Source organism: Mesoplodon bidens (assembly GCF_964165515.1).
Source record: "Mesoplodon bidens genome assembly, chromosome: 2".
NCBI classification, from domain to species: Eukaryota; Metazoa; Chordata; class Mammalia; order Artiodactyla; family Ziphiidae; genus Mesoplodon; species Mesoplodon bidens.
The window spans coordinates 77,700,544-77,840,890 of NC_138177.1; the positions used below are offsets into that span (position 1 = coordinate 77,700,544).

The following is a 140,347-nucleotide window of genomic DNA, read 5'->3' on the forward strand; positions in this document are numbered from 1 at the left end:
CAGTAAACTAAATGTGTGAATCATCTGAGTATGAGACTCTAGCAAGTGGTGAGGACAATGATAAACTGGAGAGTTCGTGCACCACTCTAAGGCATTAAAATTCAAATTATAAAACAACATTTTTTGGCCAAAAAAGGGTGAAGTCTGAATTCTGCCCATAAGTTTACCAGCTTGAGACACCTACTGCTGAAGAATATTAAAATGTGGGAAAATATTCATGGCATACCTAAAAATTTTTTTACTTTACTGAAGTGTAGTTGATTTACAATGTCATGTTAATTTCTGCTGTACAGCAAAGTGATTCAGTTATACATATACATACATTCTTTTTCGTATTCTTTTCCATTATGGTTTATCACAGGATACTGAATATAGTTCCCTATGCTATACAGTAGGACCTTGCTGTTTATCCCTTCTATATCTAATAGTTTGCATTTGTTAATACCAAATACCCCATCCATCCTTCCCAAACCCACCTCTCCCTTGGCAACCACAAGTCTCTTCTCTATATCTTTGAGTCTGTTTCTGTTACCTAGATAAGTTCATTTGTGCCATATTTTAGATTCCACATAAAGTGGTATCATATGGTATTTGTCTTTCTCTCTCTTTCTTTTTTTTGGCTGCACTGTGCGGCTTGCAGGACCCTAGTTCCCTGACCAGGGATTGAACCCGCACTCCCTGTAGTGGAAGCATGGAGTCTTAACCCCTGGACCGCCAGGGAAGTCCTGTCTTTCTCTTTCTGACTTACTTCACTTAGTATGATAATCTCTAGGTCCATCCATGTTGTTGCAAATGGCATTATTTCAATGCATGGTATACTTTTAAGTGACAAAAGCAAATAAGAAAAGTGGTATAGTAAAGGATGATTCCAATATTTTTTTAAAAACATGTTTTTATAGACCTATCCTTTTCCTGTCTGTTGGTTGGTCTTATCTATCTGGAAGAATATTTGCCAAAACAACAATAGCAAACACTTACATAGAACTTACTATTTGCCTCGGATTGTTTTGAGCACGTTATACATGTTAACTCATTTAATCCTCAGGGCAAAAATAGATTCTATCACTATCCCTATTTTATAGATGATAAAGCTGAAATGCAGAGAGGTTAAGTAATCTGCTCAAGGTCACACAGCTAGAATGTAGTAGAGATCGGATTCAAGCTAAGGCAGTAGAGTCTGGGCTGTTAACTACTATGCTATACTAACACAAAAAAGTTATGATTTCTTCTCTGAGATTTTTTTTGTGTTTTTTATTTTCTTTATGTTTTTTGGTAGTTAAAATGTCTTCCATAAAAAATATGTATTTTACATTAGAGAAATGCAGGTCAAAACTACAATGAGGTATCACCTCACACCAGTCAGAAAGGCCATCATCAAAAAATCTACAAACAATAAATGCTGGATAGGGTGTGGAGAAAAGGAACCCTCTTGCACTGTTGGTGGGAATGTAACTTGATACAGCCACTATGGAGAACAGTATGGAGGTTCCTTAAAAAACTAAAAATAGAACTACCATATGACCCAGCAATCCCACTACTGGGCATATACACTGAGAAAACCATAATTCAAAAAGAGTCATGTACCACAATGTTCATTGCAGCTCTATTTACAATAGCCGGGACACGGAAGCAATCTAAGCGTCCATCGACATGTGAATGGATGAAGAAGATGTGGCACATATATACAATGGAATATTACTCAGCCATAAAAAGAAATGAAATTGAGTTATTTGTAGTGAGGTGGATGGACCTAGAGACTGTCATACAGAGTGAAGTAAGTCAGGAAGAGAAAAACAAATACTGTATGCTAACACATATTTATGGAATCTAAAAAAAAATAAAATGATTCTGATGAATCTAGGGGCAGGACAGGAATAAAGACGCAGACGTAGAGAATGGACTTGAGGACACGGGGAGGGGGAAGGGGAAGCTGGGACGAAATGAGAGAGTGGTGTAGACTTATATATACTACCAAATGTAAAATAGATAGCTAGTGGGAAGCAGCCGCATAGCATAGGGAGATCAGCTCTGTGCTTTGTGGCCATCTAGAGGGGTGGGATAGGGAGGGTGGGAGGGAGACGCAAGAGGGAGGAGATATGGGGATATATGTATATGTATAGCTGATTCACTTTGTTATAAAGCAGAAACTAACACACCATTGTAAAGCAATTATACTCCAATAAAGATGTTTAAAAATATGTATTTTATAATGAGAAAAAGCACAATATTTTATTAAAAGTGCACATTTATTGCCTAAGTGTGTGCTCCTTTTGGCTTCTCTAATTACTGTTCTCCATTAATGAAAATTAGTTTGTCTGATTTGCTGGCTGAAACCTTAGGCCCTGAGGAAATAAAAAATAGGACAGGTAAATTTTATGGAGGTGAAAGGGAAAGCACATCAGTAACAGGTTCTTTGGGACAGCAGAAGAGCATTGAGCAAGAAAGAGCAAGACTAGGTTAATGAGGAATGCAATGCGGGTGGCTATTGCTGGAGAACAGTTTTGTTTGGGCCTGCCCCTATACCTCATCTAAAATATGTTACAGTGCTCTTCCATATCACTTAAAATTTTCATTGATGTATTTAACAAATAATCATTAAGTTCCTCCTTGCTAGACACAATTGAGCACACAATTAAAAATTGTTTAAGGAGTCTATACCTTAGTAAGTGAGATTAGGGAGTACTAGAAAATGATCACTACAGTAAAAAGATACTATGTACCTTGAGAGGTCAAAGTGGGGAGAGCTTTGTTGTATTTTTCCAGCTTTATTGAGATAAAATTGATATATAACTGTATAAATTTAAGGCATACAAGGTGATGATTTGACACACTTATATGTTGCAAAATGTTTACCACAATAAGGCTAGTTAACACCTCCATCACCTCACTTAATTACCATTTGTGTGTGTGTGTGTGTGTGTGTGTGTGTGTGTGTGTGTGGTGAGAACACTTAAGATCTACTGTCTTAGCAACTTTCAAGCATATAATACAGTATTGTTAACTATAGTCACCATGCTGTACATTAAATGTGCAGGGAGAGCTTCCTTTATCCAGATTTTTTTGAGCCCCTGCCACCTATTAAGCACTGTTCTTGATACTGGGAAGATTGCAGATGATGAGACAAACACAGTTCCTGCTCTCACTGAGCTCATATTCCCACATTGAAGACAGAGAAATAATTATAACTTAGCCTAGTGTAAAGGCACAAAAAAAGAAAGAAAATGCTCCAGTTCACTTTATAACCTGGCAAAGCCAGGATATCAAAAACATACAAATTAGCACCAGAAAAGAATATTATACCCCATTTTTACTTATTAACACAGTGCAAAATCTTAAATATTAACAAATAAAGTCAATAGTGTATTTTTCTTAATGAATTTATTTATTTATTTATTTATTTATCTATTTATTTATTTTTGGCTGCTTTGGGTCTTCGTTGCTGCGCATGGGCTTTCTCTAGTTGCGGGGAGCAGGAACTACTCTTCCTTGTGGTGCACGGGCTTCTCGTTGCATGGCTTCTCTTGTTGTGGAGCATGGGTTCTAGGTGCACGGGCTTCAGTAGTTGTGGCTCATGGGCTCTAGAGTGTAGGCTCAGTAGTTGTGGTGCATGGGCTTAGTTGCTCTGCGGCATGTGGAATCTTCCTGGACCGGGGCTCGAACCTGTGTCCCCTGCATTGGCAGGTGGGTTCTTAAGCACTGCACCACTAGGGAAGCCCAAATAGTGTATTAAAAGAATAATCCATCATGACCAAATAGGATTTATTCCACGTTTATAGAATAGTTCAATATTAGAAAGTCTATAAATATAATTCACTAGATTAATGTACTAAAAGGGGAAAGATCATTTCAGTAGATGGATAAAAAAGATTTGATAAAATCCAACACCCATTCCTGAATAAATAATACAAATTCTTAGCAAAAAAGGAATAGAAAGAAAAATTCTTAATTTGATAAAGAGTTCTTAATGTATACACAGACATTATACTTAATAGTGCAGCTTCAGAAGAATTTCCAGACAGGGGAATTCTTCACTACTATTCAACATTCATTGGGAGGCAAACAAATATGAAAACATAGAACAATAAAAGGCATACAGACTGTAAAAAGAAAATTGTTTTTATTTGAAGATGACATGATGATCTACAGACAAGAAAATAAATGGGCAAACTATTTTTAAAAACACCATACACAAAAATAAACTCAAAATAGATTAAAGACCTAGATTTAAGGCCAGACACTATAAAACTCTAAGAGGAAAACATAGGAAGAACACTCTATGCCATAAATCACAGCAAGATCCTTTTTGACCCACCTCCTAGAGAAATGGAAATAAAAACAAAAATAAACAAATTGGACCTAATGAAACTTCAAAGCTTTTGCACAGCAAAGGAAACCATAAAGAAGATGAAAAGACAGCCCTCAGAATGGGAGAAAATATTTGCAAACGAAGCAACTGACAAAGGGTTAATCTCCAAAATATACAAGCAGCTCATGCAGCTCAATATTAAAAAACCAAACAACCCAATCCAAAAATGGGCAGAAGACCTAAATAGATATTTCTCCAAAGAAGACATACAGATGGCCAAGAAGCACATGAAAAGCTGCTCAACATCACTCATTATTAGAGAAATGCAAATCAAAACTACAATGAGGTATCACCTCACACCAGTTAGAATGGGCATCATCAGAAAATCTACAAACAACAAACGTTGGAGAGGGTGTGGAGAAAAGGGAACCCTCTTGCACTGTTGCTGGGAATGTAACTTGATACAGCCACTATGGAGAACAGTATGGAGGTTCCTTAAACAACTAAAAATAGAACTACCATACGACCCTGCAATCCCACTACTGGGCATATACCCTGAGAAAACCATAATTCAAAAAGACACATGTACCACAATGTTCAATGCAGCTCTATTTACAATAGTAAGGACACGGAAGCAACCTAAGTGTCCATCGACAGATGAATGGATAAAGAAGATGTGGCACATATACAATGAAATATTACTCAGCCATAAAAAGAAATGAAATTGAGTTATTTGTAGCCAGGGGGATGGACCTTGAGTCTGTCCTACAGAGTGAAGTAAAGTCTATCCTACAGAGTGAAGTAAGTCAGGAAGAGAAAAACAAATACCATTTGTTAGCACATATATATGGAATTTTAAAAATATATAAAATGGTTCTGATGAACCTAGAGACAGGACAGGAATAAAGATGCAGCCATAGAGAATGGACTTGAGGACACGGGGAGGGGGAAGGGTAAGCTGGGACAAAGTGAGAGAGTGTCAATGACATATATACACTACCGAATGTAAAATAGCTAGTGGGAAGCAGCCGCAGAGCACAGGAAATCAGCTCGGTGCTTTGTGCACACCTAGAGGGGTGGGATAGGGAGGGTGGGAGGGAGACGCAAGAGGGAGGAGATATGGGGATATGTGTATATGTATAGCTGATTCACTTTGTTATAAAGCAGAAACTAACACACCATTGTAAAGCAATTATACTCCAATAAAGATGTTAAAAAAAAAAAGAGTACCTGCCACTTGCCACAACTAGAGAAAGCCCGCACGCAGCAATGAAGACCCAATGGAGCCAAAAATAATAAATAAATTAAGTCAAATTAAATTAAAATTCAGAGACGACCATGTGGTGCAGTAAAAAGAGCAAAGACTTTGGAGAACACATTGCATTTCCTGGTTATCTGACCTAGGATGACTTACTTAAATCACTCTGATCCTCTGTTTCCTTATATGAAAAATGGGAAGCCAGAAGAATACTAATACCAAATTGCTTATCTTCAGGGACTGTGGAGCCTGAAAGAATGAACAACCTCTGCTGGAGGCAGCTGTAAATAAATGTGTTCCTAGATTTGCTTTGGGTTAAATTCTGAAACTTCTCCTGGAATCTTTAATAAGTTCTACTTATTAAAGTATCTTAATAAGTAGAACTAAGTATACTTATTAAAATACTATCTAAGCTATTTAGTAGTACAAATCTAAAGCAATCTCAAGGGATAGGGTCAAACTTCAGTTACTTCTCTGCTGGAAATAAGACTTCACCTGAGTCACAGTTCAAACATAGACCTCACACAACATTATACTAGGCCAAATGATCTTGATAGGGTTTACTCCAGTGGTTACTATAGTGTAAGCCAGGCTCTTTAGAGCTTGCTGCTACCTGCTTGGTTCCTTGTGCTTAGTTTCACGGTGTCTGTGGAATTAAGGACACAGTTGACAACTGTATCCTAGAGCCTTGCCAAACCTGTTTGATTTAAACAAATAACTCTTTTGAGCAGAATGGTTATGTACAGATCACCTAATGAAAACAAGAATATCATTGAAGATTACCTACTATCTAATAACCTAATTTTTCTATCTGAAGGAATTCAACTTAAATTTCTGGTTTCATTATTTGGATATTAATATATTATTTTGGCTATTTCAGAAAGCTTTTTTTCTAGTATTTTTCCCTGTATTAAAAATGTCTGAGGACTTCCCTGGTGGCACAGCGGTTGGGAATCCGCCTGCCAATGCAGGGGACATGGGTTTGAGCCCTGGTCTGGGAATATCCCACCTGCCGAGGTGCACCACAACTGCTGAGCCTGAGCTCTGGAGCCTGTGAGCCAAAACTACTGAGCCCGTGTACCACAACTACTGAGGCCCGTGTGCTTAGAGCCCATGCTCCGTAACAAGAAAAGCCACCACAATGAGAGGCCCGCACACTGCAACAAGGAGCGTCCCCCGCTCGCTGCAACTGGAGGGGGCCCACGTGCAGCAACGAAGACCCAATGCAGCCAAAAATAAATAATAAATAAATAAAATTTGTAAATGTCTTCTGGTCTTGGCTAATTAATCATCTTAATAATTTGAACTCGTCAAATTAGTTGAGGAAGTTTCTTTTCTACTTGAAATCTCTCATGATAGAATAGAATAGAATTTATATATTTCATAGGGAAGGGATAAGGAAAAGAACTATTTCTAATTTGGAATTTTAAGAAAATGCACTTTGTCTTAGCACTTACTCTTTTAGCACTGGAGAAGACTAGTAGAGTAGTCAATTAGTTATTATAAAGAATCTTCTTTGATAAATAAAGTTGGAAATATCCAGCTGATCACTCCTTCCTTTGTACCATTGCCCACTTTTTACTTATCTCTATACTACTGTAACTATTTATTTCCTCTGCCTCCCCTACAGAGGATAGGGATAAAGGCATAATCTTATATCCCTGGAACCAACCTATCAGGATGCCTATCACATATAGAAGGCACTCAATACAATACTATAGAACACAATATATTTGATTTACATTATCTGAAGCCTGAAAGTTAAAGATTATTTAAGCAGGAGCTCATCACACCATTAATGGCACACACTGTATATGCATACAGTATAGCTTTGTCTAGAAATTAAAGTTTTTTTAATATTTTAAATTTAAATACAAATATACTTTTGATTACAAATTACAGAAAGTCAAATGGAATGAACTTAAGCAAGAAAGGGGATGTATTGGCTCGTATTGCCAAACTGAAGAAAGGGCAGGAGTCGAGTTGTTCTCATAGCTGACTGGCTCCAAGATCTTAGGTATCATCCAGGGTCTCCTCATTTCTTTCTTTTCACTTTTCACCTCTACTTCTTTCTCTGTGTTGGCTTTAATCTTTTAAGTTGCTGTCACCATATTTCAAGCATAGCCTTAAGTAGCCCTGAGCTATATCCTTATGACCTCATAACCTAAGAAAAATCCAACTAGAAAATTCCAGGGAGGGTCTCTGATACGTTGAACTTGGGTTATGTGTCATCTTTCTGCTAATCACTGAGGTCAAGGTGGATGGTGATGTTACATTTGAAAGAACTTGGGTCAGCAGCTCATCTCTGTGGCCAGGGAAGTGGAATATTATTATTGGCAAGTCCCTCCAATATCACATGGTTACAGTTGGAGAGAAAAAGTTCCCCGAAGAAGATAAGTACTGTTATAATCAGGCAAAATAGTAAATATTCATTGCATGGCCTATATTGCTAGCTTTCTTCTACTATTCCTTCCGATCTTCTTCCTTAGTAAAAGAATTTCTCATTTTAACTTGGCAAACGGCTACCCAGAATAAATAATATATTTACATTTATGAACTTTCTCTGCAGCTGGGTGTGGTCACGTGACCAAGTTCTGGCCAATGATGTAAGCAGAACTATTGTGTGCAGTGTCCAGGAAATGTTCTAAAAGAACATGTGCTTCTTCATTTTTTTCCTCCTCCCTTTGAGGAACACTGGAAAGCTCTCACTCAAGGCCACTGTTGCTCCAGAGCTCTCCAGATCCCCTTGCAGCCCTATAAGACTCTCCCCACTCTGCTTCCCCTATACTGTTTTGTTCCAAGTATGAACATAAGCCCCTGACCACATTGCCTTCTCCAATCATGTAATTCTTATGGAGGCTTCCATGTTCTTTTTTTTTTTTGGCTGTGCTGTGCTGCATGCTGCAGAATCCCCTTTCCCCAATCAGGGATCAAACCAGTGTCGCCTGCAGTGGAAGCATGGAGTCATAACCACTAGACTGCCAGGGAAGTCCCGGCTTCCATGTTCTTATATGACTCCATGTAGCTGGCCATACTCATTGGTCTAGGGCCGGACACAGGACTCAAACATAATATTTCACTATCCCCAACACTAGACATAATTCATTGGTCTGATGATGGGCACCAGACCCACTGTGGTTCAATAAAAGCCCTTCTTCCAGATTTTTTAACTTGGCCAGAGAAAGCTGGTCTCAGATCTTCTCTGGTGGTGAGAGCACTGTGAGACGTGTGGCTCTTGGAGTTGTTACTCCCTCTTGTGTGAAAGAAGCCAGTCTGTGCTGGGAGAGAGTAAAGCTCAAACGTAGAAAGAACTTTACTCATGATGAAGTCTGCAGAGAATCCTGGAAACATTTGAGTCCTTGGTTTCAGTCACTCCTTCCTGAGGTCGCTCATATGTTGGACCTTCCGCAACTCAGCTCAGGTTGTGGTGTTTTATAAAACTTCACTGAAGACTTGGGGTTAAAAGAAGAATTGTCGAGAGGATTAAGTGAGAAAACCATCATCAGTCCTTTAGTTTTCTGTGCCTGGCATACAATACACTCTAAAATGATAGCTGCAATTATTTCTATTTATTGAGATATTTGTTCTCAAATCGCTATATTTATGTCTTTACAATTCTTGTCATATAATGTCATTCAGGCTAAACTCCTAAAAGATCAAAAATAATTTTTCTAGCTTTTGTGAAGAACATGGAAAGCAGCATACAGATCAATATCTTTAACCCTCTTTAGTGTTCTTCATCAAGCTGTCTGTTCCTAGGCTTTATCACCTTGTACTCAAATCCCTTATCCTCTTTATTGTTCTCCTCCTATTTAAGCTAATGTTCCCTCATAAGCCTGTGAGATCCTTTATTCCCCAGAGTGCCTAGGCAATAATCAGGGACAAGCTCCTGCCAGAAAAACTGTTACCTCAGACATTATTGTTTGCTGTGGTCTCATCCTTGACACAAAAATGAAAATGGCTCTGTTTGAAGGGACTTATAATTTGTGATCTAAAATAGATCATAGGGGCTTAGAAAAGCTAAGCAGGAACTAGATTTGACTTGTAAAATGGAATATTTATTCCATTGCCTTATGCAGATAAATGTTTGTGAAATATTTTTTATTAATATGCTAAGTAGTGGTGCTCCACTGAGAAATAATTGCCTTTCATGTCCCTAGAACCCACCACTAACTGATGTGTCACAACTAGGAAGGAAATAGTTCTCGGCTAAAGTAGTTAAATTCTGTCATCACTCACTAACACGTGTAGAAGGAAGCAGGAAGTATGGATGTCACTAGGTCAGGTTACAATACCTTTCTGTATTTAAAGTCAATAACCCTTCCTGATTCTGCTTTCACACTATACACCGGGTAAGAGAAGTCTCCCAGTCTTTTCTAGTGCCTAGTTCCCCACAGCCAGGTATCATTTAATTGTATTAACCTCTTGCCACAAAGATGGCAAACAATAAAATCTTATTGGATACTAATGTCCCTTAGCTGAGGCTCCTGCAGATAATGTTCTGGCCTTTTAGTAAAGAGACTCCTTGGGCTTTTTAGTAATAGGGCACTTTGAGGTGTTTCTTTTTTCTCTTATGTTCTTAAAAATATACCTACCATTGGACATAAGATGAATCCAATGAAATATTAGATAGCTGAATAAAACTGAAGGTAAATGGAGAGTGACTCCTGACTGACTTGCCCAGGGCACAGACTCCCATCCGTTGTTTGTGGTTTGCAGACCCTGTTTTAGAGACATGGTGATAAGATGTCATTATATGGCCCGTGGAATCTGTCTATGCCCACAAGTCTACTTTCCAATGAACTCCCAGGTGATGTACTGTTGCTGGTCTGAGAACCACGTGAAGTACGTGCTCTGTTCACGTGAGCACGTGTGGACGTGGCTCTTTTACACAATTCCAGGTACCAAGGGCTGGAGTTGCTCCCTCAGCCAGATCAGCTGCTTCAGACTTAGGCATGAGGCTTTATAGTGTTGGTTACAGTTGAAGACTGTGGAACTAACTCTGACTCATTACTACTTCCATTCTGAGTTCCAGAAGCTGGGGCAGGGAAGCAGGAAGAATAGTTTTTTTTTTTAAAAGAGAGAGATATGCTAGATTTTTCTTCATTTTGGAATAAGAAACTGTTGTTTCTTAACAACTGTTGAAACTGTTGAAATGACTGGGTTAGATGTTGTATTTGGTGGCAAGAGAAAGTCTAGTGTAACCACTGTGTCTATAATGTTAGTGAATTTTAAATGTCCACGTTCACACCTTTTTCTCCCTTTTGCCTCTCTTCAGGAAAGCTGCTGAGTTTGCTGGCCATAGGCTTATTTTAATACATCTTATATATTCTTCATACATATTGTTGACTAATTAATAAATGGACTTCCTCATCTGAAAGTATCCATTGAGCACAAGAGCCTGGATTCCATTGGGCTGCTGCTGTCATGTCTTCTTCACTAAACCTGACCTGGGCTTAGCCCATGTTTGCTCATCTCATACCGGGGAGCTCTGGTGCTCAGTCTATTTCATTCTGTACTGGGCCCTTTTACCCCATACCTGCCTTAATCATGGTACTTGAGTTTACTGAGTTCTTGCTCTCTGACTTCATCTTCTGTTTTTGGCTCTGAATTTGCCCCTTGGACTTGATGACAAGATTTTGCTTCTCCAGATTAATAATTAACCCCTGCCAGACCTCCCTAATATAGCTTTACTCTCACCCTCTGGCTTCATTCACTCCCAGCGGCTGTGAGTAAATACCTTTCTCAAGTCCTCCTAGCCTCTGGGACCCTGCCCAAGGCTGGCCTGCCTTCCTCCTTACCCCCACTGGAAAAAAAAATCAGACATCAAAAGCCTTACAATACACTATTAGAGCAAAATAGAGCATTTCCTACTAAAAATATATGACCCAAAGGGGGAAATTCTGAGTCACTGAAAAAAAATTGTTAGATTTTTTTTCTTTTGAGAGAAAGGAATACAAAAGAATCGATTCATTTGCTATTGAATAAAAAGTCTTTTAATCTATGTACTTAAAAAATATGTGACTTTCCTTTTATTAGAAGGCTGATGGAAGTGGAAAGAGGGAGACTGAGGCCAAGCAGAGGAGAAAAGGTGGGAGCAGCAGCCCCAGCAGAGACCAGAGCAGGACCAGATAAGGCAGACTAGGACCAGGATCCAAGCCCTTGTTTGGAAGCTAAGAAATCAACAAGTGCCCATAATTATTTTGTTACACGAAACATGTGTGGGGAAAGTATAATTTTTAGATACAGACAATTATTTGATAGGGGTCTACTTCACCTTAGAAAAAAATTTCCAGATAAATCAGTAGCTGTAAATGAAAATCTAGGTTTGTAGTCAAATTTTAATCAATAGCAGGGAAGCATATTTTCTCTTAAATATATAGTTCTCTAGTCCCAAGCACTTTATTTTAAACAGGGTCACTTCTAACATTCATAGGCATGGGGCAAGAGTACAGATAGAGGCCCATATACCATAAGCCTAAATATTTAAAAGTTATGCATAGAGCTAAGAAGTTATTAGATAAAATATGTTTTATCTTCCTACCTTAACAAATATATTTGCATAACAACTTGGAAGGCAAGGCTCAAACTTAGAATTATTGGACTCCTGGGGTTGTGGCCTGGGGTGTGGCAGCGTGGGAGGAGCTGGCCTACTGGTGTTGGTGATCACCCTCAGGAATCTTGACCCGGAAAGAGGCCCACACAGGACCTGGAAGTGGGCTCAGGAATTCCAGATTCCCAAGCACCCAGAATGTGCTCTAGAAGTGGGTCCCAGGCTCCAGATGAGTATGTCTCCTGATTCTACAGAATCCTATGGCCATCAGAGGAAGGTTAGAATGGTACCTTTTCAAGTTCAGGGCTCAAAGCAGAGGCCCCTTGCATGAGCCCAGTGGGTGGTATAATCTGTCACCTGGGAACCACCCTTTATAATTCCTACTCTACTACAAAGCCCCTGTCTTTTGCTTCTTTTCTTGTCTACTGTCTTCCCTCCAAATACACAGAGGTTACCAACTGTTCTGCTCCGATACTAGTTTTACTAAATAGGACACAAGGATGGTATCTTCCATTATTTCTCTCTTTGTTTCCAATTCCCTCTACTAATTATCTGGGACCTTTCTTATTAGCAAAGTTAACCCAGGGGAGGAAAGAATGTGGGTGGCAATAAGTCTGGGGAAGAGACATGGCGTTTTGTTTTCACTGAGGAGAAGGCCTTAAGAATACTACTGTTCTCAGGGTTTGTGGCAGATTCCACCCCTGGGTAGAGGAGCGGTGGCCCCTGTAACAGTCACACCGGGAGGGAGGGAACACTCCTTGCTGACCACAGCTGGAGGAACAGAAAATGCACGATGGAACAGGCCTCTGAGCAGACCATTTTGAATGAAAGGAAAATGAAAAATGTCAACACCATTATCAGATAGGTATTTATTTAGTACTCATGTAGTGGGCACTGAGCACACACTGGGCCCCCGGAATACTCACAGGGAACAGGAGTCAAAAGGGAATACACATGTCTCATCAAATCGTAACCCACGTTTCTGTGAAGGTTCCAGTGTTTTTGTACAGATACCAGTGAGATTCAAAGGAAACTGCCTTAAGCCCATTCTCCTGTATGGTAAGAGCCCTTAGTCTCTCCTGGAATTCTGGAGGTGGGGGTGTGCCTTATGCCTTTCCTTGTTACTGATTGGTTCAATGGATGGATCGGTTCACCATCTATAGTGGGCTGTTGCTGTTTTCCACCACATTGCCCCAAGATGTGAAATGACCACTTTCATTTTCCCCAGAAAATACTCCTCGCACAGGATATTTGTGTATGTGTTAAACTTTGCTGAAGATTTGGAGGCGATGAAGAAGTTTTATATTGCCATATTTCTTGTTCCTTCCTCTTCCCTTAAAGACGCCTTGGGAATTCCCTGGTGGTCCAGTGGTTAGTACTCTGCACTTTCACTGCTGAGGGCTTGGGTTCAATCCCTGGTCGGGGAACTAAGATCTCGCAAGCCACACAGCACAGACAGAAAATAAATAAATAAATGAAAAAGACTCCTCATTTTCCTGATCCCCTTCCACGGGGCTCCCCTTTTATAATTTTATTTTCCTTTTTTTGTTAGAGCCAAGGACTCAGTAATGTGTCATGCCAATTTGTGGATCATCAGTTCTAGTTCCCATCCTGAGACTCAGAAGGACCAACTGAGGCTTGCAAAGGCCACCACTCCCTTCTTCCATTTCTGTGAGGGGAAGCAGGCAGTGTGAAGAAATTTTTGTTTGCTATATGAATTACATCATTGCCTTTAAAAGGCAGCAGCTGTAGTCAATTTTGGTTTTAAATAACATTACATATTTTCTTTCTCAGTTTACGCAATGATCACAAAGTAAGCTACGAGCTCTTTGAATTCTTTTAGTCCCTCAGGGATGTATAGTGTCAACCACATTGACCAAAAAAAGTATTCTATAAGTATATGATAATATGATTATAACATAATAATATATGTGCAATAGAATTATAATATTTAATTTAATATTATAATATACTTATAATAATTATTATCATCATTATTATTATTGGCAGCAGCTACATTTTGCTTCAAGGATAATTGAAGGTTTTTGAACAGAGGAATGATGTGACCAGACCTTAGTTTTAGACAGGGCATGAAGGATAGTAGGAGAAGAGAGAAATGAAAGGCAAGAGACCAGTGGTGGAGTTATTTTACAGTAGCTTAGGTCAGAGGTCATGAGCTAGGATTACGGCAGTGGGAATTGGGTGAAAGGAATAGATTTAATGATTCGATGTAGAGGTATTGACAATAGATTCAGACATTAAATGAAAACTAACTTGGGTTTAAGCAGGGACACTAGTGACAAACTGAGTCTGTGGTGTAACCTAACTGTAGATGTGTGTATGTCCAGTGCTAGGGGTATCCCACAGAATAGGCCAGAGCACTGGGCTGTGCTCAGTGTTAAGAAGTAACCACCATTATCTGAGTGTTAGAAGCAGTTTGCTGCATAAGGGCCTATAAATACTATTCATCTAGAGAAGGAGGTGAGGAGGAAACTAAAGATCAAAAGGAAGTCATGTAGGAAGCAGGAAATCAATGACAGAATGTACAGTACGGGCAGTAAGAATTGGCCCTTTCAGCTTCTTTTAGAAATGAATGTCTGTAGTCAAAGGCCACATTGTCCTTTTATAGTCTACATCACCTTCCTTTTTTAAAAATATTTATTTATTTATTTGGTTGTGCCGGGTCTTAGTTGTGGCACGTGGGCTCCTTAGTTGTGGCAGGTGGGTTCCTTAGTTGAGGCTTGAGGGCTCCTTAGCTGTGGCATGCAAACTCTTAGTTGCGGCATGCATGTGGGATCTAGTTCCCTGACCAGGGATCGAAGCCGGGCCCCCTGCATTGGGAGTGAGGAGTCTTAACCACTGTGCCACCAGGGAAGTCCCACCTTCCTTTTTTTTTTCTGGATTAGGTGAAGGCTATGTGTCAGAGAAGGATTTGGACTTCTAATGCCTGGTCTTGCTCATGAAATCTCCTTAAAGACTATGATTGTATTTTTGCATGCCTTACACATGGTGGGTACCTAAAAATAGCAAAAGAATTCACTGAATGGTATTAATTCCCATTTTGTTGCTCCTGTAGAGGATCTAAATAAGGAGGCAAGCGTTCTGGCGCTATATTCAGTATCATTTACTGGCAAGTAAGAGCAGAGCTGCCACTGTGTGTGATCTCTGGCCCAGGGGAGGAGAAAAAGGACACTGCTTGGGGGAAGCTAGCCCACTTAAACACTGTTGCAGGGGCAGCATCCCTGATTAGCACTTGTAACCTTCTTCGAGCAGGTCTCATTTTTCAGTGCCTCAGTTTTCCTTCCTTTCTTTTCCCATAGTCAATGCTTTCTCATAATCAATGTCCCTCAGGCCTTACACTTTTCTCTTGGGTGCTCCTAGAGTACTTTACTCATCCATGGATCTCCCTAGTTCTTGGTCTTGTTCTCATTTCTTCTGACCTCAGGATTTCATCTCTTCTTTGACTAGGAACGTTACCTAACATGCTAGGGTAAGGGTAACCTAAGGTAACATTTTGACGCTTTTCAAATCCAGATTTTTTTTTCCAGCAGACAAAACTATCATCCATTTACTTCTCTATGAGGAGCTGCTATGATCTGCAGGCTTGTCTACAGACCATAAGTAACATGGGAAAAACCCTAATGCTGATTCAGTTCAGTAACCTGGAAAGCGGTAGTCAGAGGGTACCTATAGTCACTCAACTATACCACTTATAGCTGGATGGTAGCTCTCCAAGTCAGGAAATAAGCACATATTTATAATTTAGAAAACATTCCTAGTGTTCAGTACACATAGAGCTCAATATGGGCCATTTGTCTCATTAAAAAAGGAGAGTTTGGTGCAGTCTCACATCTCCTATCCCTTGAATGCTCTGTCAGTTTCCAGTAGCCCAAATTTGGCCTGCCTCCCAGGGCTGACCTACTCAGGGGACAGAGTGACTTAGTCACTCCATTCCCCCGCCTTTCCTCATTGCCTCAGCCAATGTGTTGGCAGTCTAATTATTTGCTTTTCCTCCAAACCTAAGGGTGTGTCACCTGTGAGGTGGAGATGAAGCTGATCCACCTGGATGGCATTCCAATCAGGTAAGGTAGCACTTGCTCTCTTCAAAGCCTCAGGAACTGGCTTCTCTTCTTTACCTACCTGTTGCTAGGCCTCTGATGGCCTTAAACTCCCATTCTTACATCCTCAGGGGATTTGTCAGGACCAGAATAGGAACAAGCCCAAATCTTGCCAACAGCCTTGTAGTTAATGTCCTAACATAGCTCTCCTGGGGACCAGCACTTGCAATAATTGAGAGCTGATAGGTTCTATTTACAACAATGTACCTCCAGTGATCTTTACTACTTCTAGGGCCTGGAGGCAGGATTTTCTGCTTAGCATTTCCCCTAGTGCCTAATCTTAGGAACCCTTTAGAAGATGTGGGAACGTAAATGGTATCACTGAACTCTTCTCTCTTGCTGTTTTATTATTCCTAGGTTCTTAACTTAATTGATTAAATAGTTGACTGATGAGCAAATGCTTGTGAAGACTAACAGTTCAAGGCAATTGTTAGATTCCAATTGACTGGTAAAGCCATTTATAGTTTAGGATTTTATGGGAAGTCTTCAAAAGGACATGATACAGGTTGGGCCTTGAACTCTAGGGAGAAAACTTATAGACAGATGAAAGGAAGGTGGGTAGTAGCATGGTAGAGTCCTCTAACTGGCTTGCTAGTGCTGCTTGCATGTCTCTTCCCGACTCTGTGTTCAGTGACGTCATATTAGTGGCATGAAATTATCAGGAGTAGAAATATTTACACAATGGAAATTGGTAAAGGCTATAAATCAGGGCCTTTTCCACCTGGAGAGCTGGTTGTTAATATTTACCATTGATGTAAAGAAAGCAGAACACCACTGGAGAGATGGAAATTAGCAAGTCACATTCTGGAGTTAGTACTAGACTGGGGTCAGATTGTACAGGGAAGACTGAGGAATTTTGGCTTTATCCTATAGATATCGAGGAATTGTTGATGACTTTATATTAGCTGAGATGCTTTTTGTTACAAGCAATAGAAAAACTAAGTTCAAAATTGTTTAAACAATAAGGAAGACGTATTCTTATATAATAAGAATTTCAAGGAGGACGGCTGAGGGTTGGCTAATTCAGCAGTTCACCCAAGACCCAGATTCTTTTCATTTTTTTTGCTCTGCCATCCTTAGTATGTCACCTTGTCCTCCAAACAGAACAGCAGTTCCAAATCCAGCAACACTCAGCAGCAAAAGAGAATCATTTCTTATTTCTCTTTGTCTCTTTGTAGGAGCAAGCAAGTCCATCAGATTTCCTCAAATCTCACATTGGAGAGAATTTTATCATAGTCCTAAACCAAGTACTGGCAAGGGGAATGGAACCCTGTGATTGGTTTAGATCCATCAGTGTTTCACCCATCTCCCTCCCACTCAGCCCCCACCCCTCCACTGGAGTCAATCTCCCCTGAAGCCCATGGTCACATAGAGAAGGATGGCTGCTTAAACATGATCAGGATTCTATAAGCAAGGGAGGGGAAGGGGGATGGACAGTGGTTAAGCAAGCAACATGTTGCTACAGCTTTTGAAAAGAGAGAAAATATCAGTGAAACATTTTAGGAAGCATAATCTAGCAATGGTATGCGAGCAGATAGAAGGCCTGGAAATAGACTCAGTTATATTATTATGAGTCTAGATGTGACTCTATTATAAAATAGAGTCTGATATGTACCACCAAAGCAATGGTTCTCAACTGCCAATTCATTCATTCATTCACTCAATAGATATGTAATGAATGACTGCCATGGGTAAAGCATTATGCTAGGTACTATAGATAAAACGGTGAACATATCTGGTGGAGCTTTTTAACTGATGAATCAAATATCGATGAAATAATCTACAAGTAAATGTAAATTTATAACTTGGTTAAGTGTTATGAAGGAACCCAAGATGTTTGTTTTCTACTTTTTAAATTGAGGTAAAGTTCACATGGTGAAATGTGCAGATCTTAAGTACACAATTTGATGTACATGTGTAACAGCTACCTCATCAAGATATAGAACATTTCCATCACCTCAAAAAGTTCCCTTATGCCCCCTTTCTATTCAATCCCCACTTCCCCCCAATATGCAACCATAGTTCTTTTTTTTTTCTTTAATAAATTTATTTATTTATTTTTGGCTGCCTTGGGTCTTTGTTGCTGCATGCAGGCTTTCTCTAGTTGCGGTGAGCAGGGGCTACTCTCCGTTGCTGCACGCGGGCTTCTCATTGCGGTGGCTTCTCTTGTTGCAGAGCATGGGCTCTAGGTGCACAGGCTTCAGTAGTTCTGGCACTCGGGCTCAGTAGTTGTGGCTCGCAGGCTCTAGAGCGCAGACTCAGTAGTTGTGGTGCACGGGCTTAGTTACTCTGCAGCATGTGGGATCTTCCCGGACCAGGGCTCGAACCCATGTCCCCCTTCATTGGCAGGTGGATTCTTAACCACAGTGCCACCAGGGAAGTCCCTGCAACCACAGTTCTGATTTCTATCATCATGGTTACTTTTGCCTGTTCTTGAATTTCATATAAACGGCTTCTTTTTCTCAACAAATGATTTTAAGATTTATCCATGTTGTTGTGTTTAAAGGGAGTTCATTTTAAAAAAATTGTATTCCATTGTTTGATTAGTGTATTTGTCATTTCTCTGTTGGTAGACATCTGAGATGTTTCCAGTTTGGGTTTATTATGAATAATGTTGCTATGAACATTTACGTAAAAGCTTTTTGTGGACATCTGTTTTCATTTCTATTGGGTAAATACCTACGAGTGGAATTGCTGGGTCACAGAGTAGGAAAACGTTTCACTTTATAAGAACAGTGGATATTTTTTAAAAATATAGATTCATGGTCCTCAGTCCTAAGAATTCTGAGTTAGTCATCTGAGTTTCCTAGGCACATACGGTATGTAGTTTTTAAGACTCCACAGAACCACTGGTCTAAATTATAGTGGTTGTAGTGGAAAGGAAGTTATTTTGGTTTGATTTTCTTTTCTACCACAAAAGCATATAAATGCAAACAATTGCCGGGTGGCTTTTTTTGTTTGTTTTTTGTTTTCCTGGTTAGCTGCAAAATAGCTTTCTCTGAACATTTCCCCCTACTCTATCCATTAGCCCAGGTGTTGAAATAATCTCTCCTTTTAGTTTCTCTGCTGAAAGGCAAAGCTCTGTTTTTTCTGCTCTTGCTTAAAGTGAAGTGAAAACTCAGGGAGCTCCTTGGAGTAGCCCTTAGAATTGCTAAAATGAGTAAACAGGCCTTTAGGGTGGAGGAGAACTTTGTACTGAATGGCAGATAAGGCTGTGTGGCCCTGTGTATACTGGTAGTGTTTTCTCTGCTGTTTTTACTTTCCTTCCTGTTTTTCTACCTGCCAGCAAAAAATAATCACCTGTGTTCTGACTTCCCACAATGACACTGGACAGCTGCTTCTGAGCATTTAGCATAGTGACAGCCTGAATGGCTGCACATCACTACAAAAGAGGTCCCCTACTTCTAGGCAGAGAACTTGACACATAGGAATAGGGAATCACTTAATGGATTAGGGGCTGGCTGAGCTGGGACCAGAACCCAGGTGGCCTGGCTCCCAGCCCGGCTGACCACACTGCTACCCATACAGCCTGGGCTGACCCAAAACAAGCAGCCCATTGAGCAACTGCACAAACAACAATGAGTGATGGATGGTCACAGCAAGAAACAGGCACAAAGCAACTGCAACCCCATCACTTCCTGGCCCCTAAATTTCCAGGCAAGCCTATAAAGTGTGGTCACTTAAATGAGTTTGACCAGCAACTTGGCCCAGCTTTCAAATTTGGAAACTTTTTGTAGTCACTGCCAAAAGTAAAAGTCGGCCTTGTACTGAGGGGTGGAGAGGGCCTTTGAACGTCATACCTGGTCATAATAAGTCTGTGGTAGTGGAGTTAAGACTAGAAAGACATAGTTAACAGATGGGCATAACCTGGTCCTGGGAGGGCCTTGGTGAAACAAGACAGCTTTAGATTCTTGAGGCTCCTCATCTGTGGACCTTTCCTCCTACCTCAGATCTAGCTGGCAAGGGATGGGTGTGATCCATGGAGTTCGGTGACCAAGTCTCATCCTACTCCTCCTCAAATTTGCCACTGAACAGTATCCAAAATTTGTAGTCCCCACATGCTTGTCCCCCAAATGCCTCTGCCTGCCAACCTGTATTGTTGGTCCTGGATGTGCCTCATGCTAGGTACTCTGACCTGCTTGACCTTGGTATAGCCCTAGGCCCTAAATCTTCAACTCTAAATCCAGGATATTCCCAAGAGATACAGCTGTCTAGGAAGTTTCTTGTTTCAGATGTCAATTTTCTAGTCTTGAGCTGGATAATTCTAAAGTGTCTATGCTCCCCTCTTTCCCTTTAGAAACTGAAGACTTCAGAAAGTAGTGAGGGGACAGAAAAGTTGACTGTAATGTTTGTTTTTAAATAGGCCTAACGGGCACAACATTTTGAAAACGCAAACCAGTTGCCACAATGTTAGGAATCTGAATTAAAATTTAGCATTTCTTGGGCTTCCCTGGTGGCGCAGTGGTTAAGAATCCGTCTGCCAATGCAGGGGACAAGGGTTCGAGCCCTGGTCCGGGAAGATCCCACATGCCACGGAGCAACTCAGTCCGAGCGCCACAGCTACTGAGCCTGAGCGCTAGAGCCCACAAGCCACAACTATTGAAGCCCGCGTGCCTAGAGCCCGTGCTCTGCAACAACAGAAGCCACCGCAATGAGAAGCCCTCGCACCTCAACGAAGAGTAGCCCCCCGCTCGCCGCAACTAGAGAAAGCCCCCATGCAGCAACGATGACCCAACACAGCCAAAAATACATAAATAAAATAAATAAACTTTAAAAATACTTAGCATTTCTTTGGTCAGATTATAGCAGGGGCTGGCTCCGCTTTGTGTTTGTCATAAAGAGGTATTTATTAAATGGCTCTTCTTACTTGAAACTGTCCACGTTCATCTAATATTTATTCATTCAACAAATATGGAAGGTCTGCTAGTGCCAGGCAAGGCTTATGTTCCCATAGCCATAGGTCCTTGTAAATCACACAGCACATATATGAGTTCTGCCTTATACAATACAGTTTTATGTGTTTTACTAAAGCGTAAGACCCTTGGTGCCTGGAATTATGTCTTATTCATTTTTGCATCCCCAATATCAATGAGCACAGTGCCTCGCACGTAGTAGGGACTCAATATTTGTGAATTGAACTATGCTACAGCATAGTTGTTGTACAAGGCTGTTAAAAGGTATTACCAAAAAAGCACTACATAACTTGTTTTGCTTGTGCTAACAGTCTAAGGCAGATATGTCAATAGGGTATCATCATTATGCAAATAAATAAATACTGAGTATTTACAGAGAAAAGTATTCGATTGGCCAAAAAGTTCGTTCGGGGTTTCCCCTAACATCTTTCACTATGTTCACTGCAGGAGTGAAGGAGGGAGAGTGCTTAACTGGGTGAGATTGGTCTGGAAGAAGTGTTAATTTTCCTCCGGTCAGTCCAGAATGATCGTGTAGAGTAACTAGAATTTCAGTCTTCTCATTCTAAGTATTTTCATCCCTCTCACCTTTCTACAACTACCCCGCCTCTTTCTGCTTCTTCCCAAAGGGCTGTGTCCAACTGACTACACCTCAAAGTCTCAAGAGTCCACCCAGTAGCCCTCCAGCTCCGGTTCAAGAACTCTCCAGAACAGGAGCTTTAGGTACACGGGCCAGGAAAACACGGGGTCACGCGCGGGGCAAGCGCCAAACTGGCCGTAGCTAGGGGAGCGGCGCTAAGGGCGGGGCTGCTACGGGGTGGGGCGGGGCGGGGTGGGGCGGGAGGAGGCCCGGGGGCCGCTTGGGTGTCACCACCAACCCGCTCCGGCCGGAAACTGGCGCTTGTTTCCGGCCGGACGGCCGAAAACCACCGATCCTGAACCAGCAGCCGGAGTCGAGTGTGGAGCAGGCAAAAAGCCACTGGGGGAGGCCAGTCCAGATCAGTCCCGTCTGGCTCCAGCTCCTGATCCTGTGCGGAACAACAGCCGCGGTCTCAGTCTCTGCCACCGCCTCCGCCTCCATCGTCGACGGGGGAGGGGCCGGCCGGACCCCGGGGTCACAGCAGAGGAATGAGGAGAGGCAGCCGGGCCCCGCGCTCCGCCCCGGCCTAGGGCCTTGCCCCGGGAGCCGCGAGGGTAACGGAGCCCCCGCCTTGTCACCCTCCCCCGTCTGCTCCCGCCCCTCCCGCCTCTTCAGACTCCTAAACTCTGACCCTCTGATCGCCACTGTTCCCCATCTCCTTTCTGATTATATTTCACCCTGAGCCATCTCCTCTCGGCACCCCCTCTTCGCCCTGACTGTTCCTTGCTTGGCCCCAACCTTTCCCCGGTTACTCCTCCCTTTCACCTGCGTCCCGCCTTCCCAGCCCCCCTTCCCCGTTCGTGGCCTCCCTTCCTCAGCTGTGCTGGGCAGTTTGGACGGTCCTCCCTTGTCAGCTAGACTTTCGGGGAGGGATGGTGGAGTTTTAAGGTGGCTAGGAGTGCAGGGTACTACCCTCATTGTAGGATAAAGTTCATTTTAAAGTCTCAATATAAAAGAAAAAGGAAAAGAAAACAAGCTGTTCTCCCCTATCGATAGCCAAACTGAGGTGCGTCCAGTAATGGAGGAAGGGAGCGAAAAAGAAGTGTGTGTGTGTGTGTGAGAGAGAGAGAGAGAGAGAGAGAGATTGATACTAGGGCAGGCTTATGAACTTTAGAAAAAAGAAAAGTTGCCATGAGCCGATGGAAACTTTAGAAGCTAATGATGAGTAAGCCGGGGGCTGCGTGATCTCACTCCTCTTCTCATAATTACTAGGTTAACGGTGTGGCTCCGGTCGGGATGGAACGGGATTTGTTTACTGGGCCGGCGTATTTTTAGCTTGTCGGCTCACAAGGACCAGCGCTCTGAGTCTCTCTCTCCGCCTCTCTCTTCCCCTCCGTCTTTCCTTCTCTCTCTTCCTCTCTTTTTTTCTCACCTCCCCGCCCCCCCCCCCACGGTCTAGATAGTCTCTCTGGAGCCCAGGTGGCTTCTCTGGGCACAATACAGATATAAAAATTAAGTTCAAAGAAATTTTCTGTAAGAGATTCTCCCCAGCTCTTCAGGGAGTTTTCTTTTCATGAATGCAAAGGCAAAAATTAGTTGACTTTTAGTACATATATGTATAAAATGCTTTCTAGAAAATCCGAAACGGGTAATTGTTCAGTCTTTGGCTTCTCATACTGTATATTTAGATCTTAGAGGACGCAGGATCCCTTTGTCTTTCAACCTATTTCTAAAGAGGGAAAGGACAAAGTAGAGAGAAGAGGTAGTGATAAGGTGGGTCCAAAAGGGTAGCTAGTCCTAAATCTTTTAAAAACATTTTCTATACTGTATAACTTTAAAAAACAGAAACTTTCTTTCCTAATAAATGAGATTGCATTCTTGATGGCATGGAGAAGACAGCAGGGGCTTATGCTGGGTGCCTAGGGAGAATCAGACTTGTAATTAAACATTTGCTGTGCATAATTTACAAATGAATACATTATGGGCAAACAATTATACTCTTTGTCCTCATTGTTTTTCCGAGCCTTTCTTTTAAAGGTTAGTAACCAACCTGCTGTGCTCGTCTATTGATATTTTGAAGGCTGGACAGAACTGTAAAATAAATGAAATTGATGTTGCTCATCTGGAAGCTGAATACCAGTCCGTTCTAATTTCCACTAGCTACCCAGCATGCCTCAGAGCACCTCCCTGAGTTAGTGGCCAGTTACTATGTACTTAGAGATTACAAATGAATACACATATTAGCTCATGCTAGGAATAATTGAAATGATAAATACGCTGAAAAGATTTTCCAAAACTGAAATAGATTATTTTTCGATTTTTTCCATTTCGGATTATCAGCACCTTTCTACCGATAATCATCCATTAACATGAATAATTTAGAGTTGAACAGATATCCACTTTGGACAGTACGCATTCAAGCAGGAAGGAAAGATGGAAGGAAGATAGTTTCCAAACTATTACTATTTTTGTTGTTGTTGTTGCCTGCTTTGACTTATCCCTTTCATTTAATGCCAAAGACTCCCTTGTGAAAAAAAAAAGTAAACCTTTGCCAAAGAAAGGGCTGTCTACCGACTTGTATAAGGCAGGCTGACCAGTAATGAATGTTAATTACTAGTTGGACTTTGTGTAGTTAGTTACCAACAACGTGGAAATTTTCCTGAAGCTTTATTTCGTTAATCTCTTTCTTTTGGGACTCCTATTGAAAATGATTTAATTTGAAGGGTAATATCTAATTTTTAAAAACCACACATGCTGTTCCAGAGTCTGTTGACTATCAGTATTGTTTTAATTTATGAGTTAGTTCATGCCAATATTAGTGATGATATCTGGCAAATTCAATTCATATCTGTATTTAGCAACTTCCCCTAGTTGAACTACATGTGTTATTCCAGGGGTTAGGGGTGGGGATTGAAGGAGTGAATAAACTCTAGGAATAAGTGTAGGGCAGCCCAATAGCCCATCACTGTTTTCAGTTCTCAGAAGGCTTTGTTTGGAATTTTGAGATTCAATATATATGTAACCAAGTGAATTATGGTGGAATAACTCAGTATTAAAAATAAGTTTTCAGACTGTTACCGGGGCACTAAGTGCCACTTGTTGAAGTTTTAGAGCTCCTGAATGTCTCAAGCATGCTAAGTATGCTGGCAGAGGACTTTATAAGGGAGCACACGTTCTCCTTATGCCAGACATTCATCCCATCAAGGGAAAAATCCTGAAACAATGCTTTGAAGTGTGACTTCAGCAGTATCTTTCCTATGCAAACTTAGGAGCTGTGGAATGGCAGCCTGGAATCTTCTCAACAGCCCCGGATAAATCAGACAATTAAAATCTGTGTAACTAGAATGCAGATGCAGGACAGTTTTATCATGAATGCCTGAAATTAGTTGAGTTTTTAATATGATAGAAGAAGGAAGTTGATTTTTTTTTTTTAGTAATAAATGCTTGCTGCATAATGACTGAACACTCCTGTGGATAAGGCAGTTTCCAAGTGCCAGTGACAGGCTTTGGGGAGATATAAAAGATGTAAAAACAGGTGTTCTTGCCCTTGGGTCAAGGGTGATGTTGGAGAAGGCAGTATGTAAATGAGAAAGCAGACTATTATAAGCTTTAACATTTAAGAAAAAACATATAAACAAAACCAAGTTTAATGTGCTACAAATGAAGTATGTAGAGACTAGAAAATTCCAAGTAACAAAGTATGAATGAAGTAAATTAGGGAAGATTTCTGAGTCAGTAAAATTTGAAATGGACTTGGGAGGCTATGGATTAGAGTCATAATGAGGCATGGGCTATGGAGTTAGATGATCTTGGTTCAACTTGTGGTTCTGCTTTTTACTAATGTGACCTTGGGCAATTTACTTCTCCATCCTTATCTATATAATAGGTGTGAGCATTCAAATAAATAAAATAGTTAATCTGTGTTAGGAGTAAAAGGAGATAAAAGATCTTCTGGGCAGAAAGTATAGAATGTACAGTGTGCAATGATGGTATGAATGACTAAGTTGTGTTTGTGGGGAGAATAAATGAGAATGACTGGAGAGAATGTGGGTTGGTCAAGTCATGGGTAGAGCAGGCGAGAGGGTGGAGGGGACTCAGAGGCCAGACTCTGTTGGGTGTTGATGAAAGGGTCAATAGAGTCATTGTAGGTCCTTGAACAAAGGATGGATTTAATGAGAAGTATTGAGCCCTCTGATCTAAGAACTCAGGGACAAGGAGTCAGGCACCGGTAAATTGTGACTCTCCTACTTCTCCTCTGGACCATCCTGGCCTAAAGAGATCAGCCAGGAGACATAAGATTCATTGGAGAAATTTTTGTATTTACACACCTTACTCACCATGTTGAGCTCTGCTTGTGACTGTCTGATGTTGTACCAACCTGTGGGGAAGTCTCAAGGCTATGGCTGGATTCTCTTCAAGAGCTTATGGTAAGGGCAGTGTCATGTTTCCAGTGCATTGAACTTTCAGTTATCTCTGCTATTGAGCACTAGTTTAGGTAATTCAGAACTTCAGAAAGCAATTTCTTGGTTTGAAAATGCATTATTTAAAAAACCAGACTTATTTTAGTGTTTTGGGGATCATACTGATGAAATGAATTGGCATTTCTAAGCCTGAATTACCTGATAGTGAGGAAAGTATACTGATGGTGAAGAAACGTCAGTCTTGAATTAAAGATTTTGCCTCAGAAATTCATAAAATGAAAAGTCCATATGAGGGTAATTAAGACTGGGCTATACTGAGTATGTTAATGAAGACCAATTTCTTTTCAAAATCTGTGTGTGTCCAATGGGGCCGCAGGCTGTCTGCCTTATTCCTAAGAGCTATTGGTAGAAGATGCCTATGTTGCAGCCTGAATAAGTCTTTACTCACAATATCTGGAAGAGTCCTACTGGGTGATACTGCATTGTTGAAGATTAAGCTGGCTTTTTTGAAGGACTTGGGCTTTGTAGAGGCTCTTCAGATATTAGCTCCTTTGAAAATCTATTAGATTTTTCCTCCTGAAGTAAACTTGTTTGAAAATGTGGCCAATTTAAGAAAAAAAAAAAAAAGAAAAAGGAATGAGGAGAAGTCCACACTTAAGAAGTAAACAAAAAAACCACACAGCTGTTCTCCCATCCTTGTTCTTTCAGTTGACTTGCTTTCCTTCATCCTTGCCTACCCCTAGCCTTCTCATAATCATTACCAAACTATGTGCTTGTGATGTCATGGGCACAGGATTATTATTTACCACTTAAGTCAGGAGATTGAAGTATTTCTGAGCTAAAATTTAGAGGTGGAAAAATCAGGCATCTTAATTTATACAGTTTAGTTCAGGATTATTTTTAACTGTGTTTTTTAGGATTATCTCTTATGCCTTATACTATAAGAAATAGTTTTTGATAGGAGAGACTACTAAGCTGTTATTTTTAGTGACCTGCTGTGAATTTAGTTCTACTAAGTGGTATGGAGGATTAGGAAAAATGACAGTTTTCTGCCCTTGAAGAATTTACAGCCTAGTTGGGAGTAAGGGGAATAGGAAGGAATGAATACCTGTTGAGCCTCTTTATGTCAGAGAAAATTTTAAAATGCGAAAGTGTATTATCATTTGCATAATACAGACCTCATACCATAGGTGTTTTGGGAGAAGAGTACTCAAGTAGTTATGAGTGATGTCACAGAGGAATTGTCACTTACTCCAGATCTTAAAAAAAATTGTATTAGGTACAAGAAATGAAAATGAAGCAAATAACAAAAAAAATCATTTAAATTTGGAGCTGAGAGGGATCAAACAGAAGCCTGGGCACAGGAGTGTACTTGGAATGTTCTTGGGGCAGTGATGAGACTGACCTGAGTTGCAGTGAATAGTAGTAAAACACAGGTGGTTAGGATGGTCTGGAGCTATGTTTATAGAGGGTCTTAAAAGTCGGGCTTATAAGTTTAGATCTTAAACAATGGAAAATAGCTAACCACTGAGAATTTTTTTATTAGGATTGTAATATGATGATATTGGGAAATAGATTGGCTTGGAGGGAAGGGAGATTAGCAGCTGGGATGTGTGAGGTGATAAGGCCTGAGCTAGAGTTGTGGAGGGTGGGTTAAGGAGGGGAAAGAGTGACAAAGAGATTGTGATGGAAAAAATTGAAATCAGTGTGGGCTGGATGTGGAAGATGATGGAGAGTGATCAATCAAACATAACGATAGCATTTTAAGCCTGGGTTTCTGAGACACTGACTGGGGTAAAGAAGTTAGGGAGGTTTCCTCATTTCTTAGGGAAATATGATGAGTTCAGTTTGAGATGTTTTGGATTTAAAATGGCAATGAAACATCCAAATGAAAGGTGTTCCAGTTGTTAGAGAAGAGCCTACAGCTGGTGGAGAGGTGAGGGTTAATCATGCTTGAAAGTGTGGTTTTGCAGTTCATCAGCATAGATGTGGTAGCTGTAGCCAAGAAGATGAATAAGCTCTCTGAAGACTAGAGTTTAGGGAAAGAGCAGAAGGCCAAAGATAGTGGTACTGATAAATACTGCTATTCTCCACTCTTCAGGCCATCTTAATTGAGGTTTTCTGTCTCCTTTCATGTTTTCCGTTCCTCTGCTCCCCACTCCATCGAATATCCCTTGAATGTCTCTTGTAAGCGCTGTCTTAGGCACTAAGGAAGCAGATGAGTCAGACAAGATCTCAACCACAAGGGGGCTGTGGGTCTAGTGGGAGGAGAGAGATGTGTCAGTATATAGATGGAATGAAGTGTGATAGGTATTGTGATAGAGGTATGTCGGGGGCAGAGTGGGGGCCTAAAGGTCAGTTCTGCCTTGGACATTCAGAGGTTGGAAAGTGCCTCCCAGAGGAGATGATATTTGAGCTGAGTCTTGAAAGATGAGTTAAGGATATACCCTACAGATGAGAGAGAGAAGTACACTCCAGGCTGAGAAAACAGCATGAACAAAAGCTTAAAGGAACGAAACAGTCAGGCTTCTTCAGGTAACTTTTAAGTAATTATTATGGCTGGAGGACAGGGTTGGAGGGGAGGGAAGAGGCTGGAGAAGTAGGTAAGGCCGATCATGGACAGCTTTATCTTGTGCTACACTAAATGATAAGCCATTTAAAGGTTTTTAAGCATTGGGTGATAAGGTAAGTTTCATGTTCTAGAAAGATTATTTTGTTAGTGGTATATACAGGGTGTATTGGAGAGGAACAAAGCAAAAGACTTTTAAAATAACTTTATTATGTTTAACAGTAATACGTTTGTTGTTGAGTGATCATGTTTGTGGAATCATGGAATCAGAACTAGAGGGACTGTTACGCTTTCTTAGTCTCCCTCATTGATTTTCAAATGGAATACCTGAGATTTACTTAGGATCACAGAAGTAGTGAAGTGATAGCTTGGTCTGGAATTCAGTCTTCAGTGGCTGTAATGTGGTAGGTGATTAATAAATGTTAGCTCACTTCTCTCATTCAATCCTCACAAGTCCCGTTGCAGTGTTTGTTCCATTCTGCCACACTGCATTGAGCTAGAAGACAGAAGGACTTCTGTCGTTTCACTCCATTGTCCTTTTTACTAGTCCAAAGTGAACAGTGGAATTTTCCCAGGTCTGACTGAGGAAGATCTGTCCCGAGAGTACCATGGACAATAGGGACTTTGACCTGGGGCAGTTGGATGCCCTGGAGTGGAGTGAATAGGATGTTAGGATTCTTCAGCGATAGTGATTCAGATGTAGAAGAATGTCAAGGTATTTGTGTTATTGTGTGTGCAGATGTATTTATCTCTCCTGCTAAGTTGCCTTCAAGTTTTCTTTTAAACTTAATTTTAAATTGTACCAATGAAACTTTGGTAAAAGGAATAAGCTATGATAAATTGGGCACCGACAAAAAGTATATCTAAAAAACGAGATTTGTCATCATACTTGGATTCTAAATCTTTCTTCCCCATGTTTTTAATTTCATTGGATTTTCGTGAGGGTAAATTATTTGGGTTTAAAGTGCGAAGTGAGAGTTTGGATTTTGTGTTTTAGTCTTCTTTGCTGGAGAAGAACAGAACAGGATAGAGGACATCTTAGAGGTCCTTAGATTCCCCTGGGGAAAGTTGGGACATGAGGGGATGTGGAAGGATGGATGCCTTCCACTGGTAATTCTTCATCGAAACTTAACTGAATTATTATTTCTCTACTCCTTTCTCTGGGCTCTGTCAACATCTCCAGAGAAGGGCCTTGGATTGGATACTGTCCACTTTAGCAGAGCTGCCAATTCTTAATTCTTTCTCAAGTGGGCAAGGGTACATTTCGTTTTTGTTTATGAGTGTTTGGGGGAGGGGTGGGGAGAGAGGCGGCATAGAATAGCTACTCACAGTGAGTCTTTATCTGAACTCCTGTGTAACTGGAAGTTTCCTTGGCTTTGTTTTGGGGCAGATGACTTGGTTACAGGGCATTTAAGCTACGTGGGAAGGTGGTTCTCTCTCCCTTCAGTTATCTGACCTAGGATGGCAATAAAAACTTCCTTTCTGTCCATATATGTCAGCCTCCACCTCACTCTGTTCTAAGTGCCTTTTGTGCACACTAGGTGAGGGATCTGAAGGACCCTCTTCAGTCTAAAACTGAGCTTATCAACTGTTTGCTTAAAGTTTAGGGGAACCAACCTGCTCCTGATTATTTTTGTGTTAATGACTCCCCTATTCTTCCAGTCACCTGGCCCTTTCTTAATTAAAAAAGTTTGAATACTAAGATATTTTAAATATTTAGAAAAGTTCAGGGGAAAAAACCCTAACACAATTTTGAGCCCACAACCCAAATTTAATGGATATTAACATTTTGTCATATTTGTTTTAGATCTCTCACTGTCCTTAAGATATAAACTGTTAGGTATTAGATATAGCCAAAGTCCTACTCTGCATCCTTATCCCCTTCTTCTTTCTTGGGAAATGAATCCTGTTCTGAATTGTTATGTATCATTCCATTTCATGTTTTATACTTTAAAAAAATGTGTAATATAGACACAAAGAACATATAGGTTTATTTTGAAATCATAGATAGAGTCATATTGCATGTATATTTTTGCAACCTTTTCTCTCAACATTGTTTTTCACATTTGTGTACGTGTAGATCTAGTTCATTTAATCACCTAATCTTGAAGCCTTTTTCCTCCACTGCCCTCCCCACTTGCCTCATGAAATAATCCTACCCATCAGAGTCCCAGTTTAAACCCTGTCTTCCATGAAAACTTTCCTGTTTTTTTTTTTCTCCTGCAGGCTGTGATCTTTCCTACTTCTGAATCCGCCTGTCATTTTATCGGTACTGATCTGGTAGTAGTTGTATATTCTTGTATTTTAGTTTATTTGTGCCCTTAGCATGGCTCTTCTACTATACTGTGAGCTCCTTGAGAGCAGATAAGTAGTTTCTTTAATCTTTGTATCCCTCAGGGGCTTGCCACAGTAACTTAAACATAGTAGGCATTTAGTCGCTATTAGTGACTAAATGGTTAATTAATGAATAAAAAAATAAAGACAGTCCTTTGAGTTGGTGAACTGTTTAATTATGAGCGGTATAGTGGCCCTAATGAAAAATAAAGCTTATAAAGAAACATTCAGCACTGAAAATTATGTAGAAATGCACATAAAAGTTGAGAGCAGTCAAGACTAACTTCCTGTAGGAGATGAGAGCCAACATTCCCTGAGAAATGAAATAGGAATTGATTGGTGATATCATCCCAATGAGGAAACTCCTGGGAATTGATCCTGATGGCATTTGAGGCAATGTGCTCCTGTGGCCAGACTCATTTCACCAGCTATCAAATTCTGCTATTGTCATCAAGGTCTTGACACCTTCACTGGAGATTTATATTGGCATTGGGAAAAAGTAGCCCATCTGTTCACTTAATAAATACTGCTGAGAAACAGGAATTCTTAGGCCTATAAAAAAGAAAGCCTGAATAATGTACACATTAGTACATATATATGTACTTATACTTTTTTTTTTTTTTTTTTTTTTGCGGTACGCGGGCCTCTCACTGTTGTGGCCTCTCCCGTTGCGGAGCACAGGCTCCGGATGCGCAGGCTCAGCGGCCATGGCTCACGGGCCCAGCCGCTCCGCGGCATGTGGGATCCTCCCGGACCAGGGCACGAGCCCGTGTCCCCTGCATCGGCAGGCGGACTCTCAACCACTGCGCCACCAGGGAAGCCCTGTACTTATACTTTTAACAGCACCTTTTTTATTGATGAGACCAGATTGTATCTCAGCAAAATACTTTTAAGCTTTGAATTCTGGAATGTGTAGTACCAGTATAACATTGTTTAGGCCTCACGGAAGCCCTTCCCTCCCCCCACCAGGAAGAAATTAAATGTTAAGTTGAACTATAATGAAATTGCAATTTTAGAGGTAAAGTAAGTAAAATATCACCAATGGTTATTGCTTAAACTTATGTTTATGTTGTTATGTTAAACGGTTATTATGTTTAATGGTTATTATGTTAAATGGTTATTGCTTAAGCTTATACTTAATGGTTATTGCTTAAATTTAAACTGTGGTTAAACTTAACATGTCACGTCTTGATTTCCTATGGGGGTTCTGAAGAACATTATTATGGACCTTTCTGAGGGCTAATCCCAAATCTATTTATAATTCTAAAATGCACTTCTGAACTTTAATTTACAACCGATTATCTTTTGTAGTTATCTTTAGCTCAAATTTTTGATAAAATGTTCTTATTTCTCAGCACACATTTAGTATATTTGGGAAGGTTGTAGGGGAATGTGTGAAGGTTATAGGCCAGAGTACCTGGAAGATAAGGCTGAGATGAAAACTTATGCTGTCAGTAGCTACGTATAATTGATTGAATTGGCTTTAATGAGCTTACAGTTCCTTTGAGTGGATGACTACCCCACTATCCTTTCCTGCCCCCCTCATGTCTCGTTTCTAGTCTTGATAAGGGAGATCTGGTGGTGGGAAGAGAAAATGGCTTGTGGCCCTTGATTTTACTGATATTTGGAGACTTAACAGGGAAGAGGGTAAGAGCCCTCGCTCCTGGCATCAGATTCTTACCCATGGTTCCCCAAACAGTTCTTAGGATAAGAGCGAGGAGGAATGCAGAAGTCAGGAGAAAGAGCAAAGAAACAGAGTAGAGAGCGAGAGTTAGCAGAGGAACAGAAATGGGAAAAAGGGATATGTATAAAAATTTAAAGAGGTTCTGTTTCCTCTCACCGTTCAAAACCGCTTAGAATTCTTTATAAACCTTGTACCTAAACTATATCAAAGTTGTATCCAGGCCACATACCTACTTGGAAAACATCATATATAGATGTCAGCTTTGAAAGTATCAGCTTTGTGTTCTAAAATAATTCTTTGAAAAGTTAGGTCATTTTAAATGAGTTGGTCTGCTAGTGCCTTTTGAATCATTAATAACTGACTTCAAAGGAAAAGAAAAGAATCCCTCTGAGGCTTTAGAATGAGTAAGTCTTGATATTTACATGAAGATATTCCCAAGTGAGGAATGGAGGCAAGACAGTGGGAAAATATAATGCTACTAACAAAAATATTTTGGATAGCATGCTCTCATTTTAAAACTTTACTGCTCTAATGAGTTCCTTTGTGAGTGTTTGCTTTTATCTTCTTTGAACTAGGAGCTCACCTGGCTGAGTGTTTGGACTCTTCATTTTCTGAAATTTTCCATCAGTACTAAGGACAATATTATCTGATATGAAGAATACTTGGTCCCTGTTTACTGTCTAGGGATAGAGACTTCACACACTCCTCAGAATTCTGAAAATAGAATTTGAGAGTTAGACTTAAGATTTGCTGCATCCTAGTTTCTTTGGATGCCTAAAATAAATTCCTAGCTATTTGACACAAAGTGACCTCTCATTTTAATATTAAGTTCCTTCTCTCTCACATCATCTTTGTAATTTTTGGTAATATACTAGTTCATTATGGAAATTAAGATTGAAAAAAATCATCTACGCAGATTTCCCTTGATGTTTGCTGTCTGGCTGAGACTATAAATTCCTTTCTACTGAACACCTGCTGTGTACTGGAATTTGGACAAGATGCTCTAAGGAGATGCCAAGGAAGTGTTACCCAGTAAATAAACTAAACAAGTAGTAGGAGACTTGGCCCCTTGGGAATTTATATTCTGGGTTAAAATAGGACATAGTGTTATATATTTACACACACATATTTAGAAAAAAAGAAATACAGGCTATGTAGTATTATGTATAATCTCACATAGCATTTTAGAATGGAAAGGAAATTTACATATTGTCATCATTGTCTGGGTGAGGAAAATGAGGCCCAGAATATTTAAATGACTTGTTCAAGGTAGTTACCCTCAACAACAAACATTTTGTTAGATATCTGCCCTCTGAAAAGTTAGGCCTCAGGTATAGAAAGAGTTAAAGTCATCAAGAAGTTAGTAAGTTATGAAGACTGAATGTTTGCATAAAAAGATAAATAGTAATACAAAGTCATGGGCATTAGGTGTCAAGTGAGGGGTACAGTTATATACAGTTATACAGAAGTTTAGAGGGAGTGGGTAGGGAAAATTTTTACCCTTAGGATAATCTAGGCCTTAGAGAAGAGAGAAGACTGGGTAGTTACAGAGGGGAAACACTCGAAGTATGAGAACTTTGAGCTGAGTCCCTCTTGCTTGGGAGGCAGAACAAGTAGACATAGTGTTTCACCTAGGAGAGCAATGAGATTAATAAAGTTGGAGAGTTAGGTAAATTGGAGAGGGCCTTAAATCTCAGGCCGGGGAGTTTGGTTTATCCTTACAGTGAAAAATTCCTGAGCAGGGAATTGTATATATAAATTAGTATTTTAGGAAAACTGATTCAGCCGTGTGGTGTGAAATGGAGGAAGAGAGAGCAGTTAGAGGACTGTTACAAAAGAGTCTCTACAGGGGTGATGGGAATGGAGAAAGGGGAGAGATTCAAGTGATTTGAAGAAAACTAAATAGAATTTGGTAACTGCTTTTATGGGAAAGGGATAGATGAGAACAATGCTCATGTTTTTATTCTGGGTTATAGCAGTAGGGGAGCTGGGTTTGGTTGGTTTCTGATCTACTCTCCAAAGGGATACCCTGGTGGAAGCAAGCACTGAGTCTAGCCCAACACTCAGATAATACTGAATGCAAAGAGTTTAAGTGGCTGGTGTGCATGCCTTGTAAGTAGTGGAACTTGGTGTAGAGCCCATTCTTTTGACTGTTGTTCAGTGCTCTTTCTGTTATATCATACGGCTTACGAGGAGGTGGGTCAGGTGGTTAAAAACACAGAGCAAATGCCTGGAAGTGAAATGGGAAGTTGAAGACCACATTATGATGAGGTTTAACCACAAGCTGTTTCAGTTCTGCATAGATTTTCCTTATATTTAGGCGCTAAATGTGTATACTTCTGTCAGGTTCATAATGTAACAGTAATCTAGGTTTCTTAGAGCTATCTTCTTCTGAGTTTCACTTCTTCACAGTCAAGGAAAAAGATTCTTTCAGATTTTGGATTTAATTGCATATATTCTCTGACCGCCAATTTTCAAGATAAAATAGTCCTTCCCCCTGCATGTCGTTAGGTTGCTTTGGTTACAAACTATAGGTGAAGTAGCCTCAAAGGCCACATTAGTCTTTTTGGAGGAGGAGAGTTTTGGACCCAAATCTTCCAAGCTTATTTACCCTGTCAGCAGTTATGAACAGTTTCCTTACACAGATCTTATTACCTAAAAAGTGCAGTAAATACTGTGAATCAATAGGGTATTTTTGCTAATGGTGTGTTTTTAGAGAATTGAATGGCCTTCTGAAGAATTCTTTATGTTTTGTTTTTAAATATGTAGTCAGGCATATTTAAGAAGTGACTCCTTCTTACTCCCTTTTTTTTTCCCTTTCCTTTCCTTTCCTTTTCCTTTCTACCAGGCTTTTATCTATCTGGTAACAGATACCTGCAGATGCAAAATAGCATTTTCTGGATCAGCTAACACTATGTATCTACTATAAGGGTCTGGCACTGTTATGTAATTTCATCAGCCAAGATTAAATATTCCTGGATTTTATGTTGGCTCCCTTGTAGTCAACATATTCCATGGTTTGGCTTCTACAATTCTTATCCCATTTTAATCCTTACCATGACTACTCTTCTTTTATAACTTGTGACCTGCCTGGGGAATAAAGGGAAGAAAACTTTGCTATTTAATAGTGAAGACCCTACCCTGAGCTGTACTAAGTGTTTTGTATAATCACCTCATTTAATACTGATAACAATTCCGTAAGTTAGGTAGATATTCTTATACCTGCTCGCAGGTAATTCATCCGAAATATTTATTACTATGTTAATAAAATATTAATTCACCAGAATATTTAGGCACTGTTTAAGGTGCTCTCTGCTAAGGCACAGAGAAGTAAGTTGCCCAAAGTCACATGGCAAGAAAGTGGCAGATCTAGGATTTAGGTATAGAACCGATGGATTCCAAAGGGAATGTCTGCAACAGTTATTATCAGTACAATATGCTGCTGTTTACATATACAACATGTTCTCTGTAATTGCACAAATCAAGCTATAAAAATAGGTGGGTTCCCCCAGTATTTCTTTTTAAAAAGGCTCTTGATGAATCTGAGAAAGAAATCTGCCTTGGTGCTGGCAAGCACACCTGCACAGTAATGCTTTTCCTCTCTTCCCCTCCCCTCTACCCACTCTCTCTGAACCCACTCATACCTGGGCATGAACTGGACAGCGAGACCTGCTTTGGCATTTGGATGTGTTTGTGCTTTGAGCACTGGGAGAGTTTTGTTTGTTTCCTTGACTTCCTTGCCTGCTTGCAAGTTCTTTCTTGTAGGACAATGATGAGTAATGTGTTGTTAACCTTGTGATGTGGTCATGCCAGTTGGAATATTTTTTTCTTTTTCCCTTGGTTCTTTCTGATGAGTATGTGACTCTTGGGTCACACTTGCTTTTCTCAGTTCATTCAAATAGAGAAGACTTTCTGTATTCAGAGGACTAGAAAATAGTCTCGAGGTTGAGAAGACTGTTAATATTCAATGTCTTCTGCCCAGCTGAAATCCAGTTTTGTTAGCATTTTAGGTTTATTCTTTAGCAAGTGTGATCCAAGAGAATACTTGTTAGATTATGGCCATTATCACCATGTGCCATATCTGGAATGAGTGGTATTCTGGAGTTAGGAGCTTAAAAACAGGCACAGGGAGTTTTTTCATGAGCATTACCTAGCAGAAAGCATTAAAAGATGCTTAAGTCTGTGAGAGTGATGAGCTAAATTCCAGTAGGAGTTGAATTCTAGGGATTAATAAGGTGGGATCAAGGTTGTAAGTGTCAAAACTGTTTAGTAATGGGGATCCAGTCAATTTAGTATTTGGATTCCAGGAATATCTGGGCATGGCTCATGAGGTTAATGAGATGATTTATGTGGGTGTGTCTAGCCTAGTGCTTGATACTTGATTTGGTGCACAATAAACGTTAGTTAAATCTTAAAAAGTTACTTGAATGCTGAGTATTATCACTTTGTCTTCCTAGGGCAGCTTCCTCATCATTAACTGTTCCTTCTTTAGAAGAGTATTTGTTGAGCCTTTAACTGTGGGTAAAGCATTTGGGAAAGGGATTGGGGTAACAGATTTATAATATCAGATTCTTGCTGAGACTTAACATTTATAAATTGAATCAGTTAGACCTAGCATTTAAGGGGGTATTTGTGATTTTGCTTTGCTAGAGTCAACCCTTTGCTTTTTTAATAGAAATAACTTCTTGGCTCTTTGGTAGAATTAAAAATGCTTGCTTTTCAATTCCAGTTAAACTGGGTTTGATTTTTGATAGTTGCCTATGATGTTTCCTTTTATCCCCTCTCCATTTTTTTTAGTAAATAAGATAATACATTTGAAAGTGTTTTGTGAACCACAAAGCTAGTGGTTGCTATCACCACCACCATCATTACTAATAATAACATTAAAAATATTAATGGAATGGGATTCATTTTTACAGGGGTTGGTTTCCTGGATTAATTTCAAGAAGAACTCAGAGGACAATGGGATATTTGCCAGGTGACTTGTGTACTAATTGATTCCTTTTGTAGTTTTTGCGGAAGGGAGAAGGACAAGCAGAGACCTGACACCCTGAAAACTTGGCCTGGTGCTATGTCTTCGTGAAGGGTTACCTATACTACTTTGATGTGCTCTGTGGTGGCAAGAAAATTTAACAGGATTTATCATCTGTTTGACCTTAGAGGCTTATAGTACATTTTACTGGAAGCATCTGTCTACATAGAAAACAACTCATCCTAGTTTATTGGTAAGATCAACCACATTCCTATATTATGGATCTTATAATAAATAACAAAATTATGTTGGTCCAGGATAGTATCTGCCTGGCGCTCCAGTGTAGGAAGACTGAGGAAACAGTGCCTTTGACCAAAATATTTGGTTAGGTGTTATCATTAAAAGCCTTTACAGTCGACTTCTGATGATTGGTGTTCTTAGAGAAGAACATGTGATTTTTATAATCCAAAAGAGGAACTTGTTCAGTAAATTTTGAAAAGACCTCTTACTTTTAAAAATTTCCTTGCCATCCTTTTCTGTCTCTAGTGCCTGGCACTCAGTAAATCTTTGTTGAATAAAGGAAGTTAGCTGATACCGATCTTAGGGTTTTTTCTGGAACCAGCCCATTAGATGAACTTCTAGAAAGCAGGGATAATGCCTTATTAGTTGATGCATGATGTGTCCCCTCCACTTAGCAGACTGCCTGGCACTGAGCGGGTCCTTCATAAGTGCTTATTGAATGATTGAGTCAGGAGGTTAAAGTTTTCATAAGGGGAGAGTTGCGTGACCTCGGTGCTGCTGTGCTGATGGTGGCCCTTCCTAAGAGGAAGAAGAAATGTAACTTTTCTGCAAATAAACGTGAATAAATGTGAATGCGAGGAAAGTGATTGCTTTGATGCTTCCAGGCATTTTACATTTTTGGACAAGGAGAAGTAATGTGTTAAAGGTTGGTGCTTTCTCTCTTGGTTTTTATGTTTTATTCTGTTCAAAATTTAGTTATTGCTGTGATTTCTTAACGTATGAGAAGTGTATTATAGCTTCAAGCTATCAATAGAAAAGAAAAAGAAAAAATCTCTCCCTATGTCATACATAATTTTATAAAACTTAAATTTTACAGAACTTCAGACCTTAGGGATATAGGATAGAAGAGTACAGTATTTTCAAATCCATTTATATTTTTAGTGGTGACGATCAAAACAAAAATGATGATTTGAGCATGTTTTCATGATCTTCTTTATAGATGATTTCCCTTATCCAATATGGTTTGCTTAAGTGATTAAACTTCCCAGGTACACATTTTTTTCTTTGATATACATCTGTAGAAGTAAGAGATTTATCTGGGTGTCAGGAGGAAAAGATGTTTTCATATATCAATCCACAGTGCAGATTACATGGAGATTGAAAGTTATCAATATATATGAAGTCAAGTGAAGATTTCTGGGATGGGAGTTAACAGATTTATGTTCTACACACAGTTTTCTTGCTAGTTAGCTGTGTGGCTTTGGGCAAGTCACTTAATCTCACTCACCTGGTTCTCAGTGTTCTTATCTGTAACTTGAGGGCACGGAATGAAATGATCTCTGATATCCTAGTTCTAAAGTCCATAATTCTAGAGTGCCAAACAAGGAAAATAGACTGACTTTCTGTACCTTACCACCAGCCTTGTTCCACATAAGACCTGAATGTGAAATGTTAATTATGTACATACTAGAAGTGTATAACCTATATTCCCAGGTAGACTAGACTTGTCAGATTGTATTATATGCTTGTAACTAATTTTACGTGCATAAATATGAGGCTTGCTTGCTTTTTTAAAAAATAAATTTGTTTGTTTGTTTATTTATTTATTTTTGGCTGCATTGGGTCTTTGTTGCTGTGCGCAGGCTTTCTCTCGTTGTGCCGAGCGGGGGCTACTCTTCGTTGCGTTGTGCGGACTTCTCATTGCTGTGGCTTTTCGTGTTGTGGAGCATGGGCTCTAGGTACGTGGGCTTCAGTAGTTGTGGCGCACGGGCTTAGTTGCCCTGTGGCATGTGGGTTCTTCCTGGATCAGGGATCGAACCCGTGTCCCCTTCATTTGCAGATGGATTCTTAACCACTGTGCCACCAGAGGCTTGCTTGCTTTTAAAAGAGAAATTATTATCACAAAAGGTACAACCTATACAGGAGACCCAAATAATGCTCAGGATACCCTGGGTTGGAGTTTCTGCTTCTTAACTCTAACCTGGAAATAGAAATAGGTGTGTGTTGGCAGGATTGCTGGGGGATGGGGAGGGTGGGGGTGGCTAGAAGACAGTGTGGGTGAATGTGGATAGTAGTTATAAAAGCAAAGTATTAAAGAGTTCTTCAGCTTGTGGACTTTGCATGGCTAGACTGATTTCATTTTGCTCTAAATCCCTGGAGAACTGATACGAACCCTGTATTCAAATTCAGAATATGTAGGTCCAAGCTCCTTGCTATCTGGGTATCACTCAAGCTTTGTAAGCTTCTCTCTGTGTATGTGTTTTCCATCAGAAAAGAAGGGATTAAAAATCTCAAAGGGTATATAATTTTAAAAATTGTTATTAAATGAGGCCATATTTGTGAAAGTGCTTTAAAAACAAAAAATTACACGGGCCTCCCTGGTGGCGCAGTGGTTGAGAGTCCGCCTGCCGATGCAGGGGATACGGGTTCGTGCCCCGGTCTGGGAGGATCCCATATGCCGCGGAGCGGCTGGGCCCGTGAGCCATGGCCTCTGGGCCTGCGCGTCCGGAGTCTGTGCTCCGCAGCGGGAGAGGCCACAACAGTGAGAGGCCCGCGTACTGCAAAAAGAAAAAAAAAAAAAATTACAGCGAAAGAGAAGCTATTCTTAGTGAACAGACAGCTGTACAAATGTATTTGTTCATATAGACCTTTATTTTACATATCTATGGGGTGAATGGTGACATTTGAAACCCGTGAATATTCACCAGCCTATTTTAGGTATAGATGAGCTCTTAGTTAACCACACTCATGGACTACCATGAATAATTTAGAACCACAAATATTTGTTGGGCATCTACTATGTGCCAAGCAGTTTGTTAGGCCTGTTTAGAATTTTTAAAAGTATAAAAGAAAGGTGCCAAGCTCAAGGACCTTAATTCTACCTAGAATGTATCTTGTCCTCCAGCCTTACACATCCTAAAGACTAAGTTTGAGAAACTTCCCTAACCCATCAAGGTAAACTAGTTGCTCCCAATACCTCTTCCTACCCCACTGGGCACTAAAACATGTTTAGATTTCTCACAGCAGACTGGAGTGCCTTGAAGGTAGGACTCTGGCTTCTCCTTCATTTGTATCCCCAGGCTGTGGTGGACCCGGCTTGGTAAATTTTGAATGAATGACTGTTAGTCAAATTGGCGAGGTAAATATCCGGAAGGCCAACTAATATGATAAGGCAGTATATGATAACAGCAAGTGCCAGTGAATTTTTCACATATTGTACCTATGGGAGTTCAGTGAGGTTTAGATATAGCCAGGAAAGATGGAACAGTGGAACTTGCAGATGGAGAATTAAAAAAAATAATAATACTAATAAAAAGTGTCTTTCTTTGAACTGAATTATATCATTTTATAAAAGGCAAATTACATTTTCTAATTGAGGCTTTTATAAAAATTAGTAGTTGTATGCTGAAGGAAGTTGATTTATCAGAAGGAATTTACAAAGTGAATTAATTTCCTGTGGATAACTAATCTCAGATAGGATAGTAATTGGAATTTTTTTCCCTTCTGCTATTTCTTCCCTTGAATGGAAGTTCTGTAATTGACAGTGAAATGACCAGTAGTTAGGAATCAAGAAGGGGAGAGAAGGTTGTCAGCTACTGAATATTTGAGGGTTGATTCTAGAGAAATAGTGTGTTTTGCTATTAGACTAGCTTCTGTTGATTTGTAGTATTTATTTTTCTCTCATGTCAAAAGTTCAGTAATGAGAATTTTTAAAAATAAATTTATGTATTTATATATTTTTTATTTTTGGCTGCATTGGGTCTTCATTGCTGTGCGGGCTTTCTCTAGTTGCGGTGAGCGGGGGCTACTCTTTGTTGTGGTGCACGGGCTTTACATTGTGGTGGCTTCTCTTGTTGAGGAGCACGGGCTCTAGGTGCACAGGCTTCAGTAGCTGTGGCATGCAGGCTCAGTAGTTTTGGCTCGTGGGCTCTAGAGCACAGGCTCAGTAGTTATGGCACACCAGCTTAGTTGCTCTGCAGCATGTGGGATCTTCCTGGACCAGGCTTGAACCCATGTCCCTTGCACTGGCAGGTGGATTCTTAATCACTGCACCACCAGGGAAGTCCTATTTTTAAGGACTCAGTAGAACTTTTGTTTTTACAGGCTATTCTTTTAAAAGTTGAACTTATTGAGAATCAAACCTTGGGCTATCCTTGACCTTAGCTGAAAGGAAAAAGAAAAAATTCATTGTGTGTGGCAAATAGACATACTGGTCTGGATCTAAAAAAAATAAACATTAACATGGTTTCTGTTTCTGTTCAAGTTACTCTTGTGCCAATATTATAATAGGCTTTCTCTGTGACTGTCTCTGCCCTTATTTTTCCAAAGGTCACTTCCATTGTACAAGCCTTCCAAATTATTAAATTTCCCAAATAACTGTAATCCAGGGAGCCTTTTATCAGTAGCACCGAAAAGACAAATACCAGTTCATAAGGAGTTCTCTGTGAACTTCTGTCTCATTTGTATATTAGCATTTGGCTATTTATGGGATTTGTCTCTTAGAAATTTATTTTGCTGTTTGTAGCCTGATAAAAACTAGAAACTTTTTTTTGCAGTATGCGTGCCTCTTACTGTTGTGGCCTCTCCCGTTGCGGAGCACAGGCTCCAGACGCGCAGGCTCAGCGGCCATGGCTCACGGGCCCAGCCGCTGCACGGCATGTGGGATCTTCCCGGACCGGGGCAAGAACCCGAGTCCCGTGCATTGGCAGGCGGACTCTCAACCACTGCGCTGCCAGGGAAGCCCCAAACTAGAAACTTTTGAAAAGAAATAGATAAGTCTTGTTCTGACTCATACACATACCAGTTGTAGTGATAAAGTCCAGGGGCCAATTCTTGAGTCCTTACTGGTGTGTATACACAATACCATTGTTTTGGGAGTGGTAAATTATATGATCGGGTTAAGTTTTTTTCTCTTAAGTTTGTTTTTGGGGGAGAAAATAGACATTACCCAAGTATACACTGTAGTGGAGGTAGAAAACATCTCAGAATTGTGCAGGGTGAGTAGGATTATTCCTTCCAATAATCAAAAAAATAGACATTGTGCATGAGATTAGGTGAATATTATAGAGTCTTTGAATCTGGAATGAGGAGAGTAGTAAGGTGGGGAGATAGGGCTGGTAGATTAAGGCATTAGAATTTCGGTCAATATGTGTGAAATTGCTGTTCCTGGAGATTTGGGGATGAAGGAGCTCTTTAGCTATGTCTGTACCTCTAGGAGAGGACAGACATTTTTCTTTTGCTCTTTTTTTTGAGGGACCATCTGGTAGAGGATGCAAGTAAGGGAGTTCCCTTTACGACGTTTTCTTGAGGACTTGAGGAGTTGAAAGACACTGAAATGGGAGTGATAGAGCATGTACAATGTGTATATGTTAAGACTGTGCCTTGGAAACAGTTGTAGGACTGGAGGGTTTGGAGAAGTAGGGGGAGCTTCTGAAGGAGAGATACAGAGGCTGTGTTGGGCACACAGTGGAGTGAGGCAGAGGCAAGAAAGCAACTGACATGTTTTGAGGACTTACTGTGTGCTAGGCACTGCCCTAAAGGCTTTTCATATCTTAAGTTATTTAATCCTAACGAGAGGTCTGAAGTGTAGGTATTTCCCCCAATTTAACATGAAGGAACAGAGGCACAGAACAGTCATATTACTTACCCATGATTGCACCACCGTTAGTAGTAGATCAGGGATTTGAACCTAGATCTGTCTGAATCCAGAGCCTATTCTCTCTCTCCAGGTGGAGTTGAAAGGAGTTGAAGCAGTGAGGGTGGACTTTCACATGGTGGACTGCCTGTGTTTGCTCAGTCCTCCTCCCTGGACTAAGTGTGATTTAGTGCAAGTGTCTGGTCTTGGGAGTCAGATTGGCTGGACTCATAAAGATTCTGGTTCTACCACTTTTTCAAACTGTATAACCTTGGGTAGATTATCTAACCTTTGTGAGCTTCAGCATCTCCATCTATAATATGGAGTTAACAATACAGGCAAACCTCTAAGAGTTGTTTGGAAGTTTAAATGAAAACAATGTCTAAAACTTTAACACATATTACTTCCTTTTCCTTCTTTTCTTCCATTTAGACCCATCTTATTATCTCTGGGTTATAACATTTAGTGATATATAGGTCTCTTTAGTATGGAACTTGGTCAATTATTTTTTTTCTAAGAAGGTTATATTCTGTTTCTTTCACTTGGAAGGATGTATATTAACTAAAAACAATCTGCCAAGACAGTCTTTCATCTCTCCCGCCCACCTAGTCAAGAATTGTGTGAAAGTCTAAGGGTTTCTGTCCCTTCTCTTTCTCCCTGTCTGGATTCCTTGGGACTGACATCATAGACGTGGAGGAGTTGCTGACCTTTGAAAATTCTTGACAGTCTTGAATGTTGTGGTTTTCCAGTGAGTTTGGGGAGGAGTTGGAGAGTACTCAGACACAGCTGTAATGCATCAGTGGGACCAGGAGAGTGGGTATAGTGTGAGAATGTGGACACTTCGGGGGATGTTGTAGATGAGAGAATGTAGGGTCAGTAGTTTCTCACGCATTTTAACATAGCTGTATTATCTACAGTCGGTATTTAATTTTAAGTCACTTTTCTCTGTTACTACGTAGTTGGGCACTCAGATCATGCAGACTGGTTTTAATATTAGTCTGAGCTAAATGTTTAGGGAGAGAAATCTGTTGCAAATAAGATCATATTACAATCTTAAGCAAATGTATTTGAGATGAGCAGCGTTTACAACACTGTAAACACTTTGAGATGACTTGCCTGTTTACAACACTGATTATCTGATTATCGACAATACTGTTTTGTGTGTGTGTGTGTAGTGGGATACTGTACAAGTAGAATTCAGATCATCTGAACAAAAATTGAATACCTACCAGGTGCTTGGATGCTAGGAATACAGGATGAACAAGACAAGATTCCTGCCCTCAAATTGCTCATGGTTTAGTGGGGAGACAGACATGTAAATAAACACAAATACTGTGCAGTGTGATAAAGAATATGATAGAGGTAGAGTACAAGATGTAACACCAAGGAGGAAGCAGGCACTTTAGCTTGAGAAGCCAGGGAAGATTTTGCAGATGAGGTAGTACTTAAGTTAGCCTTAAAGAAGAAATAAGAATTCACCTGTTAGGCCAGGAGTCATTCCAGGCAGAGGGAACAACATTCACAAAGGAACTGAAATGTGAAGCACGTAGTATATGCTTGGGGAACTACCAGTACAAGGAGGGGAATGATGGGAGCTAGATAAGGCTGGAGGGTTAGGTAGAGCTAGATCATGAAGGGCCTCGTTTGTCATGTATAGGAATTTGGATATTAAGCTTTAGTCACTGAGGATCCAATAAAGAATTCAGAGCAGTGGGATATAATACTATCATATTTGTATTTTAGATTGATCAGCCTCTACAAGCAACCACTGTGAAAAGTGGCTGGAGAGAGGAAGAGGGAGAAATTAGGAAGCTACTTACTGGGGTCCAGGTTATGAACATCTGAAGGTGTTGGATGGATTTGAGAATTTTTTAAGGTTAAAATTAGTAAACCTCAGTAAAGGACTATTTATGAGCGAGAATAAGGCACAAGAGAAATCCGGGGTGGTTCCCAGGCTTGTGACTTGAGTGATAGGAGGGATGGTGGTACCACTTGCTAGAATAGACAATACCAGAAGAAGAATAGCTTCTTCTTCAAAGGGTGGGGGACAGAGATAGAGAATGGGCTCATGTTTTTATGTGCTGAGCTTGAAGTGCCTATGGGATTCCTGGGTGAGTTGGAAAGAGTCGGGGACTACGAATGCATTTTTAAAAATTAATGAATGCATTAATTAATTTTTGGCTGCATTGGGTCTTCGTTGCTGCGCACGGCCTTTCTCTAGTTGCGTTGAGCGGGGGCTACTCTTCGTTGTGGTGTGTGGGCTTCTCATTGTGGTGGCTTCTCTTGTTGTGGAGCATGGGCTCTAGGTACACGGGCTTCAGTAGTTGCAGCACATGGACTCAGTAGTTGTGGCTCATGGGCTCTAGAGCGCAGGCTCAGTAGTTGTGGCACATGGGCTTAGTTGCTCCACAGCATGTGGGATCTTCCTGGGCCAGGGCTTGAGCACCACTGCACCACCAGGGAGGTCCCTACAAAGAGATACTTTAGATAAGCAGTAAGGAGGATGATGTTAATCTTATCTATAAGACAGTGGTGCCATTGTCTTTCTATAGACGCCCATTTTAGTAGGTCGAGGACTGACCATAAGGTGAGAAAGTAGCATCAGTGACTGTAGTCTAATTTAAGGAGTTTTGCAGGGAAAAAGAGAATAGCAGCCAGCAGGTAGGGCAGAGGAGGAAACCTCTAGGAACTCCTCTTGCTTCGTTTCATTATTTTTTCTGTGAAGTCAGAGGGAAGGTCATCTACCAGGAGTAAGGGAGGTAATAAGGTTTTGGTGGGAGGCTCAGAGAGAATGGCAAAGGTGTGGGGTGGTAGCTGAGAAGACTGGTGAGGTACCAAAGTCAAGCAAAAGACTGCAGTGTTTCATTGAAAGGAATGAGATGGAACACCATATATCTGTAGTCACGTTGCTCTGTAGTATTATGTGATCTTGTCTTGTGCAGTAGCCCTATTTAGTAGCAGAGAAGTTGAATGTGGGGTCCATCCAGGTTGGGCCAATGAAATGGAAGGGTAAGGATAGGTTTTTACAGGAAAATTAAGTCATCACTCATTGTGTTTATGTTCAGGTAGGTAAGAAGGAACAAAGTGGAATCTATCTGTTTTTCTCAGTCTTCTCCACTCTCATCCTAGTCTAGCTCACCATCATCTCTTTTCCAGTAGTTTTCTAAACAAGTCTCCCTAAATCCACTTGTGTCCCCTACAAACTATTCTTCCTACTGCAACCAGGGTGATCTTTTTTTCCCCTTCCATCTATAATTTCTTTTTTTTTTACGTCTTTATTGGAGTATAATTGCTTTACAATGGTGTGTTAGTTTCTGCTTTATAACAAAGTGAAACAGTTATACATATACACATGTTCCCATCTCTCTTCCCTCTTGCGTCTCCCTCCCTCCCACCCTCCCTATCCCACCCCTCTAGGTGGTCACAAAGCACCCGAGCCAGGGTGATCTTTTAATGATTTAAATCTGATCATGTCCTATCCCTGCCTACAACCCTTCAAAGCCTTCTCATTACTTTTAGGATAAAATCTCAATTTTCATTAGGGTCCACTAGGCCCTTTCTTCATCCTCATTTTGCACCATTTTCACTTCTGTGTTCCTCCTTGCCACAGAACATTGATATTGTTTCCTCTGCTAAGAGCATTCTTTCTTTCTTAGTGTGTCTCCAATGCCTACTCGTTCGTCAGTTCTTAGGTGTAATGTCACTTTCTTGGGAAAGCTTTTCCTGACTCCCTATAGGCTGTAACACTCCTGCCCCCAATATTTTTCCCTATTATGATTATAATTGTGAAATTTTTTGTTTTTTTCCCTCCATACTGGAAGCTTTGTGAGGATAGAGATTATGTCTAGTTCATGGTTGTGTTCCTAGTCCTGAGCGTAGTGCCTGACACAGAGTAGGCACTCCATGAATTTTTGTTGAATCAGTGAATAAGGTGGTTAAGGAATTGGATGTCTTAGTCTGAGGTGAGGATGTCTTGAGGTGAGATAGCAGGTTTAGTAGTAAGGAAAAGCTGGAGGGAGATGAGGTTGTAGCCAGAGTAAGATGTTGGGAGTTGAAGATTTAGAGGTGGAATGGTTTCAGGGCATGGCAGGGTCCAGGACTGAGTTGTTGAAGTGGAGATGGAGGTCTTTGCATTTGATGAGATTATGAAACTCTAAGGCAGAAATGTTGGATGGATTATGCAGGTGGGGGTTGAAATTGCTCAGGAAGGTGGTAGGATTTGAAGTGAGGAAAATATAAGGCAGGTGTCTAAGTCATTAATAAACACTGAGAGATAGGCACAGCCCTTTCCTATGGTGAAAGAATTGAATGGATAAGAATCAGTGCAGTTCTGGGAATCAGTAATGACTTAGTCCCTAGGGAAGCATCATAGTACAGTAGAGAGAGCATGTGTTCAAAATATCTGGGTTCAGACTTTGGGTAACCCACCTGACTTTTCAAACCTTATACCTTTCTCTACTTGTAAACTGGGAATAATAAGCCTGCTCTAGGGGTTTTGTTGTTAATGAATAAGATAGTGTTTTGAAAGTGCTTACTTAATATTAACTTGTTAGTTTTTATTCTTGATTGCTGTCATCACTTCAAGAGGGCATGAAAGTGTGGAAGTAGGGATGAGAGGCAAAGATAGAAGCAGAAGTGAATTTTGAACAAGGTACATGACTTCATTTATTCCACTTGTTGAGTTTGTACTGTAGGGTCAGCATAAACATTTATGAATGAATACAGGTAAAAGCAAGTATTGATATAAGGAAGAATTTAGTAAAAGAAAAAAAAGGCACTGGCTGGCTTATGATAACATTGCAGTGTTGACCTACAACAAATTTTTATGGAAAGAAATGCTTTATCTGTTCCTTTTCCATGAAAATTCCATCATTCCTGGGAGTAGATTTTATTGTTCTAGAGAAGAGATCAAGGACCATTATGTGAGAGAGAGAGGGGGGCTGGTGATTTAGTTTAAAAAAGCATTTTCTAACAATTAGAGCTGTGCAACAATAAAATGGACATTGTGGCAAAGAAATGAGTCTCCATCAGAGCTTGTATTCGTGTGGAGACTGGATGATTTATCTGTCAGAGATGTAATAGAAGGATTCTTGCATTGGGGCAGACATTGGTTTAAATAATCGCTAAAGTCCCACCAATTGGAAGGTTGGAGGATGTTGACTCCAGTTTAGATTTGTCTAAACACCATTCAATCAACAAATGTTTGAGTACCTCTTCTGTTTCATTTGAAAGTTTGAAAGCCAGTGTTTTGTTTTCTTTTTTTTTCCTTCCTGTGTGCTGAGAGTCAAGGACTGTGAGTCTTAGTCATTACCTTGGATAGTCCCATTTGGAATTTAAGAAGCTCAAGCCAGGTGTTGGTAGTGATGTAACAAAAACTGCAGTCCTCACCTGTTGGGTGGGGTTAGGGTGGAGTCCATGGCATGCACCTGGAGACATCAAATATAAGAATGGGCTGCCAAGAAGTTTGGTTTAGTGCTTCGAATTTTTGAGTAAGTCATTCTAGATAATGTTGGACCTTGACATTATTTATTTATTAATTTTTCAGATGACTTACTCAGAATTAATTCTTTTTTTTGGAAATTATTTTTAAAAAATATTTTTTAAAAGAATATCCTACTACGTTGGCATATGAGGTCTATGATGCCATGTCATTGATGGTTTTCATTGGCTTCTCTCACTCAAAAGCTTCTGGCTGGCTGGGAAATTGCCTATAAGCCTGTGGCTTAATCAACTTCTCTCTTCTGCTGAGTACCTTTTTGTTGATTGTTATTTGTGTACTTACTGTATATTTCCCACATCCTTTCAGTAAGTTCTTAGAGTGGCTTTATCGAGTTCCTTTTCATGTTTTTTTAAGAGAGAAGGTTGAAATTCATTTTGCATCTGTGCTCTTGGTTTTGGATTATTCATGTGTTTAAGTTATTTGGGCTGCTACCATGCCCTGTGATCTAAGACAGTGACTAAAATGGGCTTGAAGAAGGAATTCTTGTCTGTATTAGAGGAAAGGGAAACCACTCATTCATCTGTGAATTTTGAAGGAATTTAATTCTTAAGTATTTTATCTGAGGAACTAAATTGTTTAAAAACAACAACATTTTGAATTTGAGGTATCTTACTCCAGAAGTTCTTTATGTAATGGTAGTCTTTTCTGACAGTTGTGATATTAAAATGGAAGTAAATTAGACATTGGTAATATGCAGACCAAAAGAGAATGTAAGGATCATAAGTTTCTGAGGCTGTAGTGAAGTAAAGACGTTCATTTTTTAAACCTGGGAAGGATCTTAGAAGTCATCGAATCCAAGTCTAGGATATACAAGACGCAACTGACACCCTGTAAGTAATTTGACCAAAGTCACCCAGCTAATATATATAAGTGTAGGTAGAACTCTTCTGATATATGGGTGGTGGAAGTGGCAGTATGTTGATGTCTCTTTAGAAAGGAGAGTTTGTAAAGCTTTGAGAGATGGGTTGGGACTGGGACAGACCATTAGCAATAGTGGGGTGATGTGAAAGATGAAGTACCCTTGAATTTCTCTTCTTTTTATTTTTTTTAAAATTTATTTTTGTTTTTATTTATTACTTACTTATTTTTGGCTGTGTTGGATCTTCATTTCTGGGTACGGGCTCTGTCTAGTTGTGGTGAGCGGGGTCTACTCCTCGTTGTGGTGCGTGGGCTTCTCACAGCGGTGGTTTCTCTTGTTGTGGAGCACGGGCTTTAGGCGCGCATGCTTCAGTAGTTGCAGCTTGCAGGCTGAGTAGTTGTGGCTCGCAGGCTCTAGAGTGAAGGCTCAGTAGTGGTGGCGCACAGGCTTAGTTGCTCGATGGCATGTGGGATCTTCCCGGACCAAGGATCGAACCCATGTCCCCTGCATTGGCAGGCGGATTCTTAACCACAGCGCCACCAGGGAAGTCCCACCCTCGCATTTCTGATCTTCTGAGTTAAACCTCAAATTGATTGGTTTGGTGGTGGCTGATGTGGAGGTTCAGTTAGTCATTTAATCATTTATTCATCAGGCATTTATTGACTGTCGACAGTAATGTAGATGCTGTGCTAGACGTTGCGGCTACAAATAGGAATTAAACATGTCCCTCTGCTCCTGGACCTCTAGTACTCATGGAACAGTACGAGAAGGAATGCTTTCTATTTTGCCATCTCTCTCCAAAAAAAAAATTCTACATGAAGTTATTAAGTTAGTGGCCTACTGGTTTTATAACCCACAAATCACTGCTGTTTATTTACCTTACTATTTCTAAGGAATTTAGCTAATTAGGATCTGATGATCACACCACTAAAGAATCTGTGTCTTGGGGTCAGGGGAGGTGTGATGAAAAAGTACCTGAGAATCACCCTTAGAGTTTAGGTTGTTTAGAAGGAGATGCTTCTGAAGAGACAGTCACCTGAGCCACCCTGTTGCCTTTGAGAACTCTACTTTCGGCATTCCTCCAAAGCAGGGGACTGGTGGGTGTGGTGGGGCAGGTATGTGCCTGGTGACTTTACCAACAAGTCCTCTTTTACAGAGAACTGTAAACCTGTCTGAAGTGGCAGATTTTGGTGAGAAGTTGTTCTTCACTCGGTTATTGCTCCCTCCTCTGGGACTGCTAACTTCAGAGGAATGTGGATTGGTGCCAGGCAGACAGGTCAGGGACATAGTTTCTGCCAAAGTCAAGTCTGAAAGAAGCGATCTTTTTCAGGTGAACTTACTTGGTGGTCATTTGTCCTGAGTGGAGAAAGGCATGTTTCCTGGGTTCATGAAGTTAGTGGACAAAGATTGACCTTTGTTATGAACCTTTGGGATCTCCACTCTGCTTTGCATAATCACAGATTGTTTTATTTTGAGTAGTCTTATTTAAAAAAAATTTTTTGGCCACGCTGCTCAGCTTGTGGGATCTTAGTTCCCCGACCAGGCATTGAACCTCTGCCCCCTGCAGTGGAAGCGCAGCGTCCTAACCATTGGACCGCCAGGGAAGTCCCTATTTTGAGTAAGTTTAGATATCAGTTTGCTCCTTCCATTTCCTCAGAGTACTAGACAGCTCTAAAGTTATTCAGTGTATAGTATTCATTCATTCATTCAGTAAAATGTTTGCTGAGAGCCGTGTGCCAAGCACTGTGCCAAGGGATACATGCTGGGGATACATTAGTGGACAAAACACACAAGCTCTGTACTTTGAAGAAACTTTTATGTTGGAGGAGGAGGCTAGACAGCAACCAACTAAAATAATTTCAGGGTATATCAAGTGCCAAGAAGGAAATAAGCAGGCGCTATGTAAGAGAATAATGCAGGTGGGGAATTCTTCAGGGTGGTAGTCTGTTGCTTCCTTCCATTAGTTTGGATAAGCAAACTGATGGGTAGAAATGTAATACTCTAGAAAGGTAGAGGAAGAGCATTATTTGGAGTGGTATTATGGTTTTGTGGTTAATGCAGTAGTTAAGAAATTAATATAGGTGAAGTGGGTGAACTGTATGTAATGGATGGTAACTAGACTTGTGATGGTGATCACTATAGTGTTTATAGATGTTGAACTGTAATGCTAGACACCTGAAACTTATATAATAAAAGGAAAAAAAACTAATGTTAATGAGAAATTAGGAAACTAAATGTTACTCTTTATAATAAATTCTACTGAAATGAATGAGCTAGGATAATTAGTTTCCCCTTTTGGTTAGGAAGCTGCTGACATTGGGCTATGATCATCCCATTCCAGTGTAATTTGGGCCTTATGTGTTTATTTGCTCCTCAGGTGGAGGCCTGAATTTTGATCAATGTCCTCCCTACATCAGCTGCCTGGAAGTACTTAATGATCACATGACCCTGGACATGGACGCTGTCCTGTCCGACTTTGTCCGTTCCACAGGAGCAGAGCCAGGGTTGGCCCGAGATCTCCTGGAAGGTAAGGAGCCTTTGGGGGAGAATGAGAAGAGAGAAAATAAGATGTGATATTTATTGTTAGGATGATTTGGAACATTTAAGGTGATCAGAAAGACACTTTGTGTATGGTAGGCCTTACATTTAAGTTACTTCTCATAATCTACCTTGTGCATGACCCACCATAATTTTAAAATGCAAAATTCCCTTTTCACCTTGAATTTTTGGGTAGCTTTCTCCACTGTCAATTTAAGCTCAGGTAATGCAAGTGAAATTTGATATTAGTCCACTAAAACCATAATTTTAGATCTGTAAGACTTCCTTTTTATGTATAAATGATTAGATTTTCATATTTGGGATCATTCATGTTTCTTGTCTTTCCTTCCCTAACTTGTATGGGTCATTCTATATAGAGTGGATTAATTTAATGTTTTCATTTAGCTGCTTTTGTTTACTTATTTCTGTATGTATATGTAAGTGTGAATGTTCTAGATTTTAAGGTCCTTTAGGCTTGGCATCATGTCAGTAGGATTCTTTGTTTGGAGTCATAGTTAACAGATACTTTTTGGTGAAAATATATAATGACGCAAATAGGTGAGCCTGTGGGGGAAGGAGCAAGTTCTTAGCACACATAGGTAATTTTCTAGGTTTTCAGCCCTTAGTAAGGTGTGGCAATATGACATTTACTTAGGCACCTGTGAGAATAGTGTTGGTTTGGAAACGGAAGATCAGGGTTTAAATTCTAGTTTGCTAATTCAGTATGGCTTTGCCCTTAACTTGTATTTTCAGTTTCATCTCCTACTACCTTCTCCCACAGTTTCTGTGCTCCAGCCAGGCCTGACCTGTTTCCTTTCCCTGATCATATTAAGTTGTCTCCTAAGTTTGCAGTGTCCTTTCCTCCATTATTCTCTTGAAATTCTCCTCATCCTTCCAGATTCAGCTCAAATGCCTTCTCTTCCTCTTGTAACATGTGTTGAACACTTCTATGTGTTCAATATGTGTGAGGCACTTGAAATATATTACTTTATTCTCACAACCATTCTGCAAAATATGTTTTATTATCCCAGTATTACAGCTTAAAAACTGAGGTCCAAGAAGTTAAGTAGGATTTGAACCTAGGCAATCTGGTTTCAGAGTCTGGCTTTTAACAAGTGTGTTACAAGTTAATTCTTGCATGTCGTCTCTCTTTCTCTCACACACACCCATGTGCACACACACTCATACTATGAAAGAAAAGTTGAGGGTGCTGTGGAAGTTTAAGAGAGAAACCTAATTTGAATATAGAGTGCAGAAAGGCTTTTTCTGAAGAAGTGACATGTGAACTGAACACAGAAGGATGCACAGGAGTAGCAAGACAAAGGGTTGTAGCACAGAGTGTTTATGTAAAGAAAAGTAGCTTATACAAGGACCTTGAGGTGGGAGAGAGTTTGGCACTGATAGTGAGCAAGGTAGGGAGAGTAGTACAAGAAAGAGTGGTAGGAAGCTGGTTAGATAAGCAGGAAGCAGAATATGGGGCGCCTTTGTAGGCCATGGTAAGGGTTGTGCATTTCAGTGTATGTTAGGTGGGAAGCTGGTGAAGGATTTTAATCAGGGGAGTGAAATGATTGGGTTTGAGTTTCTGAACAGTGTACTGATAAAAGATATGGAACTGATTGGAAGGTGGCCAGAGATGAAGTGGTAAAATCAGTTACGAATGTTGCCATAGTTCAGGTGAGAGGTGATGGTGACTTGGACTACAGTGGTAGCAGCAGAGTGAGAAGTGGGTAGATTTAAGGTATAATTTAGAAAGAGAACCAAAGGACCTGATCCTCATTTTCTGTCTCCATCTTTCTGTCTCTTGCTTTTTCCTTTGAAAGTTAACTCTGGTTGTAGTGTAAAGAACAAATTATAGAGGGGAGGGACTAAGAGTAGAGAGACTAGGGAGCCCCCTCCCAAAAGACCAGGTGGAAATATGAGGACCTGAATTGGGGTAGTGACAATAAAAATGGACAAGAGAGAATAGATTTGAGAAATGTTTCAAGGGTACAAACAACCTTGAGAACTCAGTAGATAGTGAGGGAAGAGGAGGAGTGGGGTCTGAGGAATGGTGAAGAGCTGAAATGACTGTAGTTTCTGGCCTGGAGGGGTTGTGATGCCATTACTGATTTAGGGACTGTAGAAGAAGGAGAAGAAGCAACCTTTAGGAGGGAAGATGATGGACGTACAGTAGACATGTTGACTGTTAGGAGGACCTGATTTTAAGGACTTTAGCAGACAGTTGGAGATAACTATCCAGTGCTCAAGACAAATCATTTATTCATTCATTGGTTCAGAACAAAAGTCCTCCATTCTTTAACAAATATTTATTGAGTACCTATTATGCACTAGGTTCTAGATGCTTGAACAAAACAAAACAAGCAAAAATCTCTGCCCTTACATTCTAGCCTGAGAGATCGTCAATGAACAATAAACATGATAACCAAGTAAATTGTAAAGTACATAGTATAAGGTGTTAGATGCTGTGGAAAATGGTAAGGGGAATGATGAGGTAGGTTGTGATTTTTAGTTGGGTAGTCAGGGTAGGCCTTATTAAGAGTGTGACATTTGAGCAAATATCTGAAGGAGATGAGGAATTGTGTAGATATATTTGAGAAAGAGCCTTCTAGGCAGTGGGAATAGTTGGTGGAAAGGCTGTAGGTGGGAGCAGTCTTAGCACGTTTCTGGGAACAGCAAAGAGGCCAGTATGACTGAAGCAGAGTCCAGAGTGAGCAAAGGGAGTTGGAGCAGGTGGTGAATCTAATGGCTCAGAAGTAAATTCATCTGGCGTGGATGATTAATACAGCTTAACTGGAGAATTATAATTATAACAAGAAGCATAACAGCAATGGCAGTAAATACATATATAATGCTTTCTGTATGCCAAGCACTGTTTTGAGTGCTTTCAGTTAATTTAATCTTCTTAACAACCCTATGTGGTATCACCTCCACTTTCATAGCCAGGGAAGTTGAAGCACAGAGGAAAGGTTAGAAAAGTAGGCTAGGTCATAGAAAGCCTTGAACGTCAGACAAAGGAGGCTAAACTTTATTCTGTAGGCAGTGGTAAGCCACTAAAAATTTGATTATGGAACTGAAATGATCAGAATTGTGCTGTAGAAAGATTAACCTCATGGGATCCTTTAGAGTAGATTGGAGGTGGGACACTAGGTGATATAGGAATTGAATTAAGGTGGTGACAAATGGAATAGAACAGAAAGAAGTGTGAACAATTATGCAATACGTTATTTATTGACTAATTTAACTGGAGAAAGCAACTGAAAAATCTGCTGTGACAACTGTATCCTTCGGGTGTTTTCTTCAGCAGAGTAGTGATTCTTAAATCTGAGGGGAATTAACAATTCCCTTTGATAACCTGACGGCAGCTATCAGCTCTTTCTTTAGAAAAACGCACACACCTATAACTTTGTGTACAGTTTCAGGTGGTTTAGGACACCCCAGAGCACATCTAGGCTCAGAACTCTCTGGATCTCAGAATTAGGAGACCTGGGCTTCAGTCCAGCTGAGGGCCTGGTGTGAACTACCCGTGACTTTGGGCAAGTAACTCTACTTCTTTAGGCTTCATTTCCTTTATCTGTAAAATGAGGTTACTAGGTCTCCAAGGGCCCTTTCAGTTCAGAGAGACGAATTCTGTATGCACACGGGGCTTTCTTAGGAAATAGACAATAAGTAAACAAAGGAGTTGTGGTATTCCAGATCGAAGTGTTATGAAGGAAATTAAAGTAGGGGAAGGAAAAGGAGAATGACTGAAGTGCACATGAGTATATGCTCGCTGGTTTTGATAAGATGCTTAGAATGATGGTTCTGTATCTTTCCTCAATTTTTCTATACTCTCAGTGCCCAATTCACTTTTTGCTTTGTGTCCTGACAGGAAAGAATTGGGATGTGAGCGCCGCCCTCAGTGATTTTGAACAGCTACGTCAGGTCCATGCTGGGAACCTGCCTCCACCCTTTAGTGAGGGGAGTGGTGGCTCCAGGACCCCTGAGAAAGGGTTTTCTGATAGAGAGTCTACTCGCCCTCCCCGACCCACCCTGCAGCGGCAGGATGACATCGTTCAAGGTATTCGGGTGCTGAGGGCTGTTTCCGTATGCGGAGTAGAAAGAAAGGGAGGCAGCTGCTGACCAGTCAGAGAATTTAGTGATCTTTTGGAGATGATTCCTTTCCTCCCCCACCTCCCCAGCCAAATGATCAGAGGTGACCTCAGTCTGTCCAGATGCTGGGACCCCTCACTTTCTGCATCTTGAGTGCCATCCTGTATAAATGCCTTCTTCAAAGAGATAGAGGAAGAAGAATAATGATCTAATTGTTGAGATAAGGTACACATAAAGATAGAATTCAAAGGATCACTATCATCCACCCCTTTGGAGGACATTTTGTTAATATTTATTAGTATCTGTCAAAATTTTTAAATGCATGTATACTCTATCTCAGCAATTTTGTTTCTAGGAATTTATCATATATGTGTTGTGTGTGTGTGTCTGTGTGTGGTGTGTATCCTTTTAAATAAATACATACATACCTAATTCATAAATAGACACAAAGACATGTAGTGTAAAGCTTGAAAGTTAAAGCTTGAAAACAACTTTTAATTATCCATTAGTAGAGGAGTGGTTAAATAAATTGTAATCATCCATATTATGGAATACTTGGCAGCCTTTAGAAAGAATTAAGTAGATCTTGATGTGCTATTTTGGAAAAATCTCTAAAATCTATTGAGAAAGGTAAGATGCAGAACAGTATATATAGCATGCATGTTCCTGTTTATGTTTTTAAAAATTATTATAAAAGTTATTTGTGCTTCTATGTGCATAAAAAAATTCTAGGAATTCCCTGGTGGTCCAGTGGTTAGGACTGCGTGCTTCCACTGCAGGGAGGCATGGGTTCAATTGCTGGTTGGGGAATTAAGACACGGCACGGCAAAAAAATTCTAGAAGGATACAAAACGTCGCCTCTGGGGAAGGGATCAGGAATTTTGAATGAGAGGGACATTTCTTTGTAACACTTCAAACCTTTTGGTAGTATTTTGATTTTTTACCATGGGCATGTGGTACTTTTAAAATACCTTTAAGAAGAGTTTAAAAAATAACACTATAAAATAACTTTACACTACTTACTTTATGCATCATCCCTGGCAGATATTGGATTAAGACCTGATACCCAATATAATTTTTAGCTCTTTCTGATAGTCATTATATAACTCAAGCCATGCAAATGAATTTTAATACTATGCTGAGCAAATTATGATCACACTGGAATATCTGCTGGAGAATTACAAGTGCCATGTATTCAAAACAAATGAACTAATTTGGGGCACTATCTATATTACCGCCTTCCTCTGTAGTATGTTAAGTAAGAATTGACTGTACCTATAAATTTCTGATAAATATGAGTATCAAGAAAAGTTGTAGTAAATAATGTAAATAAAGTTATTGATGGTAGATAAGAAAGTTCCTGAATGTGTAAGATTTGTCATTAATTTTCTATAACGGAAATCCTTTTCTACATTCTCCAAGGCCCTGAAAATTATCAGAGAGATTATTTGACTCAATGTAGCCAAATGAAACTCCATTTCCCTTATTCCATCTTCCTCCCACCAAGCAACGACTAAGTTGCCAAATGAAGGGTCCCTATTATGTTGGGAAATGGAAGTGGAAGAAGACAGTGTCGTGGAGAGAAGTTCAGGCAAAAGGGTAGAAAGAGGAATGTATATTTGGTGCTAATGTGAGTGCCTGTGAAAATGCCACTTTCTATGTTTCTCCAACTGTATTTGGCATGAGAAAGAGGGTCATGAAATTTGGTAGCCAGTTAGACTTACAGTATTTCCCTGACTGGAAACCTTGTCAAGAGGTAACCATCACCTCATGAGTGGAAAGTTCTCTGAGTGGGTTGTGTTTGTTCTAAGGTGACTCCATTTCTCATTGCAGAAAAACGCCTGTCTAGGGGCATCTCCCACGCCAGCTCCAGCATTGTTTCCCTGGCCCGGTCCCATGTCTCCTCCAATGGTGGGGGTGGGGGGAGCAGTGAGCACCCCCTGGAAATGCCCATCTGTGCCTTCCAGCTTCCAGATCTCACTGTGTACAATGAAGACTTTCGCAGCTTCATAGAGAGAGACCTCATTGAGCAGTCCATGCTGGTTGCCTTGGAGCAGGCAGGTCAGTGAGCACTTCCTTTCCCATGCTCTTCCCTCTGCTCTCCACCTCTAGGCAGCCACGCGGAGGGGCTGGGCTTGACAAGCAGCTCTAGTCTAAGCCTGCGATCTGATTGATTTCAGTCAAACTTGGCAGTCAGTCAGAGAGACATATACTGAGCTAGGTGCTTCTTCAAGTTAAAGAAAGGACACAAATAAGACACTTTCCTCTGGAAATTTCCTGTTTGATTGAAAGGAAACCAGATACACATGTGAAAGGCCTACAGATCAATACCTAAAAATCAATACATGAAAAAAATACAAATGAATTATAATTGGCTCTGGAACACCTTATGGACAGAAAGAACCAATGCTGTAGATGATGCACAGTGGTGATTAAACTAAGTCACATTTATTTATACGAACCTTTCCCAAAAGATTTATTTATCTTTACAATTGTTTGTCTTAAATTATATTTAAAATTTGTTAGTATGATGGGGTGAGGCAGCTGAGAATTCTGGGAAAGCTAGTCAGTTATTAAAAACCTCCCATGGAAGAAGAATTGGGTGTGGGAGGTGGGGGCACAGAAAGGAAGGTCTTGCTTTTCATTTTGTGCCCTTCTATACTAATCGTGTGCATCTATTTACAATTTTTTAAGTAGTAAGCATTTATCTGACTGCTGTGTTTTAGGCCAGTTTTTCTTTCAGTAGACTGTCCAGTAATTCAAAAAAACTTTTAAGTATCATTCATAAAATATTTTCCTTATATAAGTAATGGATCAGCAATTGTAGGATGACTACAGAATTGAGACTCATTTTCTTGGGTATTTTAAGTACTTTGTCTTATTGCTCATGTCTTTAAAGTCGTACCACATACATGGTGACATGCTTACTGTCATATATGCAGATGATACTTGCATGACACTTTGAATATACGTGTTGGGTTGTTTTTCTTTTACTGATGATGGATTTGTGCTGACCTTTATTGCTACAGTGTCTGCTGGTCTCCTGACCAGAGTGAAGAAATCAGAGCCAGACCAAGTAGCCAACATAGATTTCGACCTGTGACCTAGGCCTCATCATCCAACCCAGGGTTGTTCAATCTTAGCACTACTGACACCTAAGACCAGATGATTCTTTGTTGTGTGAGCTGCCTTGTGCAATATATTGTGTTTAGCAGCCTTCCTGGCCTCTACCCACTAGATGGCAGTAGCATCCCCCCACCACTTGTGACAACCAAACATATTTCCAGACGTTGCCAAATGTCCCTTTGGGGACGAAATTGTCCCTACTTAAGAACCACTGATCTAACCAGTTGTGCTCACCAGATTCTGATGAACCAGATATAAGTGAAGAAGATACACAGAGTAATAGAGTGATGGTTTGATTTTAGATAGGCTTCCTAGAGGAGGCAAATTTGGAGTCTGTTTTAGAAATAGGGAAGTAGGGAGAACTTTATGCATCATCTGCTCCTCTCCTTTTCCTCCTGTTTCTGTAGGGCGTTTGAACTGGTGGGTGAGTGTGGACCCCACCTGTCAGAGGCTCCTTCCTTTGGCAACTACTGGAGATGGAAACTGCCTCCTGCACGCAGCCTCCCTTGGTGAGTCTTGAAAATGGCCCTTCATTCCCTCATAGAAAGGAAGCAGTAGTTAAATCTCATGTGAAGGACTTGATCCAACCATTCTTGATCTCACACAGAAGTGATGGCTCAGAGCAAGGCTATGTGTGTGTGTGTGCGTGCACGCTCACTGGCGCAGGAGGAGATGGAAGAGAGCCCTGCCCTGGTTTTTCAGTCTTGCTGAGAAATCGTATGGAGTACATAGGATTTAGCACAAGTCCCACTCTGAGAACTGGCCCCCAGAAGTAATGCGCAGCAGTAAGCAAGCAGTATACTGTATGTGTATGCATATAATTCCACTAAGTATTTATCCTTTTGGTATATAAAAAAGTTATGTTTTCATCAGTCCCCTGTGAAACTTGTTTATTATTATTTTTTAATGTATGTCTAATCTAGAATAATGTATTTTTCTTTTTCTTTCTTTTTTTCTTCCAGTTAATTATTGATATAATTGACATACAGCACTGTATAAGTTTTATACAGCATAGTGATTTGACTTACATGCATTATGAGATGATTACAGTAAGTTTAGTGGACATTCATCATCTCATGGATACAAAATTAAAGAGATAGAAAAAATTCTTTTTTCCTTGGATGAGAACTTTTAGGATTTACTCTCTTAACAACTTTCATATATAATGTACAGCAGTGTAATTATATTTATCATGTTGTGCATTGCGCCCCTAGTACTCAATAGTCTTGTAAATGGAACTTTGTACCTTTTAACTACCTTCATCCAATTCCCCCTGCCTTTGGTAACCACAAATCTGTTCTCTTTTTCTATGAGTTTGTTTTTGAAGTATAATTGACCTACAACACTGTTATACCCTGGCACACAACATGGCGATTCAGTATTTCTATATATTTCAAAATGATCAGCATGTTAAGTGTAGTTCCCATACAAAAATATTACATAATTATTGACTTGTTTTCTTTAAATTGTTATACCTATTTATAATTCAATATATTATTTGCCTTAGCTTTTAAAAAAAGTCCCCATTTTCCAACCACCCCTCAAGCTTTGATGCTGATTGCCATGTGCCAGACCCATCTTATCTAATGCTACTCTGTATTTTACTTTATTTATTTAAAAAAATTTGATTTTAATTGGCCGCACCACGAGGCTTGCTTATGGGATTTTAGTTCCCCGACCAGGGATGGAACCCAGGCCCTTGGCAGTGAGAGCGAGGAGTCCTAACCACTAGGTGGCCAGGGAATTCCCACTCTGTATTTTAATTTGTTAGACTTGGTATCACGAGTAAAGGCGTCTTGTCAGGAGTTTGTAGGATGTGGTATATACCCCACTTTCAGGTTCTCAAAGTTTCTGAACCTCCAGAATAGGAACATCTTTTCTTTCTTGATTACCTTTCCCCCAAGTCACAGCAGGGGTTTCTCTGAACCTGGGCTTCAGCCTGATTTCCTTCATGCCAGGGTCTGTGTATCATAATTAATAAGTGGAGTTGAGTCAAGGTAGGGTGTCTTAACCATCATGTTTTCTTGCCATAGGGATGTGGGGTTTCCATGATCGGGACTTGATGCTACGGAAAGCTTTGTATGCACTAATGGAGAAGGGAGCGGAGAAGGAAGCATTAAAACGGCGCTGGAGGTGGCAGCAAACTCAGCAGAATAAAGAGGTGAGGGAGCTTGGGCAGGAGAACGTTGTTTCCCAAAGTTACCTAGGGGACATGCTCAGTGCCTACCAGTAGGAAATGTCTCCTACTTAGGTGCTTAGGTCAGTGTTACTCCTCTTGTAATCCTGGAAATGGTTGAAAATTCAGATACCACCATAGGGTACATGCCTTCTGATAGAGTTATGAGAACTGGTGTGGGGAAGTGGAGACTTGTAGAGGAGGTATCTAACGTTGTGCTTTTCTACCCGATAGGCACTCAATAAGCCTTTAGTGGCAGTGTTTTTTGCAAAATGAAATACGACAAGCTCATAGGATTTTTGTGTTGTTTTGTTTTTTTGCTTATAATAAGGCTAGACCAATTTTTAAGGACTTATGTTTTCAACCATTATAGAAATGTTAATGCATAAAAATAGTTTTGGCCATATATACTGTTTGTTTTTCGTATGTTCAGTCTATCTGTTAAAAAATTGTAAAGGCATGAGTTTGAATGGTACTTCTTAGAAGTTCAGCAGATGTTGAGTTGAGTTTAATTGGTACTTCTCAGGGGTTTAGTAAATGTTGAGGCTGCTTTCGTATAAGAAAGCAACACTGGGAAGTTCCCTGGTGGTCCAGTGGTTAGGACTCTGGCGGTTTCACTGCCATGGCCCAGGTTCAGTCCCCACCACCACGACGCAGCCAAAAAAAAAAAAAAAAAACAGAAAAAAAGCAACACTGGACTGTTTGTACTTTCCACCCCTATAAACAGGCTGGGCAAAATATGGCCTGTAGGGCTTCCCTGGTGGCGCAGTGGTTGAGAGTCCGCCTGCCGATGCAGGGGACACGCGGGTTCGTGCCCCGGTCCGGGAGGATCCCACGTGCCGCGGAGCGGCTGGGCCCGTGAGCCTGCGCGTCTGGAGCCTGCGCGTCCTGAGCCTGTGCTCTGCAACGGGAGAGGCCACAACGGTGAGAGGCCCGTGTACCGCAAAAAAAAAAAAAAAAAAAAAAAAAAAAGGCCTGTGGGTCAAATCCCACCAACTGTTTTGTTAAAAAAATATTTTTATTGGAACACGGCCTCCCCAACTCAATTCATTTACATGTGTTTGTGCTACAGCAGCAGAATATAGAAGCTGCACATTGCCCCACTGCAAAGCCTAAAATATTTCCTGTCTGGCCCTTTACAGAAAAAAGTTTGCCAATTCCCTTCCCTTTAATAACGACGTTATACAGTTAAATAAAGATAATGAGTCTTCCTATTTCCTTTTGCCCTGGTTCTCTGTCTTCTATGTTTATCTCCTGCTCTTCATATATCTTTTTTATTTTTGCCGTGTATATAAAGCTGGGTGTTTCTGGCATTAATATGGGAATATCTCTTCAGAAACTTAATTTCCAGCTTCTTTTCCCTCTCTTTTTATTACTCTATCATAACTGGCCATAATATAGAACTAACAGATTTTTGTTTGTTTCAGTTATTAGAATTTTATGTTCTCAAGATTTGAAATATGGAAGTAGAATGTGTTATGTTTCTTTCTCAAAAATAAAGAACTCAACCTTAAAATTAGGATGATATTAAGATCAGAATCCGGTCTTTGATCAGCCAGTCTGCCCCAGAAGATTCCTGAGGGAAAGAAATGCACAGGGGCAAGGCCAAGTAAACAGCATTCTTTTTTTTTTTTTTTTTAAATTAATTAATTTATTTTTGGCTGTGTTGGGTCTTCATTTCTGTGCGAGGGCTTTCTCCAGTTGTGGCAAGCGGGGGCCACCTTTCATCGCAGTGCGCGGGCCTCTCACCATTGCGGCCTCCCTTGTTGCGGAGCACAGGCTCCGGACGCACAGGCTCAGCGGCCATGGCTCACAGGCCCAGACGCTCCGCGGCACGTGGGATCCTCCCAGACCAGGGCTCGAACCCGCGTCCCCTGCACCAGCAGGCAGACTCTCAACCACTGCACCACCAGGGAAGCCCCAAACAGCATTCTTTATTGACACCAAACCCCCTGGCAGTCTGGTGAGCTGAGCTGGACTATGTGGGGAACTTTTTTTGCCTGAGCTAGAGCCAGCCTAGAGTTTGCCTTCCTCATTGTTGAATTCAGGCTATATCTGAACCTTAGATCTGACCACTTTAGAGACAGGAAAACACCAAACCAGATCATGCCAGCTAGTAAAGTAGACATGAGAGCCACAGTCAGAGGATAGGTAGGCCCAATTCCAGCTATATTAAGCTGTTATAGTTACTATTTTAAAGGTGAGGTTAGATTATGATGGTATTTAGCCAGGAGACCCAGAAATACTCAAATCCTGTTCTTGATCAGCCATCTATTCCCTCTCAAAGTCCTCAAATGGAAATACATGCCTGGAGGATAGTAGATATTGAAGGAGCGATCTTTTTACTCCTTTTGCTCAGCACATTGAAAGTTCCATATGGAAACGAGATAATTGTTTTAGCTCAGACCATTCATAGCATTATAGTGGGGTGGGGAAGTGGGTGACGGACTGGGGAGCTACTTTTAGCCAGTACCAAACACCAAACAAACTAAATTGGTTTTGATTTCCCAGGCCTCCTTGTTTTGTTGTTAAAAATGGTGGTAAAACACAGTAAGAACATTTTCAGCCTAGGAGGGTACACCACCTAGTGGCTGTGTGTATAAAAACAGCAAACAAAAATAGGTGAGAGCAAGAGGGAGACAGATCCTCATGAATGTGTATCAGGGACCATTTATCAGAGTGACCAGAGCACCCCATATATAACCTGTGCATTGTTCTTTTGTATTTTTAGTTGAAGAAATCTGTGATAGAATTTTACACATTGAAAATAGCTTTGTCTTTTTTTTAATTGTTAAAGTAAAGTGTGGTCACAATAGCTCTTTAATTCCTGTTAAATTTGTTCTGATACCTCTCATGTTTGCAGTGTGATTCTTTCTACTATGTCAATGTGTGTTTAAAGTATAAACTCATTTTAACACTTATATAGGCCAAATATAATTAATAATATAGAATTTCTTCCAAATCATCATATACATCCTAAAGCCAATATGGTATTTTAAGATTGTTTGTACTACTCCTTCCACTCCTTTAATAAAAATTAATAGTTTTACTGAGCATGTATTTACTGATTACTGATCACATAGTAGGTACTAGGCATATTGCATAAAAACATGGTCCTGGTTCTTAGGAGTAGTAGTAGGAGATGGACATGTAAATACATAATTGCAACAAATTAACAGGTTATGACTTCTATGATAGAAGTCTACATAGCAGTTGAGGAGGGAGGGCACAAAGGAAGGAGTGAGTGGTTGATGTACCAGGGAGATTTAGGAAGGGCTTCATAGAGGAGTGATACTTGAGTTCTTTTCTGACAGTTGAGAAATTATTCACCAGGTGGATATGGAGTGGGCTGCTCCAGGCAGAAGGCACAACCTAGACAAAAGCTCAGAAGTATAAAACAACACAGTGCATTCAAGGAACTATGACTAATTAAACAGTATTAGAGAAGTGGGTTGGGAGCCAGGAAGTGGAGTCTATGCTATGCTTAAGGAGTTTGAACTGTATCTAATAGGTAACGACAGGTCTTAAAAGAATTTGTAGCAGGAAGCAAACATCATCAGATTTTAATTTTAGAAAAATCTTTCTGGTAGCATTGTAGAAAATGGATCATAAGAATGTATGACTGGAAGTAGTAAAACCAATCAAGGGTCCATTGCAGTAGTTCATGCTTAATAATTGTTGACTAAAGGATCCAGGTATGGGATGGGTGAAAGGAGAGGAGTCGTAGATAACCCCCTGGTTTCTAGTTGGGTGTTTGGGTGATAGTGTTGTTTACAAAGGTAGGAAAACAGGAAGAGAGGGTTTTTGAAGAGGTGGAAGTTCAGTTTTGACTGCACAGAGTTTGAGGTAGTCATGGGCAGGTGGCAGTCTTCAGTAGGCAGCTGGATGTGAACATAGAAATTAAGAGGAAATCTGGGCTGGAGAAGAAGGTTTTTGAATCCTGAGCATGTAGATAGCAGTAGATGAGATTATAGTAGTAGAAAAGATAACCTAGAAAGAACCAAGGCTAAAATCATTGACGCAACATCAATATTTTTGAGGTAGACAGTTCAGAGAGGTAAGAGAGAGTAGTGTTGTGTGAGCTAAGCGAAAAGAAAGTTTGAGGAGATCAAATGCCACATGAAGGCTAAGAAAGATGAGAACTGAAGAGTTTGCTGAATTTGGCAATTAGAAGGTAATTGTCTTTGCTAGAGTCAGTTAGGTGAAGTAGTTTGTGGGGGTGAGGGAGGGGGCATAGGCTGGAGGGCAGATACAGAAGCTAGACTGCAGTGGGTCAGAAAAGAATGGAAGAAGTGTGAGCAATCATAGACATTCTTTCATGGATCCTGACTATAAAAGGGAGAAGAGATTGGACTTTGTAGTACAAATTGTTAGCCAAGTGGTAAGAGAATAGGGAGTGGAGTAACACGAGTGAGTTGGAATGGCTATTGCCTCTTGAACCTAGCCTCTAATTGCTTGATATTCCTTACCTGTCTTTCACACAGTCGGGGCTGGTATACACAGAGGATGAGTGGCAGAAGGAATGGAATGAGCTGATCAAGCTTGCCTCAAGTGAACCCCGCATGCATCTAGGTACCAATGGAGCCAACTGTGGTGGGTAAGTATGTCTAACTGGAGGAGCAGGAAATAATCTTTGCTGAGTCCTCAGTGTCCAAAGAGCTCTGTGCTAAGAGGATGTTAGAAGGAGAGGAAAGAAGCCATGGCAAGGGCACAGAAGGGTGTAACAGCATGGTACGTTCTAGGAAATACAGTTAGTTCAGCGTTACCAGAATATAGAGTATGTGGCGCAGAATAGTAGATGAGGCTAGGCAGTCCAGATTTGTGTGTGCCATGCTAAGGAATTAAAATTGTATTCTATCCAGACTTTGGGAAACTGCAGGACAAATGACCTGGTTTCCTCAATAAATAAAGGCAAAGAAAAAGGGAGAAAGAACCTAAGTTTAAAGACACTTTAGAGACATATCAACCAGCTGGAATATATGGACATTTATAAGACAGTTGGGGAAATGTGAATAATGTCTACATTATTGTTAAGTTTTTAAAGTGTGGTATTGATGGTATTGTGGCCGTTTTTAAAAGGAGTCCTTTATTTTTTAGAGATTGAAACTGAAGTATTCATGGATGAAATTATATGATGTCTAGGATTTGCTCCAGAATAATCTGGTGGGGTGGCATGGGTGTGGGGGCCATCCCTAGGAAAATATATCAAGGTCTAGGTGAAACAAGATTGACCATGTGTTCATAATCGTTGAGGCTGGGTGATGGATACATGAGAGTTTAGTATAATATTCTTTCTAGTTTTGAATATGTTAAAATTTTAAATTTTTCTATAGTTAGAAAGTTAAAAAAAACTATAACCTATCCAAACTTTATTGGGCATAAGAATAATCTGGGAGGATTGTTTAAAATGCAGATTTTTGGACTTCTACCCTAAGGAAGTCCAGTTGAGTTGGACTGAGGTGAGGCCCAGAAATCTGCATTTGTAGCAAGCACCCAATGTTGAATAACATTGCTTTAGGGGGCAGGAAGCCACTAAATTGTGAGTTTGTGAGTGACAGGAGCAAATTCCTGTATTTGAACACACTGACAGCAGAGTGGATGATGAAGCGGAGGGGAGTAGTAGTAATGGGTGTGAGCAAGAGTGGTGGGTTGCAGATAGGCCAGAGGAGACAGTTATACAAGAGACACTTAAAAGATGGAATTGGTCAAGCCAGGTGATTAATTGAAGATGAAATATAAAGAACAGTAAATATTTCACAGATTTCTGATTAGGCTACTAAGCAGATGGGTGAGGCTGTTCTTCCAGTAAGTGAACATAGAAGGAGGGATTTTTGTTTCTTTCCTGTTGTGTTTTGTTTTGTCCTTTTTTGATAGGACACGGTGAGTGTGATGTGTGGGTGGTTGTGGTGTGTAAAGTGGTAAGCAGGATGAAGCTACGCAGCTGTACACTGAGCTACTGGACAAAGAATTGGGGAAGGTTGTTGAACAAGATGGGTATTAAGAGAGGGATTACGTGCCGATTCCTAACACTACTCTTGAACCTTCATATTTCTTTTCTTGTATTTCCCCATCTGTGAAACGGAAGTAGAAACAGTCATGGTAGCATAAAATAATCAGCTGTGTGTGTGGCAGCCTTAAGACTGGAAAACAAGGAAGGGACGTTGTTTTTTCCTCTTTGCAGAGCTGGTCTTCATGAGTCTCTTGCTTTGTTTTCTTCCCTCTCCCTTCCACTGCACCCCTTCCACTCTCTCGCCTCCTGCAACTCTAGGGTGGAGAGTTCAGAAGAGCCTGTGTATGAGAGCCTAGAAGAATTCCATGTTTTCGTCCTTGCCCACGTGCTTAGGAGGCCCATAGTCGTTGTGGCAGACACCATGCTGAGGGACTCTGGAGGGGAAGGTGAGTCAGTCAGTCCTCACTCTACCCTGAGCAGCCCTATTTGCAGAGCTTTGGGCTAAGCACTGGAAGGAAGGCAGGAAAGGGGTTATATAGACCCTTGGGAAAAAAACAAGGTATAAATTAGAACAAGGCAAAATTCTCATGAGATTCAGAGTAAAGCAGCTGAGGTTAATTGATGTGGCTTCTTAGGAAAGAATTATTAAACATGGGTTGGAATGAGAGGGGGCTCAATTGGCAGAGTGGGGTGGAGGGATTTCCCACTAGGCAAGAATATAGCCTTAATAATAATCTCCATGGTTTCCTGCAGCATTCGCCCCTATTCCCTTTGGGGGAATCTATCTGCCCTTGGAGGTTCCAGCCAGCCAGTGTCACCGCTCCCCTCTGGTGCTCGCCTACGATCAGGCCCACTTTTCTGCACTTGTGTCCATGGAACAGAAGGAGAATGCCAAGGAACAAGGTGTGGAATGCAATGTCTGTGTCTCTGGTGTCTTTTGGTCTGCTTTATTTTCGCTTCGAAAAACTGAAATGAGAGAGAATGTAGGAGGAAAGAATTAAGTGACATGCAAGCTCAGACAGTGCATGCTGATACTGTTTTACTAAGCTATAAGATATACAGAGGTTTTAAAATTAAAAAAAAAAAAAGGTTTGGAGAAAAACACAGCCTGTATTCCCTGCTCTGGAGTAAAGAGCTAATACAGTAAGGTCATAGTACCTTCCAAATGATGCTTTGCTATATTTGTCTTGATAATGACTTTGAATTCCCTGAATCTCTGTTAACTGGCAAGAACATCATGGGTGCTAGCTGACTGGTGGGAAGTCATGGAGATTAGTGGCCTAAATTGTATGCTGGGTTACAAGGGAAAACCTCCCTGTTAAGTTTTTAAATGCTAAGGTAATTCACATGTTACGAACTGAGAAGTGACTACAGTTAGAGACCTTTGGTATGGTTCAGCCTCCTTTTCACTGAAGTCAGTCTGTGTTCAGTTGCCTTCCTCTCTCCTCAAGGAGACTCCTTGATCATGTTTCTTTCCTTCCCAGCTGTGATCCCACTTACAGATTCAGAGCATAAGCTGCTGCCCTTGCACTTTGCTGTGGACCCTGGAAAGGGCTGGGAGTGGGGCAAAGATGACAATGACAATGTCCGATTGGCCAGGTGAGGCAAGCCTAGCCTTTCTGTCTGCTTTGTAGCTGCGATCTCTTCCACATACGATGTCCGATGTCCGTCTCCTGGGGACTTTTCCTCAGCTCAGAGGCAAAGACAGTCGCATCCTAGTTCCAGTGTCTTTGGGAAGATGGAGAGGAGGGAGACAGATTGGGCACCAGGACTCTTGCAGCTGCCTTTTCTCCCTGTGAAAGACAAGGGAATCCTGGGATCTCCTTACAGTATGAGGAGTGTTCTTGCAGAATCCCCAAAACAGTGATCAGAAAATCAAGATAATCAAATCACACTTCTTCTCCCAGCCCAAATGAGAAGGGTTTTAAATAGCTGACCAAAACAGTTTGCTCTGGGCTTTTGCCTTTCTGGAACTTAAACAGCAAGAAAAATATGTTCTCCGCCCTCCTGCCACCTCCCAGAAGTTGGCTTCCTCCTGTGTCCAAACTTCCTGTAAGAGCTTATGAATGTAAAAGCTCCTCCCTTACCTCTTAGCCAGTGCCGCCTTCTTCGGGCTCCTAAAACTGAACCTAACTGGGACGGTTTGATTTAAAAACCCAGCGCTTATGGCTTTTTAAATAAGTTCTCACCTAATTATGAAAAGCTCCTTCAGAGTAATACTTACAGCAACAACAATAATAGTGGCTGCCGTTTAGGAAGTATTTCCTAGTTTCCAGACACTGTGCTGGGCCCTTTTCAAATACTATTTTAATCTTCACAGCAACCTTGCAGGATAGGTATTATTATCTATACCCATTATCAACCCCTCCCTGAGTTTCAGGGAGGTTGAAGTGACTTGCTCAAGGTCATAACGCTTAGTAATTGGTGGAGCCCTAATTCAAACTCAGCCCTGTCTGAGTTCCCAGCCATGTAGCCCTCTCCCACCCTACCTCCCAAATGGATCACACTGCTCTGCCTTTTAAAGGTCACAGTATTTTGAAATTCTTTTTTTCTCCTTTTCACAGTGTAATCCTGTCCCTAGAGGTCAAATTGCATCTGCTGCATGGCTACATGAATGTGAAGTGGATCCCAGTGTCCTCGGATGCACAGGTGAGGACTTCTCCCACCCAACCCTTGCATGTCCTCATTTTCATGTCAGGGAGAACAAGGAAATTTGGTGGTGGTTCCTTCTGAGTCTCTTCTGAGTAGTGGCTTATGATTCAAGGTTAGGAATAACTAGAAAATATCAGATAAATTCCAAACAACACTTTTTCTTGCCTTTCTACCTGTTAGTGCCCTTTGTTTTCTATATCTTCTCACCGGCCAGGCTCTTCTTTCTGATACTAAAACACATTCTTCAAGAAAAGTTTTCTGAACTTTTTGGTGAACTTGAGATTGTTATTACTTTGTTCCAAGCCCTCTGTACATAGACCTCTGTATTGGGCACCAGAGGAGACAGAATAGCTTAAAGAGCTCCTGATACAGTAGGTTCTGAGGATGTTATAATTATCCATAGAACAGGAACACAGGAGCAAGGGCCAACTGGGGGACTCCAGTGCTGAATGTCTAGAACTTGAGGGGATGCAGAATGGTTAAGACTTGGGGTGGTTATTCAAGACTTCCTTGAGATTGATTTTGAGCAGAATTTGGCATAGAGAAATTTATAATAAAGGCCATTCTAGTGTCTATAGAATATTCTCCCTCCTCACCCAGAGGCCATATATTTGTATAGTTGCTCATTGTTCTAGAAGAGCAAAATCCAGGCTTCATTTTGGTATCTCCTTATTACAGAAGGGCATCAAATTGCCGGGGGTGAGATAAAAGTTAGATATTAGATACCTCTTTCCCTGGTTCATGGGAGAGCTGATGAGCTGGGGAAGGACAGTGCCCTCCTGGGTGACCCTTCTCCTGTCATGACAGCAACCCTTCTCTGGAACTAGGCAGTCACTCCAAGGAAGGAGTTCATAGGGATGTTACCACTCCTCTTCCACATGGCTAATTCCTATAGCAACAGCTGCAGGGAGCCCCGTGAGCCAGATGGATGGGCTGGAGGTTCCTGGGGGCTTCCCTCAACCCAGACCAATGGGATAACTGTCAGTCACGTTCTTTTTTTTTTAATTAAAAATCATTTTTTTATTGAAGTATAGCTGATTTACAATGTGGTGCCAATCTCTGCTTTACAGCAGAGTGATTCAGTTATCCACATATACACATTCTTTTTTAATATTCTTTTCCATTATGGTTTATCACGGGATATTGAATATAGTTCTCTGTGCTATACAGTAGGACCTTGTTGTTTATCCATCCTATATCTGTCAGCCACGTTCTTGTCTCTTCCAGGCTCCCCTGGCCCAGCCTGAGTCCCCGACAGCCTCAGCTGGAGATGAGCCCCGGTCCACTCCTGAGTCTGGGGAATCAGACAAGGAGTCAGTTGGCAGCAGTTCTGCCAGCAATGAGGGCAGCAAGCGGAAAGAGAAGTCAAAACGAGATCGGGAAAAGGACAAGAAAAGAGCAGATTCTGTGGCTAACAAACTGGGCAGCTTTGGCAAAACCTTGGGCAGCAAGCTCAAGAAGAACATGGGAGGCCTGATGCACAGCAAGGGTTCTAAACCTGGAGGGATGGGAACAGGGTCAGGGGTAAGCAGTGGCACTGAGACACTGGAGAAGAAGAAGAAAAACTCACTGAAGAGTTGGAAGGGTGGCAAGGAGGAGGCAGCTGGGGATGGGCCTGTAACTGAGAAGCCCACATCTGAGTCTGTTGGTAATGGAGGGAGCAAGTATAGCCAGGAGGTGATGCAAAGCCTGAGCATTTTAAGGATTGCAATGCAAGGGGAGGGAAAGTTTATTTTTGTTGGAACCCTGAAGATGGGTCACCGTCACCAATATCAGGAGGAGATGATCCAACGCTACCTTTCTGATGCTGAGGAGAGATTCCTGGCAGAGCAGAAGCAGAAGGAGGCAGAGAGGAAGATCATGAATGGAGGGGTAGGGAGTGGGCCTCCTCCAGCCAAAAAGCCAGAGCCAGATGGCGGGGAGGAGCTGCTGACTGCCCCTCCAGCAGAGTCCAAGGCGGTGGCATTGTCTACTGGCTATCCTGGTGGCTTTACTATCCCTCGGCCTTCTGGGGGTGGAGTCCACTGCCAGGAGCCCCGGAGGCAGATGGCAGGGGGGCCATGTGGGGGGGGCCTGCCACCATATGCCACCTTCCCCAGACAGTGCCCTCCTGGGCGACCCTACCCCCATCAGGACAGCATCCCTTCTCTGGAGCCAGGCAGTCACTCCAAGGATGGAGTTCACAGGGGTGCATTGTTACCACCCCACTTCCGCGTGGCTGATTCCTATAGCAACGGCTACAGAGAGCCCCCTGAGCCAGATGGATGGGCTGGAGGTCCCCGGGGGCTTCCCCCAACCCAGACCAAATGCAAACAACCGAACTGCAGCTTCTATGGACACCCTGAGACAAACAACTTCTGCTCCTGCTGTTACAGGGAAGAACTGAGGAGAAGGGAACGTGAACCGGGTGGGGAGCTGCTGGTGCACAGGTTCTGAATGGGGAAACCCTGGAGGGCAAGGGGGCTAAACAAAGAAAGTTAAGCTCAATTAATTGGCTCATAAGACCCAGCCCCCATGTTGATGGGGCAAATGCAGTAATGTTTGTGTGAGCCTGGCCAGAAACTTTTAAGTGTGTATGCTCTGGAGAGCTGCCAGGCTGGCAAGAGCAGGTCAGGGCTGGATGGTGCCTCAAGGGCTGTACTGGTCCTTTGCCCATCTTGACTTAATGGTACTGAGGAGGTACAAGGGGGGAAAGATGGTAATTCTGTGTCATAACCCCTTGGGTCCATCCCAGGACCTAAGGGAAAGTGTAAGGGAAGATTTGATGTGAGGGGGTGGGGAGGTGGGCAGAAGTCTGGGGGAGGAACTGGCAAAGGAGGTTCTCAGTCAATAAAAGAAAAAACAGACCAAAGTTCTTTTAGGTTGGAAAAAAGCACATGGTGGTGGAGTTGGGAGTGTGGAGGGAAACTGGGAAATTAGTCAAATTTGCTATTGAGTTGAATTAAGGTAGAAATTTAGTGTTGGATAAATTTTTCCTCCTGAAGGATCTGGAAAGACAAGGCAGTAACGTGTGCTTATGGATGCTTATTAGGAGGGGGCTGGCTTAAATCAGTTTAGTGAGATGGGAAAGGGAGGAACTTAAAAGGGGAATCTTCTTCCTCTTGAGTTTGATTTCCTTCTAAACAGCTATCTGTCATCCGTTCTAGTTCGATAGGAGATTGCCAATTGCCCCCTATCTTTTTCTCATCCTTTTTGAGGGCTGAGCTAAAAAGGTTGTGATTTTTTTTAAGACTTTAATTTTATTATAAAACAACAACAACAAAAGTTCCCTCTGGGGAAGGCAAGAGAATGATAAGAGCAGCTGTGTGTGTGGAATTTTCTCCAGGTGAATTGGTGCACAGGTGATCTTTTTTTAACTACTAGCAATAACCACATATTGGGGTTTGAGTGCGCCTTGGGAGGGGGGTGGGAGGAGGACAGACTTTTGGCCAGACTGTTTCAAACAAAACCAAAAACCTAAATAGAGCACTACCATCCTCTGCTGCTGTGTTTCTGTAGAAAGCAACTTATTTTTTGGAATTTTTTTTTTTTAAAGAAAAGAAACAAAAAGACCCCAGCAAGCAAAAACATTTTAAAAAATATTTTTTTTCCCTCCTATTTAAGTGATTCTTTCTCCTTCCTCTCTACTTTTGGAGAATGAACTTAACGTCCCGGCTTCTTTTGTTAAGCCATAGCTGACCTTAATCTGTGGTTAGTTTATTAAAATAATAAAAATACTTTGTAAGAAGAGATATTTTTGATAATAGGACTGATGTTGAAACTTGGGGTAGGGTTAGGGGCAATTTATAAAAAGGTAGAGAAATATATTTTAGTGAACTATAACCACAGATCACAGATTACTCCCAATGAGCTGATCTGTCTTTGGATTTCCCCCTCCCCCCTGCCCCCCCATCCTTTTCCCCAGAGGGTGGGAGTGGGTCTGTGGACACAGTAGGGGGGAGCTCCTTTGCATTTTGCACAAAGCACAAGTCTGGACAGCCTATGCTCTGGCCAGCACCATTTCTAAGAGCTTTAAACTGGAGGACCTATCCTGGGCCAATTTTCCCTTTTCTTTGAATTTTTTTTTTTCTGGGGGAAAAAAAACTCAACTATGCAATTGTATACACTCCTGGGTGCATATGAGGAAGGGGAATAAGTGTACTTAAGTGTCCAGAGTGTTAATTGGGGCTATTTTTCTGTATTTGGATTTCTCTTTTGAGGTATGTACTCATAAACCATCCTGTGGAATGTAATCCCCACATTTGATCCAAGGCAGACATGGGCTGGGTGTGTGTGTTAGGGGGAATCGTTTTTGCCCTGTGTTGCTTCTGCCCAATCAGGAAAGTTGTCATCCCATCTCCCCCTTGGTAACAAAGCCAGCCAAGACTGTCCTATTCATTGGAACTGCTCACAATTTAGAAAGTTTCCTTTCTCCTCAACAAACTTGAAAAGTCACTTATTTTCTAAATCTGATTGTTGATTTAATAATTTCCATGGCTGTTAATTCTTAGGCTTTTATTTGAAAACAAACCTGGTGTTAAGGAAGCAATGAGGTCAAAGGAGATAGGTTCCAAAGGAGGGTGGAGGGTATGTATATATTTCTGGGCAGGACTGGGACTAGTGTGAGACAAGCACGCCCCTCAGGTTCAAAACTTAAGGAGATACCAAAAACTTAGTAATCAAGATAAATACTGTTTTAATGCAGTATTTTAAAAAATTAATGCAAAAAATCCATGATGAGCAAAATATCAGAATCTTAAAAAAGACAGAATCCAACAGGACTGGGGTTAGAGTGAGGGAAGGAACACTGAATTGAGCAAGTACGGGTTGAATCCTGTCTTTATTTAAAATTTTGATACTTTATTCATTGTGGATTTTTTTACATTAGTTTTGATTTTCAAAATATACTGTGTTAAAATAGTATCTTGGTTACTGGGTTTTGGGGCACCCCTTAAATTTTGTGCCCAAAGTGAGTGCCTTGCTCACCTTACCCTGTTTCCGGGGTTAGAACAACACTGGTGAGACCACCACCTTATGATCTTCGTCCCCTAACATGCACCCAAACAACAGGTGGCTCAAGCTCACACCGAGAATCTGTGTAGCTCACCTAGCTTTCCCATAGGCATCCATCTATATAATAGGATTTTGGCCTGGACCAATAGAAATGGAAACAGACCAGGGATTTTCCCAGAGAATAAAACCAGGAAAGTTGATTCTCCACTGGACTGCTGTGTTTGGATTTGACCTGTTATTAGATTCTAGTTAATACTTCTGTTTCTAAAAACTGAGGACAAATGAACAAAAACGGAAACCTTGTGTCATGTTTGCTTTTGTTCTGATTTATAAATGAACCAATCCCAATTGCTTTTGACTTCTTTTCAAATAAAAACGGTGGAAATTCTGGTGGGTGGCCTAGGGGTGAATATGGTAAAATAGGGCTTTATTTAGGCCCTTAGCTTTTTCATTAAGAAATAATTTTTTTTTTTAATTTGGGAAGGTAACTATTTATTGACACATTAAGAAAAAAAAAACCCACCCTCTCTATTCTAAAGATGAGGGACCCTGAGTCAGTGGATGTTTTTCCATAGGGATGAGTAAAGTTTGTTTTGCTTCATCCTTTGAGAGGGCTGTGGAATGGGAGGGTGGTGAAAAAATAATGCCTGCAAAATGAAGACAGACTCTGGTTGGTTTATGGTATTTGGGGAGGATGAGGGGGTGGAAGAGGCAAGCTCATGCAACTACTGCGTTGGGGAAAAGGGAGGAGAAGGGTACATGATGTGCACTCAAAATGAGCCAAATTCCTTAGTTAAGGAGGGTGTGGGTGAAGGGGGGAGGCAGACCCCTCAACCCTGGTTGAGGGATGATATCTCTCAGGCTTAAATAAGTGCACCTAGTTCCTTTAATCCAGGCACTGGGGTACCTACTGAGGTTTTAATTGGAGAGGGAAGATTTTTCAGGGCTCTTATTTTTCCCCTTTTGATTTAAGACAGTGCTACCCCTCCACCCTACATTCTCCATCTCAGCCCTGATGGAGCAAGTATACTATAGGAGAGGCCTCCAGATTCCTCCCTTAATCTGTGCTGTTTTTATTGAGAGTTACAAGATTTAACCAAACGTTTTTTCCCTCACACTGGATTCTACAACAAAAGTAAAAGATTATATTAAAAGTTTTTTTTTTTTTTTTTTAAAGATTCAGTCTCTTTATGGAGTGCGGATGGTGTTTAACTCAGTGCTGTACAGGGCCTGGAGGGAAGTTCCTTCCCCCTCCTGTTGGCTGTTTCTTCTCAAGTGAAACTAAAGCTCACAGACCAACACAACAGAAATTAGCAATGACTTTTTGTTGTATATTTGGGAATGATACTGAGCTGGAAAGAATGGAGCTGGTTCTGAATGACTTCTAAGAACCTAGCTTTTGCTATTCTTACTACTTTCTAAACAGCCACATGTCCAAGGTTCAATCACATTTTATCTTTCCCAATAAAGGAGGTTCAAAGATAACTGTCCCCAGTTACTCGGACACCTCTGGACTCTTAGTCCTCTTCTAAGGAGTCAGTGCCCCAGACACACAACCACAGGTGAGAAGACAGAATCAGAAGCCCCTTCTCGGCCTGGAATCACCTGCACCCCAGATTTTTCTAATTTCGTTTTCCCTCCAGGCCCTTCAACAACAGATTCAGTGACTCATGTAGGCAGTCTGTCTCTTTCACTCTGTAGATACCTGGTCTGCAAATTACAGGCTGTTTTGCCCGCTGAACTTAAGTTGACTAGCAAAATATCGTGACATCCCCCATGGAGACTTTCTCCATGCCACCTCCCTTCACCAGCCACTTGGGTAAAGGGGCAGTAGAAAAGAGAAAGGGAAGCTGGCTGACAGTGGCGCAGAGGAGTGGGGGTGGGGAGGACCTTGGCCTCTTTTCTGTGCTTATAACTGGATCTGTGACTCATCTTGTGAGTCACTCAGCTCCACCTCCTTCCTCTAGCTGCCCCTCCCAGCAGCCTTCACTCCTGGCACAAACCTGCAACCAGACCAGGATTCTGAAAATGGAAAAATCTGATACAGCCCCTTGCCTCTTCACCCTTCCTTTCATCCACTAAACCTCTACTGGGTGTGTGTAGAATGGACAGAGGGGGTCCTCCTGCTACTTAACCCTCAGCTGCTGCCCCCTCTGCATTCCTGGTGAGGCGCTGATCCAAGTCACCCATCTATTTTCTGCCTCTGACCTTCCACCATTTCCCTGATGTTTTTTCTCTGTATTCCTCTGCTGCTCCTACACCTCAAGTATTAAAGAATAGAATGAGGCTCTTGAATGAAGGGTGGTGGGGAGAAGGAAAGTGGATGATGGATTTTTAAATTGTGGTGCACAGTTCTTCCTATTGCCACAGACCTTGGGAAATATTTTCTTCCCCCCAAGAGATTGAGGCTGATGGAATGCAGGTGGGGGTCGCGGGGCTTGGTAGCTTTTAAGACTTCTAGAGTCAGGCTTCTGGGCTACCTTCCTAGCAGGTGTATGCCTCTCTGTTCCAGACTGACTCCCTGCCTCAGAATATCTTCACTATTTCCACAGTTGCAGCCAAGACAGGGAACTTTTAAAGCTGAGGCCGGAAGGGTGTGTGTGCTGGGGCGGGGGAACAGAGGGTTGTCACTGGAAAACTGGGGCCCCCACCTAAGAATTGCTGCCTCTGTACAAACTCAAAATCAATAAAACAGCAGCTCATGAATTCATTACTTTGTATTTTATTTTCTGTCTTTTTCATACTTAAAGTTAGATTTTTGCATTCCTACCCCGTCACCATTGCCTACAGTTCCTTTACTTCCCTCCTAGTGCCCTCCCCACCCATCTTTGCTTCTTGGGTTGCAAGGGGGAGGGTGGGGGGAAGGGACTGTTGCACTTAACAGAGGTTTCCAACCCTCAGCCTTCAAAGTCCTTAACATGAATCATTAACCTGGAGATCTGATGTCTGGGCTGGAGGGAGGGCTCCTGTACCTGGAATGGGCTCTAGTTTCCAGCTGGTTGGTTGTGTGCGTGTGCGTGTGCGTGTGTGCGTGTGTGTGTGTGTGTGTGTGTGTGTGTTGGATTAAGTGGTAAGATCTTTTCCTTGAGCCTCCCACCCCCACCACTAGAACTTGCATGTAAACATACCTGTACCTGTGTCTGTATCCTGCAGATGTTTCAATTTCTCTCCCTACTTTTCCACTGGACCCTTCACATGAGATATATTTCGTGCTCTCTGGAGGATACACAAAAACACTTTAACTCACCCCCCTCCCTAATTCCCTCCCCAGGCAAAAATATCCTGAGGGCCAATTTCCATGAATAAATTTCTTCTCAACCACTTCTGTTAAGTCTGTAAGGGGAGGCAGCAAGGAAGTCTGCACTACTTTAACATTCCCCCCACCCCCACCCCCTTTAAGAAGACAAAAATACAAAACCAGCTTCCCAGGGAAGCCATCAGTGAGAGTCCAGGGAAATGGCCCAATGATTCCAGTTTAATACTTGGCACTGCTGCTCCCCTCAAACAGTCTCCAATGCTCATGAACAGGAAGACAACAGGATCTGGGTTTGGGGTAAAGCGGGGAATCTGGGTATTTTCTCACTTCCCTATTTTTTCCTCACCTTTCTTAGGCTCCTCCACTTCCTCTCCACTTTTCCAAAATTGTGTGTATTCTCCTTTAAGGGGCTGGGCATCTCTCCCGCCCTCTCCAGAGTCGACTGAAGTTTCCGAGGAGCCTTCTCTAGCTGGGCTGGACACACCTTTCAAAAGACCCCAAAGCGTGCTCCTTGCACCTCAAATGCTCCTTTCCCTTGAATCTTCCTCCTGCCCCTCTCCCTGACTTCCCTCCTCCCATCTACAAGATTCAGCCTGTCCCCAAGGGGCTTGAGCATCCTCGAGGTTTCCCACCCTTGACCGCTCCATCCCCGGATGGAGCCAGAGAAATGTGGTGGGGGGGCCGGGGCCAGAGTTTCAACGTCGCCCCCCAGAAGGAGGAGCCAGAGATGGGGGTAAGGAGAGGAAATGGGCTTGCGCGAGGGGGGCGTTGGCAACAGGGTGTGAATGGGGATGGTGTGGAGAAAGAGGGAAGAAAAGGATCTAGAGGAGGAGGAGGGTGTGTCTTATGTCAACCTCAGTTGATGGAGCTTGGTCTTTTTTGCAGTTTCAAGTTCATTGTCTCATTATCCATTAACCAGCCCCTCCCTTAACTATCTGCCAAACCCCCCCCCCCCTCCCCCCGTGCTGAGCTCCCCACAGTCACTGATCTCAGTTTATCCTGAGTGTCTTGAGTGTAGGCCTCCAGAGGTGGTTGCTGAAGTAACCCCAGACCCCAGGATTGGAGAGGCCTAGGGATTAACCCTACACTCTTCACAGCTCTCCGGACCAAAGTCTGTCCAGGGGAGTGGGATGCCAGAGCCCAGGAGTCATCAGCTTGGCAGCTGCCTGGCCTCTGGATGCCTCTCAGGTAATAATGCCCTTCCAATACTTCTGATCTCCAAAGACTCCTCCAAATTTCATGCTCCTCAGACCTTGTTTCAAACCTCATCAAAGGTACCTCTGTACTCCCCTCCTGGCTCAAAGTGCTTCTGCCTGAGGTTTGCTCTCTTCTCTGTCCAGGGCTGGCTGGCAGCTTGGACCTTGATGGTCCCTCTGTTTTCTTGACCCTGTTACTCCTCTTCTCATTTACTTATTCAATAAATATTTGAGTGCCTACTATGTCCCAGGCACTTTCTAGGCTCTAGAGTAAAAGAATATAAATTCTCTCCTCCTAAGCTTTCATTCTAGCGGGGTTAGGGGAGGATCTTAATCTTCCCTCTTTAGATCCTCCTGTCTGAGAGGAGTGGGTGTATACAAGTGTGGTCAGCACTGGGAACAGTCATAACCTGGCTTCCCTTCTTGCCCTGCAGGGGAGCAGATCCTAGCATGGGCCCCAGGGGTGAGGAAAGGGCTGGAACCTGAACTGCCTGGAACCCTGATCTGCAGCAACCTGAGGGTCACCTTCCAGCCCTGTGGATGGCAGCGGAGTGAGGTGAGAAGGTAGGGCAGTGCAAAGGACAACTAGTGGGAAGTGGGTAGGTGAGTCTAGAAGACGTAGACAGGAAGTGACAAAGTGAGAGTTATGCTGAAGGGCTGTCTTCTGAGAGTATCAGGGATTGTCCATGGGGACCATCTGTAGGGAGGTTAGGGCTGCCAAGGTAGGACAAAGAATGAGACTTCAGATGTCTTTAGCATCAGTTCATGTGCTTCCTCTAGGAGACTCCCCTGAGCAGTGAGTATGATTTTTCCCTGGCCAACATTGGGCGATTAGAGGCTGGTAAGTGTGGGAGCTTGGTGAAGGGGCTCACTGGGGGTGTCGGAACCCCTCCTCATCCTTCCTTTATTTTCAGAGGACAGCCTGAGTGGATGGAGTGGGATGGGCTGGAGGAGTTCCTCCTAGAGGGACCCTGATCCATGGCTATACCGCTCTCTAGCTCTTTTTTTTTTTTTTTTAACATCTTTATTGGAGTATAATTGCTTTACAATGGTGTTAGTTTCTGCTTTATAACAAAGTGAATCAGTTATACATATACATATGTTCCCGTATCCCTTTCCTCTTGCGTCTCCCTCCCTCCCACCCTCCCTATCCCACCCCTCTAGGTGGTCACAAAGCACCGAGCCGATCTCCCTGTGCTATGCGGCTGCTTCCCACCAGCTATCTATTTTACGTTTGGTAGTGTATATATGTCCATGCCACTCTCTCGCTTTGTCACAGCTTACCCTTCCCCCTCCCCATATCCTCAAGTCCATTCTCTAGTAGGTCTGTGTCTTTATTCCCATCTTACCCCTAGGTTCTTCATGATTTTTTTTTTCTTAGATTCCATATATATGTGTTAGCATATGGTATTTGTTTTTCTCTTTCTGACTTACTTTACTCCGCTCTCTAACTCTTGACTTCAGTGAATGGCCTGTCCCGAGTCCAGCTCCTCCGTCCAGGGTCCCTGCTTAAATTTATCCCTGAGGAGATTCTGATTCATGGCCAAGACTTCCGGCTACTCCGAGTTGGTTTTGAGGCTGGAGGACTAGAGCCACAGGCCTTTCAGGTAAGAGGCCTCCAGCCCAAGGACCCCTCTTCCCCTTAGAACCTTGGCATCCTTTCCCTGGAAATTCCCAATAGTCCCCTGTCTCCCAAGATCCCTCTCGTCATTCTCTCTGCTTCTCTTCTCAAGGAGTGACTAAAGTGATAGTATAATGAGAGTAAAGGGCTGAATTCTAGCCCAGCTCTGCCAATTATCAGGAGTGTAATTGCAGACAAGTTTCTTCCTTTGAAAAACAGGGAGGGTTGCATAAGATTATCCCCAAGATTCCTCCCAGAATTACCATTCTGTCATTCTGTGGTCCTAAACGTGTTCCCCTGACTCCAGTCCCCATGACCTGTGGAAGCTCCCTTCGTTAGGGATTGCCTTCGCTTTTCTTCTCTATTGGCAGCAAAGACAGTGGAGCAACACATGAGCCCTATTTCCTTCTTTCACTTCAGTCTGAGACAAAGGATGGGATGTCCTTTCTTCTACAGGTGACCATGGCCATTGTCCAAGCCAGAGCTCAGAACAGTCAAGCCCAGCAGTATGCAGGGATAACCCTGAGCAAGGCTGGTAAGTGTGGGGGCTTTAGGATAAGGAAAGGGTAGAGTCTGAAAAAGCAGAAGCTGGCTGAAGACAAAAGAGCTGAGCTGGCTCTGGTTCTTCTTCCTCCTCCTCTGTGCCTCCCTCCTGCCCTAGGCCAGAGTTCTGGTTCCAGAAAACCACCTATTCCCCTCTTGGAGACATCAGAAGACTGGGAGATTGAGCGGAAAAAGCAGGGGGCCAGGGGCTGGAGGGTCAGCACTGTCAACGAGAGGTTCGACGTAGCCACCAGGTGATCCCCCAGTCCACCCAACCCCTCCTGCCCCCTCAATCTTCCCACACTTCTCCGATCCTCTAAAACTAGGACTTCCCACAAACTCCAGCCTTCTAGGACATCCGCAAAGCTATCCCCTTTAACTCCTAGATCTCTAAACTTGAGATCCCTTGGAATGATCCCCTCCTAAGCAGCTTCCTTGTAATAACAGGTTTGCATTATAATGAGGTCACTGAGCCAAGCTGTGACATAACTCTCAATTTCACAGCCTCCCCCGTTACTTCTGGGTCCCTAACCGAACTCTGGACAGTGAGGTCAGGAGAGCATTTGGCCACTTCCATCAGGGCCGTGGACCGGTCAGTGTGAGGGTGAGGGTAACGGTTGGGAATTAGAGGGTCATGGGAGGTTATGGGTCATTGTGGAGGGAGGGGATCCTTGTGAGGTCAGCGTGGGGGCAAGGGTAGGGTGGGGCTAGGAGTTTCTCCCTCAATGATCCTTTTCTCATCCACGTGAAGCGCCTGTCCTGGCATCACCCTGGGGGTAGTGATCTTCTCCGCTGTGGTGGCTTCTATACAGCCAGTGACCCCAACAAGGATGATATCAGGTGAGGGGAGGTTTGATGAGAAGAATCAAGCGTTAGATATTCAGGGCAGACACCTTCCCTTACTTTCTGACTCTCTCCCCTCCAGAGTAGTGGAGTCGATGCTCCAGGCTGGGCATTCAGACGTTGTCCTGGTAGACACTATGGATGAGCTCCCCAGTCTTGCAGATGTCCAACTTGCCCACCTGAGACTGAGGGCCCTCTGCCTGCCTGGTGAGATAAACTTTGACCCCTTACCCCATCTCTAGGTCTGCTGACCCTAACCTGGTTTACCCTTTTGCCTGCTGTGGATGAGTACCCCTTCAACCCAATGATCCTTAGTTTTCTATTCAACTCCCATCTCCCACAGACTTACTGATTTCCTGTCTTCTTGACCCCGAGATATTCTTTTTTTAAAACAGCTTTATTGAGATATAATTTATGTACCATAAAATTCACCCTTCACCCATCTTAAGTGTACAATTCAATACATTTCATTATATTTACAATGTTGTACAACCATCGCCACAACTTAATTGTAGAAACCTCATAGCCATTTATAGCTACTTCTCATTCCTATCCCCAGACCTAAGCAACCACTACCCAACTTCTTATTAACCCTTCTTCGTTCTGGATCCTGAACCCCCAGCTCTCCTGATCTCTTTGCCCTTCTGACTCCTCTGCTCTCTCTCAGATTCATCTGTGGCTGAGGATAAATGGCTCTCAGCTCTGGATGGAACACGATGGTTGGACTACGTCAGGTACTCCCTCTGACTCCTAAATGGTCTTCCATTAACTCTTCTCCTTGGTTCCCCAAGAAGACTGTTATTTGTTGCTCCTTAGAAGGAGAGGGGGCAGGAATTAGGAGTCTGTCTCTATTGTATCCCCTGACCCATCATTCCCTTCCTCCAGGCTTGTTGTTCTCCCCTTCTCTTCCTCACCCACCCCTCCAGGTCTTGTCTTCGAAAGGCCAGTGACATCTCAGTCTTAGTGACATCCAGGGTTCGCTCTGTAGTACTTCAAGGTGAGTTTCTTGGGCCAACCCACTCCATTCCTCGCCTTTTTTCTTTACTCATCTGACTGGATTCTGCTCAGGGAGGGAGACCTACAAAGCTTCCTTGTCCCCTCCCAGTGCTAGCACCCTCTCATTTTGCTAGGAACTACCCATCAGCTCTAACTCATCCTTCAGTGCTACCTCTGCCTCCCCAGTAAGCTTGTGGTCCCTAACAGAGGGGTTCTCAGCCCTCTGTTCCTGTCCTTCCATCAGTGGATGGGGATTGGGGTTGGGGTGGGAAGGAGAATGTGGAAGCTGGTTGGACATTTATGCTTCTGCTTCTTACATGTGACGCTGGGTATTTCTATCTCGGTGGAGTGTATGAAGTGAATCACTCAAAGTCTTTGTTTTCTCTTCACTTTTATGTGCCCTCTCAATCCTACCTACCCCAAACTTTCCCCCTCTGTGCTGCTCACTTCCTCTTGCCATGTTTCTTTTTCTCACTCTCTTCTGCCCTAGTTTCTTGGCCTTCCTTCTTTGTCCCTTATCCCTCTTTATCACCCAGAGCGCGGTGATCGTGATTTCAATGGCCTCCTCTCTTCACTCGTCCAGCTGCTTTCAGCCCCTGAAGCCCGAACACTGCTTGGCTTCCAATCACTAGTGCAGCGAGAGTGGGTGGCAGCTGGACATCCTTTCCTGACCCGACTTGGGGGAACTGGGGCCAGTGAAGAGGTGAGAATGTTTGGGGAGGGTACTGGGAGAGTATTATTAAGAAGTACAGGGATGAGAAAATTAAATAGTAAAATCCATCGGAGGTGAATTAGGTCCAATGGGTTCTGAGATTGGGCTAAGCTTGAAGGGACACCCAGATGAGTGAGGGACCACAGCCCCCTACCTCAACTGAGATTTCCACTCCCTGACCTCCTTAGTGTCCTCTGTTCCTGTGCCCCTCATTCCCTGTTATTTTGCCATCCTCCCCATTTAGGTCCCCATAACCCCTTCCAACCTCTTAATTTCCCTCTTCTCAGGCCCCAGTGTTTCTCCTCTTCCTTGATTGCGTCTGGCAGCTCCTCCAGCAGTCTCCAGCTGAGTTTGAATTCTCTGAGTTCTTCCTTCTTGCTCTTCATGACAGCGTCAGGGTTCCTGATACCCTTACATTCTTGAGAGACACTCCCTGGGAGCGTGGAAAGCAGAGTGGACAGGTCAGTGAGTTCCATTTTTGACTTGTCTTTTTTTCCCCCCATTAAGAAGAACTCTCTGGGAGTTCCCTGGTGGACTACTGGTTAGGATTTTGGGCTTTCACTCCCGTGGCCCAGGTTCAATCCCTGGCTGGGGAACTGAGATCCTGCAAGCTGTGCAGTGCGCCCGCCCCTCCCCCCACCAAAAAAAAAAAAAAAAACACCCCACTACTCTCTGAAGTTTAGTCTTGATTATGAAAAGTGAGGTCTGTGGATGGGAAAGGGGGAGGTTGGTGCTCACTTTCAGGACTGGACTTTCACCCTATATCTGATTCTTAAGAGATGAGAATTTCATGATTTCTCTCTAGACTTGGGAGAAGGATTATATATTTTTGCTTGTTTAACCATCCTTTTCTTGTTTCCTCTATCCAGTTCAACACCTATACACAAGTCTATACTGCAGGGTACTCCCAGCCCCCAGCTGGGAACTCTGTTAACCCACAGCTATCTGTCTGGGACTGGGACTTACGCTACAGCAAGGAACAGATACTACAATTCCATAATCTTGGCTATGACCCAGAATACTGCCCAGATTCATGGCTCCCTAGACAGCAGGTGAGGTGTCTAAAGTTCCTAAATTCTTCTCTCTCACAGGCTCATCTCACTAGATGAGAAGTGAAAAGACAGTGTCTGAGTTCCTCACTCCTCTTCTGTTAGCTGTCATTTATAGTCCCTGACTGTCCCCAGGAAGACAGAAATCCTAAAGTTAACATAGGCATCTTTTTTGTCCTCCTCATCCTTATTAGTCTTCCTGTCTCACGCAAACATTTTTATGTTTCCCTAAAATCAACGTTAATCAGTCCTGAGGCCTAGTCTGAAGGCTAATAAGGAGAGCAGATAAAAGAGTTCTCAGGTGGAGGCTTATAATTTGATCACACGTGCAGTGTTGAGTGGGTGGCAGCTGGACATTCCTTCCTGACCCAGTTTGGGGAAACTGGGGTCATCAGTTTTCCAGGTTGCCAGTTGATTTCCCTTTCCTCCTTAGCCAAGCTTCATGGTTCCTGGGCCCCCCAGTTCTGTGTGGCTCTTCTCTAGAGGGGCCCTGACCCCCCTGAATCAGCTCTGTCCTTGGCGGGACAGTCCCTCCCTGCTGGCAGTCTCTTCTCGTTGGCTCCCTCGACCTGCTCTCTCCTCTGAAAGCCTGGCTGATCAGGAGTGGGGGCTCCCCTCACATTGGGGAGCTTGCCCTTTACCCCCGGGGCTGCTGCTGCCTGGATATCTGGGACCCCAAATCAGGCTCTGGAGACGCTGCTACCTGAGGGGAAGGCCTGAGGTCCAGGTGAGAAGGAAAAACAGGGACTGGGAGTGGGAGAAGGGGCCTGACTGCTGAACCAGAAGTTCTAGGAGAAACCAGATGTTTCCAGGAGCTGGAAAGGGAAAGAGCTGGGGGTCTGGGAGGTGAGGTACCATTCTTGTTGGTATCAAAGTGGATAGGTCTGGGAGTGTGGGGAAACTGCTTGCGACTAATATCAAGTGGAAACTAGGGCATAGTTGGAGGGGGAAAGAGAATTAAGGATGCCAGGAGCAGAGAGCTACAGCTAAAATAATATTCCTCTCTGCCTCTCTTCACCCCCTCCCCAGATGGGACTCTCAGCTCCCACGATCTCTGGCCTTCAGGCTGAGCTAGCCCATCTTCAGGAGTTATTAAGGAAATGGACACCAAGAATATCTCCTGAGGATCACTCCAAGAAAAGAAATCCAAATACCGTTCTCTCCCAGTCCCTTTGAAATTGCTGACTTTCTCATGGGCAGGGCAGAGGGTGGTCTGGGGTGAGGGAGAGTTTTGTCTAATCCTTCAATTTTTCTTACCTGGTCTTTCTGCCTCAGCTTTCATACACCAGCCCTTAAACAAGCTCACTGACTTGAGTTTCCATTGCAGATGGGTGGTGCTAACCGTATCCAACTCTTACCCTGCCCTGTTTGGTTTAAATAGTTTCTTGTGATTTGAAGAATTAAGAAACAAAAACAAACAAAAACAATCCAGAATATGATCTCATCTTTTTTTCAGGGCAATGCCATCCCTTTTGGATGGAAATTTTGGATACTGAGCTGGTAAATTGTGAGATCAGAGACACCATTTATCAGTGTCAACAAGATGGCCTACAGACCTCCTTCTCACCTCCTCTTGCTGCTCCTTTAATTCCGATTTCTACTTCTTCCTTTACAGTTTTCTATGGGTATGGGAGACTCCCTGTCTCTTCCAATTGTATATTTTTCTTTCTTTCTTTTTTTTTTTTTTGTTGCGGTACGCGGGCCTCTCACTGTTGTGGCCTCTCCCGTTGCGGGGCACAGACTCCGGACGCGCAGGCTCAGCGGCCATGGCTCACGGGCCCAGCCGCTCCGCAGCATGTGGGATCCTCCCGGACTGGGGCACGAACCCGCGTCCCCTGCATCGGCAGGCGGACTCTCAACCACTGAGCCACCAGGGAAGCCCCCAATTGTATATCTTTGTCGTGACATTTCTATTTAAGGAGTTCATTAAAGCACAGTATTTATACACGCTGCTGGTATTGTTTCTTGTGTCTGAATAAAGGAATTAGGTAAGAGAGTGGTGGTGGGGGTGGGCGAAGGGGGTGTGACCCAAGAGAGGAAGGTACCGACCATATTATTGCTAAGGAAATAAGCGGATGGGTCAGGGGAGGCTCTGCAGAATTCACAGGCAATTTGGGTTCTCTTCCGTGCAGATGGGGCAAAACACACTCAGAGGTTGCTGGGCGTCAGGGTGCGCGCTCTGCACGTTGAGACGGACTCTGGGCTTCTGTGTCAACCACCCTTCAGTTTTGCTATCACTCCACCTCTGAGCCTCAGGTTCCCCTCATCTATGCAATAACGCCTAGGCGAGCTCAGACCTTCCGCAATCCCCTCGCTGAGGAAAAACGAAATACCTCAAGCCCAGGCCGGGGCTGTGAGGCCGCATCTGTCCAAAGGCTGCGGGTCGGGGTGGACAGCTGCCTCCACGCCTTGCGTTGGGGGGGTTCCTCAGCACACCCTTCTCTGGGAAACGAAAGAAGGCTACAAAATACATGAAAAGTGAAGTTTTGTTCTCTCAGCTCTTGAATTGACATTTTCGGGAGCAGTGTGACCCTTTAACGTCTAGCACTGCCTTAGGAGGGTCTGAGCGTTTCCGTTCGCCCGCCCCGCCCTGACAACTCCCAGACGCACTTCAAACACCGTCACCTCCGCCGCTTCAAGTTTCAGCAGCTCCTAAGATGGCCGCGGCCGCTTCCGGCTCCTCCCCTGACTAGGGCCCGCCCACCGCCTCTAAGTCAGCTTTCGCCCCGGAAGTGGAAGTTGTGACTGAGGTCAGGGGGCGGGATCGTTGTCTGGAGACGGCGGGAGCTCTTTCACCATGGCGGCCGGGCCGATCTCCGAGCGGAACCAGGGTGATTGGAGGGGACAAGCCCGGAATGAACTCAGGGAGTTTGGGAGGCCCCGATTAGGGTCAGCAGTGTTTCCTCCGGGGAGGGAGATTGACCGTTCCGAAGGGTGCCAGACCTGCCCCGATGTCTGCTGGGGACGGGATGGACGGGTGCAGGCTGAGGCCTGTAGGTGTGATGCTATGTCCAATCCCCTGCTGCCTTCCCACTCAAAAAAAAAAAAAAAAAGAAAAGAAAAGAAAAAGAAAAATTACGAAGTGAATTTGCACTATAACTCTAAGTTAGACTTAAGAAGGTTATCTATTTTCTGGAAAGGAGGAGGTGTAAGGGCTTAAGCTAACGTCTTTTTTTTTTTTTCCCCTCTCTTTCCCTCTTTGCTCCTATACCCTGTCTCAACCCCCAAATCCCCCGCCTGGTTCCATCTTCATGTTCCCGTCCCCTCCCTACTTCCTCTCATCTCTGCCCTAACCTCCTAATCCTGTCCTCCAGATGCCACTGTGTATGTGGGGGGCCTCGATGAGAAGGTTAGCGAACCACTGCTGTGGGAGCTATTTCTCCAGGCAGGGCCAGTAGTCAACACCCACATGCCAAAGGATAGAGTCACTGGTCAGCACCAAGGTGAGTACATGGCAAGAATTGCAGTTATGTTTTGAGGGGACAGGCTGCTCCAGGAGGCCCCCAGCAGTATTCATAACTGTCTTGGAATGAGCAAACTAAGGATTTTTTTCTCTTAAGCCTAACTCACAGTTTGTTTCTGGAACCATTCTCAGTTGAAGAGAGATTATTATTGCTTGTTCTTTGTGCTTCAGAAGGCAAATGAGTTATACCTCATTTTGAATCACTTGTTAACCTCTTCTTTCCACTCCCCCAGGCTATGGCTTTGTGGAATTCTTGAGTGAGGAAGATGCTGACTATGCCATTAAGATCATGAACATGATCAAACTCTATGGGAAACCAATACGGGTGAACAAGGCATCAGCTCACAACAAAAACCTGGATGTGGGGGCCAACATTTTCATTGGGAACCTGGACCCAGAGATCGATGAGAAGTTGCTTTATGATACTTTTAGCGCCTTTGGGGTCATCTTACAAACCCCCAAGATTATGCGGGACCCTGACACAGGCAACTCCAAAGGTTATGCCTTTATTAATTTTGCTTCATTTGATGCTTCGGATGCAGCGATTGAGGCCATGAATGGGCAGTACCTCTGTAACCGCCCAATCACCGTGTCCTATGCTTTCAAGAAGGACTCGAAGGGTGAACGCCATGGCTCAGCCGCTGAACGACTTCTGGCAGCACAGAACCCACTCTCCCAGGCTGACCGCCCTCATCAGCTGTTTGCAGATGCACCCCCTCCACCCTCTGCTCCGAATCCTGTGGTATCATCACTGGGGTCTGGGCTTCCTCCACCAGGTAAAGCTTCTGATAAAAAATATGTTTGGGGGCTTCCCTGGTGGCGCAGTGGTTGAGAGTCCGCCTGCCGATGCAGGGGACACGGGTTCGTGCCCTGGTCCGGGAAGATCCCACATGCCGCGCAGCGGCTAGGCCCGTGAGCCATGGCCGCTGAGCCTGTGCGTCCGGAGCCTGTGCTCTGCAACGGGAGAGGCCACAACGGTGAGAGGCCCGCGTACCGCAAAAATATATATATATATGTTTGTCTTGGGTTGGGGGGCTGGCAGGTAGGGAGAAGGAGAAAGAACCTGGAAAGGGAAGGACATTGAGTCAGTAAGTGATAAGAAAGGGATTGAGGGGTGATGATTGTGGAGGGAAGCAAGTTGTTGAGTTTCTCCAGAAGGTGTTGTTTGAGTCATCTAGCATTGCTTCTGACTTTAGAGAGCTGGGAGGAGGGGGAAAGAGCTCATCATTCCTGGAGAGGCCAGATTGGAACAGGCTCTCTAAAGGCACTCTCTTCTCACTGTCGTTAACTCTTTTTACATTTTCTCTATAGGCATGCCTCCTCCTGGCTCCTTCCCACCCCCAGTACCGCCTCCTGGAGCCCTTCCACCTGGGATACCCCCAGCCATGCCCCCACCACCTATGCCTCCTGGAGCTGGAGGACATGGCCCCCCATCAGCAGGAACCCCAGGGGCTGGACATCCTGGACATGGACACTCACATCCTCACCCATTCCCACCGGGTGGGATGCCCCATCCAGGTGAGTGTTCTTTGCTGGGAAGGAGAGGGATGAGCTTGGTAGAGGAGCTCTATCACCACTTATGCTGCTGCTCTTTGTCCTTCAGCAATAATAAATAGTCCCAGAGTTCTCCTTTCTTTCAGACATTCTTTTGTAAAAGTAAATACAAGATACTTTACTCTGTTTACTGTAACAACTACCACCCTGTCTTCATTTCTTATTTCAGTTTTACCAAAGAGTATAACTATACTTGCTATTTTTTGTTTCCTTAACTTTTACTTCCATTCTGTCCTCTGAATTCCACCCAAAAGCAGTGACCTAATTGCCAGGTCTAGGGGACACTTCTGCTCCTTATCTGGTTTGACCTTTGCTATACTTGAAACTGGCCATGTCCTCCTGTTTGAAAATCTTGTCTCTTTTGATTTTTCTGGATTCTCCATCTATCTCTGAATCCTCAATCTCATCCACCTTAATAGGCTCCTTTTTCTCTGCTTGTACCTAGGTTTTTGTGTTTGGCTCTCTTTTCTGCATAGTTCCATTATTTGTACACTGATGCCTCCGAGATCTGTATCTCTGTTCCATGGTTATTAACATTCCATACCCTTAATCTTGCTGTTTAATGGGCAGCTCCATTCTTCTGCCCTTCCCCTTCAAACTTATTCTTTCTCCAGTTTTCTTTGTTTTCAGGTGCTTGATTCAGAAATCTAGGAGTTATGTTTGACTATTCCCTGTCACCCCACTCTTAATACCAAGTCTTATTTATATCTGGCATCGACCTCCACTGCCAGTGCCCTAGTTCAGGCTCTCATATCCTCATTATTTCACACCTAATTTATTGTAGTAATATCCTGACACTTTGACTCTAATTATCTCTACCTTTCATCGACTTCCACAGGGTAATTTTTCTAAAATACAGATGTTCACACACCCTTGCTCAAAATTCTTCTGTTGCTCCCTTTTATCTACAGAGTGAAACCCAAACTCACTGCCGTAGCATTCTAGGCTTTTCACCATCTGACTCCTGCCCCTTACTCCTATGACTGCGCGCTGCTCCTGATTACTGAGTTACTGGATTTCCTTTCACATACTATGCTTTTGATCATGCACGTGCTTTGCACATGCTAACCTTTTCTGCCTGGAATGTTCTGTTCCCATTCTGCTGTCCACCTGAAAAATTCCTTTTCATCCTTTAGAATTAGACCTTCGCTCAGACAGCATCTTTGTTACCTTCGCAAATCCTACTCCGTAGAATAATCACGCCATTTGTTATGTACTGTTGCAGCACTATTACAGTGCCTAAATCATGGAAGGAGCAAGTGAGCTGCAGGGGGCAGCGAGTTGATTGGGTAGTTGGTTGGTTTGTTCTCTTGGAATGGAGTCAAGGATAAGGGCACTTTTTACCAGCCTTATTTTCCATGCTCTTCTTCCTGATGTCACTTGCTTCTCCATTTTCTTCTCTTCCTGTCTCGTTTCCTTTGCCCTCTTGTCTAACTTCCTTTTGTCTCCTTTCTCTTTGTGTCTGTTTTGTTCTCATAGGGATGTCTCAGATGCAGCTGGCCCACCATGGCCCTCATGGCTTAGGACACCCCCATGCTGGGCCCCCTGGCTCTGGGGGGCAGCCACCACCCCGACCACCACCTGGAATGCCTCATCCTGGACCTCCTCCAATGGGCATGCCCCCCCGAGGGCCTCCGTTCGGCTCTCCCATGGGTGAGTAGGCTCTAGCCACCTCCCTCATCCTCACGTGGCATTCTTGCAGCTTCTTTTGTCACACCTCTTATCCACTGCACTTCCTTACTTTTCTTTCTTAGATTTCTTTTCACTGTCTCCCTGTCTGTCCTCTCTGCATTGTCCCAGTGTGAACTGTCTCCTGTTTCTTGTTTTTACTAAGTTTTCCTTTTCTTCCTGTAGGTCACCCAGGTCCTATGCCTCCGCATGGTATGCGTGGACCTCCTCCGCTGATGCCCCCTCATGGATACACTGGCCCTCCACGACCTCCACCCTACGGCTACCAGCGGGGGCCCCTCCCTCCACCCAGACCCACTCCCCGGCCTCCAGTTCCCCCTCGAGGCCCACTTCGAGGCCCTCTCCCTCAGTGATTTCTCACTGCCTTTCCTCTTGTTATAGCCTCCCAATATCTGTTCACTTCCTTGGACCAATCAGAGTTGCTGTAGCTCCTAGGGGCCAAGGCGCTAATCCCTCTCCAGCCTCCTTTTGTAAGTGTAATTTTTTTCACAGGAGGTTTTATTTTTTTCTGTGTTGGTCCTAAGTGTTTTGCAAATGCACAGAGAAAATAAAACTAAACTCCTTGTTTATTCTTTGTGGTGTTTAACTTGGCAAAATAACTTCTTTTTCTCTAAGAAGAGGTGTATATTGGGAGAAGAATGGTAAGGTGGGAGTGAGGGTGTTTATTCCATGTTTTAAGGGCTTATTCTGTAATGTGCTGTTGCAGTTGCTGGACTGCTGTGTACTACAGCAGTTTTTTCCTTACATCAAGCTTATCCACAAGATGGAGACCCAGTACCCATGGCACTGGTTATTGTGAGTATTAAGTGAGAACAGAAGTAAAGTTCCTGGAGATATGATGGCAAAAATATAAAGTAACGTGCACAAGGCTATTCATTGCAGCACTATTTGTAATAACAGTAGATTGGAAACACCTCACGTATCCATCAGTAAGGGAATGGTGGAATAAACTGGTGAATCTATACAGTAGAGTACTGAGCAGCAGTAAAAAAGGAATGAGGGAGACTCTACATTACTGTTTGGAGAGAGCTCCAGGATATGTTAAGTGAAGAAACTAACATGCAGAACAGAATGTATAGTGTGTTTCCTTATCTAAGGGGTGACACGTAATATATACATTTGTCTATATTTTAAAAATGGAAGGATAAACCAAAAACTAATGGAATTTGTTACCACTGGGGGAAGGGAAGGGATATGGAGGAAACTGGATTTCTCTGAGTGTACTATGTTAGTGTGGTTTTCTTTGGAACCATATAAATGGCTTAAATGATTGCAAAACAATTGAAATGGGACAGTAGGAGCTCAGTAAGCCGTCATTTTCTTTCATTCTTCATACCACCAGGTATCTTGGGTAAGGGATTTGTATCTTATTCCTATTTTTTCCTCATTCTCAGTCCTTCCAGACCTGATTTCCATCATATTTAAATATGTGCTCAGACTTTCAGTAACTGGAGCAGTAACTAGACCAAATCCAATGGCCTATTCTGTTCTTTGCCACATTTAATCCTGTTATATCACCCCCTTCTCTGAAGCTCTTATGTAACCACGAACTAAACCCTAGGAAAGAAAAGGTGAGCCTAGCTCTCTTGTTCTTTTGCATCATTCTCATTCATGTAACATGGTACATACAAGGGCTCCGTGCTGGTGGCCGCTGAAGATGCAAAGATGAGCAAGGCGGTTCTGCTGTCTGATCATTACCGAGGGCGTACACTGACACATAGGAAACAAAATATTTGGGGGACCGTAAGGAAGGGTATCTAACCTGGCATGATAGTCCATGAAAACTTCCTGGAAAAAAAAGTGATACTTGAATATAATCTTAAAGGAAGGTTAGAAGCTTCTCAGACAAAGATGAAGGGAAGCTCATTGCGGGTGGATGGGATGTTTCTGAGCAGAAGCGGAGATTGACGAGTAGCATGGTATATAATTCGCTAAAGCTAATAACACTGTTCGGTGCTGGAGGCAGGAGGAGGTCAGAGCCAGTTAGGGAGCTCCCAAAGATCAGTGCTTCTCAGCCCTTTTTCACATCAGGGCACAGAACCATTTCAAACAACACAGGTAAAGAGAGGAGGGTTCTTCAGGCTCGAGGCTCTTGGCTTAAGAATTCTAGCTATCCCAGGCTCTGCCTAGCAGCCCAGAGTGCTGAGGGAATTAATAACTGAGCATCATTGTCAAGGCACACTGGTTGGGAAGTTGCTATCCATGATGGGAAGCCACAGTAGGGATTTAAGCAAGGGGATGACAAATTGGTGTTTTAGAACCCTGGTTGCACTGTAGAAAGTAGATATGGGGGGAGATGAAGACTGGGGGCAAGGTCACAAGTTATGCATCTGGCAACAATTCAGGTGAGAGATGAGGGCTAAGTGAGGGCTGTGACAGAAGTAGGGAAGAAAAGGGAGAGATGCAGTGGGGAGATATTTAAAAGGCAAATTAGGACTTGGTATTAGATTGGATACAGTGAATGAAGGGGAGGGTGGCATCAAGGAGGAGAGTATGCAGCAGGAAGAATTTAGGGGGGCAGGATAAAAACGATAGGTTCAGTTTTGGATATGTCGACTTTGAGGTGTGTTGTGAGATATGCAGGTTGGGTTGTCTAGTGGATGTCTGATTCCATATGTCAAAAGCTTGGGGGAAGGACTTCTCTGGTGGTTCAGTGGTTAAGACTCCCCGCTTCCACTGTAGGGGGCATGGGTTCAATCCCTGGTTGGGGAACTAAGATCCCGCATGCTGCGTGGCACAGCCAAAAAAAAAACTCGGAAGATTAGATGTGATGTTTCACATCATGACTGGATGCCAATCTTCTGAGTCATAATGGGACGAACTGACCTCTTAATTTCAGAGTTCTGGTGTATGTGGTCATAAGCTGAGGTCCCAGGAGCACTTGGAACGCGGCACAGCACTGAAGCAGCCCCAGGTGGTGGGAGGCTTTTTTCAGTCTCTGTGTCCTTTCTGTCTTCAGGTTACCTATCAAATGAATGGACTCTTCTGAGATCTCACTTCCCCGACCAGGGATTGAACCTGGGCCACGGCAGTGGAAGCCCAGAATCCTAACCACTAGGCCACCAGGGAACTCCCCCATGTGGTATTTTCTGCTGTTATCTGATACCGTGTTGATGAATTCACACCATCATAGAGTAAATTAGTGCCTTTGCTGAATTCCTTACTTCTCTCTTTGGAGCCACTTTTTTTCTCAGGCATTCATTCTCAGAATCTCTGAGCTTTTCTTCGTTCTATGATTCTTGAGTGCCTCCTCTACTCACTGAGTTTGACTCCCCTAAACTCTCCTTTATCTCTCCGCCCTCTGGTTCTTTCAGACTCTAGTACTCAGCAATTCTCTGAACAGAGCTAGTATTGCTTGTACACTTAGGTACTTCAGTTTGCACACCTGTTTTTTAGTTTTTGCGCATCCTCTGACATTTTTTCCTAATTGCCCTCCCCCTATGCATGAAATTTTAATATCACCAATATGCTGTGTCTCTGCATATGTACTGTGGCCCTTTGGAAGGACATAACATTGTAATATCTAAGATTCCCATCCCTGAGCCAATTTTTGACTTCTTGTGTGTGGGGGGGGCGATACCACCCACACTGAGAATGCATGCTCCAAACGATGGGTCCTCAGTGTTTTGTAGGTCATGGGACAGTCCTTTGAGAATATGACAAAAGCTGTGGACCCTACCCAAGAAAAAATACATACATGCATATATATCCAATATCCTGAAGCAAAAATTCCAGAAGTTTCATGGATCCCGGTCTAAGTATCCCTGCACTAAACTGAATCCCTTAAGAACCTTTAATGAATCTCATTCTATTAATCTGTATCTCCCGAGAGTGTTGAAAGGTGCCTAACATATACAATAATTGTAAAAATAATAATGGCTAATATTTATTGAACTCTTACTATGTGCTAGGTACTGTACTAAGTGTTTTGTATGCATTATCTCAATTAATCCTCAAAACAGCCCCTTAGGTAGATTTTGCTGTTATGCCAATTTTAAGATCAGGAAACTGATACTAATTTACTCGACCAAGGTCACATGCTAAGAAGTGGTAGATGAAGTAAGATCTGTCTGAACTCCAGAGCCAATTGCTTAGTCACATTATACTATTTTATATTTACTGAATAAGTCCTTGTTGAATGAATGAATGTTTTGCCTTGCGACTTATTGGCTTTATATATAAGCTATTCCCTCTCTTTAACTGGATTATAAGCTCTTCAAGGATAGGAATTTTGGTGCTTCACTTGTTAGCATCTCTCACTGGAACTTTATGGTATCTTAGAGGGGCTGTCAGTGACCCTGTTTTGTCCCTCTTTACACTCCCCATTCTGACAGTCTCGTGTACTTGGAGTGGCGTGCGTAAAAGCAGTGATAGGATATAGACGGGTGGCTGATGTTGAGGAGTAGCAATTTAAAAAAACTTTTTTTGCCATGCCACACAGCATGTGGGATCTTTAGTTCCCTGACCAGGGATCGAACCCATGCTCCCTGCAGTGGAAGCACAGAGTCTTAACCACTGGACTGCCAGGGAAGTCCTAAGGAGTAGCCAATTTGATAGGTAAGTGGTGAAAGAAGCTACACCAGGAAGTAGTATAAGGCAGTGGTTAAAAACCCTGGAAAGCTCTTAAACCCAGAGCTATGAAGCCAGAGACCTATATACCGTATGAATCTACTTATATAAAACTCTAGAATAGACAAATCTAATCTACGGTGACAGAAAGGAGATTAGTGGTTGCCAAGGATGGGGAGATTGACTGCAGAAGGGCACAAGGGAACTTTTAGGGGCAATGTTCTTTATCTTGATCAAAAGGTTGCTTACATGGGTGTATACATTTGTTAAAACACATGGAACTATACACTTAAAATGGATGCATTTAAAAAGAATAAGAGCTCTGCATCTATATTGCCTTGGTTCAAATCCTAGTTTTGCCACTTTTGAGTTGTGTGATTATATCAAGTTACTACTTAACTAATCAGTGCCTCAGTTTCATCTGTAAATGGTGATCATCTCATAGGTTAATGAGGAGGTGGGGTGAGTTAATGTAATGTGGTCAGAAAAGTGCCCAAGTCAGGTAAATGCTCTAACAATGTTAAACATCATTACTATACACTCATTGATCACCTTCTACTCCATAATCTTATTTACCACACCCAATTTAAGCCATTTGTGGAGGAGAGCTGTCTGGTGGGGGGAGGTAAGAACAAGTCTAGACTAGTTCCCAGCAGTGGCAGCAGGACCCCCATTGCCCAGGTCCTCAGATGTGGGCATGTTGGAGGCACAGCAGGGAGACCAGTGAAGGTAAAGCAGAGTTGAAGCCTGGGAGAGACCTAGGAAAGAGGGTTGGAGGGAGCAGGTAGGGGCCAGAACATGCACAGCTTTTTAGATCTTGGTTAGGAGTTTGGATTTAATTTTTAGTATAATGAGAAGCCATTGGAGGATCTGAGGAAAGGACAGTGGAAAAATCTCATTAAAGCTTTTTTAAAAAAATTGCAGTATAAAATACATTCAGAAAGACACACAGATCTTAAGTGTATTTTTACATCTGTATGCACCCTTTTAGCCACCATTTAGATTTAAATGTAGCACATTCCCACCATGTAACCACTATTTTCTCTCACAGTAGATTAATTTGCTTTTTTTGCGGTACGTGGGCCTCTCACTGTTGTGGCCTCTCCAGCTGCGGAGCACAGGCTCCGGATGCGCAGGCTCAGCGGCCATGGCTCCCGGGCCCAGCCGCTCCGCGGCATGTGGGATCCTCCTGGACCAGGGCACGAACCCGCATCCCCTGCATCAGCAGGCAGACTCTCAACCACTGCACCACCAGGGAAGCCCTGGCTTCTTTTGTTCAATATTTTGTGAGATCTTTTTATGCAGTTGTATATAGTAGTTCTGTCTTTTAAAAGTTTGTAACATAGTATTTCCTATATGAATATACCACAGTTTGTTTATCCAGGTTTAACCATTCTTTGGCTGATAGACATTTGAAGTTTTTGACTATTATGGATAAAGCTGCTATAAAAATGCTTGTACTTGTCTTTTTATGGGACATACGCACTCATTTCTCTTGGGAGCGTATTTGTTGGATCAGATTTGATTTGTTTTTAAAGGATCACCCTGACTGCTGAGAATAATGGTTTTTAAGTAAGCAAGATTGGAAGTAGGGAAACCAGTTAGGAGGCTGTTGCAGTAGCTAAGGAAGGAGATGATGGTGGCTTAGACTAGGGGGCAGTGGTGGAGAAGTGGTAGATACAGAATAGATTTTGAAGGTAGGGCTGACTAGACTTGCTGATGTAGGGATAAGAGAAGGAAAGGAAACAAGGATGACTGTAAGGTTTTTGGCCTGAACACCTTGGTAAAAAGATGAGGAACTCGTTCAGAAGTTTGTTTATAGTCTGTTAAGTTTGAGATGCTTTTTAGATACCCATGTGATGATGTTGAATTGACAGGTGGTGATTCTGAGTTTGGGCTTGGTGGAAAGGTCTGGACTGGAGATAGAAGTGTGGGAATTAATAGCATATAGGCAGCATTAGGGTCATGGGTCCACCTGAAGTGATCAAGAAGAGAGTAGGTGGACGCAGGGACGGGCCTGGGACTGAGCCCCTAAGGAACTCTAATGTTAATGGACCCAGAAAAGGGGCCTGTGAAGGAGTAGCTGGTGAGGTGCATGGGTCCTTGGTTCTAGGGAAAAATGATGGTCTTTCCTCAGAACTTGAAAAATATATACAACCTTTCTCTCTAAGAGTACAAGATTTCTATTTTAGTAATGGATAAGTAGAGAGTATGCAAAGTTACCTTAAAGAGATGGCTCCCTGCCAGCAGGACTTGGCTATAACCTAATTGAAAATATTAACGTATTTCAATAAAGAATATGTCAACCTGAAGAGAGGTCAGCAGTGAATGCTAGCCAGTAAAGGGAGAGTCCATGAGGCCCACGTGGGCACAGCCTTTCCAAGAGTCATCCTGGAAAGAGTGCCTTAACCAGTAGAGTTAGAGTAGTCCAGGAGCATTGGCAAGGCTGCCCATAGCTTAGAGATGGGGGTGGAGAACTGTAGCCAAAGAAGAGTTTTCTGAACCCATTGGCACGACTCCTTGCTGGGGATGGCCAGATGCCATTAAAGATACAACTACTCCTGTTCAGTTATGTCATTGTGCATTTATATGTTGACATTATTATTCTGATTTGGTTTAAGGGAGAAAATGTGCTGGACATGCAGACATGAGTTTTCCTTCAGTCTGAGTGACAGTTAAATTTCTCACTGTAAATTAATGCTTATGTATTATGGTTTTATATTTTAGTAAATTGTAAAGTTTGTTGGCACAAAACAGTATTTCCAAGATGTAGCTTTGGAGTATGCAAAACTCCAAAGGCCCACATCCTTGTCAGTGGTAAATTCAACACCACAAATGCCATCTGTGAGGTTGCTTGGGACACAGCCTGCCAGCCCTCTCCACGTAACATATCCCAGCATTTTGAAACCTCCATGTTTAGGAGAACAGAATCACATACTATTAAATATAAAAGGGATCCGATACAGCATCTAGTCCAAGCCCCTCATTTTCCAGATGAGAAAACTGAGGTTCAGAGAGGCAGAGAACTGGACCAAGAGCCCACAGCTTATCGGAAGTGAGAACCCAAGTCAGAGCCCCTGGTCAGTGCTCTGTGTAGATAACCCAAGACCTTACCTAGAATAGGTAGACACATTCAGTATGAACATCCCCAAAGCACCCTGCTCCCCGCACCTCTGGAGCAAAGATTTCACCAAGTGGTATGTCTTGGATCTCTAAGCCCAGGTTACTGGTACAGGGGCAAAGGAAAGATAAAGGAAAGAATTGAAACCAATTCACTCCTTCTTGCCCTGGAAGCAGAAGAGTGTGTGTGTGTGTGTGTGTGTGTGTGTGTGTGTGTGTGTAGTAAGAAAAAGTGGGGAAGAGTACTGAGGGAGTTCTTTTTTGTCATTGGAGCAAATAAATGGAAGGGGAGATGCCCACTTGGTCAGGCCTGTTAAACCGACCTCTGCTGTCGCCAGCAGAATGGAGGAGGACAGGGAGGTCAGCATTGGAAATAAATAATCTGGACTGTTTCTGGAAAGAGATGGCAGGGATCCAGGAGTTTCTGCCTCTGGCAGTTCGGGATAGAAACCACACCTTGTTATTCCTGCTTCCTCTAAAACAGCCAGGTAAACTTGGAGTGTGAGCACTCCGGATTTGGGAGAGGGTTGTGCAAAGGAGTTTGGCTAGGAACCGTGAGGAAGGGGAAGGGAGGCGACCTGAAGGAAGAGAGAGCCCCTGAAATTCGTCGGTCCTGCCATTCTGGGATTGGGCCGCTGAGGAAGGGGCTGCCTCGTTCACCATCTCCCTTTTTGTCTTCCCACTTGCCTCCCTGATATCAGTTTTACTTTCCTTAGATCCTTTAGTCTTTAACTAGAAGGGGCTGTGTGTCATCTCCAGCTGTCCCTGTGACAGCCCCCCTAGCCCCGTCAACACTTCTCCGCGGAGCCCCGAGTCCCTCCCCATCCTCTTTTCTTCTTCCACCGCCCCCCCCCCAACAATGGTCTCTCCCGATGCTCAGTGGCGCTGGGGGGTGGGGGGGGGGAGGGCGGAGGCGGGGCCGGAGGCTGCTGGGGGGCAGGTCTGCGCTGCCGCTTCCCCTGGTACCCAGAGCAGTCGCCGCTGCCGCCAGCCCCACGGCCGGGACCCCCGCCCTCACCCGGACTCCCTTATCCGGGGGACCCAGCCCAGGTAAGACCCCTCTCTCAGTCTCTCGGCTCTACCCCGCCCCGGACAGAAGCATCCTCGCCTTGCCTTGCAGCCATTTTATCCTCCGATGCTTTGCTCGTGGGAAGGGTGACCGTCCCTCTTTAAGGCTGAGGGAATTGGTGGTGGTTTGAATGGACGTTTATTGTGGTTGCTGTGCTGATCAGAGAAGGAGAGAAAAAAAAACATTGTATATATATATATATATATATATATATATATATATATATATATATATATATATATATATATATATATATATATATATATAGGGAGGAGAGGTGTTTTTCTCTACCTTAACCAAGTCCCTACCACCCTCCTCAGATATTAACAGGCTGGGGGGTTGTAAGGTGGAACAGGGTTCCTTCAAACTCCAATTCCCAACTCATCTTCCCCCGCCTCCTTGCCTCCCCCTATGAGATAAATGACCTTGGCTGGGGCCAGAGAATGGATGCTGCCTCAGTCTGTGCGCCTGGACTCGAGTTGCGCGGTGGCGGGGGTGGGGGTGGTGGTGGAGGAAGGGCAGGAGAAGGAGGGAGGGAAGGGAATGATGAACGGAAACGCTGGGTAGGTAGAGGTGGTAGATGAATAAGCTTAGGGGCACGGATGGTGGGGGATGGAGGCAGTTGCTCCGAGGTGGGGGGAAGGGGTGTTGAGTAGGCACTCGTCCAGCAGCAGAACCAAGGGTGAGGGGAGGCGCTCAGAGAATCGGTTCAGTCAGTTCTAGGGGCTCGTCTCTTACACCAGAGCGGAGCGGGATGGGGACGGTCGCCACAGATGATGGCAGGGGCAGTCTCTGCGCGTGTGCGCGTGGAGTTCTCCCCCTGCGCCCCTGCCTTTCCGTATTCCGTCTTGGGCATTCTCAGCTGACACCTTGATCTTCTTCCCTCAGTTACTCCATCTTCCTAACCCTAGGGTAGCATGTAGGGAGGGGAGGTGCAGCCTTGGCTGTCCTGGGGTGGGGACCGAGGCTCAGTCACCCAGCTGTAATGGGGAGGGGTGCTCCAGAGCCTCCCCCTCCATGGATGTTTTGATAAGTGACTGCTTCTTAACGACCTTGTCACCTGGGCTAGGGTGGGTTGGGGAATCCAGGTGGCTTCCAGAGTCAGGGGTTTTGATGGGGGGAGGGGGCTTCTGGACCCTCCTCCACTTATCCAGGGCTGATTCAGTTATCCTGAAAGGAAGCTTTTGCTCAGAGTCTCCCCGCCCCTCCATCCTCTGCAGAAAATCTCCTGGGCACATTTTCCAGTCAGGTGAAGCCAGTCAACCTTAAAGGGCCCTGTAACCCTGAATCTTGTCTCCTTTAACCCCCACCTCTCTGAGTCCTGTCTCCTCTCCCACAGGCTTAGCCACCCTGTGCTGCTTTCGGGGCTAAAAATAACACCACTTCCTCACCAGCTCAAAGAATTTGTCTTCCTTCTGTCCCTCCTGACCTCCTGGGCTTTTTGGCCCTGGAGGAGCTGGCTGTTGAGCCATCATATCCTGCTGTGGCTCTGGGGGCCTTCCCTACCCTTCTCGTACGTCTCAGGGGTGGATAGTGTTAACAAACAAGGGGCATGGCTCCTGGTGGGTCCATCTGCCTCCTGCAGGGTTTGGAGGGAGATTCTAGTTGGGAAAGAAAGGAGAGGCAAGCAAATTGCATGCATGAAGGGGATTCCACTGTGCCCTTTCTTTCATGGGGGATGGTTTGGGTCCTGAACCACAAAGAAAAGGTGATGTAGGGGTCACTGGTTCTGGTCATCGTGGTCCAGTGCCCACATCTGACCTGAGGGGTAGGACTCTGCTTGCCAGTGCTTCTTTCTGAAGTGTGTGTGTGTGTGTGTGTGTGTGTGTGTGTGTGTGTGTGTGTGTGTGTGAGATATTTAATGAAGGCCCTGGATGGGTGGGAGCAGACGGAGGCAGGATGTTTTTAGGGGAATGATCTCTGATCAGAATCTAGTCCTGCTTCCTCTGCTTCTATGAAGGAAGAGGGGGTTCTCCTATGCCTGCCTCTGGAGGATGTCTTTTGTGGTGGGGAGGTCCAAGGCCCCCTTCCTTCTACATCAGCCTCCTACGCAATGCGGTATTTATGGACTCCCTTTTCCTTGGCTCCTGGAGGAGGAGCAGAAAGGATTAAGGGGGATTAGGAAGGGAGGCCATGGGGGAATGAGGTGCAACTATAGACCTTAGACCCCCATGTTGGAAATGTATGTTTGATCAGTCATTTCAACTCCCACCCCCACCAGTGAAAGGGGGGCCTATTTATGATATCCTGAAGGAAGGTGGCAATAGCCAGTCATCACCTCTTTCTTAGATTTTGATCTGCCTTTTTTTCCATGACCTTAGGTTCCGGATCTCCCTTTTTGTGAGTCTTCCATTGTTTGTCTGGAGGGAGACAGTGTGGGTCCAGCTGCTGGAATTCGTTTGCACACAGACAGAGGGGTCTTGGGACTCTGTTTTGGGAGGATACAATAGCATCCAAGTATGACTCCCCTGCTTTGCCCTTGCTGCTTGCTGCTTCTTTCACATTTTTCAATCTAATAGGAAGGAAGGAAACTAATAGAATGTCTATTGTGATATTAAATTCTCACATCAACTTGGAGAAATAGAGATTGTTATCCCCAATTTAAATATAAGGACTCTGAGGCTTAGAGATGTTAAGTGACCTTCTCAAGATCAGTTAGTAAATGGCAGAGCTGGGATTTCAACTTACGTCGTGTAACTGTCATGTGCTTTGCACTGAACCAGCTTTCTCCTTGCCAGTATCCCTTTCTGTTGCTCACCCTAAAGAGCATCCACAGGGCTTTTGTTCTGGCACCTTGTGAAGGAGTAGAGGGCATCTCCGTACATTGTTATCACTGTGAAGAGTAATAACTAATATTTATTCATCAAGTTTTACGTGCCAGATATTATGGTAAAGAGCTTACACACATTATGTCATTTAATCCTTACTTTTCCCTGCTTAAATAAGAGGCAACTAAGGTTTGGAGGTTCAGAGACATGCCCATGGTCACTTAGCTAGTAAGTGCTGAAGCAGGAAGTCAAACCCAAGTGTGTCTGACTCTGGAAGCTGAGCTTTCACCCACTGAGCTATGTTGGGAGAAGACCCCTCCCTGTGAGGCCTATAACATGAAACCTGAGGGAAGGACTGTGGAAGCCCCACCTTCAGATGCCATCAGTGGGCTGAAGGCAACAGGTTGGAGGACTCAGTGCTCCTTCTCTACCTTCTCCCCAAGCTCCACCCCCAGTAAGAAACCCAGACCAGACTGGAGTAGGGAGTTCTGGTTTCTCTATTTCCTCTGGTGTTCTTGGCAGGTTGGTGGTAAAGCAAAAGGTCTGATCTTGATGTGGGGCAGGGGGTCGTGAGAAGGGCTCTGGGTCGATGACTGTAACTTTGGAGCAAATCCCATGGGTTTAGTCTCCAAGGTCAAAGTAAGAGGGCTTATACTGAATGGCCCATAGTAGGCCCAGGTAGTCATCCCTTTTTACCGAGTGGGACTTGAGGCAAGGAGACCATCTCTGTAACACATGGCCCAGGTGGGGCTCTGTGTCAGCAGGAGCTCTATGTTGGCCTTCTTCAGTGTCTTAGGCCTCACAACCTCCTTTTTCTCCCTCTTACTTTTTTCTAGATCTCCAGAAGCTCCTGGAAGAGAAGTAGCAGCCTTTTCTGAGTTATCCTGGCTCCCCAGCTTAGCCTCTGCAACCTGGCTCCCCCTCCCCTTCTTGTTCCCCCTCTCCCCTTCTCCCTTCCCAATGCACCCAACTGAAGTGGGTGTGGGCCAAAGCTCCTCCCCCTCCTTTCCCCTCCTAAACACACACTGGCCAGGCCCTATATTCTCCTATTCTGTGCCCAAAGATACTCGAACACACTTCATCTAAGTAACGGGGACGGGGTCTTTCCGACGCCACGAGTCCTTGAGCAAAATCTGAATAAGGAGTGTAGGAGATCTGGTGAAGTATTCCCAAAGCCCCATCATGGAAGAGGGTTTCAGAGACCGGGCAGCTTTCATCCGTGGGGCCAAAGACATTGCCAAGGAAGTCAAGAAGCACGCAGCCAAGAAGGTGGTGAAGGGCCTGGACAGAGTCCAGGATGAATATTCCCGGAGATCCTACTCCCGCTTTGAGGAGGAGGATGATGATGATGACTTCCCTGCCTCTGCTGACGGCTATTACCGCGGGGAAGGGGCCCAGGATGAGGAGGAAGGTGGCGCATCTAGTGATGCCACTGAGGGCCATGACGAGGATGATGAGATCTACGAGGGGGAATATCAGGGCATCCCCCGGGCAGAGTCTGGGGGCAAAGGAGAGCGGATGGCAGATGGGGCACCCCTGGCTGGAGTGAGGGGGGCCTTGGGTGATGGGGAGGCCCCCCCTGGGGGCCGGGGAGAGGCACAGCGGCGGAAAGAACGGGAAGAACTGGCCCAGCAGTATGAAGCCATCCTACGGGAGTGTGGCCATGGCCGTTTCCAGTGGACACTGTATTTCGTGCTTGGTCTGGCGCTGATGGCTGATGGTGTCGAGGTCTTTGTGGTGGGCTTCGTGCTGCCCAGTGCTGAGAAAGATATGTGCCTGTCTGACTCCAACAAAGGCATGCTGGGTAAGATTCTCAACGAGCACTCTAGCCCCATCCTGCCCCAAACTCTGGAAACACTCCTGTTCCTGTCCTCACCACTGGGCTCCTAAGGACCCTGCTCCCAAGATGTCCCCAGAGGGTTCAGGGTTCCTCTGCAAACTCCCCACCCCCACCCCCTCCTCTGGAGGTTGGGTCATGGTGAGGTTGCTTGTGCAAGAGGCCTGAGGGAGGGCAGCTGGGCTGGGGCTTGGGCCAGTGGTTGGGTGGTGGTCTGGTTAGTTCTGCAGGAGGTGGCCATGGTGGGATGGGCCCCCATTTAATGTTTCTTCAGAGCCTTCCCTCTTGTTATCCTGATCCATTCCCCTTTTGGGGGGAACAAGAAGTCAGTATCCAAATTTCTTGGTTTACATGAGGAGAGTCAGTTTGGGGTGGTGGGGGGAGGGGAAGAATCCTCAGCCTTCAGGCAGAGAAGCTGGTCACACTTGCTCTTGGTTAGTCTTGGGAGTGCTCAGGGGCCAGCGACTGGTCTTTAATGGCCCTTCCTGATGGGGACCCGGATGGAGGAAATCCCCTAGATTCACTCAGAAGGGATCAGGTCTTGCTCTGTCGCCAAGTTGGCATGAGATCTTGGGCAGTTCCCTTCTCCCTGGGGCTTGGCTTGGGCCTGGGTCAAATGCAGAGTTTGGAGTAGATGACTTTTAAGATCAATTCCGACTCTGAGTTTATGAAGGAAGCAAGAAACAGGAGAGTTTTAGGACCAGAAGTATTGGAGCTGGAAAGAGTAAAGGATGGATTTCGTGGGTGGGATTTCCTGGGAAGATTGAAGCAATGGAGCCTCTTTCCCAGGGAACATAAGAGACACCTGCTGCTTTGAGGGCATCACGGCAGAGAGAATAGAGGGGACCCTGGGAGGGTCTGGGAATCTAGGCAGATCCATTCCTCATTCCAGGCAAGCCAGAGATGGGGGTGTCATGTATGTGTGTGCGTGTACATGTGTGTGCGTGACAGCAAGAGAGTGAGAAGTAAGAGCGAGCAAGAAGGAATGAGGGAAAGAAAGAGGAGAATTCTAGGGATCTCCCATACCTGCATCTCTGCCTTTGAACCCCTGGCCTGCAGAGATGGCCTTCCATTTTTGCTCACATAATTCATCTTCTCTCACTTGCTCTCATCTCTGGGTAGACTTAGCTTCTAGAGGTTGGTCCTTCAGATCCTCCAACCATGCTCCTGCAGTTTCAGCTCATTTAAATATTTGGCAAGTGGAAGAATTGAAATGTGTCTGCTCATACCCCTTCTGCCCCTGTTTTCCTCCTTCCAGGCCTCATTGTCTACCTGGGCATGATGGTGGGAGCCTTCCTCTGGGGAGGGCTGGCTGATCGGCTGGGTCGAAGACAATGTCTGCTCATATCACTCTCAGTCAACAGCGTCTTCGCCTTTTTCTCATCTTTCGTCCAGGGTTATGGCACTTTCCTTTTCTGCCGCCTCCTTTCTGGCGTCGGGTGAGTGTCCACTTCCTAAGCCCCTGGAGAGCAGGGCTGGGTCTTGGTCACTGTTATATCTCTAGGGCCCAGCACAGTGCCAGGCACACCAGATGCACCTCAAATATATGTGAGTTGAATGAATGAATTCCTTTCTCTTCCCACCATCTTCAGGCCAGCTTCTCCCTGTCCAGGACCTATCTACTGCCTGTCCAGAATGCCATTCCATGTGTGGTTCACTCCTGAGTCTTCCACCCTATGCTTTAGTTCCATTCTGAGCCTGGCTCCATGAAGAGGCCTAGTGGGTCTCAGCTTCACCCCTGGGTACCTGTGGACCCTTGAGTTATCCCCTTCCCAGAGTCTAAATATTTCCTACATTCAATAACAGACCTTGTTAATACCCCCACCTGCCAGAACTCTGAAGTCTTGACCCACCCAACTCCTACACTTCCTCAGCCGCCTGCATGTACTCTCTGCATTGTCTCCAAGCTCTTTTCTGGCCTGCTCCCATATATGTGCCCTCAGATGCCTCTTTGCTCTTTTTCCTTTGGGGATTTCCCCTCTTTTCTGTAATTATCTTCCCTCCCTTCCAACTCTGTAGTCATCTTCAAGATTCAATGTTTGTTCCTTCCCATTCCCCAAGACCTGCCTGCCTGTTTCCCAGATTCCCAAGGATGAGTGCTTGATGGCTGGTGGTGAGGGAGCTTATAGGGCACGTGTGAGAAAGAGTCTCTTTAAAAGGTCCGGAAGATGAAAGGGACTTGGGGATCCAGAGCACTGGGGCAGGGAGGGGATCAAGAATATGGCCATTTTCCAATGCTGAATTCTTGCAATGCCCTCCAGGATTGGAGGGTCCATCCCCATCGTCTTCTCCTATTTTTCGGAGTTTCTGGCCCAGGAGAAACGTGGGGAGCATTTGAGCTGGCTCTGCATGTTTTGGATGATTGGTGGAGTGTACGCAGCTGCTATGGCTTGGGCCATCATCCCCCACTATGGTGAGCAGCCCCCAGAAGATGCACCCCAGACTCCCTCCTCTCCTGTGCTCCCTGTGGTAGGACCTTTCAGCCTCTGGCCTCTCTGCTGATGCTGTGACTCTATCCCTGCCAGGGTGGAGCTTTCAGATGGGGTCCGCTTACCAGTTCCACAGCTGGAGGGTCTTTGTCCTCGTCTGCGCCTTTCCTTCTGTGTTTGCCATTGGGGCTCTGACCACACAGCCTGAGAGCCCCCGTTTCTTCCTGGAGGTGAATGGGTCTGGGGCTGGGCTGGGGGAAGGGCAGCAGGGGCTCCTGTATTCAAACACCCACTGTGGGTTTGGTTTGGTCCTATGTGGCTGCTTTCCTTCCTCACAGAGTCCAAGGTCTGGGGGACTTTATCTTGCTTCCTTTGTCTTAGAATGTATTTCCAGAGGAGTTCTGTGGGTGGAGAAACCATGGGACCTGCTCAACCATGGGTGGCTTAAGGTTTTGCAGGCAGAGGTCCTGGCCCTGGCCCTGACTTTACAGTTCAAAAGAGGATCTACTGCCTACTCCTTCCCCCTCCAACTTTATCTTGATCCAGCAGGGTTAGGATGCTGCCCCTTCTCTGACTACATGCTTGCCCACCATCATCATTTCCCTTGTTTTCAGTTTTCTCTTTCCATTTGACCAGGGGATTCCCTAAGACCTGGGTTAGGACCCTGGATTCCCCCACTCTTGCCCAAGTCTGATGATATCTTGCTGTACTCCCGCTTGGGCTCTTTCAGAGTGGATGATGGATGTGCCCATAGGTCACATAGGGGCACACAGGGGTTGGGGGTAGGAGCCTTTTTGTGTCCTGTGATTCCATAAGCCAGGTTGAGGGAGGGGGTCTATAACTCTGGGTCAGGGAGGGGCTAACCTGGATGTGGGGATTGTGTCTGTGGCTCTAGAACGGGAAACATGATGAGGCCTGGATGGTACTGAAGCAGGTCCATGACACCAACATGCGAGCCAAGGGGCATCCTGAGCGAGTCTTCTCAGTAAGCCACAGTCCTCCCCCTCAGTCCTCCAAGCCCCCACCTGGCCCCTCTTTGGATACCTCCCGCAGTCCCCACCCACCTTCCTAGGCAACTCTGGCCACACTCTCCCTCAATGAGATCCCTCAGGGTATCATGTCCACCTCCTGCCTCCCATTTTGCTACTGCGGGAGAAACTGAGGTACCTGGAAGGGGTGGAAAGTACAGACTGTGTGACTGCTCGCTCCTTCTCTTGACCCTAGGTAACCCACATTAAGACAATTCATCAGGAGGATGAGTTGATTGAGATTCAGTCAGACACAGGGACCTGGTACCAGCGCTGGGGGGTCCGGGCCTTGAGCCTGGGAGGGCAGGTAATGGGGTATGGGATGGTGGAGAGAAAGAAGGGAGTGGGAGAGATGGAGAGGAAGGCAGAGCTTGAGCCTGGGTGTGGGGGTGTTGCGTGAACTGAAGGGAGGTCGTAGGGCAGAATAATGGGGATCTTTAGGTGCTAAAACTACTGGCTAGCAGCCACTGTCTGGCTTTGTCCTGTTCCACCTAGGTTTGGGGAAATTTCCTCTCCTGTTTTGGTCCAGAATATCGCCGCATCACTCTGATGATGATGGGTGTGTGGTTCACCATGTCGTTCAGGTGAGGAGGTGGGTGGGGTGGGCGGTATGTGGGGGATGTGATGGTTTGTGGGTTGGGAGGGAGGTGGAGAGAATGGAAGTGAAGGGGATGAATAATGAGGAAGGTGCTTTTCAGAGCCCCTCTTATCCTCCACCCTATACTTCACTCATTAATCCAACAAACTTATATTACAGGCTGAACAGTATTAATTTCTGTTCTGTGCCAGGTACTCTGATGGGATGGAATAGATATGGTCCCAGTCCTCGTGGAGTTTACATTTTGGTCCGGGAGCTAGAGAAAACTAGCTGTAAAGCAGTGTGATGGGTGCCACGGTGGGGGAAGTACTTCTGGAACACATGAGCAGGCTTTCCAGCCCAGATCTGGGGGGGGGCTCGGGAGGGGATCTAAGTTCTAAAGTATGAATAGGAGTTAGATAGGCTGAGGGTGGGATGGGGAGACTGTTTTAAACAGAAGGAAGAGCAAATGCCTGGGAGGTAAGAAATAATATGGTGGGAGGGTTAGAAGAACCTGAAGTCCCCCAGAACCACAGCAATTGGTGAAAGATGAGGCTGGGGAGGTGAGCAAGGTCCTAACATGAGCTGACTCCTCTATTTCGCCCTCTTCTGGACTGCGTGGCTCTGATCCTGGAGCCCTGATTCCATTGCCCTTGACTCTTCAGCTACTATGGCCTGACTGTCTGGTTTCCCGACATGATCCGCCATCTCCAAGCAGTGGACTATGCAGCCCGCACCAAAGTGTTCCCTGGGGAACGTGTAGAGCATGTGACTTTTAATTTCACCCTGGAGAATCAGATCCACCGAGGGGGACAGTACTTCAATGACAAGTATGTGGGGACCTTTATACTTCACTCCTTCCACCCCTCTACCCTTTGCCTCCTTTGTGAGTCTGGGGATTTGGAGACAAGGTGTTTGGGGGCAAAGAGTCATGGTTCGCCTCAGCGCTGCAGCTTCCTTTACTTCACTAAGGAACTGAGTCTTGGAGGAGGGTATAAGGATGAGGGGAAAGTGGCTCTCATCATCCTGGCCTTACAGGTTTATTGGGCTGCGTCTGAAGTCAGTGTCCTTTGAGGACTCCCTATTTGAGGAGTGTTATTTCGAGGATGTCACATCCAGCAACACTTTCTTCCGCAACTGCACGTTCATCAACACCGTGTTCTATAACACTGGTAAGGTGGGGTGGCTAGTGGCTGACAGACTAAAGGGTTGGGTGGATCTTGAGCCAGGGAAAAGGAGCCTTCTTCATTTCTTAACTCAGTGTTCTCAAGCTGAGCTCTCTGGAGCCTTGGAGGTGGTATGGGGACCTATTAGCTACTACCAATAATTACAAAAATCTAATGGAAATTGAACATTTTTCTGTGATAAATAGAACATCTGACAAAAACATCAAGTTTCTTTGCCTTTGGCTAGAATTGAAACAGCTCAGTGTAGTGATATTAATGGATTTTTTTTTTTTTTTTTGGCGGTACGCGGGCCTCTCACTGTTGTGGCCTCTCCCGTTGCGGAGCACAAGCTCCAGATGCGCAGGCTCAGTGGCCATGGCTCACGGGCCCAGCCGCTCCGCGGCATGTGGGATCCTCCCGGACCGGGGCACGAACCCGTGTCCCCTGCATCGGCAGGCGGACTCTCAACCACTGCGCCACCAGGGAAGCCCTTAATGCAGTTTTGAAGAGGGCAAAAATCATTCAAAACAGTGTCCTTGGGAAGCAGAAAAACAATAAAAGGGATATTTGGTGGAGAAAAGGGAGTCAGTGCCTTAATCCATTTCCTTAACAGTGATTCTCAAACTGTATGCACATGAAAGGCTGGTTTTGTGAGCTAGACTGAGGTTTCCCACCTCTAAAATGGAGTACTGGGTGAGTTTTTCCACCTTGCAGGAAAAAGTAATGGATAGGATTTTTAATGATTTTTAATATTTTGCTCAGTAATTTATCCTAAACTCATGGCATTGCTACTGCTTATAGTCAGCTAGAGCAGACAAAAACAATGAACGGGAAAGAAGCAGACACCATTAATGAGAAAACTGGGAAACAGCCAGCCACACTGTTTCATTTGGTAGACTATGGTCATTTTGTGCTGTAAAGAGTTCTAGTTCGTATGGTGATGTTATCTGATGCTTTGTCATGAGTGCCCTGAATGATTCTGAGAGCCATCCCAGCTAAACCCCTCAAAGGCAGAGCCCTGAGCATAAGCAGTAGCAGCCTCCCTCTCACATCTGCCCTGTCCGCCTGTCTTGGTCTTTGTCCCCAGACTTGTTTGAGTACAAGTTTGTGAACAGCCGTCTGGTGAACAGCACATTCCTGCACAACAAGGAGGGCTGCCCACTGGACGTGACAGGGACAGGTGAAGGCGCCTACATGGTGTATTTCGTCAGCTTCTTGGGGACGCTGGCTGTGCTTCCTGGGAACATTGTGTCTGCCCTGCTCATGGACAAGATTGGCAGGCTCCGGATGCTTGGTAAGGCGGGGAGGCTGGCTGGTGGTGTGTTGTAACTGTTAAGGGGGCTGGGGGAAGGGGAAGGCTGTCACTGGGCTTCTCAGCTTAGTCTGTGGAAAGCTTAGCCAGAAGCTAAGACAGAAGGTTCTGTCTCTCACGTCTTCTGCTTGGGGGCGGCTGCAGGACAGGGAGGGGTCTGGTGGGGAAGCTCTTCTGGGGGTAGGAGGTGGGCAGAATAGCAAGTTCAGGGCACAGGCTTTGAGGTCATCGGTTTTGAATCTCAGCTCCACCGCCTACCTTGGGCAAGTCACTTTACCTCTATGAGCCCAGCTGTCTCATCTGCAACATGGCAGTGATGATAGTACCTGTCTCACGAGGTTGACTTATTAGCAATGCGTGTAAACCATCAAGTTGCTTGGCCCATAGCCTGCACTGAAGAAACGGTTGGTACTGAATTGTTAATAAGACAATTATAAGGGAGGTTGGGGATGAGTGGAAAGCCTTTCTTTTGGGTACCTTGGCAAAAAGAGAGTCTCATCCTTTGCTGCGCTCAACGCTGGTCGACAGGACAGTGTGGGTTGTAGCCAGGCTCATGCTGCTTTCTCCTTCCCCGGCTCTAGCTGGCTCCAGCGTGATGTCCTGTGTCTCCTGCTTCTTCCTGTCTTTTGGGAACAGCGAGTCAGCCATGATCGCTCTGCTCTGCCTTTTCGGGGGGGTCAGCATTGCATCCTGGAACGCGCTGGACGTGTTGACTGTTGAACTCTACCCCTCGGACAAGAGGTAGTTGGAGTGTGGTAGGGGCAGGGCAGCAGGTTTAGTGCTCAGAGGACAGGACAGAAATGGGTTGAGGAAGGGGGCTGATTGGGAAAGGCATCTTTAGGGGTAAAAGGGTACATATTCCCCTTGAGTTTCTCCTCTACAAGTTGGTAGCTTTTATACTCACTCCTTGAAGTCTTAACTATTAACCTAATTTTTTGGTGTCCTTTCCCCCTTGCCTCCCAATTTATCTGTATTCCCTGATGTGATCCCTCACCTCTCTAACCTCTCCATCTTTCCTCTCCCTCTTGGACACTGCCTGCCGTTTCTCCTTCACTTTCCCACCTACCCACCCTTCCCCCACAAACCCTCCCATGCCTCTTCCCTTTGTCTCCCTCCTGGGCCGGGCCCCTGCCTCCTGTGTGCTGTGCTGGGGGACTCCTGAGCAGGACCACAGCCTTCGGCTTCCTGAATGCTCTGTGTAAGCTGGCAGCTGTGCTGGGGATCAGCATCTTCACATCCTTTGTGGGAATCACCAAGGCCGCCCCCATCCTCTTTGCCTCAGCTGCTCTTGCCCTTGGTAGTTCTCTGGCCCTGAAGCTGCCCGAGACGCGGGGGCAGGTGCTGCAGTGAGAGTCTCTGGGGCTTCGGGGGTGGCAGGCACACTGTGAGACCAACAATTCCTTCTTCCCCTGCCCTGCCCTGCCATCCTGGCCACAGAGCCCTCATTCCCCGCTCCTGTTTTGGTGTCTTAGCCGTGTGTGCGTGTGTGTGCGTGTGTGTGTGCACGTGCGTGACCCCCTGGGCAGGGACTACAGGGAAGGCTCCTCCATCCCAGGTTTGGGGTGCAGCCCTGTCCCCCACCTCCTCCCACCTGTGACTTTGCCCAAGAGAAGCCTTGGCCCCACACTTCTCTCCAGTGTTAGTGAGAGGCCCTTGCTCTTCCCGGCGCCTGGGACTCTAGAACAGGCTTCCTGCCTTCCCCCTCATTCCCTCTGCCTGGGCCCTGGTGAAAGCACAAGCGTGTGGCTATGCCGGCGGTGGGGGCCTAGTGTAGACCACGGACCAAAAGAACTTAGAGTCGGAAGGGCGTAAAGTGCCCTCTCATGCCTCCTGTTGGTTGCTGGGGGAGTAGCAATAAACCTCAGCCCCCTGGCCTCCATTTCCTTCTCAATTTAGGCTACAAGTAAGAGGCCTGAATTTTATGAAATTAGCTTTCTGATTCTTATTTATTTATATATTAAGTTCTGAGGCAGCTCAGCAGGACTGTGTGTGTGAGTGCTTGTGTACATTTATGTGTGAGTGTGTGTGTGCGTGCTGTGAGGTGGGGGTGTCGTTATACTGTCCTCAGATACAAGCCAAGGGTAACTTCAGTGGACACACACACAACCCTGCCTCCCACAGTACTTCCCCTAATCTTGTTTCTGTGCCAGGCCTGGGTGGGAGGAGCCCTAGGCCAGGCTGGGATAAGAGTCCCACAGTCTAGGGAGAGCTGAGGGCACCTGACAAGGTCCATCTCCTCCCCTCCTCTCAAGAAGCACAGGCCTCCTCTGGAGTGAGAGGCTCTACCCACTATAGCACAGACAGGCACAGCACAGCAGCCCTCCTACCTCCAACCTGTCCCCTCACAGGCAGGGGAGCGGTGGAGGGTAAGAAACCAGTCATATGGTCCAACCAGCAGATCAAAAGCACAAGGAGCTGGGGCGGGGCAGGAACTGGGGCCTTCCCAGCAACTCCTGTAAAGTGGGAAGAGTTTAGGCAGTAAGCCAGGGACTCCTAATGCAGGGACCAGAAGCCTCAGTCTCCCCGTCTCACCCTTTCCACAGGACAACCCCTGTAGGTTAAGCTGCCCCTGCCCCACCCTACTCTGTGTGGCTGCTTTCTTTGGTGCCCCCTTTCCCCCACCGTAGCTGTGATGTGTCATAGTTTTTAGCTGTTTGTAAATGTTTAAAAAAAGTTAAAAGGAAAAAAGTGAAAACAATAAAAAAAGAAAATCCAAATTCACTTTCCTCATGCCGCGTCTGGTGCCCCCCACCCTATGGTCACTCCCATTTTGTAACACTGAACCAGGTGGTGACTGTTTAACTCTTTGACGTCTGTGCTCAAAGGACTGCCTTCTCCAGTGCCCAGTGTACGAGTGTGTGCCCTCTTCCCTCACCCTTCACTTGCTGGATGCAGCCCTCTCCCATATGCACCCCCCTGGAGGGACCCATCCATCTCCCTTACTCTCCTGGGGAACCCTAAACCCAACTCTGTTGATGTAAAAAATGAAAATATTGATGAAAAATAAAAAGGAAACAAATCCTTAAAATCTATGTCTGCTTCTTTGCCTCTACCTACGTCCAACTCTGAGACAGTCCTGGGAGGGGAAGACATGAGATGGAAAAACAACTCTTCTCTCTCTAAACTGAAGGCCAGAATAACATGATGCATCACATTTACTTCCTAAGTTGGCCTCTCTATCCTGACCTTTCCACTTCTACAGATGGAGCGCCCCCTCAGTCTCCTAGATTTGAAAACTTGGGGTAATGTCCTACAACTCAATAGCAAAAAAACTAATAACCTAATTAAAAAATGGGCTAAGGACTTGAATAGCCATTTTTCCAAATAAGACATAAAATGACCAATAGGTATATATAAAAAAATGCCCAATGTCACTAATCATCAGGGAAGTGCAAATCAAAACCATAATGAGATACCACCTCATACCTCTCAAGATAGCTATTATATATATATATATATATATAAAGTGTTGGCAAAGATGTGGAGAAACTGGAACCCCTGCCCATTGCTGGTGGGAATGCAAAATGGTACAGCCACTCTGGAAAATATGGAAGTTGCTCAAAAAATTAAAAATAGAACTACCATATGATCCAGCAATCCCACTTCTGGGTATTTATCCTGAAGAATTGAAATCAGGATCTTGGAGAGGTATTAGCACTCTCATGTTCATTGCAGAATATCACAATGGCTAAGAAACAACCTAAACGTCCATTGACAAATGAATGGATAAAGAAAATACAGTATGTACATAACAATGGAATACTTGCCAGCCTTAAAAAAGGAAATTCTGCTATGATAAACCATGAGGACATTATGCTAAGTGAAATAAGCCAGTCACAGAAAGACAAATATGCATGATTCCACTTTATCTAAAATAGTCAAATAGAATCAGAGTGGAATGTTGGTTACTAGGGGCTGGGGGAGAAGGGAATGCGGAGTTGCCAATCAACAGGCATAAAACTTCAGTTAAGCAAGATGATTAAGCTCTAGAGATCTGCTGTATGACATTGTATCTACAGTCAGTGATAATGTATTGATTGTACACTTAAAAAATTGTTAAGAGGACAGATCTCAAGAGTTTTTGCCATAATAAAATAATATTTACAAAAACATTAAAAAAAGCTAAAAACTCCAAAAATGAAAACAAATAAACAAAAACTTGGAGTAATATTTCTTGAGAATAGAACCAACTTTCCTCCAAATCCTTGTGTGTGTTTTTTAAAAATATAGATTCCAGATTCCATTCCTGACTTGTGGAATCAGAATCTTTTTTTGGAAGAAAGTTGACCTAGAATCCACATTTTAAACAAGCTCCCGTGGGAATTTTTATCTGTGAGGAAATCTGAAAAGTACTGCCTGAGGTTTACCATTGACGCTCCTCTCACTCTAGTCCATTTCTGTTCTAATCAAGCCGTTTTCTGACTTTTTAAAAATGGTAGCTCTCAAATCAACTCCTTCCTTTCCATTTCAACAGCTGACCTCTAGGTCAGGGTTCCGCCTTCACCATTGGTTTATCTCTGTGCCTCCTATTTCCTATGCCAACCCACTTACACATCACTGCCAGATCAATCTGCCCCAAAATGCTCTTTGGCATCTTTCCTCAACACCCTTCAATGACTCCCTACTGCCCAACCAGATGCAGTCTAAACTCTTTAGCCAGAAATGGTTGATACATGTTAACCAAGCTTTCTCTTTACTAAGTTCCATCTCCATATTGAGATCATCAGAAAGTTGCTTATCTAGACATTACTTAAGCTTCCCTCAGAATTATGACATTTGGAAGGCTCATAAGAAAAAGGGCTATGTAAAGTTTTCTCCCCCTTCTATACTCATTTCCCAGATTATAATCTTTTCACTGCTTTAGTGTTTCTTTTTCTCACAAACAAATGTAAATCCTTTTGGAAATGGACAGGTTGATAGAAAGCCAAACATTCCCCAAGTCTGAAGTTCAAATGTGTCTTGTCCAATAACTCTCTGCCCAGTCCAGCTACTATGCCTTTGCTTGGGCTCTTCCCCCTGCCTGCAACAACTTTCCTTTCCTTTCTGGTTTAATGAAGCCCTTCCTGACTATGCTAGGCTTCAAGTATCTTTCTTCTCCCAAGAACATCTGTAGCACTGATTCAACACGCCTTTAACAACACAGCAATTCACCTCATATGCTAATTTCTCTTTTAATGTACAGGATTACTTGCAACTCATAAGGTCTGGTGGTTCCTTAGTCACAATTTAACACGAAACAACTGGGCAGCTTTTCCTTAATAGTCCAGGGCAAGAGCAGTAGTGAGTGATTGTATGCTTTCCTTAGGCTGACCTTGATGTGAGATGAATTGCTGTCTCCTGAGAACCTGTATATGCCGGTTGAATGGGGCCCAGGTCCTCAACTCTTACAAATACCAGACTGTATTGAAGGGAAGAAGGCCGCAGTAGTTTATTCTCACCCAACCCGTTTGGATCCCGGTCCTCCCTCTCTCTCAGGGTTCAGGGAGTTCCTCGAGTTTTCTTGCTCCCGCCCAGGCAGGGCGGGCTCGTGTCCAGTTGAGGGTTCTCCCTCCACTGGGCGGGGGTCCGCGCTTGTATGGCCAGGGCGTGGACCGGCCCAGCCAGCTCTTCTGACAGCGCCGCGTGGACCAGCCGATGCCGTTGCAGGGGGCTCAGTCCCTCGAAGCGAGAGCTCACCACGGCCACGCGGAAATGGGTTTCACTGCCTGGTGGGACCGCGTGGCCGCCGCTCTCATTACGCAGCTCTAGGACCTCGGGGTTCAGCGCCTGCTCCAACTTTGTGCGAATGGCAGCCTCGACGGGACCGATGGCCCCTGATCTGGTGCTGCCCCGGGACACACAGACGCGGCCAGCCATGGAGAACAGGCTTCCGACCAGCTGCCCACTCAGCATCAGCTACGGCAGAGACAAGGACCGGAGCAGTGAGGGTCAGGGCCTCGCTCTTGGTGAGAGACCAGTCTCTCAACCACCCCAGCCCCCACCCCCAGGCCAACGTCCACACTGGGAGCCCGCCTAGACGCGACAGTGAGACGCGAGGCACCGCCTCTTTCCTCTGTGTGACGTGGGGGAATCTGGCCTCCAGCCGCGAGCAGCTGAAGGGAGGCGGTGGATTAGAGAGAGCCCGCGCGCGAGGCACGTTCCTTACTAAGAGGATTCGCAAAGAATGAGCTGGAGGTTGCAAGAGTAGGGTATGTGCAACTCCGGGCTTTTGGTTGAACCAATGTCCCTGTGTCCCCTCTGAACCCCAGGCTGTGCCCTTTCTACCTTGCATTCAGTCTTCGCCACCGCAGCTCCCACTCAGGGCCGGACTCCTGACGTTCCGGGAGAAACGCAGACTTCGCGTCCTGAGGCACGCTGGGAAATGGAGTCCTCGCTACGCAATAGACCGGGCCGGCACCACGTGGTGCCCTGAGGGTTCTCGGGAACTGTAGTCTCTACTTCCCCCGACTCGTGAGGGGGTGGGAGGCTCTGAACCTGAAGAATTGTAAAGAAAACGGGAACTTCTGTGCAATTGATATTGAGATTATTCGATTCATTTTATTGACAATACATCTTGTAGATCATCTAGCCCAACACCCTTATTTTACATACAAGAAAATGGAAGTCCATTTCATTTATTGAATACATAATTATTGTGCGCCAGACCAGTCCTGGAGGCTGGGGAGGTAAGACAGGCCCTGTCCTCAGGCAGTTTACAGAACACTGGAGAAGATGGATCAGTGAGCGGACAGTTGCAATACTGTGTGCTAAGGGCTGTGATGGGACTAAGAGCAGGATGCTAAGGAGGCATGTCGTCCAGACTTGGGGGAGAAGAGAAAACTTAAGGAAACAGTTTACAAGAGGCACAAAAATCCCTTTCTCAGCCCGTCCTAGTGTGGTAGCTGTACGCGCAAAGGCCAGGAGGAGAGAGAACTTTGGGGGAGTGGTTCCTTTGGGTGTAGTTAGATATGGTTGGAGCCCACGGGGCAGAGATGATGGTCATGGGAAGCTGAGTGAATGTATAGGCCTGTGGGGAGAAGGCCTCATTAGGCAGTTTTGTTTTTATCCTAGAAGCAGTAGGAAGCTAGGGAAGGTTTTCAGTGGGGATATAACAGGATGAGATTTTTCCAAGATGATATATAACTCGTCAATTCAACCAGTATTTTATTTTGTATCCTAGTATTTTGTAGATTTCTCCATATATGTATTTCCCCAACTCTTAATTTTGAAAAATTTCAAATCTGCAGAAAAGTTGAACAGTGCAAAACAGCATCCTCTACCTTTCACTGTTTTTTACATTTATATATATTATATACTTATACATATATACTTTTGTGTTTAAGTACTTTATGTATACCTATATACTTTAAAAATGTATTTCTATACTTTTTTTGAAAATAAGTTGCAGATAGCATGACATTTCACCCTTAGGTACTCCAGTATGTATCTCCTAAGAACAAGGATATTCTCTTATATAACTACAATACCCTATCACATTCAAAAAATTTAACATAATGTCAATTGCAAGGTTAGTACAATGAGCACCCCATTTATTCTTCACCTATATTTACTGACATTTTACCAGATTTGCTTTTTAATCTCTCTCTTTTTTTTTTTTTGGTATGCGGGCCTCTCACTGTTGTGGCCTCTCCCGTTGCAGAGCACAGGCTCCAGACGCGCAGGCTCAGCGGCCACGGCTCACGGGCCCAGCTGCTCCGCGGCATGTGGGATCCTCCCGGACCGGGGCAAGAACCCGTGTCCCCTGCATCGGCAGGCGGACTCTCAACCACTGCACCACCAGGGAAGCCCTAATCTCTCTTTGAATGTGTGTATATAATAAAAATATTCTTTTCATTTTTGCTGAACCATTTGAGTTGCGAAAATCTTTACATTTCATTGCTATATAATTAAGCGTATATCTCCTAAGACAAGGATATTTTCCTACATAAGCGCAATACCATTACCACACCTAAGACGTTTAATATTTGTTCAATACTATTATTAATATATAGTTGACATTCAAATTTCCCCAGGTGTCTCATTACTGCCTTTATAATTTTTTATTTTTCGAAAGCCAATCAAGGATCATGCATTGCATTTAGCCATCTTTAAATTTTTATTTTGCAAAGATCCCTGGCTGCAGTGTGCAGAACTGTAGAGGAGGTAAGAGTGCAAGCAGGGAGACCAGTTGGAAGGTTCGTGTAGCAGTCTAGGTGAGGGATGATGATGACTTGGACCACGCTGGTGGTCATGCAGGTGAAGATGGAAATAAATTGTGGCTATAAGATATACATTGGGAGGGTAAAACCCACAGGATGTGGTAATGGGCTAGTTACGGGAGGGAAAGTATGAAGGATAACTATCAGGTTTGTGCATCTGGATGGATGGCATTTGTTCCCTAAGATACAGAATATTGGAAGAAGCACAGGTTTGGAAGGGTGGGGAAGGGAAAGACTAGGTGCCCAATTCTGTTTTGGACTTGAGTCTGAAGTGTCTTTATGATATCCAAGAAGAGATGTCATGTTGGATGTATGGTTCTATGTGTGTGTATTTTATTTTTAACTTTTTCTTAGGTGCTTTCAGAGTTATAGAAATACAAAAATAGTACAAATAATTCTTGTATACCCCTCACCCTGATACCCAGATTATCCAAACATTGACATGTTATCATGTTTGCTTTGCTTCTTTTTATGTATCTAACTACACATATATAATTATTTTTCTGAATCATTTGAGAGTAAGTTTCAGAGATAAGTCCATTTACCTCTAACTACCTGTGATGGTTAATTTTATGTGTCAACTTGACTGGGCCACAGGGTGCCCATATATCTGGTCAAACATTATTCTGGGTGTTTCTGTGAGGGTGTTTTTGATGAGATTAACATTAAAATTGGTACACTGAGTAAAGCAGATTGCCCTCCCTATTGTGGCTGGGTCTCATCCGATCAGTTGAAGGCCTGAATAGAACAAAAAGGCTAACCCTCCTGGAAAAAGAGAGTTCCTTCCTGCCTGACTGCCTTTGAACTGGGACATTGGCTTCTTTCCTGCCTTCAGACTTGAATTGAAACACTGGCTCTTTCTGGGTCTCCAGCCTGTTAGTCTTTGACTGGAACTACAGCATTGCTTCTCTTGGTTCTCAAGCCTTCAGACTTGGACTGGAATTACACCATCAGCTCTCCTGTGTTTCCAGCTTGCTGACTCACCCTGCAGATCTCAGGACTTGTCAGCCTCCATTGTCATGTGAGCCAATTCCTTATAATAAATCTCTCTTTTTTTCTCTCTCTCTCTCTCACTTGTTTGCTCTTGCCCTCTCCATATATATCCTATTGTTCTATTTCTCTGAAGAGCTCTGACTAATATATATTTGCTAATATGTATTTAGTAAAAAAAAAAAAAAAAAAGACGTTTTCTTATATAACCACAATGTAATTGTCAAATTTTGGAAATTAACATTGATACAGTACTATAGTCTACAGATCTTATGCAAAATTTGCCAATTGTCCCATAATGTCCTTTATATAAAATGAAAAAAAAAATTCTGGGCCAGGATCCAATCTAGGATCACATGCTGTATTCAGTTGTTATGTCTCTTTGGTCTCCATTAATCTGGAATAGTTCATTAGTCTTTTTGTCTTTCACGACTTTGACATTTTCGAGTACAGACCATTTATTTTGTTAAATATCCCTCAACTTGGGTTTGTCGAATATTTCACTCTGATTCAGATTTAGGATATACATTTTTGGCAGGAAAACTGCAGAAGTGATATTGAATCCTTTCACTGAAGCATATAGGGGGCATATAATTCAATTTGTCTCATTGTTAGTGATAATTCTGATTAATTGATTAAGGTGGTATCTCTCAGGTTTCTCAATTGTAAAATTTTTCTTTTTCCCTTTGTAGTTGTAGGAGATACTTTGAGTCTATGTACTATTCTGTTTTTCATTAAGCTTTTGTCTACTAGTTTTAGCATCTGAGAAGTGCATGTGAAGAGTCTCATTGAAGATGAAATGAGACCGTGGGCTGGGGGAAGGCGGGGAAGTGGGTGAGGGGAGTGAAATCACCTGGGAAAAAAGAATAAAGTGAGAAAAGAATCAGATTTTCTATTAGAAGATCACTCTGGCTAGTGTATGAGGAATATATTAAGGGAATGGGAAGAGAGAAGCAGGGAGAAGAGGAGAAAAGCCTTTGGCAGTAGTCTGGTGCAAGATAATCTGAGTGAACGCAGGAGACAGGCTAGAGAGAAGTAAATCAACTAGAGTGCTGTTAAAGAGATGGAATCTCTAAGAAGGACTTGTTTTTGGCGATGGCCTTGTAATTTGCTAATCCAGTGACACTGGTGGGGAATGGTGGGAGGCTGTGGTCAGAGAAGGCCTTGCTGTGGAGGGGACATTTAAACAGAGATTTGAATGACTAGAGGAAACCAATCATGTGGAAAGAGAGATCTGGCCAGAGGCAATGTATTCACTGCATGTGTTATGCCAGACTCACTGTTGGCATACTTGGGTGTTCGGTAAAATGTACCGGGTGGATAGTGAGCTAGTATGTGCATAGAGAGGGCCGACATTATTATTCCTGTTGCAAAAATAAATGAAAGCTTTGTAAGTTGCAAGCTCCCTAGGGCAAGTTTAGTGTCTTTGTTTCTAATAAAAAACATAGTCATGACAATATTTACTATTTAGTGAAGGTTTGTCATGGTCAGATTAAGAGTCTTAGAGGCTTTAAGCACTGAGACATTATGGTGGCCGCCTCATGTGTAATTAAAGAAAACAAAACGAAAACTAATAAACACTAATCTGTAATGTGAGGAGTAAGATGCCCAACAAAGTATTCATCTTTTTCCTATGATGATTACTTCAGTATTTGTTCATTAAAAAATTAATTTGGGGGCTTCCCTGGTGGCGCAGTGGTTGAGAGTCCACCTGCCGATGCAGGGGACGCGGGTTCGTGCCCCGGTCTGGGAGGATCCCACATGCCGCGGAGCGGCTGGGCCCGTGAGCCATGGCCGCTGAGCCTGCGCGTCTGGAGCCTGTGCTCCGCAACGGGAGAGGCCACAACAGTGAGAGGCCCGCGTACTGAAAAAAAAAAAAAAAAAAAAAAAAATCCCAGAGGTGTTAAAGGAGATAAGATCCAGCCTGTTTGTGATGGTGTATGACTTTTACAAATGGCCTGCTCTGTTACATATTTTAATAACTCTGGTAAGAATGCTGGGAAGGGAGGTCTGGGTGGCAATAGATAGTAACTGAACCTGATAAAATTTGTAGGATATTGGCCTATCTGGACTTATCTAATAAGGTTTTATAGCTAGATGGAATTTAAAGTATTAAGTCTAATTCCATCCCTCTCTCATGCTCTCTCACTCTCACTCTCTAACTCTCCTGCTCTCCAGCTCTCCCTCTCTCTGTAACAGAGGGAGGAAGCTAGGCTGGGTAAGTTAAGTGACTTCATGAAACCCATAATCTAGTTAGTGAAGTAGTGTGCTTGGAGGGATGACGAGCACAGTCTTTGAGTCAGGCAGACCTTGGTTCTAATCATGTCTTTGTAAGTGGCTGTGTGACCTTCAGCAAGTGCTTAAACGCCTCTGAGCCTTGGTTTGCTTATCTGTGAAACAATTACAGTCATCCTTCAGTATCCATGGGTTCTGAATCTGAGGGTTCAACCAACCGTAGATGGAAAATATTCTAAAAAAAAATCTGGAAAATCCCCAAAAAGCAAAAACTTGAATTTGCCCTGCCCTAGCAACTATTTACATAGTTTTACACTGTATTTACAACTATTTACATAACATTTACATTGTATTAGGTATTAAAAGTAATCTAGAGACACTTCATCTGGGAGGATGTGCTTAGGTTATACGCAAATAGTACACCATTTTATATAAGGGACTTGAACATCCTTGGATTTTAGTATCCACTGGGGGTCCTGGTACCGAGGTACAACTGTATATCTACTTCATAGGTAGCCCCTAACATAGGGCTTATCTCATAATAAGGGTTTAAGGTAATCTCTTTTCCCTTTACCCTTCCTAACAGCACAGGCTCACTGTGATAGAAGTAAAAAAGAGATCAGGAGGTCAGCTGGCCCCTCAAGCAGGGCCTCGAAGGGTACCAGAGTTGTCGTGGGGTCCCTACTACTGTATTTTGTTCTGTGCTCTGTAGGGCTGAAAAGTTGACACTATTAGAACTTCCAGAGCTGATTGCCTTCTTGGGGAGAGAGTTACACTAACAAAATCACAAGAAATTGATGAATAGGTCAGAATTCAAATTAATTAACTTCTAGTGATAGATATATCTTCCCATACTGGTTCTCCCCTTCTCAGTCTCATATTTTTATCCTAAAGTAGAATAATTGGAAAGTTGTTAATTGAGAGCAGAACCTGAGCTAAGAGGGTTGGATAGTCTTCAGAAACATTTTACCCAGACTATGAGAACAAGCTGATGCTTTCACCAGGGAACCTTCTATAATAGCCTAAACCTTTGTGTCTAGCAGACACATACTCTTAATGTTAGAGAAGCACAACACATTCCTACTGTAATTGCCCCATTTAGATGGTATGTGGACCATATCTTTCTATTAACATGTGCATCTTCTGAAATACTATAATCAGTTTGGCTAGAATTATCTTCAGTTGCATCCTACTATTGAGGAAACACTCCCATTACTTTTGACTGTACTTGGGTGTTTCACAAATCTATACCAGCATCTTACCAGGGGTAAGCTCTACAGATAGCTGATGTTAACTAATTTTAACTTACAGAGTTCACCAGATTTCCTCCATTTTCTAGAAGCATCTCATTACAGACCTCTTTGTACTAGTCTCAATTATCTGTATACCCATTGCCTGATAGGTAGCATGTACTCAATAAATGTCAGTTGAACACAGGTGAGGATAAAAGAGGAACACTAGAAAAGAGCTCAAGGAGAAAAATTTAAGTCTATTCTTTTATCTATAACATTCTACCTCCTGTCTTTGATAGGGACATAGTGAAGGGACAAAGTAGGTAATTAAATAGTTAATCCCACTAGGGGATTGTAAGTAAAGAAAAAGCTATGGGAGACCACTCTAAGTTAATGATCACTCAATCAAGCAGGCCTGCGTAGCAACAAAACTATGCAACAGAAGCATGAGACATACCCCAAAACAATAAAACAATGGTGGCATGAGACCCACATCCTGCCCAGTGAGCTCAGTAAGCTGATTCCAAGGGCATGCTTCTCTGCACACACTAAAAACAAAAAATAGAAGGAAAGGGTGACATTATACTGAAACCTGAGATGATTTACCATTTTTAGTAAATGAGAGCCTTTTTGCTCATTTCCATTGCACCATGACAGTCCCGACTTGACCAAGTAGGGACAAGAACCTCCCTCCCCACCCCACCCCCCACGACGTGGAGGAGGAGCTGATGCTGGAAGTTTGACGTCTACTCAAGAATGAGGAAGAAGGTGGTCTTTTCCCCCTCCCCACTTTTCCTTTGATTATAAAACTGTACCCCACTAAGTTCTCGGAGCACAGCACCCTCTCACCCAGCCGCTTGGGAAGTCTCACAAGTGTCCTATTCTAATAAATCACTTATCTGTCACTTTGCCTCTCGCTGAATTCTTTCTGCGCTGAGACATAAAGAACTGAAGCTCCCTGGAGACCCCAGATGCATTTCAGCGGTTTCAGCTTTATGGGATATTCAGAAAAGGGTGAAAATGGGGTGGGGATGTAAAACTCCCAGGGATGGGAAGCTGAGGAGAAAGAAATGGAACTTTCAGGAAAGATTTCTATGGAAGGTAGGTGGAGGATTACACAAACGAGTCTCTAGGGGCTGTTGCTGAAGTCTAAGAGAGGCAAACAAGAGGATCATGGAGGAAAAGGCTGAAGTTAAAGAAGTAACACTGGATATGCTGTTGGGATGCAGGGAACAGTGGATTCTGGTTTAGGTACCTGGAAGATTGTTGGTGCCATTCAGGTAAAGAGAGCAAAGAGGAGGGGGTGCGTGTGGGGGTGTTTGGATGAGTTTGCTTTTGGATAGGTCGAGTTATTGGGACAAACAGGTTGAAGTATCCAGTCAGCAGTTACGTATATGGGTCTGAGCTTCTGAAACAAATTTGGGTGTTAGTTGAAAGCATGGATTTGGGTAAGGCTCTTCGGGAAGAGTGAAGAATGGAGGAGTGTGGGGGAGGGGCGAGTAGGGAGGCAGAGCCCAGCTGGACACCGGGATTTAAAGACGGGCAGAGGAATTTGGTGTTGCCAGAGTTGAGGGGTGGGGGTGGGGAGAAATAAAATTAAATAAATAAAATAGGTTTAAAAAAAAAAGGGCAAAGGAACAGAAGCAGGATGAGGAAAGACGAAGGGCGACATTTTGAAAGCCAAGGGAAAGCCGCCTTCAGGTTCAAGGCGGTTTTGGACGCCGCCCGGAGGTAAAGAGGAGGATGACTAATTCTATGCTAGCCTCGGTCAAACTGGAGTCCGAAGAGCAGTGGCGGGTGGCAAGGGGCTAAGCCACACCGCAGACAACGGTAAATTGAATGGGGGAGGCCTTAGTAGCACTATATTCTTTAAGGAAGTTTAGCTTTGACGAGTCAGAAAGGGAGGGACTTGGAGGGTAATTTAGGGCTCAAGGGGATAATCAACTTCAGAATTCGGTACCCTTGAGTGGGAGTAACTCTACATCTGCCGGAGGCTCTCTGCAGTCCTTTTGGGTCCTTCTTGGGATTTCCCTTGGTGAAAAAAAACCTACCACTCTTAAGCTGGAAAAAAATTGCCACTCAATAAAAAACAAAACAGCGTGTTGCTTGAAAGCCTTCGCTTTAAAAATCCTGGCATGCAAATAGGGGCTTTAATGTGGCTCACAGCGATTGGTAGGTACTTACCAAGGCCGTCATTTCCTCGTAGTACCAGATGCAAACGAAGAGTCTGCTTTCCGCTTTCCTATTGGCTGTTCGATCGGACTCAGGTTTTAGCCAATCAAACCACTTCGCTTCACCCCTCCCGGTAGCTCTTATAAATTACATCAAATGGGTTATCCTTGCCACATCCTTCTCGTTGAAAAAGAAGCTGTAACTGCATTTTTAGCCGTAATGTCAGGACGCGGAAAGCAGGGAGGCAAAGCTCGGGCCAAGGCCAAGTCGCGCTCATCCCGCGCTGGCCTTCAGTTCCCCGTGGGGCGAGTGCACCGCCTGCTGCGCAAAGGCAACTACGCCGAGCGAGTGGGGGCCGGCGCGCCAGTGTACCTGGCGGCCGTGCTGGAGTACCTGACAGCGGAAATCCTGGAGCTGGCCGGCAACGCGGCCCGAGACAATAAGAAGACGCGCATCATCCCTCGCCATTTGCAACTAGCCGTGAGAAATGATGAAGAGCTCAACAAGTTACTCGGGGGTGTCACAATTGCCCAGGGCGGCGTCTTGCCCAATATCCAGGCAGTCTTGTTGCCCAAGAAAACGGAGAGTCACAAGCCTGGCAAGAATAAGTAATTAGGAGGCTTGACACCAACCCCACTCACCCCAAAGGCTCTTTTAAGAGCCACCAAAGTGTCAAATGAAGGGCTGATCACGAAACAGCGCATTAGCTCTTTTTTTGAAAACTTGGGTGGCTCTAAAAAGAGCCTTTGGTCTTTGGTTCACTTTGTCTGGATTTATTTGCTTTTGGCTTTGTGGCTTTCGGTTTTCTTTGGTAATAGAACGGCCTGAATGTTGGGCAAAACGCCACCCTGGGCGATGGTGACTTTGCCCAGCAGCTTGTTCAGTTCCTCGTCGTTGCGGATGGCCAGCTGCAGGTGACGAGGGATGATGCGCGTCTTCTTGTTGTCTCGGGCCGCGTTGCCCGCCAGCTCCAGGATTTCGGCGGTCAGATACTCAAGGACTGCCGCCATGTACACGGGGGCACCAGCCCCCACCCGCTCAGCGTAGTTGCCTTTGCGTAGGAGACGGTGCACTCGCCCCACCGGGAACTGCAGACCTGCGCGGGACGACCGCGACTTGGCCTTGGCGCGGGCCTTGCCTCCTTGCTTTCCGCGGCCAGACATAACTGAATATAATGCTACAAGGCCTAGAGCTCAGATTCTCGCAACAACCAGGATTGAAAGATCAGCAATTGGAAAGCTTTTATAAGCTTTCCTAGGGGTGGGGTCAGGAACGAATTTTTCATTGGTCCTAAATTGGCTCCAGAAATGGCCAATAAGGTCAAGAGTCGGTGTTGTTACGTAGCTATTACTGATAACGCAAGGTCTCTACATGGCCCAATGGAAACGTAAGACTTTTGGAGCCTTAATTTGCATACAGTGGTTATAAAAGGATCAGGCCCGCCCATTCTCATACTACTTTTCTTTGCTAACGGGTGTTGTATTCTACAATGCCTGAGCCGGCAAAATCCGCTCCCGCGCCCAAGAAGGGCTCGAAGAAAGCTGTCACCAAAGCTCAGAAGAAGGACGGCAAAAAGCGCAAGCGCAGTCGCAAGGAGAGCTATTCTATCTACGTGTACAAAGTGCTGAAACAGGTGCACCCAGATACCGGCATCTCGTCCAAGGCCATGGGCATCATGAACTCGTTTGTCAACGACATCTTCGAGCGCATCGCGGGCGAAGCGTCGCGCCTGGCGCATTACAACAAGCGCTCGACCATCACCTCCCGGGAGATCCAGACGGCCGTGCGCCTGCTGCTGCCCGGCGAGCTGGCCAAGCACGCCGTGTCCGAGGGCACCAAGGCGGTCACCAAGTACACCAGCTCCAAGTGAGTCCCTGCCGGGACGCGGCGCTCGCACAAGTCGCCGGGCCGCTTGATTTTCCAAAGGCTCTTTTCAGAGCCACCCACCTAATCACCAGAGAAGAGCTTTGTTCACTTGTTTTCCCTCAGTCTCTTCTCACAAAGTAAGTTGCAGTAGTTGGATAAAAGTAATGGCAAGTGGCACACGTAGCTTTTTAGGCCCTTATGACTTGAGGTTCCTGGCGCGTGATTGGCTTTGCTTTTGAATCTAGGCCGAGTCAACTCCTCACTGTGCTGCTTAGATTTCTTATGAGTCAGTTCTAAATTAGGATACTGAGACTGCTCCTTCCCACCCTCTGCTCGTAGACTGTTGTGTCCTGGTGGCTCTGTTGCGTACGTTTCATCGGTGTTCTAAAACAAAGTGAGTGATTTCGGCCATCCTCATTTAAGAAAGGACCCCAGGACGTAAGTAAGCCCGGGTTATGCGAACACTGCATCACAGCCCTGAAGAATTCTCCCGAGAGTTTGGCAGCTGCTTGGGTGCCCAGTCACCAGTTATGCCCTGCGACGTGACCTGTGGATACCAGTAGTTCGGGGTACTTAGGACTGAACCCGCGCTGCCTGGTCTCAGCCTTTCCCTGATTGGACGACATGAATATTCAAAATCTCGCGCCGCTCCAGAATTCATAGATTCCGGTTTCCACCGCTCACTTTGGTGCTTTGGAATCCCTGTTATTTTTTGGTTTGTGGATCATTTTTGCATTTAATTCTCTTATCTTGGAATGTTTCGGCCTCAAGTAACTGTAAGGCACTAGTCATTTTAGTCTGGGCTCAAACGTCACCTCTCAGAAACCTTCCCAAGTCATCCACTCAGGAGTTTGCGCCTCCTTCCTGCCTGTCCTGGGCCCTCACTCTATTTTATCTTCCTCCTAGCAGCGGTCAGAAATTGTCTTGTTCGTTTATATTCTTGTTTATGGTCTTTCTCCTCAAGCCCTTGACAGAAACTTTGCTGGTTTGGTTTTCCTCTATATCGTCAGTGCCAACCAGTACTGGGCGCACAGAGGACACTTCAATACTTATTGAATTAATATTTGTTGAGTTAATTTTTCTGTCCCACTCCTTTTTTAATCGCTTCCGTGGATGGATGGGTGCGGTTCATTTTCATTAGATGTATGTGAAGAAGTGATGAAAATGGAAATGCTTTTGGAGCTCCTTCCCCAAGTCTGTCCGTGGTCACCTCAGGGCAACAGCTGGGAGGAGGACTTTGTTAAGATTTTTTTTTTTTTTTTTTTTTTTGCTTTAAGGGGGAGGTGGCAGTTTTGTCCCTCCTTTATGTTTCTCAGTTTGGCCTAATCTCTTGGATTTTCATTAAATTCAGAACATTGGTCACTGGAAATCCTTTTCCTTTCTCTATTTATGACATCCTCCTTCCATCCTGATCCTTTGTTCCTCACGGAGATGAGCTTTTAATTTATGTTCACCATCTCATTTGCTTTTCAGGAGACCGTATACAATAGACAAGATTAATATCCCTTTAAAAACGAGATTGAGAGAAGCAAAGTGATTGGTCCACTGGTCATGCAGCTAACCTTGTCCACCTTTGTATCCTCAGATGCGAGGACAATTGTATTTTAGTTTTACTTCATGTAATTACAGAATGTTGAATCTTTCTGTCCAAGCCTTGATTTTGCTGATAAAGACACTGATGGTCTGATGAGTTATTCAACTCTGCTTTTGGATAGGGGTCCTGGAGTTAACCGCAGGGGTTTCATGAATCCAAATGGACTCCAGACATTATCAGAGACTGAATAAATCTATGTTTCTTATATGTGTGTTTTCAGATGTGTGTAGATGCTATTGTTATTAATAAAGTTACCAGTTAATTTAAAAGCTTGGCTGGATTATTGTATCTGCAATATAGTTTTTAACTAAATGAAATGAACAGATAAAACCACTACTGGGTCTGTGGAAAAGCTGAGTGCCTCTGACTTGGAAGATGAATATTTATAAACCATCAACCAAACTTACTTCTACTCCAGAAGTGCACTGGGGCAGAAATAGCCTGTTATGAGGACACTGTTAATGCTCAGTAATTGAAAAATACATGACCACAAAACCAAACAAAAATCACCACAAACAAGAAGCACTATAAACAAGATAGAAGAAATAAAGTCCTTAAAGTTTAGATGATACCTGCAGAGTACTTACTGTATGCCAGACGATGTTCCAGGTCCTTTACACATATTGACTCATTTAATCCTCACAAGAACCTTATGAAATAGTTACCATTATTATGTCCCATTTTACAAATGAGGAAACTGAGGCACAGAAAGGCTTCTTCTCGGAAACTCTCCAGAGAATAAACTCATAGTTCAATGTTTAACGGACTTGAGAAAGTAAGACCCCTCTCCGAAAACCTGGATTTTGGGGGAAATATTTATGCTTTAAAATTAAAATAAAAAGAAATACCGCCTGCTTTATTTTCAGCATGCACCCTGGATATGTCTATGGTGGTGGCTGAAAATCTTGGGTGGTGTGCTCTCATTCTCCATTCCAGAGACCATAGTTCAGCTCAGTTTAATTTGTCCCCATAGTTGTAGGGCTCACCAGCTGAAATACTTTTACTAATGTGAGAGAGCTTTGGTTATTGACCATGGGCTCCTCCGGTGTTTACTAGGCAGGAAGTTACAGAGTGAGAAAGGGGACGGAGGTGTTAGAGTTTGGTATTTTAACTCTGGAGGGGAGGTGATTAGTGATGGTGAGATTTATCCTCCGAAAGAACCTCTTTGATCTTTCTCCTTCTCAAACATCTGTATACATTTGCTTAAGTTGGAGTTAATAACAATACTTGTTATAATAATAATTGCTTCTACTTCTTGAGCACATAAATATTTACCTTGTCCTCTGCTAAGCGGTTTACAAGCATTGCCTCATTTAATCTTCACAACCACCACTTAAGATGGGTTCCATCCTTATTTTATAGGTAAAGGAGATTGAATTTCAGAAAAGTTAAAGAACTTGTCCAGGGTTGTTTAGGAAGTAAATGGTGGAACTACAACCCAGTGCACACTTTTAAAAAGCTTGATGTTCAAGGCCTTCCATAATCTGCCTCTTCCTTCTTCCACAGCTCTATCTCTTACTGCTATACAGGATTTCTGCTCTAGTTAACATGGTCTAGTCACCTTCCCCTAAACCCGTTTGCTCTTTCTCAGGGCTAGACTGGACTGCCCCTTCTTTCTGGCTTGGCCAGAGCTTTCTTTCAAGCCAAGGCCATAATCTTCCACCTCAAATGACATCTCTCAACTAATTTCTGTACCACCCTCATCTCTTCTTTGAACAAACAAACAAACAAAAACAAAAAAAAACTTTACTGAGGTATAATTGGCATACAATAAACTGTACATGTTTAAAGTATACTTTAAGTTTAGACATACGTATATACCTATGAGAACATGAGTACAATCAAAATAATGGACATATCCATCCACCCCCCCAAAAAAGGGTTTCCTAGTGCCCCTTTATAATTCTTCCCCCCTGCTCCCTTCACCAATGTCCTCCTTTGGCCCCATCCCTGCCCTCAAGCAACCACTGGTTTGCTTTATGTCATTATAGGTAGTTTGTATCATACAATGTATCATTTGTATCTGGCTTCTTTCACTCAGCATAACTGTTTTGAGATTCATATATATTTAGGTGCATGTATCAGTAGTTCATTCCTTTTTATTGCTGAGTAGTATACCATTGTATAGCCGCAACTGGTAATTCAGTTACTTGTTGATCGATAGTTGTGTTGTTCCCAGTCCTTCCTCCAGTTTTTTTTCTTTTTTTTTTTGGCTGCGCCCACATGGCATGAGGGATTTTAGTTCCCCAACCAGGGATTGAACCCGCGCCCCCTGCAGTGGAAGCGTGGAATCTTAACCACTGGACTGCCAGGGAAGTCCCCTTCCTCCACTTTTTAATGCACTCCAACTTTGTGTCGTGTTGGTTCCACAGATGAGCACAATAAACTTTCTGCCTTCAATTGGGAAGGAACTCAGATGGTGGATGAGCCATATACACAAATACTTATTCTATTCAAGTGGGAGAAAGTATTAGGGTTTCACTTTTGTTCTCCGAGGCTCAGAACGTCTCTAATCCATTTTATGTCCTGTGGCCAGAGTAGTCATCTAAAGCACAGACGGTGGCCTTCCTCGCTGACTCAGTTTGGCCTTCAAAAGAAAAACATGAGAGTAAAAAATGTAAATGTTCTTATACCATATTTGGTCTCACAACATGGTCTGGGGAGCTCCGCTCCTTTAAAAGGGAGGCTAATATAGCTCACAATATGGCTAATCAGTGGTTGTGACACAGGGAGGAAGCCTGAGGGACAGCTCTGTTCAGGTTTCAGACACTGACCCTTAACTAGAAGACTGTCCCTGTGGCTTGGGAGACTAGGTTTAATCATTCATTTAATATGGGTGATTGAAAATCTGTATCTGCTAACTTAATAAATAATTATTAAGTATCTATTAATATTATTAAGTTCTGTAAGAAAGGCTCCCTAGGACCACTCTGACTCCTGAGCATTGTTAGGCATGATATAATTAAGTCATTCTTTCATTCAGTGATTTATTGAGTATCTGTTAGATAGCAGGCAATCTAGTTTAAGGTTAAACGGAACAGAGTGGCTTCTGCCTTCCTGGACTTTTAGGGGCTAGAAGGGAAAATAGATATTATACAAGTGACTATAATAAAATGTGACACGTGTTAAGATGGGAGAAGTACAGGTACAGAGAGTGTAATGGAGGGAGGCCTAACTTAACACCGATGGGGCTAAGGAAGGTCTCTCTGAAGAAAGACTTGAAGGAGAGTGAAAGACAGCAAGCTCAGGGAGATAGGAGGAACTGCAAGAAATTTAGTATGGGTAGTATTTAGGGGGTGAGGGGGTAGGCAGGTAGAGCCAGACCTTGAGGGATTGGCCCAGACATATGGAAACGGACTTTAAAGAACCCGATTAGCTTCTGGGCCAGCATGACTGTGGAAACATCTGTACCCGTTCAAGCAACCTCTACTGCAGATGACACCTTGACCCTCGAAAGAGTGTCCATTCATTTCAGTGGCTTCCCTTAATGTGGAAATGGCTTCATCAGGCCATGAAGGCTGATGCCAGCCACCATCATGCTCTGAGGGGACCATGAGGTTCTGAGGGGGACTGTGAGATTCATAATTGGCCAAATGCAAAGGTTTGCCAATACCCAGAGCTGGTTGGGCTAGAGAAATGAGGTATTCTCATACACTAGTAGTGAGAGAAGAATTTGGTGCATACTTTTTAGTGGGTAATTTCACAATAACTATCAAAACTCTCTTTTTATATACGAATACAAAACAAAAGCCCCTAGCAAATCACTCAAAGATATTTGTGCAGGGATTGTAAATAGCAGCTTTTAAAAAAACGTATTTTTAATTCTTGATAATTGAGAAATTAAAACATATACACAAACAGATGCCAATGTACCCCTTATCCAACTTCAACAATTATCAACTCAAGGTCAATTATCAGCTCAAACCAATTATCAACTCAAACCAATTATCAACTCAAGGCCATCCGTCCTGTGTCATTTTGAAGCAGATCCCAGGCACCATATTATTTAATCCATAAAAATTTCCTTATGTTTCTCTAAAAGATAAGGACTGTAGTACCAAATCATGTCTAAAATAATTAACAATAGTTCCTTAATTTATCAAATATCTAGTTAGTGCTCAAATTTTTAATTTTAATCTACCTATCTAATCTAATCTATATGTTTTTAAAGTACTTTATCCGAATCTGAATCCAAATAAATCTACACACAGTGGTTGGGTGATGCCTTTTAACTCTAATGTATGTTTCCCATCCATCTCTTTATTTCTTGTAATTTCTTTGTTGAAGAAACTGGGTTGTTTTTCCTGTAGAGTTTTCTCAATTCAGATTTTGCCAATTACTTCCTGATGTAGTTTATCATGATCTTCTGTCTCTATATTTCCTGTAAATTAGTAGTTGGATCAGAGGCTTGATTAGATTTAGGTTTACTTCTCCACTCCCTGGCAAGACTACTTCATAGATAGTGCCATATATATATATATATATATATATATACATACATACATACACACACATATATATATATTTTTTCATATCAGGGGACATAATGGCTAATTGCTTCTCTTTTTGTGATAACAACACCTATTGATGCTTAATACTTAGATCCTTTAAATCACTAGGGGCTGCAAAATAATATTCTAGCACTTCTCTTTTATAAGCTGGAATTAAGAGAAAGCAGTATTATTTTTAATAATAAACACATAGAAACTACTTAGATATCTATTAGCAGGTGAAAAGAAAGTGGTAGGATCCCTTTTGGTATAAGTAAAAAAGGATATGTGTGTATGAATTGGTGTGTCTGCACTGGTAAGTAAGTAAAACATTTTTCTGGAATTTCATATATTAAAGCTAATAATAGTGGCTACTCATCAGGAGAGGAATTTGGTTAGTCCAGAAGGAGGCTTTTACTTTTTCCTTACATCTTTCAATATCATTTGAATGTTTGATTAATGTGCACTTAAAAACACTGTCAACAGAAGTAAGTTATTTGGGCAGTGTGGGATTATTGGCCATAAAAAAAGCCCAAGTGATGTGATAATAATTTTGGTGAAAATAATGTATTTCAGATACCTATCCTAGTGCCTGGCACACAGCAGATCCTTAACTTTTTTAGTTAATTGTAAAAAACAGTTTTTAAAATCTTCAATAATATAACCTAAACAGTAATAACAACAACAACAACAAACTCCAAAAGTCCTTGGGATTTATGAACTGACCTACAGTTCTGGGGCTGGGACTCCACTAGTCCCAATCCTGCGAAAAAAACAATCACTTTAAATTGTGAACATCCACTTTAAAGAAGGTATTCTCTGAAGCGATTTTCCTGACTGGTCAACTTCACTGATGAGGCTTCGGCTACAGATTTGGTCCTCAGCCAGGCTAGGAGACTGGGTCACAGAGCGAAACAAAATCAGGTGAAGACAATGCGTAGAACGTGCCTGGGAGAGTTGGTGTGGGTTACTGAGCAAGTCAGGAGCAGTATTTTGGGAGGATTATTCTGACCTTTAAATCTTTATGCTGACTAAGACTTGCAGGATAAATTGATGCTCCTGAATTTTACTCAAATTTTTTCCTAAAATTTGCAAATCACAATCTGAGGATCTCTTACTGTATTTGCTGTATGCATTTAATAGAACCATTTCCCCTGTTCTTATTTATCATTCCTTTTTATGTTCATTATTTGCTCCCTTTCAGACAATCATTCTAATTTCGCTTCTTTGTGTTCCTGCAAAAAGTGTATTGCTTTCTATGCATTAAAAATTATCCTCGCATACTATATATTCCACTTATGTGGCATTCTCGAAATAGCAAAGCTACTGAGATGAACAGATTAGTGGTTTCCAGGGGGTGGGTGTGAGGTAGGAGGTGGTTGGGAGTGAATTGTGGAGTTCTTTTGAGGTAACTGAACAGGTCTGTATCTTGATTGTGGTGGTGGTTAGAAGAATTTATACATGGAATAAAATTGCACAGGACTTGGGCTTCCCTGGTGGCGCAGTGGTTGAGAGTCCGCCTGCTGATGCAGGGGACACGGGTTCGTGCCCCGGTCTGGGAAGATCCCACATGCCGCAGAGCGGCTAGGCCCGTGAGCCATGGCCGCTGAGCCTGTGCGTCCGGAGCCTGTGCTCCGCAAGGGGAGAGGCCACAACAGTGAGAGGCCCGCCTACCGCAAAAAAAAAAAAAAAAAAAAAAAAAAAAAAAATTGCACAGGATTACATGCACACACACACACACATATGAATGCAGTTTAAAGAAACTGTGAAAAGTAATTCAGGTCTGTAGACTAGTTAACGGTAATGTACCAATGTCATTATCCTGGTTTTGATATTGTACTACAACTCTAAATCATGTCACCCTTGGGGGAAGCTGAGTGAAGGGTACATGGGATTATACTATTTTTGCAACTCTCTGTGGATTTATTATTATTTCAAAACAAAATTTTTAAAAAGCTGCAGAACATACTTTACTACTAACTAAATAGATGCAAAGTTAAACTAGAATGGCATATGCTTTTTCTGTTCCTACTGCTTATATACTCTTCTTTGGTACCAGACAATGTTTTAAACACTTTACATGTATTAAGTCATTTTATCCTCACAATAACCCTATAGGTAGGTAGTATTATTATTTCCATTCTACAGATGTAGAGATGGAACCACAGAGAGGTTAAGTAATGTGCCCACAGTCACCCAGTCATATCAGCAAGAATCATATCCTATCAGCCAATTGACCAAGCCAAGATAAAAATTCAGTCTCCTTTTAGTCACTGTACTACACCACTAATGTCAAAGAAGCAAGATGTTGATGCAGCATTTATAGCAGTTAACAATGTTAGAAATAATCAACAATTTAGGAATGCTGAAATAAGTTATATCAACTCTAAGGGAAAAAAAATTAGTAGTTAGACTTAGTCTAACAAGCCCAGTTTATTGATTTGTTTTCAAGGAGGGAGAGCACACACCAAAAAAACTGTGAGGTGTCTCACTAACAAAAGAAAAACATGGAGTTATTGTAAGCTGTGGGGAAGGATAAACTATAGAGTTTTGATGGGCTTAAAGCAAAGCAGGGCTGTGTGAAAGGAGGGACATCAGAACTAGGCTTTCAAGTGCATTCAGGGTCCTGTTTCCTTGGAAACTACAAAGTATTGATGAAGGTGGAATGTTGTGTTTAGAAATCTCTTGTTTGAAGTTTTGTACCTGGGTTGAAAACCAAGGCTGCTTCTCTGTGTCAGAGTGATTTAGGTCCTCTGGGCAGGAGGGGGACATTTCATTCTTACTGATATGATTTCACACAGCAAAAGTTCTGATAATCTACGATTTTTAAGAGAACAAAGTTTCTCAGTGAATAAGAAAGCAGTGGTCCCTCAAAGAAGGGGATTCTGACTCTTTATAGCTACAGCATGTCCTTGGGACTTGTGTTTCCTGCTAATTTTTGACTAATTCTTTGACGTTCATCGCAGCCTGATGAATGGCAGAACAGATTTTTTACTTTCTCAGTCCTAGCAAATGTCTACTTTCTCAGAATGCATTAAGTGGTATTGTGTTTTATATTTTATTCTCTTTTTTTACTTTCCCCCTTTCTAACGTATATGTTAGAAATTGGCCTTTCTTTCTCAACTCCCACAAAACCCTGCATCTCTCTTTTGTTATCCATGTTGTGATGTGAACATGCACTCTATTGACTGAAGTGCTGCATTGAACTCCAGGATGTGCAAACACCACATCCCCCCCCCACTCTCCCACTGACAGACCTCCACATTTGCTCCAATTCCCCATCATCACAAACATGCTGTTATAAATAAACATCATTGTGCATTTCCCTTATGGACCTATGTAAGAATATCTTTTGGATAAGAACTCTCATTACTAGGGTCATTTATTCTTTATTGAATGAAATAGTACCAGGCTCCGCTCCAGAATGGTAGGCTCAGACTTCCAACACCAAGGCATCAGGACTCCCATGAGACCACTTCCAGGTTAACGCTTGGGTCATCCAACTTTCTAAGTTTGGCCAGACTATCTGGTGTAGAGTGATATCTCATCTTTACTTTCATCTTCATTTCTTTGATTATTAATGAGTTCAAGCATCTCTACATGAGTTTGATAGCTTCTGTGTTTGCTTTTCTGTATATTGCTTACTTATAGACTTTTCCCAACATTGTTTATGGAGTAAAACCTAGCCACTCCATGGTTTGGCATTTGAGGCCCCTAAAACTGGTCACTGATGTCCCCAGTATGAAGAGCTCATTTCTCATTACTGCCCTTTGTCCAGGCTACCTGTGGTCCAACAACAATTCTTCTTTGTTTTCACTTTCCCTTCTGCCTGGGTTACACCACCTTCCTTAGCTCCCAATCTAAACATATCTCAGATCCTAAATATTCCTGAGAACCCACCTCAAATATCACCTCCTACAGGAAGGGTTCCCTTGTTTGCTCAGCTGGAATTGACCTTTCCCTCTCAGCTCCCACAGAGCTCAACCTGACTCTCTTTATCATCCACTACAATAAGCCTTCCACTTTTGTTATTCATGTGGGCATCACCTCCCCATAAAGACAGGCATCAGGTTATGTGTGCAAGAACAGAAAGATTCATAAGGCATGTTCAGAGAAATATTGACTTTAAAGAATAAGTACGATGGTTTTTACTTTATTCTTTGTAGTTTCCTCTAGCCAGTGTTTTTCTAACTATAGGTTGTAACTCATTAGTGGGTTATGAAATTGGTTTACTTGATAGAGAGCACCTTTTTCTCCCTTTTTTTAAGAAGAAGAGAAGAGAAAATATCAGAGTATATCACAAATAGTAAGTATCATTTTCAAAACCTGTTGCAATTTATATTCTTTTGTGAATGTGACTAGGAGGCCATGTAAAATGTGTTTCTAACTGGGGGTTGAGGTCAGGAGAGGTCTGTTCTACTGTACTGAAAGGGTCATAGAACATGCCATCCCAGAATGCCACTTTGGCATATTGATCATTTTGAGCTGTAGGCACTTGAAAAACAGGAAATGCAGGGACAGACTTTCTTTGAACTCCCCTTACCTGCTAAAGGACAGATTCTCCAAAGGAACTTAATTGTCATAAATGCCCTCCCCAGAGAGTTTCACTGACCAGGGAACATTGACTCTTCACAGGATAGGAGACCAGAAGTCGAGACCACACTCAGACAAACTTTGTCACAAACTATCATACCTCCCATCTATTCTTCATTTCTCCTCAAAGTCATTTCTTCTCCCCTAATAGGCTTGTGTCCCCTGTCCCCTTTCCCTATTAAGAAAGATATTTAAGTCTGAATTCTAAGCCACCTCGGTGTGTTACTCATTTTTTTCCTGAGTATCTACCATGTATACATGAGGTATACATTGTTAGTAATCTTCTGTTTGCTTTTTTCTTGTTAATTTCTCTTTTTATTATGGGGGTCTCACCTAAAAATTCAAAAGGTCAGAGGGAAAATTAGTTTTCCTCCCCTACAGTACATGTATTGATGTTATTTGTATCTATTGTGTATATCACTTTTCCTTGAAACACTGACTCTAATCCAAAAAAAAAAAAAAAAATGTAAAACACAAAACTTTGTTTTTCCCCCTGGCTTTAATGGAAGCAAACTCATGAATAATATTTTCAAAACCTATTTCTGGGGCCTCCCTGGTGGCGCAGTGGTTGAGAGTCCGCCTGCCGATGCAGGGGATACGGGTTCATGCCCCGGTCTGGGAGGATCCCATATGCCGCGGAGCGGCTGGGCCCGTGAGCCATGGCCGCTGGGCCTGCGCGTCCGGAGCCTGTGCTCCGCAACGGGAGAGGCCACAACAG

At 43.5% G+C, this 140,347-nt stretch overlaps 8 protein-coding genes and 1 long non-coding RNA gene across 15 annotated transcripts; 6 read left to right on the plus strand and 3 right to left on the minus strand.

Annotated features, from left to right (window-relative positions):
* Positions 1-22,046: 22,046 nt before the first annotated feature.
* On the plus strand, positions 22,047-75,765 carry OTUD7B (OTU deubiquitinase 7B). 2 transcript variants are annotated; one of them, XM_081225165.1, is made up of 13 exons: positions 22,272-22,339; positions 37,744-37,958; positions 52,317-52,466; positions 56,346-56,534; positions 58,400-58,627; positions 60,100-60,201; positions 61,726-61,853; positions 66,353-66,465; positions 68,137-68,264; positions 68,572-68,721; positions 69,303-69,417; positions 70,383-70,467; positions 71,698-75,765. In XM_081225165.1, the coding sequence occupies exons 3-13, from the start codon at positions 52,382-52,384 to the stop codon at positions 72,904-72,906; spliced, it is 2,532 nt and encodes an 843-aa protein (XP_081081291.1). In that variant the 5' UTR covers positions 22,272-22,339; positions 37,744-37,958; positions 52,317-52,381; the 3' UTR covers positions 72,907-75,765. The 2 variants fall into 2 exon arrangements, with proteins under 2 accessions (XP_081081292.1, XP_081081291.1); XM_081225166.1 differs by lacking the exon at positions 37,744-37,958 and having other exon boundaries at positions 22,047-22,339.
* A 3,373-nt stretch (positions 75,766-79,138) lies between these two features.
* Positions 79,139-87,623, plus strand: MTMR11 (myotubularin related protein 11). 2 transcript variants are annotated; one of them, XM_081226507.1, is made up of 17 exons: positions 79,139-79,451; positions 79,816-79,906; positions 80,349-80,470; positions 80,695-80,710; positions 81,379-81,521; positions 81,992-82,070; positions 82,197-82,332; positions 82,583-82,670; positions 82,830-82,918; positions 83,004-83,128; positions 83,589-83,655; positions 83,848-83,918; positions 84,454-84,620; positions 84,917-85,090; positions 85,499-85,681; positions 86,112-86,405; positions 86,708-87,623. In XM_081226507.1, the coding sequence occupies exons 1-17, from the start codon at positions 79,386-79,388 to the stop codon at positions 86,852-86,854; spliced, it is 2,058 nt and encodes a 685-aa protein (XP_081082633.1). In that variant the 5' UTR covers positions 79,139-79,385; the 3' UTR covers positions 86,855-87,623. The 2 variants fall into 2 exon arrangements, with proteins under 2 accessions (XP_081082633.1, XP_081082632.1); XM_081226506.1 differs by having other exon boundaries at positions 79,142-79,451; positions 80,695-80,755.
* On the minus strand, positions 84,989-88,331 carry LOC308613279. Its single transcript, XR_014015227.1, has 3 exons — positions 88,289-88,331; positions 88,012-88,138; positions 84,989-85,062 (listed from the first exon to the last, which is right to left on the minus strand). It is a non-coding gene; the product is annotated as an uncharacterized lncRNA (long non-coding RNA).
* Positions 88,332-88,422: 91 nt separating this feature from the next.
* Positions 88,423-92,953, plus strand: SF3B4 (splicing factor 3b subunit 4). 2 transcript variants are annotated; one of them, XM_081226508.1, is made up of 6 exons: positions 88,423-88,509; positions 88,993-89,121; positions 89,375-89,917; positions 90,453-90,659; positions 92,175-92,348; positions 92,550-92,953. In XM_081226508.1, the coding sequence occupies exons 1-6, from the start codon at positions 88,476-88,478 to the stop codon at positions 92,735-92,737; spliced, it is 1,275 nt and encodes a 424-aa protein (XP_081082634.1). In that variant the 5' UTR covers positions 88,423-88,475; the 3' UTR covers positions 92,738-92,953. The 2 variants fall into 2 exon arrangements, with proteins under 2 accessions (XP_081082634.1, XP_081082635.1); XM_081226509.1 differs by having other exon boundaries at positions 88,481-88,567.
* Positions 92,954-101,036: 8,083 nt separating this feature from the next.
* SV2A (synaptic vesicle glycoprotein 2A) lies at positions 101,037-115,269 on the plus strand. Of its 3 annotated transcripts, XM_081226298.1 has the most exons (13): positions 101,037-101,123; positions 104,747-105,714; positions 107,006-107,186; positions 108,009-108,160; positions 108,273-108,406; positions 109,072-109,161; positions 109,401-109,511; positions 109,700-109,788; positions 110,447-110,611; positions 110,820-110,953; positions 112,035-112,241; positions 112,841-113,000; positions 113,426-115,269. In XM_081226298.1, exons 2-13 carry the CDS (start codon positions 105,093-105,095, stop codon positions 113,607-113,609), a joined length of 2,229 nt encoding a protein of 742 aa, XP_081082424.1. In that variant the 5' UTR covers positions 101,037-101,123; positions 104,747-105,092; the 3' UTR covers positions 113,610-115,269. The 3 variants fall into 3 exon arrangements, with proteins under 3 accessions (XP_081082424.1, XP_081082426.1, XP_081082425.1); XM_081226300.1 differs by lacking the exons at positions 104,747-105,714; positions 107,006-107,186; positions 108,009-108,160; positions 108,273-108,406; XM_081226299.1 differs by lacking the exons at positions 101,037-101,123; positions 104,747-105,714; positions 107,006-107,186; positions 108,273-108,406 and having other exon boundaries at positions 108,075-108,160.
* A 2,393-nt stretch (positions 115,270-117,662) lies between these two features.
* BOLA1 (bolA family member 1) lies at positions 117,663-127,208 on the minus strand. Of its 2 annotated transcripts, none has more exons than XM_081224683.1 (3): positions 127,099-127,208; positions 118,524-118,733; positions 117,663-118,154 (listed from the first exon to the last, which is right to left on the minus strand). In XM_081224683.1, the coding sequence occupies exon 3, from the start codon at positions 118,149-118,151 to the stop codon at positions 117,738-117,740; it is 414 nt and encodes a 137-aa protein (XP_081080809.1). In that variant the 5' UTR covers positions 118,152-118,154; positions 118,524-118,733; positions 127,099-127,208; the 3' UTR covers positions 117,663-117,737. The 2 variants fall into 2 exon arrangements, with proteins under 2 accessions (XP_081080809.1, XP_081080810.1); XM_081224684.1 differs by lacking the exon at positions 127,099-127,208 and adding an exon at positions 125,372-125,430.
* Positions 127,209-127,229: 21 nt separating this feature from the next.
* LOC308612294 (histone H2A type 2-B) lies at positions 127,230-127,702 on the plus strand. Its single transcript, XM_081224682.1, has one exon. The coding sequence runs from the start codon at positions 127,243-127,245 to the stop codon at positions 127,696-127,698; it is 456 nt and encodes a 151-aa protein (XP_081080808.1). The 5' UTR covers positions 127,230-127,242; the 3' UTR covers positions 127,699-127,702.
* A 133-nt stretch (positions 127,703-127,835) lies between these two features.
* H2AC20 (H2A clustered histone 20) lies at positions 127,836-128,284 on the minus strand. Its single transcript, XM_081224687.1, has one exon. It carries the CDS (start codon positions 128,247-128,249, stop codon positions 127,860-127,862), a length of 390 nt encoding a protein of 129 aa, XP_081080813.1. The 5' UTR covers positions 128,250-128,284; the 3' UTR covers positions 127,836-127,859.
* A 276-nt stretch (positions 128,285-128,560) lies between these two features.
* H2BC21 (H2B clustered histone 21) lies at positions 128,561-130,815 on the plus strand. Its single transcript, XM_081225167.1, has one exon. The coding sequence runs from the start codon at positions 128,576-128,578 to the stop codon at positions 128,954-128,956; it is 381 nt and encodes a 126-aa protein (XP_081081293.1). The 5' UTR covers positions 128,561-128,575; the 3' UTR covers positions 128,957-130,815.
* The last annotated feature ends 9,532 nt before the right edge of the window (positions 130,816-140,347 follow it).

What these genes read in the sequence shown, in the direction of transcription:
- OTUD7B (XM_081225166.1), top strand. Translation starts at nt 52,382, where the DNA reads ATGACCCTGGACATGGACGCTGTCCTGTCCGACTTTGTCCGTTCCACA. An exon ending in CCTGCACGCAGCCTCCCTTG is followed by an intron (nt 60,202 to 61,725) that starts GTGAGTCTTGAA and finishes TTCTTGCCATAG; the next exon opens with GGATGTGGGGTTTCCATGAT. An exon ending in AATGGAGCCAACTGTGGTGG is followed by an intron (nt 66,466 to 68,136) that starts GTAAGTATGTCT and finishes CTGCAACTCTAG; the next exon opens with GGTGGAGAGTTCAGAAGAGC.
- MTMR11 (XM_081226506.1), top strand. Translation starts at nt 79,386, where the DNA reads ATGTGGTGGGGGGGCCGGGGCCAGAGTTTCAACGTCGCCCCCCAGAAG. An exon ending in GTGGATGGCAGCGGAGTGAG is followed by an intron (nt 80,471 to 80,694) that starts GTGAGAAGGTAG and finishes TGCTTCCTCTAG; the next exon opens with GAGACTCCCCTGAGCAGTGA. An exon ending in GAGGGCCCTCTGCCTGCCTG is followed by an intron (nt 83,129 to 83,588) that starts GTGAGATAAACT and finishes GCTCTCTCTCAG; the next exon opens with ATTCATCTGTGGCTGAGGAT.
- SF3B4 (XM_081226508.1), top strand. Translation starts at nt 88,476, where the DNA reads ATGGCGGCCGGGCCGATCTCCGAGCGGAACCAGG. An exon ending in GTCTGGGCTTCCTCCACCAG is followed by an intron (nt 89,918 to 90,452) that starts GTAAAGCTTCTG and finishes TTTTCTCTATAG; the next exon opens with GCATGCCTCCTCCTGGCTCC. An exon ending in GGGTGGGATGCCCCATCCAG is followed by an intron (nt 90,660 to 92,174) that starts GTGAGTGTTCTT and finishes TTGTTCTCATAG; the next exon opens with GGATGTCTCAGATGCAGCTG.
- SV2A (XM_081226298.1), top strand. Translation starts at nt 105,093, where the DNA reads ATGGAAGAGGGTTTCAGAGACCGGGCAGCTTTCATCCGTGGGGCCAAA. An exon ending in TGGTTCACCATGTCGTTCAG is followed by an intron (nt 109,789 to 110,446) that starts GTGAGGAGGTGG and finishes TTGACTCTTCAG; the next exon opens with CTACTATGGCCTGACTGTCT. An exon ending in CACCGTGTTCTATAACACTG is followed by an intron (nt 110,954 to 112,034) that starts GTAAGGTGGGGT and finishes CTTTGTCCCCAG; the next exon opens with ACTTGTTTGAGTACAAGTTT.
- BOLA1 (XM_081224683.1), bottom strand. Translation starts at nt 118,151, where the DNA reads ATGCTGAGTGGGCAGCTGGTCGGAAGCCTGTTCTCCATGGCTGGCCGC.
- LOC308612294 (XM_081224682.1), top strand. Translation starts at nt 127,243, where the DNA reads ATGGGTTATCCTTGCCACATCCTTCTCGTTGAAAAAGAAGCTGTAACT.
- H2AC20 (XM_081224687.1), bottom strand. Translation starts at nt 128,249, where the DNA reads ATGTCTGGCCGCGGAAAGCAAGGAGGCAAGGCCCGCGCCAAGGCCAAG.
- H2BC21 (XM_081225167.1), top strand. Translation starts at nt 128,576, where the DNA reads ATGCCTGAGCCGGCAAAATCCGCTCCCGCGCCCAAGAAGGGCTCGAAG.